At 49.3% G+C, this 144,179-nt stretch overlaps 1 protein-coding gene across 1 annotated transcript; it reads right to left on the bottom strand.

The window, feature by feature from the left end:
- Positions 1-28,754: 28,754 nt before the first annotated feature.
- On the bottom strand, positions 28,755-118,705 carry LOC146808788 (cornifelin homolog). The gene is made up of 4 exons (XM_085615598.1): positions 118,555-118,705; positions 48,689-48,813; positions 46,600-46,736; positions 28,755-29,416 (listed from the first exon to the last, which is right to left on the bottom strand). The coding sequence occupies exons 2-4, from the start codon at positions 48,804-48,806 to the stop codon at positions 29,327-29,329; spliced, it is 345 nt and encodes a 114-aa protein (XP_085471724.1). The 5' UTR covers positions 48,807-48,813; positions 118,555-118,705; the 3' UTR covers positions 28,755-29,326.
- Positions 118,706-144,179: the final 25,474 nt, after the last annotated feature.

The following is a 144,179-nucleotide window of genomic DNA, read 5'->3' on the forward strand; positions in this document are numbered from 1 at the left end:
TTTCCGGACCACGCGGCTCCTGGAGGAAAGCGATATCATTTGAGGCCAAGAAAGTGAATCCTTCAGTATCGGGACATGTTGTCAGAACGGCCCTTGGGTTAGTGAAACGGAGAGCCAATGAGGCAAGGGGGGGGGATCAGCCCTGCATTAGTGTAGCGACACCCGTCTTGGCCCGTTGGTGAAGAAATCGACCGCTGCCCAAGGGGAAGAGTTCTGACAAACCTTTTAGTTTCAGGAAGATATTGATTCTCTATTCTGACATGGAGAAAAAGAAGATCCTTTGTGCAACAGGTTTTATGCTCACAGTAGCTATTGTTGGGATAACCACATGGTTTGTGGAGGATGTGACTCCTGCTCGAGAGTTACTTGTGTTGATCACTCCAGTGCCTGAGGAGCACTACTTCTATACCCTTCCGTATCAAGAATTGAAGCATCGTCAGTCTTATTTGAATAACACTTTCATCCAGATGTTGCATCATACCCACGTTGCCACGAATGCTACGAACTGTTGTATATGTGGTATGATGCCAGCTCACCAGAAGAAAGGAGGGACGCCATTCATACCTCTTCCTTTCTCTCATAATGGCTCTTGTAGAGCGTGGTACACTTTGCTTTTTGCCACTCGGAAACCCACAGTGGGACGATTACTCTTCAGACTCAATAAAGAATGTCATCAGGATAAAGATGGATATCCGCAAGCGAATGGGACAATTTGGGAATGGGAAGAGTATCGACCAGACAATGAATCGATTCCTTATGTTTTCACGAACACCAGAGACACTGTGGGAAAAGACAAATTTGTGATTCAAGTGGCACAAGCTCAAGCGGACCTGTGCGTCCAAAGTGTGGGTTATATTCCTGTTGGTGTTAGCGATTGTATTACCATATTAAACATCGACGGGTTGAATAACAGTACTTTCTTAGCATCCCATAATACACACTTCGTATGCGGAAATAAAGGTTATTACCGTTTTCCAGCCGGTTGGTCCGGAGTATGTTATGTAGCATTTCTGTTGCCTCCTGTATTTTTGGCACCTGCATCCTATCATAAGGATTTGAAGTTGTTAAATAATGTGACTGTAAATAGGTATAAACGTACTCTATCAATTGATGACGTGGATCAGACTGACACCAGTCTGCAGCAGTATATTGATTTTAATTTAGGATTGTTTTTCTTCGTTGGAGCTGCCCTAAATAGTAGGAAAGTTCGAAGATTAACAAGAGTGGTAGAGGCTGTGACAAACCAAACCGCTGCTGCTCTTGGGAATCTTACGGAAGAATTGCAGATTACCAGAATTGTTGCATTGCAGAATCGTATGGTGTTAGATGTTATGTTAGCTGATCGAGGTGGAGCTTGTAAAATTATCGGAAGTAGTTGCTGTGTGTTTATCCCTGACCACACACCGTCAGTCTATAATGCAATCAACAGGTTGCATAAAATTGCAGCTGAAATCCATACAGAAAACGGCACTTGGTCCTTTTCTGGATGGTTTTGGGCATTGATCACTGCTTGGGGTTGGAAGGTTTTAACTGGTCTCTGTATAATTATAGCAGTTCTGTTTTCTTGCTGCATCTGTGTCCAATGTGGTCCCTTGCTCTGTTCCTTATGTGTATCATTCTGTATCCCCGATAAGAAAGCTATTGCCAATGTCACTTATCAGAAACGTTTAGCTAAAGAAGTAGAAGAAATGATGACAATTGACATATACGATGATTATCCTAACAAACCGGATGTCTTTAGTAAATGCTGAAAGGGTCGTCTGTTGTAAATTGAAACTACGATGTGATTAAGCATTTACTAAAGACATGAATTCTCCTGCCTTACACATGTCTCTTTCGTTATGTTGACTGAAGTTTGGACTCCATTTTGTATTGTCATGTCTCCACGTGCTCAACACGAGGAGAGTCCTATCTTCGTGTTAGTTGCTCTTGTAATCTGCCTAGTAACAGTCTATAAATAGTTCCTTTGTCCGCCTGGCGCATGCCCAGACTTGACCACATCTGTTATCAGTTAGTCCTTGCTTGACCATGTTTTCGCGGGCTCAAGGAGTATGTCAGCTCCGCCCACATATTGATCTTGTATCGAAAATGTCCATAAAAGGTAACATTCCTCGCTTCATGTTGTATCCTCCCACTTGTGAGCCCCTCTGTTGTGTATAAAAGGGGACCGTGTACGCAAGTTCTTTGTGCTACTCTATGCAATACTGAAGGGTATTGTATGGATTGTAGGACCACCCTTAAGGGTTAATAAACTCTGTCTTTGTACTTTGCAGTTTCCGTGCCAACTTCCTTATAGATTCCATTACAGGAGAGCGAACCCTTGTGTCCTGCGGGCCTAGCTGGGGCCTGTATTCACCAGTTTTGGCACCTGATTCTGTTGTGTTACACCCTGCTGTTGTCGTTGCTGTTGGCCACTCACCTCATTCTGCACCTGTGGATTCAAGGATGAATTTTCATCATTAGTACTTGGTGGATTCTTACACTCTGATTTCCAATGCCCTATCCTACCGCAATTATGACACGGAAATTTCTTTTTAGCTTCCTCAATATTCCCTTTATTTTTCCCAGGATTAAATCATTGTTTTGACCCTGCTTGTTCCACTAATTGTGCTTCCTGTCTCTCTGCTACTTTTACCTGTGCCCACATTGCCTTCTCTTTCAGCTTTCACTGTTTTACTTCAATTTCATCAATGAAATATTTAGCATGTCTCAATACTACGGCGATGTCACCAAATCGAACCCAGACAATGCGTCGTGCAACTTCAATCGTCACACGTTTCTCCTGTGTACCTACAGGATAACAACAATTCCGTCTTTCCCGAGAACAGCGCTTACCTCTGCTCTACTACGGAACCGTTACAAACTTCCAACTTCCTACATCCCAGAAGCCGTGCAAACAACATAAAACTCAACACGACTCAACATAGTGTTAGTACATAAACCAATATCAATAATCAATAAGCTATTTACAAGCAATAATCACCAAACCAAAACAATAAAAACCACTGTCTTGCTACCAGAAAACTGATGCTGCGCAAAACGTCAAATTTTCCCTTCTGCACAGACCAACTACCTCGGCATCCAATTCACTCACATACATTCATTGGTGGGGCCCATAACACCAATATACTTACACTCGGTTGACCTGTTTTCTGAGGGAAAATACGTTTCTCAACGCTGACATGAGAGGAATACCTTTACATTACCCTAAACACATTGACATTGAACCTAAGATATCCCTCCCATATGGAGATAGATCATTTAGTTGGATTGGTAATTGATGATTAACTCGTCTACCTTTGCTCTATTACTTTTCTCTTAATCTTCTTCTTCAAATAATCGACACAACACATTTGTCAATTAATCAATTATTCTTTATCTAAGAAATATTGAAAGAAATATTAGAAATCATCATTAGCATTTCAGAACATCATATTTACCTATTCTGGCTAAAGTCGTCCTCTAAGTCAGTCAGTCAAAGAGAATTTAATCAGCAAAGTTTAGGCCGCAATTCAGTCTCTCATAGATTCAGGATAACAGCTGTCCAGCAGTGTCACTGTCCTCTCCGTCAGCATAACGTCAGGAAATCGAGTTCGTCAAAGAAGAGCGAGCTCCCGTAGCGTCGAGAACTACCCTAATTCCCTACCTACTTTTATAATGAAAATAATAACAAAAATGTATCAAGATCGGGGTTTAGAGAGTTCTTATTGGTCAACTTTGACTTGGTGGGTACAGTTCTCAGGGTGTCGGAAAATGAAGTCATCCAACTTGCTTGTTCCGGCTTTTAAATCAAGCATTGTCCTTTCTTTTGGATGGGATCCCGGAACGACCTTGGAGGGTACATGTTCTCCCGGGGTCAGGTCCAGGCCACTGTTGCTGGCGGTGACGCATGCGCACTTCACCCAGAACCTCGTGTTGTCAGGGCAGTCACGTTTAACGTCTCGTTCAGCCATCTTGTTTAGGCCGAAATGGTCACCTTAAGCAAAAGAAACACCAAACCCTAATTAAAACATAGAAATGGCTAATAAAATGTTATCCCCTTGCTAATACCCATATGTGTGTGTATTTATCTAGCAGAAGCAACACTCAGAGTGGTTTATACTTACTGAATAAAGCACAAATCACAAATACATCACTTAAAGCAACGTATAACATATAATATTCTAATTTTCTACTATTAATATGCGTACACTAGTTAATTAACAATTAATATAGCCATGCAAAGTGCAATTCCCACGTGTAATTCTCTTGTTGATATAGTTGGTGAGTTATCACTTCAGACCGATTAATAATATTACAATTAATTGATTATTCGGATTAATATAAACATGCAGAATGGGGGGGTATACAAAATGTTGTACTACCCGCTCCATCACGATCACATAGCTCTCTTTGACTGTGGTTACATCCTGAGTTTCCACATTTACTGCTGTTTCCTGTGCTTGCCAAACTCTGCTTTGCACGTTTTACCCATATTTTCCTCAGGCTATTATTTTCAGGTTTGCACTCATCATCGTGTTGTGTCAGGTGTTATATTGGACATGTGGCAGTGTTTGTTCGTGGCTGTGGCCCTCTAGTTAATCACTGCAGTCTGTCAGTCCGCTTCAATGACTGATAACATGAAGAGGTTTGATCTTGTACACTTAGTATGACAGTTTACGCCTCACTACTTTTAAAAGTCCACCAACCGCCACTAGTCCCAAGTTCATAATCTACACATTTTTACAGATGTTTGTTTTGCACTCAGAGGGTATGAAAAGTCAAGCAAGAAACTGACGTCAGTGTGCACATGTAGAGCTTATATGCGACTCGTCTCAATCATTTCTAGGATGGTACAGAGCCATTGCATAGTCGGAGGGCATAAACTAGCAGCGTGCAGGAGCATTGCCGAACAGTTTCCGGAATCAAGCTGACACCTGGAGAATATTCTAGTGTCAAATAGTCTTCATTTGCATAGAGTATTCACCAGAGAGAGCATTACCGAAGGTAAGTACCTTGTTTGTCTTGGCCAGATCGAGTTTCCAATACTCAGCATATGTTAAGTGAATGTTTGCTCAACACCTTGCTTATGAGAGGAGTTGGCCTAACGGCTAGGGCGGTCGACCTCAAATTTGGGGAACTGGGTTCGAGCCTCGGCAATGACTCTGAACATACTTTAATTCTGGGCAAATCTCTTAATTTCACCGTGGCTAACAAAAATAAATGTGTCCTCGTGTAATGCAACTGGTGCTATGTAAAGTGCGCTGATACCTGATTCGGGTCAAGTTTGTGCTGTATAAAACTCTGTTAAAAAAGAAATGACAACAGTAATCTCAGACCACTTGGAAGGTGGGTTGATGGACAAGCGTTTGACTCCGAGGTCACGAAGTAGTTTTAACCGCACCTTGATCTGCAGCACGTGACGCAGAACCCTTCCTTCAAAGCGCCACAGAAGAGGGCCTTTCCCAGCTGTCTGCACCTTTATGAACAAGCAAGAAGGGAGGATAGCTTTAAAACCAAAAATAACAGGGGTGACGAGTTTTCTTTTATTCGACACCTCCAGAATATTTTCAAAATCTTATCTTAACCAGATAAAGTATCCGGCTAATGCTGGGAAACAATTGTAATTAAAATGTGTCCAGTAAATGTGGAAAAATAAATAAGAGGATTCGAAAATGCTCCTTTACCAACAGAAAAACTAAAAAATAAATCACACGAATCACACAATTATTCATCTCTCATACCTCTCTCCCTTTATCTGTCTGCCAGCCGGTCTAATTTTGCAGATTCTATATGTACGTTTCAGACCCGCAGATGTCTTTAAAAGCAGTTACTCAGAAGTAAAATTATTTTTAAATGGCAAACATGAATTTAAGGCCAGGACCACCTCAAAATCCATAAAATACAAAAACTATACATGCTGCATGAATGAGAAGAGGAAAAACTTCCCTTTAATTTACAATTTATACTTTTAAATACAAACATCAAAGAATTATATATACCAACAAGAAAAAGCGAAAGCATGGCACGTTGGGTGTAACCTGACCCACGAGGAATGCAGCTACCACCCTGCACGCTGCTGCTCGCTCCCGAGTGCAAAACGCCGTGGGAGTGAACATTAAAAAAGAAGGGTGGACATTCACCCGCCTTTAGCCATTTGCTTGCTTTTATTGGTGAAAGACACACGCAAATGCCAATCCTATGTGTGGGAGGCGTCAGACCCACACGAAGTAGTTTAGAGTGCTTACAAGAAGCCTCGGAGAGCAGCGCATGCGTGCTGGCTCAGGCTCGACCTAAAAAGTAAGAACCCAAGCCTGTAGAGCTCCGCTATATCTCCTAAAATTACCCCGGGACGAGCCAGGGCCTGAAGGTCAGCACAACTTTCTTTCTTTTAATTTAATTTCTTTCCGGAGGAGTCGTGCGTGGGGCCCTTTCCCTGAGCCATCTTTTGCCCCAGGGTATTACTTCCACCAGGACCCACAGCGAGGCAAAAAGTCTTGGCAGCCCTCTCCCCCTCGACAAAGGAAGGCCCACGAGGAAAGCTTGGCTGGTGCGTTGCCCTACCCCTGCATCTGTGTTGGGGGGGGGGGGCGGATCGTGCTAACCTTTTGTCCCGCTGCCTGGTGGAGTGCGAGTAGAGGAGAGTGCATGACTGCCGCCCGTGGGCAGGGTTCGAAAGAGATCTTGTCCTACCACAGCAGGAGCATAACGAAAGAGGTCAGCTGCTGCTTGCTTCCCAGGACTTGCAAGCAGGGAGGGTGGGGGCCTTCAGGCTCCTGCCTGTAGCCCCCAACAAGTAAAACAGTGCCTTTAGGTGCCCCTGTGGAACTGAGGAACAACTGTTATAAAAAAATTAAAATGCGGTGCAGAACCACCTGACCTTCAGATGCGCTAGAAAGATATTTACAGCATCGGGCTGGAACTCCCAATAATCAGGACTCGAGTCGGGGGTACACACAGGTACACCCTTTTCACAGGGTGGACGCCGTCCCCCCTGCCAAGAAGTTGGGCCCCACAGAAATATGCTGAACTTGTCCCGGTGTCATTTTCAGACACCGGGACACGTTCAGCAGTGCCTGCACGTTGCCTGCTTTCCATTCCCAGCAGCAACGTGCAGGCAGCGAAGGAGCCTTTTTTAGGTCTCGCCTGCGAACGCAGCGCGAAGCGCTGCTGTCCGCCAGCGAGATCTATTGTTGCTGACTTGCCTCGGAAGTGGGACAGGAGATGGGCACGTGCAGGCTTTTGGTGGATTTGAGTTGGTGTATGCGCTTACAGCCACGCGGCATGCACATCTCCTGTACCCCTTCCCTCGCAAGCCAGCATGCAGTTTCACTTTCGTTTTTTTTTAAACTCGCCCTTTCGTTGGAGCGGCCCGCAACGGCGGGTCCGCTCAGGAAACAAACATTGACACTGCCTTGGAGAATCTCCCACTCACCCAGTCTGCGGGGGGAATCCTCCTGAATGGCGGCTGGCTGCGGCACTTCCGGAGCACTCCAGCTCCACTACTGCAAGCACGACGCAAGGCCCTCTCCTTAGGCATGGGAGCGCCGCACAGCTATCTGCCGCTCTTCACCCGGGCCCCCTCCTGGGACCCGGCACTTCAGCTCCCGCACTCCCTCTTCACCAGGGGAGCCCCGTAAGGGGACAGGCGCTGTCTGCACCGGCTGCACGCACTGCCACTGGGCATGCAAAACTTACTGGTAACGCGCATGCGCGGGCAGCCCTCGCCCTCCCGGCCCGGATGTGGAGCTGCTTTCTGTTTTGCTTGTTTTTTTACCAACCGGCGGGCACGCCTTATGTTGTACCGCTTCCAACATGCAAAAGAAGCGGCATGATGCAATGGGCCATCGTGTAGCTAAAACATTTTGTTTTTACAAAAGGCACACCGTGCTTTTTTTCCTGCTTTTATTTTTGAAATACATTTTATTTTACCCAGAACCCCTACTGCGCTTTATCCATAACACGGGCGCACACTTTTAACAATGTCGCCTGTGGCTCGCAGCTCGTCACCTCGTCCTGGGTGATGTGCTTAATGTTTCAGCTCAACGCCTGCTCATACTTTCACAAAATGGCAGCGCGCCTTTCTTATTTTCTGTATTTTATATTTTAGGGAAAGATGTCCCAGTCTGTTTGTTTATTTATTTTTTTATTTCTCTTTTCAGTCCTAAATGGCACTGACTGCACAGTTTGCGGTGTCCGGTGCTGAGCACTCTGTAAACTTCTCGTTGTTGGACCTTTCGCATCACTGTGTGGGCTCGGACTCTTTCTGTCTTCTTCTCTAAGCTCTTGCAGTAAATGGTATGCATGTTCTGTGCAAGTAATATGGTTCATGAGGAAAATGGTCCAAGAATCCCCAGTGAAGCGGCGATCGTCCCCGGGAATGGTGCGGGCAGCTTGGAGTCCTGCCTGTGGTACGGATGGACCAAGAAACGAATTGATAAGAAATACGGTGGAACTTTCACTGAGCAGCGCCAGAGTGTATTTTGGTGTTTCAGACCCACACACAGACGGGGAGAAAACTCGATAGAAATGCAGGTACCATACAGTCAGGGCTTTAAGTGGGATGAAAAAACTGGGTGGGGGGAGATGGGGGAGGGGTGTCTCTCAAAGCGGCCTGGCCAATGGCCGTGGCTTAAAACTGCTTTAAAACACATAACCTAAAAATCGATCGGTGTTTAGCATAGTGTGCTGCCTGACTTGTGTTTTGTTGCTTTTGTCACAGCATCCAGATATATAATACAAGTAACATTACTCCTACAACAAGCCGGGACTATTGGCTTTGTCAATGGTTCTTAGTTGCATAAAATAAATAAGCAACTACTACGGCTTCGTTGTATATAATATTGAAAATGCTTCAATTCTGACATGAGACTGTGAAAAAAGTAAAACGAGTCTCTTGGAAGTTATATCAAAGCCTGTGAAGGATGGTTATGCTGCAAAGTGAACATTTTTATTTTCACCCTGAGGGTGAAGGCAAAAATTGGAGAGCCTAATAAGGACCCTTCTCTGCACCTGCATAGCACCGGCAGGACCCGGGCCATTTAAAGCCCTGCATACAGTGTATGTTTTTGGAGGGGACGCAAGATTCGTAGAAACATGAATAGCTTTAGTTGTATCCAGCGTTTGCAATCACCAATCTGCTGGTTCAAACCACCAGACACAGAGCTGCCAAGTATTTCCATGTAACGTCTTATCAGTAAGTCATGACTTTTCAAACAACTGCCTGTTACTTTATGGGACTTTCATTTTTTTTTATCGTAACATTGTAAGTGTAGGTTAAAAAAAATCCCAGCAGGAGTAGTGGTATTGAAGTAAAAGCCACTACTGGCTGAAGGTGTCACACATTACATGAGAGATGGGCGGTTATGACTGAAGTGATTCATTCCAGATAGCAGCCACATAATTAATATGTTTTCTAGTGCTTCAAGCAGGAATAAATAGCATGAAAAGTTGGAAGGCTATACAAACTCAGATAAGAATAATCCTGTTAGTTGTGGCTCAACAAGCGTAAATCAGAAACGTGTTGTGAGGACCTTGTCATTTAGGTAAAATAGCGCAATCACAACAACAGACTGTCAAATACTGCTCCCCTTACCGCCTATAAACAATCACCTCACCAATTCATAGATCAAACTATGCCCAAACCGCCCTACCCCTCTGGGCCTCCTAGGCGCAAATCACTCTGTAGCATTTGTAATTGCATTTCACCTTCCGCCTGTGATCTCTCTGAATGCCATCCATGAAACCGCCCTGAAGCCTCATTTCAGCTGTCTATTCTTTCCAGGCTATTTCTAAGCATCTGATCTTTAGAACAATCATGTCACCACACCCCCAGCTCCTCCCACTGGCCTGCTTGTCCTGGAAATCAAAGTCAACCCTCCTGTAACGCAGAAATTGCTAAAAACGTACCTATATTTCTCATACGTTTATTCCTACATAATATTACTATATTTTATCATAATACAAGCACACACAATCCCACTCTATAAACTTTCCTCCACTTTACTCAACACAACACCACTCCACGCTAAAGTACTGCACTCCACTACACTCTATAATAATTTCCTCTAGTCTATACTACACCACTTCACTGTACCACACTACACTCTATAGGTCTACATTAATAACATTTGAGCTAGTAATGTTGCATTAATATTTGCTAAGCCAAAAACTCAAACTTTTACTAATGCGAGACCTATTGCATTGCAAATGCTTGTTTTCACCTCCAGCTGGGCCGAAGCTAAGGGGCCAACGTGCCTCCTTTTGTTTGTATGTGCTGACTGGGGGCCGCCTGGAACCTTAAATTTAAATGTAAATGTCGCAGAAGGAAACAAAGGCACACAGCTTTCCTTCTCTTCACAGGTACTTAAGAGAGGCAGCTTTTGCCTTCGTTCTGTCCCTGTATGTAAATGCAGACACTGTAAGACGGTCGGATGGTTAGCCTATCCCAGTATTTACACAACTAATTTAAATAGCACTATTTTATTTCTTCTATAGCGCTACGTCGTGACGTCATGAGGTCATTTGCATATTGTCTTACTTGGTCAGTCCCCCCCACTTCTTTTTATAGGACTTTTGCCCTGCCCATAATGCCCTGCGAGAGGCCTAGTTTGCATGGGCTGCTCCTCTTGTTTTGTACTCTGAAGTACAAGTGCACCACCAGGGCACAAGTCCTAAAAAAAGAAGTGGAGGACTAACCTAGTTAGGCAGTTTGCAAGTGACATCCCGGTGCATGACATCATGTCGCATGACACCAGGGCGCGTAACATCGTGGTGCATGACATCACAGCAAAAGATGCCTGACCACCCCTCAAATTCAGCCTTTGTTATGGGCCCAGCAGGAGTCTGAAATGCGAAAGCTCTCTCCCGGCTTGCACATCCCTGCTGATCAAAAGCAGACAATGTGCGTGCAGGCGCTGCTGAATGTGTCCAGGTGTTTGAAAATGACACCGGGCCGAGTTCAGCACATTATTCAGGAGGCGCCCAACTTCTTGGCAGGGTGGACTATGTTCACCCTGTGAAAATAGTGGGTGGATGCCGTCCACCCGTGTGTACCCCCGACTTGTGCCCTGGGTACCACCGACAAATTCCTAAAAGTGCTTGGGGGGCTCAGAAGTACTGCAGCCCCCCAAAGGACACCTGCAGCCCACCCCTTCCCCAGGAGAAGCTTTTTTTTTTAAACACTGGACTTTGGAGTGGTGGGACCCCCGGTGGTTGGTGCTATGACTGAAGTGGTAGTAATCATTGATGAAAGACTCTGACACACAGGTGTTTGATAGTGAATGCTTTATTGACAACAGTGAGTTTGAAAATGCCGTATTTATCATTTAAATTATATTTATTATTAATCTTGTGCGTGTGGATTTCAGTGGGATTCCATGTTGAATCCTAACATGTGGCTGCTTTTACTAATGTAGCAACACCCTGACACAGCCAGTAAGCCAGCCCTATGTAGAAGGACCCCCCTTCTAACTGTGGTGTTGCATCTGGTATAGGTGGGGGGTATTGTGATTATGAGGTTCAGGAAGAACAAAGAGTCTAAAGTGATATGAATGTGTCACCAAATGCATTTCCATCGAGCTGATGTACATATTTGTAAATGAATGTGTAGTATTTAGTAGTGTGTGTAATAAAACAATTATCACTAGTGAAGGACTCACATCCTCTGCAACTGGTTAACTACACTGGACGGATATTCCAAGTTTGTTGAGGACATACCTGTGTATTAGGTTGGAACGATTCTGTGGCTGTTTACAGCAGGATCACAGAGTTATCATCATTTCAGAGTCTGACCAGAGTTACTGTCTGCCCAGGCTTTCCCTCAGTGGTCAGACAAAGTGTCCGTGGCCTGTGTGACGCAAGGGCAATTAGGAAACCTTGGTAACAAGAGCTGTGTGTAGTCCCTGGATCCCAAGAGGCCGGATAGTACCACAAGCTCACAGATCTGTCTAGTGGACCTTCTTTGAGCCTTGACTCTCAGGTGATAGTTAGGTTGAACAGTCAAGCCGTTCTCTTGGTATGTGGTGTGGGTTAGAATGGTTAATATCCCTTATTGTAAATATATTGTCCAAACAGTGGGCCTGATTCACAGAACTAACTTAAGATAAAATCCTAAACTTACTACATTTCGGTATTCACAGAAGGCACTTACTCATTTCGGTATTCACAGAAGTTAGGAGTCCTAACTTTAGGACTCCTAAATGCCTTCTGTGAATACCGAAAGCCTCAAAATTAGGATTTTTCTCAGTTTAGTAGTAGTAAAGTTAGGAGTCCTAACTTTAGGACTCCTAAACTGAGAAAAATCCTAATTTTAAGACTTTCGGTATTCACAGAAGGCATTTAGGAGTCCTAAAGTTAGGACTCCTAACTTCTGTGAATACCGAAATGAGTAAGTGTCTTCTGTGAATACCAAATTGAGTAAGTGCCTTCTGTGAATACGAAAATGGTAGTAAGTTTAGGATTTTGTCTTAAGTTAGTTCTGTGAATCGGGCCCATAGTTATTCATTTTGTAAAAGTAATGAGACTTTAATTGCATTGAAAATATATTTATAGAGTGCAGACCTAGCCTCCAGTGGCATAACAAAACTTGAGGGGGCCACCCTGCAAAGTACATGGAAGGTCTCCCCCTACGCTCCGGACTCAGGAGCTCTCAGACCAGGGGCCAGCTGTCTGTGCACAGTGCCAGAAGGGGCCCCCTGTAGCACTTGTTAAATAGCCTTCCTCCCATAAAGAGCCATATACTCTAATCCCTCTTTAGCTGACACAAAAACGTGGCTATCCAGTCAAAAGAAGACTCTAAGAAGCAAGTCAACATTATTTCTCAAACCAGTTGCTTCAAATATAATGGTAACCCTCAAACCCACCTACTTTTGCCTAGTGTCTGCCCCATCTGGATGTCCTGCCACTGCCCTTAGAAAACCTTCACATCTAAGTTATAGGCCCATCTACTGAACACCCCACAGTCAGCTTCCGGTAATGATTCGACAATACAATGATCCTACAGCGGCCCTCCATGTCTTGATGCTGATCATGTGTTTGATTTAGAGTAGAATGTATGTGATACCAATGTGACGGATAAACCATACGTCGTATTATAAGTGCCACATGATACAATCCTCTTGTAATAAAGATGACATGATATTTTCCCATCCTATACATCTAACTTGCTCTATTATTTTACACACTTTGCATATTTATAGCTCCTGCAAATGTTTCATAATCCTACATTCAAAACTGGCAGCACTATATTAGTGTCAAAGAAATCTCGTACTCACATTTTTGGGTTGAGGCTGAAAAATGTTTATTGCAAAAAGTTAAGTCTGTGAGTCACAGAGTTCACCAACACAGGGATCACCTTTACAGACCACTAAAGACGAGCTCCAAGAACAGTGGCAGCAAATAATTTATACTATGTTACGGACTGTTTCTAGTATCAATCACGACTAAATTCTCACCAAGTGTACAAGCAGGTGCATAGCTGAGCTCCCGAGAGCAGGTAGATGGCCTTCACAATTAATAATTATGTAAACTCATTTGGCTAAGTAACATTTCAAGTGCCAAGCATGTCCTGAAGTTGGCACATTCAGTAAGCACAATTAGCATGAGCAGAAACATGTTGTGGTTATGGAAACTCTAGTCAAACAGCAGGCTTTTCAATGTTAAATAAATGCCCTCTTTCTCCACCACTCTGCAAACGCGCCTCCTGGTGCTCTACTACTTGGGGAATGAAGTCACCTTGGCTCTTGAGGGTGCTTGGCGGCCACCTACCCCTCCTAGTAAGCCCCACACGGTGGGTTGCTGAGAGGTTTTCAGTTGCCATGCCCTCTTTCTACTCCACTCTGCAAACGCGCCTCCTGGTGCTCTACTAGTTGGGGGATGAAGTCCCCTTGAAGATCCTTAGGGGCCGACTACCCCTCCACTTACCTCCAGTAAGTCTCACACAGCTGGATTGCTAAGAGGTTGCCGGAGGCCACGCCCCCTTTTCCCACCACTCTGTAAACTCGCCTCATGGTGCACTGCTGTTTGGGGGAAGATTATTATTATTTATGCGCTGAGGCATTCAGGAGTAAAGTGGAGTGCATTCACCAGCCAGCAGAGTGCCCGAAGGCGCATTCGCAGAGTGGTGGAGAAAGGAGGCATGGCCTCCAAGTCCTCTCAGCAATCCACAGTCTGGGACTTACTGGAGGTAACAGGAGGGGTTCCTGGACCCCAAAGACCCTCAGAATTCAAGGGAACTTCATTCTCCAGCCATCACTGCGTCAGGAGGCACGTTTGCAGAGTTGTTGTAAAGGGGGCGTGGCCGCCAGTGATTTGTCGGAGGTTATTGTAAGCCATCCACCAGGGCCCAGTGTATAGTAAAGGGGGAGGGAGCACGCTGCCCCCCTCCCCGGGCTGTTTTTGGCCCCAGGGACCCCATCCCCTGTGACTCTGGAGAACAACTAGGCACCTTAAAGGGGCAGGAGCCCTCAAGACAATGCTGGTTGCAGTAAGAGGAGAATTGTATTACTTTGGGGATTATTGAGCGGGTGTTTTCCACTGAGAAAGAGTTTGACAGACTGTTTAAGGACTAAATCCACTACTGTGGGCACTTTGGGCACCAAGCACAGCCATCACAGCTGGTGAGACAAACACCTCAAAAACAAGCTGGTCTGGCCTGAGCGCTCAGAACTGTTGTGCCACACCCCCCGATCCATCATCTCTTCAACAGGCTACAGCCGGACAGATCGCAGTGGGATGGCCAGCAATCGTGGGGCAGCCGGGTGGGCGACACAGCTTCCCGCTTACTTCAGGGACACGAAGGCGAGGCAGAAACGCCCCAGAAGGGGCAGAAGAGGCAATGGGTGGGCAACGGCCCGGAGCTGGATGGAGGATCTACAGGAGATGCTGGACAGAGCCAGGGAATTGGTGGCTCTAAAAGGGCACTCATGGGTGGACCGACAGATCAAGGAGGGAGCCCATGGGAGAAGGAAGAAACAGCGATAGGCGTCCCCACCAGCACTACCCAACAAGAAACCCTGTGTGAAAGGGCATGCAGCCAGAACGGCAGCCCCCGCAAAGAATCCTGAGACAAGGGCCAAGGTCCCAGCACCCAGGAAGGTGGCGCAGGGCGGGCGCATGGGTGATCGAGCCAAGAGCAGGAGGGAGGCACCCCCGAGCTGGTGTCCAGTTCCGACGCCGAGGAGAGCAGTGAGGACGAGGGGTCTGTAGCCATCACGGTGGCCTCTCAGGACTCGCACAGTGGTCGGATCAGTGCGGACAAGGGTAAGCACCGCAGGAGAAGCAGCGGAAGGGGGCGCATGGACAGGCACAGCGTGATAGCCTCGCGGAAACGGGCCCTGTGCAAATAGTAAACATGAGCACGCAACAGGATGTGAGTAATTTGGCAATGCAAGGGACCAGTAAAGTTTCCAAGGGAAGGCTTGGGGTCCACCGGCTTGGATGTCATGGTGGCAATGGCCGGGGGCAGGATCCCCATTTGGGGTAGGTCCACCATGGGCCTCAGGAAGCCAGAGGGGCAGCAAGGAGCCAGGGCGAGAACCAGACATAAGGGGAGGCATGAAAAGGGCAGTAGGCAAAGGTAAACAGAACTCCCAACTGGCAGTGGTGGCTGGTGACATTTGAAAGTGGTGATGCGTAAACTTTCTGTTGGAGTGCACAGTGACGAGCGAGCGCAGCGAGTGAGCCAGTACATCTTAAGTGGGGTCCGAGAAAGTTTTGAAAAAAGAGTGGGTAAATGGTGCAATTTCAAGCAAATGTGAGAAGCAAGAAGGTTAATAAAGCAATTGTGAAAGTGCAGTTATTACATTAATAAAGGGATGTCATATAAAAACATGTAGACAGAAATGTTTCTGAAGCTTTGTGAAGTTAATATTCACGCTTCAGACTTCAATACTGATTCTAACATGGCTAACATGGTTTAGTCAGAAGCAAAGATTTCTCAAGATGGGCTGTGCTATGATAACACTCAATTGATCCCCTGCTCTCCTATAATACACATGCAATGCACATTTTGAATAAACTTGTCCCAAGTAAAAGATTTAATTGGGCCCAATGGGTCGTGCCCATTTCCAGTACCGCAGAAGCACACACGCTAGCATCTTCCCACGAGCACGCATTAACACCCATACACAACTTATTTAAAACATTTTCCATTCCTCTGAGAAACTGCATCAGTTCTAATTTTGCAGAGATCCTCATATGCTGACATCTTTCACAGTGGGTGACGTGACAGCTGACCAATGGTACATTTGGTTCCCAAGGTGGACTGGATTAACGCTGTGCCTTGTTTATAGTGTCTTCTGCCGTCTTCCCTTAGTTGTGGGTTGCAAAACATTTTCAGGAATCCCTACGCTCTTGTTTGTTTGCAGACTCCCTGAGGGCTGATCTGGCGTCCAGATAATTAACATGGGATGGGCCTGTCGGCAGCGAACATGTCCAGGGCTTGCACACATGCACTGTCTGCAGTCTGGGCAAATGCCCTTCACAACCAGGCGGCTAAAGAGAGCGGGAAAAGTCAGAAGCTAGGGAAGGAAAAACAGGCATATTTGGGGCACAGTCGGCCCCTCACAATATGGACTCCGCTGTCACTGCACTTTCTGCACTAGTGTTCCTGCATATGGGTCTCTAAGTTTTTTATTCTACCAGTATTTCCTCTGCAGCTCCCTTCCTTCCTTCTCCTATCTCCTCTCTGTCTCTGTACCCTCTTCTGTCTCTCCTTGGTACTTATCTCGTGACTTCTCGTCCCCCTCTAATGTCCTTATTTCTGGCATCTTTCTTATCCGATTGCCTTGGCCTTTTTTGCTTGTGCTCATCTTCTTTCTCTCTCATTAATATTCCTTTCCCTCATTTTTCTATCCTCCTCTACTTTCTGTCTTTACCCTCTCGTTTCAACCCGTTTCTCACTCTCCTCCCTGTTTCCCCTTACTCACCTACTCCTCCCCGTGCCCCGCACAAGCTCCCCAAAGGGTAAATACAGACCCAGGCCCAAGGCAGGCTCTGTGTTTATAAACTTGGAGCGTGAGGCCACTTACATTTCTGTAAACAATGCTGGATCGGCTGAGCCCATTCCTACCTCTGGGACACGGTGCCACTGCACCGACTGCAGCAGTGATAGCCACGCGGCCGCCCGCGCCCCTTCCGCCTGCTGGATAGGCTGAGCCCATTCCTACCTCTGGGACATGGTACCACTGCACCGACTGCAGCAGGGATAGCCACGCGGCCACCCGCGCCCCTTCCGCCTGCTGGATCGGCTGAGCCCATTCCTACCTCTAGGACACGGTGCCACTGCACCGACTGCAGCAGTGATAGCCACGCGGCCACCCGTGCCCCTTCTGCCTGCTGGATAGGCTGAGCCCATTCCTACCTCTGGGACACGGTACCACTGCACCGACTGCAGCAGGGACAGCCACGCGGCCGCCCGCGCCCCTTCCGCCTGCTGGATAGGCTGAGCCCATTCCTACCTCTGGGACACGGTACCACTGCACCGACTGCAGCAGGGATAGCCACGCGGCCACCCGCGCCCCTTCCGCCTGCTGGATCGGCTGAGCCCATTACTACCTCTGGGACACGGTACCACTGCACCGACTGCAGCAGTGATAGCCACGCGGCCACCCGTGCCCCTTCTGCCTGCTGGATAGGCTGAGCCCATTCCTACCTCTGGGACACGGTACCACTGCACCGACTGCAACAGGGACAGCCACGCGGCTGCCCGCGCCCCTTCCGCCTGCTGGATAGGCTGAGCCCATTCCTACCTCTGGGACACGGTACCACTGCACCGACTGCAGCAGTGATAGCCGCGCGGCCACCCGCGCCCCTTCCGCCTGCTGGATAGGCTGAGCCCATTCCTACCTCTGGGACACGGTACCACTGCACCGACTGCAGCAGTGATAGCCACGCGGCCACCCGCGCCCCTTCCGCCTGCCCTAAACACATGGAATGTAACACCTCAGCATAAAATACGCCATCAGAGACCATGGAAGTGTACCTGCCCCTCTTTCTTCCCATTGCCAGGAGCCTGGCACAATATACAGAGCAGGATCCTGGTGCCCAGAATATGCCCATCACAACCACCGCTACAGGATATCACTACGGTTACGAAGGGTGCCTGGGGTCGTTATTGTACCCCTAAATATACACATCACAATGACTGTGCCAGAAAATCAATCTTTGAAATACACCCCTGCCACCGAAGATCCCCCCCACCCCTCCAGCCCCCTTCCTCCGCCAGGTTGATTGTGCCACAGAATGTGCCAATCAGAACCAAGGCACTTTAAACGCACCCATCCTAATTATTATAGCAAAGAAAACTCATGGGTCATTTAATGCGCCACAGAATTTCCGCATCTCGGGACGCAACAATCAGAACGGAAGAGGGCTAAGAGCGTACTTCTAACTTTACTCTGAATAGAAACAACCCGATCATTAGAAAGGCACTTCTTAGAGAGTTCCCGTTGTGTCTGGATGGGTCTCAGCCGTGCCGCTGGTGTCCTCACAAGCAACCCTCTCACACCTCTCAGTGTATCTCACACTCGTGAGCACTCCTACGGCTCACCATCAGTCGCGGCTCGTGATCCAATACTCGCGGGGGAGAATTAGGGGTCGTGCGCGGCGGCAGAGATTAAAATAAAGCACCACCATTATTAAGAAAAAAACTAAACTTACCGGATCCGCGCCGCCTCTGCGAGTCCTCCTGGGCCGGGGTCGACTCCCGCGTTGGCGCCTTGGCAAGTACCACCCAGTCCTGGTACCGCCTGCTCTCAGCCAAGCCAGGCGCTGCTCCAGCAGCAGCGCCAGGATTGGCTTGAGCAGTAGTGCGCATGTTCTGTTTAGGGCTTAAAAATGTTTGCAACCAGCCCGAATATGCGCACTAGGCTGCTCATTAGAAGAGCGGCATGGAACAACCCTCGCTCTTCTAATGAGCAGCCGAGTGTGCGCATGTTCAGGGCTGGTCGCAAAATGTTTAAGCCCAAAACAGAACATGCGCACTCTTGCTGTGCTCTCCACCGACCGACGTGTGGAATCTGTCAGTGTCAATCATCAGACACTGTCACTTGCAGCTGAACTCTAGTGCTGCCCCGCCCCCTTCTAAGCCGACTGCTTCCGGCGGCCTGGGAATCGGATACAGGCCAGGAATTAGGATTGCATCGTGTGAGAGAGTTAGAGTGACGCCGGTCACGGCAACGCTCGGTGGGGCAATGCCCAAGCGCCCCAATGGACGCACTGTCCCTGCCAACTGGCACAACAGGGCGAGGTGGCATCACAAAGCTCCTAGGTTTGGCCAATCTCATCCCGCTAGCTGTGAAAGAGAGGATATGGAGGAAGGAGTTTATAGACATCTTCTCCCTGCTAGAGGTACGCCAGGCAGGCCTAGACCTGACAGTACAGGACAGGAAAGACGAGGATAGGAGGGAGAGGCGCAAACCCAGGGTAGAGAAGACAATTGAGGATTGGTTAAAAGCATTCAGGACCCTGGCTTGCGTTTTTGAGGAAAAATTCCCCAGAGCGCGGCGGCACTCATTTTATACGAGCAGAAGGTACACAAGGCACAGTTGAAGTATCAGGGGGAGGCATGGTTCAAATACGACGAGGGTTTCAGGGAGAAGATGCAAACATGGCCAGTGATTGAATGGGACTGGCAAGGCATGGAGGGTTTCTCAACACACATGGTGGCTGCCAGGGAAGGTGTCGGCTCCAAGGACAGCAATTTTCGCTCCTATGGGAGTAAGGGCAAATATGAAGGCCAGGGTTTCAAGGTTTGCATAGAGCTGTGTCTGAACTGGGGTGGCAAAGTGAGCTAAAGAAAGATGATGGATTCAACCCAGATCTGTGACTGGGGGTGAGTGTTTGTAAAGTTTCAGCACTCCGTCCATCATCTCCTTGTGTTTGGTCTTGTGGGGGAAACCACCCCGCAGTCCACTGCAAGCAAGGCCAGGGGGCAGGAGCGGGCAAAGAAAGAACCAGCTCAAATAAGTGGCGAGCGGGCCCCCGCGGTCGGGGGGCCAGGGGCCAAGGGCAGGGGGCAGGGGGAAAACCGTCACCGTTGTGACGGAGTAACCCATCCACCAACATCTAAATCAGGTCCTTTGTTTTGCAGCCTCTGCACCTTCGCCTCCAGCTTCGCTCCAGGCTTTGAAAGTCCTTCAAGTGCCTTATCTTGCTTATTAGATACTCCATAAGGTCCCCAAATCTTGCTCAATTTTTAAGCGAGGTCTCCAATTGCCTATTCACAGTCTCCAGCCTACTACAGAGCTCTCCTACCCATACCTGCATGGCTGCCAAGTTGGCCTCAGTGTTACTTGAGGCAGCTTGCACCTCCTTCATGGCAGCCATCAGTAGGGATTTGCCACGCGAGAGCGCTCCCTCTCTTGCACATCCTCTTCCTCGTGCCTCCACTTGCCATCGACCCCCTAGTTGTTGAGTCTGTTGAGTCTCCCTTTGCCTTCATTCCCTTTTGAAGGTATATCAAAGGTCTTCTGATAGCACAGACTGTGGCTGCAGAGTCTTCCTGCTGGACCTGAAGGGCTGATGGTCACACCATTGTAGAGTTCTCTTCACCCAGTGAAGTCTTTGGCCAGGGGTCCCCAACAGAGGACCCTCATTTAGGCCACTAAGACAGTATGGGAGCACTTCCTAGCCCCACCTGCCTCAGCAAGGGTCCTCTTCCCCTCTTTCTTTCTCTCCAACAGCCTTCTTCAGTATTGGGAAAACATTCCAGCCGCAAAACATCGAAATACACACCATCGCTTCAACTCCTCTACACACGTCAGTGGTATCATTGACTCAGCGCCGCGGGCACCTGGATGCAGCCATCTTGTATCTTCCTCCTCTGTAGGGAAAAGGGACCTTCATCGCATCATTCTGGGGGCCAGATGGGGACTCCAATGGGCCCCCACTGGAGCACCCCATCCTAATCTTACTGCACAAGAGGTTGAACCTCACTGGAGATTTAGCCCAAGCTGGAGCCTCCTCAGTCAGTGACTGCTCCTTAACCTGGTTGGCCGCACCACGCCAAGGACATTTTTAAAGTTCACCACCAATGAAAGCAGCTGACATGAGCATGGGGGAGGAGTTAAACTCATTCCTGAAGAATGGCGCTGTCATTCCTCTCTGGCCCACTGAATCCTCAAGTGTACGCACAGCCCACTGTAGACCTCAGTCTCATAGCTCAGAACGGTTTAGCATGGAAGACTCTCAAAAGTGGCCTCAAGACAAACCTAAAAAAGACGGTGGATTCAGAAATATTCCAAAACCGCATGGAATAGAAAAGTGTGAAACAAAACAAAAGTCGCCAGTAAATGTTAATCTATTACCTTTTGATAATTGGAGGACTGTTAGAATTCCTTAACAATCTTGCCATAGATTTATCATAGAGTGTCTGCATGGCAGAGAGATATGCCTTCATAATTATTAATGTTTCTTGTGGACTTCATGGATGGTTCAGACAAAACCACGCAGCTGACATGCTATCATCAGTGCTCGGGATCAGATCACGTGATACGTTTAAAAGCAGCGGCCAATATATGGTATGTGTGGGATGTGTGGATGCTGCCGTTCTCGATGGAAAATGGCAGCCATTTGTGCATCTTTTGTGGTTCTGGGAGGTCCAAGAGCTGGTACTGTAAAACCGTCCTACGCGCAGACGGGAGACCACCCCAGCTTTGCGTAGAGGCGGTGCGGCAGAGAGTCAGTGGCGACCCAATCACTCCCAAAGACTGGTTACAAATTCATGCCGGACCCGAGAGGTGTCAATTTGCGCCAGATTCAAGCAGAACCAATACGAAACCGTACACAGGGTGGGGCAGATTTACAAGCCCCTTGCGCCACTTTTGCGTCACTTTTAACATGGGAAAAGTGACGCAAAAATGGCGTAATGGACTTGTAAATCTGCCCGGTGTATTTATCCCCTAAGAGACGGCATTCCATATACCCCACTAGGGAGCAGAGCTGTCCACGCTGCGGTGCGGCGACAGCACAATTTCTGCATGTTATGGCACTGCACCCTTATCATACCTTTCTGGATAAATGTCCTGTCGGATGCCCCCAACAGATTGTCCAATGTGTACTGGTACGTCCCCCAACAGATTGCCCAGTATGTGCTGGTACGACCCCGACAGATTGTCCAATGTGTACTGGTATGTCCCCCGACAGATTGCCCAGTATGTGCTGGTACGACCCCGACAGATTGTCCAATGTGTACTGGTATGTCCCCCGACAGATTGCCCAGTATGTGCTGGTATGTCCCCTGACAGATTGCCCAGTGTGTACTGGTATGTCCCCTGACAGATTGTCCAACGTGTACTGGTATGTCCCCCGACAGATTGTCCAACGTGTACTGGTACGTCCCCCGACAGATTGCCCAGTGTGTACTGGGACATCCCCCGACAGATTGCCCAATGTGCACTGGTACGTCCCCCGACAGATTGTCCAATGTGTACTGAGATGTCCCCCGACAGATTGCCCAGTGTGTACTGAGATGTCCCCCGACAGATTGCCCAGTGTGTACTGAGACATCCCCCGACAGATTGCCCAATGTGCACTGGTATGTCCCCCGACAGATTGCCCAGTGTGTACTGAGATGTCCCCCGACAGATTGCCCAGTGTGTACTGAGATGTCCCCCGACAGATTGCCCAGTGTGTACTGGGACATCCCCCGACAGATTGCCCAATGTGCACTGGTATGTCCCCCGACAGATTGCCCAGTGTGTACTGAGATGTCCCCCGACAGATTGCCCAGTGTGTACTGAGATGTCCCCCGACAGATTGCCCAGTGTGTACTGGGACATCCCCCGACAGATTGCCCAATGTGCACTGGTATGTCCCCCGACAGATTGCCCAGTGTGTACTGAGATGTCCCCCGACAGATTGCCCAGTGTGTACTGAGATGTCCCCCGACAGATTGCCCAGTGTGTACTGGGACATCCCCCGACAGATTGCCCAATGTGCACTGGTATGTCCCCCGACAGATTGTCCAGTGTGTACTGAGATGTCCCCCGACAGATTGCCCAGTGTGTACTGAGATGTCCCCCGACAGATTGCCCAGTGTGTACTGGGACATCCCCCGACAGATTGCCCAATGTGCACTGGTATGTCCCCCGACAGATTGCCCAGTGTGTACTGAGATGTCCCCCGACAGATTGCCCAGTGTGTACTGAGATGTCCCCCGACAGATTGCCCAGTGTGTACTGGGACATCCCCCGACAGATTGCCCAATGTGCACTGGTATGTCCCCCGACAGATTGTCCAGTGTGTACTGAGATGTCCCCCGACAGATTGCCCAGTGTGTACTGAGATGTCCCCCGACAGATTGCCCAGTGTGTACTGGGACATCCCCCGACAGATTGCCCAATGTGCACTGGTATGTCCCCCGACAGATTGTCCAGTGTGTACTGAGATGTCCCGCGACAGATTGCCCAGTGTGTACTGAGATGTCCCCCGACAGATTGTCCAATGTGCACTTGGATGGATCCCCGATAGTCCTAAAAATATTCTGAGCCGGAGATACACGATTTAGGGCTCACTCTGGCAAAGCAGCGCATAGCCTTCAGCTAGATTATCAACCGTCCCCCCATGGTGGAGGCCTAGAAACGGGATGTACTTGAGCGGGCCGGTGTTGGAGAGGCACATATGAAAAAAACATGCAGGGATGTAAAGGCTGCTGATGCCTTACTGGCCTGTGGTGCTATGACATAAGCACTACCGGGTCACCGTAAGGAGGATGGCCCAGGAGAAACTGATGGGGAGGAAGAGGAGGGCGCAGTAGCGGCTCCTCCACAATGGCAGAGGAGCATCGCCTCACTGCCTGGCTCAGAGTCAGCAAATGTAAATTAAAACGTTCTTCTTGCATCGTTTTAATTTACATTTGCCGGCTCTTAGCCAGCGCTGTTGGGAGGGGCGGGGCCAAGGTATGGGAGGAGGAGTGCTAGGGCACTCCACTCCCTAAGTGCGCATATGTGTTTTGGCCGGCCATCTCAGGCCGACCAAAACACACATGCACAATTAGGATTTCCCCAGCCTAGCTGCATTGGGGGGGTGTGGGAGGAGGGGAGTGGGGGCAAGAGTTCTCATAAAATGGCCAGTTTGTATTTTCCTTTTGCAAATTTGAAGCTTGCGGGTTGTAGCCTTCTTGGTATTTCTTTCCATTGGGGGTGGGAGGGAATGTCCTTTTTACCCAATAACTGAACGCTGATACTGATTACGCAGTGATTTTCCATTGATATTATTTCACTGAACGCTTTAATGAGTGCGGCCAGCCAATGAAATAAACACTGGGAAAAAAGTTGATGAGTTTTCATACTGTATTTGTTGCTTTCAGTTTATATTTTGAAGGGGAAATATACCCCGTCGAATGCTTTCCCTGATGTTTTCCCCATTCTTGGCAGGAAACACTAGTTAGGCTGGTAAAATGCAGGTCTGGTGGCCCCCTAGTGGGGTGTCACAGCCCCTACATATGGAAATTCTGGGTTAACAGTTGGGCTCAGGGACGTCTAATTGGGTATAGTGGTATTACATCAATCAATAATTCAATCAATCGGGATTTGTAGAGCGCGGCTAATCACCCATGACGGTATCCAGGCGTAGGATCCTGCTGCGGTCAGTCAAAGAGCCAGGTCTTGAGTTCCTTTCTGAAGTCTGTGAGAGAATCTGCACCTCTTGAGTAGGCCAGGATCTGACAGAGGCATAAAGAGCTGGACCCTGAAAAGCATAGGGTAGACAGAGCAGCTCCCAGCCCGGCAGGCCTCCCCTCTAACAGCAGAAGCTTCTATTGGCGTTCTGTGTGTCAGACTCCAAGACCTCTCGGATTGATGATCCCTTGCTCCCTTGCATACCTGTCAACTCACCTAACTTTGGTGGGGTCGCCTTCTTTTTGAGTGCTTATTCCCTTTTTATTTAATGTGAATACCCATTTAAATGCCCAGCTTAACCTTTGTTTTTCATTCAAGAGGTCTACAGGTATACTGAGGGAGTGTTTGTGCATTTGAATAAAAAGGTGCATTAATATCAGTTGCTCTGCACCTTACTTCTCACGTGTTTACTGACACTAAGCTCTTGCAATTGAAACTAAATAATTATGATGTATTAAAGTGTGTTAATCTGGCTTAGGCGAACTAGGTCTCAGCTGGGCCTCAACGCCATCTTCTTCAAAATGGATGCCGTATCATGTTGTTCATTCTGTGTTTATATTTCTCGCCTCACACTACACGCAGCAAGATGTGGAGTGTTATTTACGTATGACACTGCTGTTGTCGAAGAGCTCGCTAGAGGAAGCCCTTCGCTACATTCTTCGAGGGTCTTCCGGCCTTCATAATCTATTGCATTCATTCACAATGATTCACTGTTGTTTATGCAACTAGTTTGTTCCAACACCCCCTGATGACATTGCATCAGAAGAAGCGAATTGAAATGGATCATACCATGCTCTCTTGTAATATTCTATGCAAGATAACTATATATAAACCCTTGAATCTGGGGCGAGCCAAATTCTTTTGGCCTCTATAAGGGATGCTTCCCAATTTCTCACTGATTGTGCTGCACATTTGAGACTTAGTATTTCTCAGCTTTTTTGCCCATTATTATATTATCCTTCATAGTAAATAACTATTATGTAATTCAATGAGTTCACTGCTGCATCTGCAGCTTCTTGTTTTGTGTTGTGGCTTTGAATTGAGTATTAAACCTTCATGGTTTCCTAATTTCTAATCTCAAACTCTTTTTTTGACCAGTATCTTTTATTGACTGTAATTTGAAATGCTGTTTGAATCTTGCTTCTAGGGAGATATTGTCTCATAGATTTTAAGGTTAACACCGGCCCAGTCCATCCATTGGGTGGCCATGCCTCTGCCATGCAGAGTTTCTGGGGCCCTGCATGGCCACAATACTTTTGGGATTCATTTCATCCTTACAAGTGCTTAATTTGTAAAAGAATGAGTGCCGGTGCCAAAAACTCTGCTCATAAGCCCGTGGCTGGTGCAATTAAATGTCTGCACCCAATACTAATGTGTGTAGTGTTGAATCCACCCCAGGCCTCTTGAATCCGCCTCTGCCTCTTGAATCCACCTCAGGCCTCCTGAATCCACCTCAGGCCTCTTGAATCCGCCTCTTGAATCCACCTCAGACCTCTTGAATCCGCCTCTGCCTCTTGAATCCACCTCCGGCCTCTTGAATCCACCTCAGGCCTCTTGAATCCACCTCAGGCGTCTTGAATCCACCTCAGGCATCTTGAATCCACCTCAGGCCTCTTGAATCCACCTCCGGCCTCTTGAATCCACCTCAGGCGTCTTGAATCCACCTCAGGCATCTTGAATCCACCTCAGGCCTCTTGAATCCACCTCAGGCCTCTTGCATCAACCTCAGGCCTCTTGCATCCACCTCAGGCCTCTTGAATCCACCTCAGGCCTCTTGAATCAACCTCAGGCCTCTTGAATCAACCCCAGGCCTCTTGAATCTACCTCAGGCTTCTTGAATCTGCCTCTGCCTCTTGAATCCACCTCAGGCCTCTTGAATCCACCCAGGCCTCTTGAATCCACCTCAGGCCTCTTGATTCTGCCTCTGCCTCTTGAATCCGCCTCAGGCCTCTTGAATCCACCTAAGGCCTCTTGAATCCACCTCAGGCCTCTTGAATCCACCTCAGGCCTCTTGAATCCGCCTCTGCCTCTTGAATCCGCCTCTGCCTCTTGAATCCACCTGAGGCCTCTTGAATCCACCCCAGGCCTCTTGAATCCACCTTGGGCCTCTTGAATCCACCTCAGGGCTCTTGACTCAACCACTGGGTGCTCCCTGTCCCTTTATCTCACTCTTGTGGGTGCCCATTTCTCCCTTTATGATGTTTTTTACATCTTTGCGACTGCAAAAAATAAAGTATTCCTGGACGGCTCCCTTAAAAAATGACAAACTTGTGAATTTGAATCAAATTGGTGTGCGGGACATACTTTATTTTTTGCAGTCACATGGAATCGTCCTACTATGACCCAGCACCCGTAGATAAAGAAAATTAACTATGAATGGACATTTCTTATCATCTTGTTGATTATCAAAAACTTGTGTTACGTTCGATTTTCTAGGGTTGATTTGTTGGAGTCAGCTGTGCATTACATGAAGTTTTTTGTTCAAATGAATTGTTCCTGTATATTTACAACATATTAGTCAACGATTCAGGGAGGGCGGGGTATTTAAAGTTATGATCACTGAAACTAGTCCAGTTAAATAAGAATGTGGATAAGCATGTTAGGCGAAGTGTATGTTGGGAAACGCATGCTTAGAGAATTAACATGAACTCAAGGTGGAATTGATTAACTAAGTAGGAGGGGTTACGGGTTAGTTTAAAAAGATCGCATAACGTGGGAGGGAGAAACAGACGACTTTTTTGGAAGACGCAGAGTTCGCGTTTGCATTAGAAATATTTAAGGCGCGAAAGGACCCTTTATTAGTTTTACGATAAAAATCAGCGTGATATATTGATGTTTGACTTGCTCGGGGCAACATGCTAAATCAATCCACCATGGGAAGGTTTCTTGAATAATTTTAGCGGGAACATTTTGTTTATGGGGATTCAGAGAACAACAGACAATTGATGTTGGTAAAAACCCATATAAGTAACGGTATCGTTTTGATTTTTAACTTTACAGAATTGCACCCCTGACGAAGGGCAATAATGTTCCCGAAATGCACTGGGATAAGCATTTGATATTCAAATATGGAACTGGGACTCCAACATGCTGTGTTTAAGGCAACTGAGCATGGTACAAGCATTTGAAAATTGGATATAACTGGTTTCACCATATATACAACTGAGAAATACAATGAGAATCTTGTGAAGAAATTTGGCATGAATTTGATTAAATCGATGGTTATCATCACCACATGGTGGCAGCTTCCCGGGACTGATTTATAAATATCAGCAACCCCGTGTTTTTTAAATGTTTCTCTGCCTCTGTCTTTCTGCTTTGTTTGTTTTGCCATCTCTTGCTTTTGGTAAATGTCTGATGCAGAAAAATAAGTGCCAGTCTCCGGAAATGAGCACTGGTGGCCCTCACCGGTAACCACTAATTTAAATTAAGCACCGATCACTACCTTCGTCCAATGTCCCCACTCATGTTTGAGGTGACCCTGGACCGCCTGCATGAGGAGTTAGACTGATGCTGACAAGTCAGGCAGGTGGGTTCTTTGACCGTGTCTGCTTCTCCTGTACACAAATGATACTTCTAAACTACAGAGTTATCTTTTAAACTCCTATCCACAGATGACCTTGGATAGTGAAGTCTGTTTTTAGTTTCTAGAGAAAAGGGGAATGGGCAATTAGGAGAAGGGGAAGCCACGGAAGGTCGACATTAAAAAGCATTCAAATAAAGATTTACAAAAACATTAAAAACAGCGGAAAGCTGAAGACGGTTTGCTATTGAGAGCTGTCTTCTAGGACAAGAGTGTAAGTCATGAAACACCAGCAAGAAAGAAGAGACAAGGCTTCCAAAATGTGAAGGGTTATTAAAATCAGGGAAGGAAAAGATGATGATCCATGTAATGAGGCCAGGAGAAGGAAAAGAGTCCAGATAGTTGTAATACACAGCAATGATGGTCGCATTAGGGAGATACAGGAGCTGGTCCCTGCTCCCCAGGGTAACTCATGTTCAGGAAGAAAACACATAGACTGCCATGAATACCCTGGAACTGGGGTATCCTTCTCTGAAGTAAAGTGTTATCCAGCGATGCTGCGGGTATTTCTGAAGCACCATACTTGTGCACAATGCAAACTTCTAGAATAGAATCCCACACAAGAATCACTCTTAAGGATTGTATATGTTTATTTTGACTTTTGAAAGGTGTCAGTATTGCTGCAGCCAATCAGCATTGGGGTGTGGAGAGCACGCGTTCTTCACTCCCTGTCAGTGTCTGAGAAGTGTAAGCAGCTGGTGTTAGGGAGCCTCACTGTGTCTTTCCCTCACACTTTGCAGCCATATTTCCTCTAGTCTTATCTTATTCTTTTTCTGGTTCTGGTGATACCGAGCCAGGCCCAGAGAGGTCCTAGGCCTCATAATAAAAAACACTGCATCCCAATGTCTGGTGCTAGAACTGCTGAAAGAGGTTCTCTCTCTCAACTCCACATTTAGAAGACTGTAGAATTTAACTGAAGACGTCTTTCTCCAACTGTGACAACCATTGCTATCACTTGCACTACAAGGAGGAGTGATGTTCACATTGCACACAGCAGTCCAGGAAATCGCCCCTCCACCTGACGCCTCAGCTGAGGACAGAAATAGGAATCTACAATAGACATAGAAAAAACACAAAGCATGAAAGCGCACACGTGGTGCCGTAAGGCCGCTTCTCTGCTTGGGCTAGTTTCAATTCGGCTTCTTCAGCTTCTGGTCTTCAGCTCGCGGGCCATCTGGCACAGACCACAGAGGGGCACACAGGCCATGACAACCCAGTCACCGCAGATGGAGCCCTGAAAAGAAAGAGTAGGACAGGGAGTTAACAAGTTGAAGAAACACCTGGAACTGCAAACCTCTAACAAGACGTACTTCACACATCAAACTCTGGTGCCACCACAACAAAACTGGGCTACACACATCAAACTCTGGTGCCACCAGAACAAAACTGAAATTCACACATCAAACTCTAATACAACCAGAACAAGCCTGGACTTCACGCTTCAAACCCTGGTGCTACCAGACCAAGACTGGACCCCAAGCATCAAACTCTGGTGCCACCAGACCAAGACTGGACTTCTCACATCAACCTCTGGTGCCAGCAGAACAAGACTAGACTCCACACATCAAACTCTGGTGCCACCAGACCAAGATTGAACTTCACACGTTAACCTCTGGTGGCCTTTACACGCCAACCCCTGGTGCCAAAAGACCAAGACTGGACTTCACACGTCAAACTCTGGTGCCACCAGACCAAGACTGGACTTAACACATCAAAATCTAATGCCACTACAACAGAACTGGACTTCACAGATCAAACTCTGGTGCAGGCAGAACAAGACTAGACTTCACAGGTCAAACTCTGGTGCCACCAGACCAAGACTGGACCAAGGCTCGACTTCATGTATCAAATCCACACACCACACTCTGGTGCCAAAAGACCAAAACTGGACTTCACACACCAAACTCTGATGCCAATAGACCAAGACTGGACTCCACTCATCAAACTCTGGTGCCACCAGACCAAGCCTGGAATTCGCACATCAACCTCTGGTGCCACCAGAACAAAACTGGACTTCACACAACAAACTCTGATGCCACCAGACCAAGAATGGACTTCACACATCAAACTCGGGTGCCACCAGACCAAGACTAGACTCCACTGGACTCCACACATCAGACTGTAATGCCACTAGAACAAAACTGGACTTTGCACGTCCAACTCTGTGCACTTCACACATCACAGCCTAATGCTAAGATAGCCGTGTAATCATACCCAACCTACCCTGACTCCCAGTACAAGGGGGCTCCTACCCTCATGCCAACCTCAGCAAAGGCTGCGCTCTAGGTGGCCTCTGGTTAGATTTTAGGGCACTGGCATTTCTGTAGCTCACCATTGGACATCACTCAAACAGAATCAGACCCTTCCATTGTGTTAACCAGGGACTGTCCGCTGTGACGTGTGTAGTGCTTTGAGGCTTTCCAGCGGGGCCTATGCTGCATACATTCAAATCCATACATTCATAAAAGCACATACACAAATCTAGAAGACGTCCTGGCCCTCCCCTGTGAAATCCCCTCAGGGTCCCATAACAGGTTCTTTACCCTTCCCTATGGTGTGTGTCCTATGTGCGGTGTGTGTGGCATGTTACACATGTGTTTCATGACTGGGAGGACATGTGCAGGATAAACAGTGTCCTGCAGAGGAGACAGAGTTCCTGCGCACAGTAAAGGCGTCCCTTCTGGTTGTCTTTGTCATCGCTGAGGAGGTGACCCCATGTGTGCTGCTGATTCTGGGGGTCTGATCCTGGGACCCCTTTAATGTCTCATGGCAGATGAACCACCATTTCCTGCCAGGCCACCGATGTTACCCTAGGTCCTTGGCCCTCTCTGGGCCCGGATACTGCTCAGCGACAGAGAAGAGAAGCCATGTCTGAGACACGCCATGTATGACACACAGCCCCAGCCACATTCCCTGCCCATGAGAGGGCAGGCTCTCCCCTGCTCTGAAGAAGTCTGGGAAGGCAGAGGAAAGCCCAGCACGGTGCACTCTCCAGATTGGAAGAGATTATCAACTGTAAAGGGTGCATGGATTCAGGGTGGCCCTTTCTGCCCACATGTGCCTAAAGGAGGCTAAACACGGCCCATCCTTGCTAATTCTTTTCACTCCTTGCACCAGTCTGGGAAGCTTTGCCAACGACCCACAATTTCAAGTGTTCCCTATCCCTCAAGGCTAGGAACAGGCCTGTTTTACCCCAACTCCTCAAAACGCCTCAAAACAGATCTTTTAAAGGAGCACGACTCCAATCTAGTGCTCTTTTTAACTGCCAGTTGAGACCATAAACCTTCTGTAGTCTCCAGCTCTGCCTTGGCTCCTGGCCTCACATTCTGATACGCTCCTTAGTCTCCAGCTCTGCCTTGTCTTCGGCCTCACATGATGAAGCATTCCTTAGTCTCCAGCTCTGCCTTGTCTCCAGCCTTACATTCTGAAACACTCCTTAGTCTCCAGCTCTGCCTTGGGTTCGGCTTCACATGGTGAAACTCTCCTTAGTCTACAGCTCTGCCTTGGCTCCTAGCCTCCAATGATGAACCTTTGCTTAGTCTACAGCTCTGCCTTGGCTCTTGGCCTCACATAATGAAGCATTACTTAGTCTCCAGCTCTGCCTTGGCTCCTCGTCTCACATGATGAAACATTCCTTAGTCTCCAGCTCTTCCTTGTCTCCAGCCTCACACGATAAAACGTTATATAGTCTCCAGCTTTGCCTTTGCTCCTAGCCTCTAATGATGAACCTTTCCTTAGTCTCCAGCTCTGCCTTGGCTCCTAACTTCCAATGATGAACCTTTCCTTAGTCTCCAGCTCTGCCTTGGCTCCTAACCTCCAATGATGAACCTTTCCTTAGTCTCCAGCTCTGCCTTGGTGCCTAACTTCCAATCATAAATCTTTCCTTAGTCTCCAGCTCTTCCTTGTCTCCAGCCTCACATGATGAAACATTCCTTAGTCTCCAGCTCTGCCTTGGCTCCTAGCCTCCAATGATGAAGCATTCCTTAGTCTCCAGCTCTGCTTTGCCTTCGGCCTCACATGATGAAACATTCCTTAGTCTCCAGCTCTGCCTTGGGTTCGGCTTCACATGATGAAACTTTCCTTAGTCTCCAGCTCTGCCTTGGTTCCTAGCCTCCAATGATGAACCTTTCCTTAGTCTCCAGCTCTGCCTTGGCTCCTGGTCTCACATGATGAAACATTCCTTAGTCTCCAGCTCTGCATTGGTTCCTGGCCTCACATGATGAAACGTTCCTTAGTCTCCAGCTCTGCCTTGCCTCCTGGTCTCACGTGATGAAATGTTCCTTAGTCTCCAGCTCTGCATTGGTTGCTGGCCTCACATGATGAAACATTCCTTAGTCTCCAGCTCTGCCTTGGCTCCTGGTCTCACACAATGAAACTTTCCTTAGTCTCCAGCTCTGCATTGGTTCCTGGCGTCACATGATAAAACTTTCCTTAGTCTCCAGCTCTGCCTTGGCTTCTGGTCTCACATGATGAAATGTTCCTTAGTCTCCAGCTCTGCATTGGTTCCTGGCCTCACATGATGAAACATTCCTTAGTCTCCAGCTCTGCCTTGGCTCCTGGTCTCACATGATGAAACTTTCCTTAGTCTCCAGCTCTGCATTGGTTCCTAGTATCACATGATGAAACTTTCCTTAGTCTCCAGCTCTGCCTTGGCTCCTGGCCTTACATGATGAAACTCTCCTCAGTCTCCAGCTCTGCCTTGTCTTCGGCCTCACATGATGAAACATTCCTTGGTCTCCAGCTTTGCCTTAGCCTCGACCTCACATGATGAAACATTCCTTGGTCTCCAGCTCTGCCTTGTCTTCCGCCTCAAAAGATTAAATATTCTTTGGTCTCCAGAGCTGCCTTGTCTTCGGCCTCATATGATGAAACATTCCTTAGTCTACAACTCTGCCTTGGCTCCTGGCCTCACATGATGAAATATTCCTTGGTCTCCAGCTTTGCCTTGGTGTCACATGATGAAACATTCCTTAGTCTCCAGCTCTGCCTTGTCTTTCGCCTCACATGATGAAACTATCCTTAGTCTCCAGCTCTGCCTTGTCTTCGGCCTCACATGATGAAACGTTCCTTAGTCTCCAGCTCTGCCTTGCCTTCGGCCTCACATGATGAAACATTCCTTAGTACCCAGCTCTGCCTTGGCTCCTGGCCTCACATGATAAAGCATTCCTTAGTCTCCAGCTCTGCCTTGGGTTCAGCTTCACATGATGAAACATTCCTTAGTCTCCAGCTCTTCCTTGTCTCCAGCCTCACACGATAAAATGTTACTTAGTCTCCAGCTTTGCCTTGGCTCCTAGCCTCCAATAATGAACCTTTCCTTAGTCTCCAGCTCTGCCTTGGGTTCGGTCTCACATGATGAAACGTTCCTTAGTCTCCAGCTCTGCATTGGTTCCTGGCCTCACACGATTAAACATTCCTTAGTGTCCAGCTCTGCCTTGGCTCCTGGTTTCACACGATGAAACTTTCCTTAGTCTCCAGCTCTGCATTGGTTCCTGGCCTCATATGATGAAACTTTCCTTAGTCTCCAGCTCTGCCTTGGCTCCTGGTCTCACATGATGTAATGTTCCTGTCTCCAGCTCTGCATTGGTTCCTGTCTTCACATGATGAAACATTCTTTAGTCTCTAGCTCTGCCTTGGCTCCTGGTCTCACATGATGAAACTTTCCTTAGTCTCCAGCTCTGCCTTGGCTCCTGGCCTCACATGATGAAACTTTCCTTAGTCTCCAGCTCTGCCTTGGCTCCTGGTCTCACATGATGTAATGTTCCTTAGTCTCCAGCTCTGCATTGGTTCCTGGGATCACATGATGAAACATTCTTTAGTCTCCAGCTCTGCCTTGGCTCCTGGTCTCACATGGTGAAACTTTCCTTAGTCTCCAGCTCTGCCTTGGCTCCTGGCCTCACATGATGAAACTTTCCTTAGTCTCCAGCTCTGCATTGGTTCCTGGTCTCACACGATGAAACTTTCCTTAGTCTCCAGCTCTGCCTTGGCTCCTGGTCTCACATGATTAAATGTTGTATTATACTGTGAAAGTAGTGTATGTTTGTATTAGCGGGCTCTCCTTACGGTCTTTCTTACACGGGAATGCTCTCTCACAATGTTCCATTGCATCCTGTTGCTACTGGTTGGGTGCACAGTTAAGGGGTTTCTCGTCTGCGTGCATTGGGGTGACTCGCTCTACAGGGTACTTTCAGTAAAAACTTTCATTAACAAGCTTTTTGTGCCACCTCCTCACTGGACACTACAAGTATGTCTGGCGTCAAGGACTGCAAACGATCCACCACTTTGCTCTGCACAGACTCATGCACCGATGACTGCCTCATCTTTACCAGCAGCATCACTGGCTGAAGAGGACATGGCCAGGGTCACACAAGGTATGCCCAAGGTCACACAAGGTATGCCCAAGGTCGCACAATGTATGCCCAAGGTCGCACAAGGTATGCCCAAGGTCACACAAGGTATGCCCAAGGTCGCACAAGGTATGCGCAAGGTCGCACAAGGTACGCCCAGGGTCACACAAGGTATGCCCAAGGTCGCACAATGTATGCCCACAAAGGCAATGGCTTCTGTCCACGATTGCTATGCAAAATATGCTGTTCTGCAGTCCTCAAATAGACTTTTCTGAGGTTCTTAGTATCAGAGATCTTCAGGCAGTTCAATGCAGGACTGAGGGTTTAGATTATGCTTCTCTTTCTTTTACTACAACATGACAGCTACCAATCAAAACAGAAGCTACATCTCCCATGATGAACCCACATATGTCATAGTGCAGTCCTCCAATCACGACAGAACCAGCCAATCAAATGAGGCAAACACCACCTGGCTGCCTCTGTCTAGATAACTGTCTCCCATTGAGCTCGATTGCATTCCATGTATAAGTCATGTTATTTGCTGTTTTATGCACATGTCATTCTTGTATGGCCTCTTGGGGTTTACGTCATTGGTTCACTTGTAGTGCACTTCTCGTATTGTGTTGGCTTGTACGGTCGTCACTGACCGATGGCTTCTAGAGGTTCAATGAGTTTCGTTTTGTAGGTTAACTTCGGACATTTTGCATGCACGTACATGTTTCACAGGCATTGTGGAGTACACCGCTTTTGCGGGATCGTTACACTCAACAGTAGGTACTGCCAGTAGTCCTAGCTTACTCTGAACTGCTGGGGCGGTTGCATCTCAGCTGCTGCTTAGAATCTATGGGTGAACAAGGACGTGGATGCCTGTTGGGGCGATCTTCGCGTATGGCATAAGTGGGACGGATAGAATTGGGTAGGAGGGGAAGTGGGGGAGAGGGGTAGGACTGGGAGTGATGGGAGTGATGGGAGGGAGGGGTAACGGGGTGTTAACTGTGTGAACTCGTCCAACAGAGGGCCCTGCTATTTCCGATCTCTGCGGTCCACCCACTGTCCCGACACTGCCAGCAGTCACCCCGCCCATTGTGCAGTTTACCTAATTCTGTGTGAAGGGAACTGGGATTTAGGGCCATATCAACAAGGGCTTTATCTCTGCTTTTTTGGCTTTAAAAGCCAAAAAAGCGGAGATAAAACTAGCGCCCTATCAACAACAGGGTGCTAACACGCAAATTTGCATGTTAGCACCCTTTTACTCTACGCTTCCCCTTGCATCTCTAATGAGATGCAAAGGGGGCGTTCCAGAGTAAAATAATAGGAGAAATGTCGCTAAGCGACATTTCTCCTATTATCAAGAATGTCGCTAACCCTGTTAGAGACAAAAAAAGCAGCGCTAACCGCGGATAACGCTGCTTTTTTACATCTGGTATTTTTCTGACTTAGCCATGATATCCTATGTAAGGTGGATATCATGGCTAAGTTTGCCTGTCCCTATCAACAAGCTAACGTGAGATTATCGCTGGGTTTCCAGCGATAATCTCACGTTAGCCTGTTAGCGTGAGGATTTTTATCGCTATTGAGATAAGCGTTGCTAATAGCACGCTATCTCAGCGATAAAAATTCACGCTAGCCGGCGATAATTATCCTCACGCTAAGAGCGCTTAGAGATAATTATCGCCGGTTGTTGTTGATATGCCCCTTAGAGAGCTGATTTGTGAGTTAGTCTCTGTGGGGCATATCAACAACAACCGGCGATAATTATCTCTAAGCGCTCTTAGCGTGAGGATAATTATCGCCGGCTAGCGTGAATTTTTATCGCTGAGATAGCGTGCTATTAGCAACGCTTATCTCAATAGCGATAAAAATCCTCACGCTAACAGGCTAACGTGAGATTATCGCTGGAAACCCAGCGATAATCTCACGTTAGCTTGTTGATAGGGACAGGCAAACTTAGCCATGATATCCACCTTACATAGGATATCATGGCTAAGTCAGAAAAATACCAGATGTAAAAAAGCAGCGTTAACCGCGGTTAGCGCTGCTTTTTTTGTCTCTAACAGGGTTAGCGACATTCTTGATAATAGGAGAAATGTCGCTTAGCGACATTTCTCCTATTATTTTACTCTGGAACGCCCCCTTTGCATCTCATTAGAGATGCAAGGGGAAGCGTAGAGTAAAAGGGTGCTAACATGCAAATTTGCGTGTTAGCACCCTGTTGTTGATAGGGCGCTAGTTTTATCTCCGCTTTTTTGGCTTTTAAAGCCAAAAAAGCAGAGATAAAGCCCTTGTTGATATGCCCCCTGCTGGTCTCTTGATGTCTGTAGTGGCATCCCAGGCTCTTTTATTTCTTATGATGGCATTGTGAGTGAATCGATGTAATCGGATAATGGGGCATAGACGAGGAACTTAGTGTCAATATCGACAACACACCCAACCAGCAAACACAGCAATACCATAATAAAGAACACACACTAGACACATTGGTTGTTGGAGAAAACATTACTGCAGGTTTATTTTGCGTAAGAAATATGCCAACATGGTCAGTCAACTTATGGGCGATCCAAGGGCAGGCAGCCCCTCTGCTGCCTGCCCACCTGATGAGCCAAATTGCACCGTGGCATAAACAATCGGTGCTAACCATTTTGGGGGATTACCCCTTACATCCTGTGGACTACCAGTCCGCCCATTTACTCACGTCCCTTGAGGGGGCGGAGCATATCCAGGCAAGCCCCTGGTTGCTCAGGTTTACAACTGCCGGAAGGACTAACGGGGCACTGTCGTCCCTCCAGGGTCCTGCCGTAAGGGCTTCCTGGGGCTATTTGGCATTTGCACCCTCCTTCTGGTCCTGAAGAGGGTATCCCTATGTACTATTCAGCCTCTGGATCGCCCTGTAACTCTGCCTGCAACACAAAATAACAAGTCAACAGCCTTCCTACCATAGCCACCCTTTCAGCCAACACGCCGGGTAAGCGGTAGGGAGGTAGACGGGGTGATGGCTCAGCGCAAAAAGGATCGCCAGCTGGTTGTGGGAGGTAGATATTCCTCGGTAAACTGTCTTTTTAATAGAGTGAACTGCTTAGCAGTTATTGCCGTGTAGATCAGTGGTTGAGGAAGAGGACTGCCCTCAATGGGTATTAAGTCAACAAGTGTAATCCCATTTCTGTGCTCAGCAGACCCTTGAAAGTTAAAACTCATGGGGCCGAAATGCCACTTCACTCACAGTCGGACCAATTCAGAGTGAAAATTTCCCAAAACAAAGCTGCATACTTATTGAATTAAATTTCAGCATTTAATCTCTTTAATTATGCCAAGTAAGAAAATATTCTGTATTTTTCAACAATTGATTCAGAGGTTTGTCCTTGGGGAGCTAAGGGGGACTCCAGTCCGTCCACTTGAAACATTTACAGTAATTATGAGGCCTTCAATGTATTTCATTTGGACGACGTCCCATTTACCCTTTCCTGGGCATTTGCACTGTCTACATTTGTGAGTTGAGCTTCACAATGTCCACTTCTGAGCCATTCAACCTCGATGAGCATGAGGAGGGCTATGAGGAAGACCCTTCAGAGTACGCTTCAGAAGATGGGCCATGGAGGCCTGTGACAATCTGGTCCAACAATCAGCTAATGGGGCTTTGATGGTGGCCCCCAAGTCCTTTACACAACAGTTAAAGTGCATTGTACAGCATCAAGTCGGTGAAGAGCCCAGCCACTCCTCCTCCTCAATACCCCAGATGCCTTTAGAAAATAAACTGGCAAAGGCTAAAGCTGAGTCAAGTAAGGGGCCTCATTCCACGGCTGTGGACGGATTGTCAAAAGTGTACTTGGCTGATTGGGCTGCTAGCTCGAATTGTAGGTCATGTGGCATCATCAGGCCAGGAAGATTTTCTGGGACGACTACATTACAGAGCCCTGCAGAGGCTGAAGATACAACATCCTCATAAGGGTCTATCATATGAGAATCGGCTCAAACGTTTTTCGGACGCTACCACAGAATTGGGTTGGTGGCTGGAATATATGGAGGCCTGGAACAGTAGGGCCATATTCGGTTCACAGCCAGTGGTCATTATCCAATCAGACACCAGCAAGTGTAACAGATGAGTAAGGTGTAGCTCTTTCTCCACAGGTGGATGCTGGTCAGAGACACAGTTGTCACTCCATGTAGGAGAGTAGGATCTGCCTCTTATAGTTACCCCCACTTTTTGCTGATGTATCACTGTTTTCGACTTAGTCTGACTGGGATCCTGCTATCCAGGACCCCAGTCTAGCTGCTTTCTCCTCTAAATTTTTTGCCTGTACTTTAGGTACACTCCAGATTGGATACTGGGGTACCCTTATCAGTCCCTAGTATATGGTACACCATGTACCCAGGACATAGTTACCCCAGAGGCCTCCCACGGGCTGCAGCATGTATTGTGCCACCCCTGAGAGACCATTCAAAATAGCACCACAGGTCTGCTACTGCAGCCTGTGTAAGATGGTGCATGCACCCCTTACTAACATATAGGATATCTATATCTATTCTAATTCACTACACATGTAAACCTATCAGTCTACCCAATGGCAGGCCTTATCAATCCTGAAGGCAAGGTGCTGGGTTTTATGTGAGAGAGTGCCCCTGCATGAACCTATTTTCTGGGGTTGTCTGTGATGCAGCCAACCATATATATTTAAGTGCATTATAATCTCGCGGTAAATGCTAACTTTAAAACGGCTGCTTCGAAACATGTTGTGTTTGGTGTCAAACACATTGGAATCATACCTCCCCGCCAGTAACTGGTGGGGAGGTATGATTCCACCCTTATAAAGGGACTTATGTGAAACATCGGTACTCCCGGTACCAGCTTTCTCAACCTGGGTATCACAAAATGGATGCTGCCAGCCACAGACACAAGTCTGCCCTCCTGCTGCTGAGCCGAGCTCGAGCAGGGGAAGGCCTGGCAATAGGTTTCCTGTCACAGGGAGATGTGACCACCTCCCACACAGGCTTTAGTGTATTGGGGCAGGGTGGGTGTACTCTGAGAGTGCCAGAAAGTCTGCACTGGAGGCACATTTGGTGTCCCTGTGCATAGTCCAGCTCAAACCGGTTGCAGGATCCATTTGCTCCTGCTCTGGCACGAAACTGGACAAAGGACATGGGTGTAGCCACCCCTCTGTCCTGACCCTCCCATAGGTGGGTCCCCAGATTTTGTCCCACCCCTTTCTTGGGTATAAAGTAGGAACCCTGACTACAGGACTTAAGATTTTACCATGACTAAACTCTGCTACAGAAACCAAGTACTTCGACAACCTACACTTCACTTGAGGACTGAAGAATCTCCCTTGGAGTAAAGGAGTTACTCCCCTGCAGCAGCAGGCACCTTAACACATCTGACCGGTTTGCATCGCCCGAGCTCCTGAGGACTCCGAAGATTTCTGCAACACAGGGGGTGGGTTCCCGAGCGTCTCTGAGGTTGATCTGCTCTTTCAGCAATCCTGAGACCAGTATCCCTTGTGGGGACCATGTAACCCGAACCCCTGTGCACCGTGTACTTTTGCAACAGCATATGCTTTTTGGCAATCCCTGAGGCTGTGCTTTGGGCTACGTGTGGTCCTGACCCCGAGCAGTATATCCAATGAAGATTTCCAGCCTACACTCCATGAGTGTTCCATGGGCTGGTATTTCGTGATTCAGCTCGAGGTCCCTTCGCGATCCCCGGTCCGTTGACCTGTGGATCCCTGTGAAGGTAACTTTGACTTTCCTTGGGCTTCCCTGGTTGCTCCAGATATCCCCTAACTCTCCATTGCTTGGAGAGTCTCCAGGACCTTGCTGGTCTTCACTGTAGCTTGTTTCCTCTGCCCAAGTGGGTTGCTGTTGCCAAGGCTTGTTGGTGTTTGATCCGGACACTGATCCCCCAGCACTCGACATCCTTTGTGGGACAGCTCATCTCCGGACTTTGGTCATCGTCGACATCTCCTGGTCCCTGTAGCTGCAGAGTCAAACATCCCATCTTCACACCTGAAGCACCCGACATCGCTGGGCATTCATCTACCGAGCCCCTGGTCACCCTGAAGTGACCCAGACTGTGTCCCCTCTGCTTTCAGGTTCTTCTCATCTCGTATCCAGGCTTGGATCCCACCGGACACTTTTCACCTTCCCGGCAGCAGCACTTCTTTGCATCACGCCATTGAAAACAACGAGGGTTTCCGACACCACTTGACCCCTAAGCACCCGGCTCCTCTGAGATAGGTAACACAGGTACATCGGTACTCACAAGGGTGCTGGCCTTAGAACCTTCTATGTTCCAAAGGGTTTGCTTGAAGTCCTCTCCAAAGTGTCCTTAAACTGTAATTTTCCAACCGCGACTTTCCCATAGAGTTGTACGGAGCTTGCGTCTGTGTTCTCACACTTCACCCGTCCTCCGTGGGTCCCCTGTGTCACTACTTTGGGTGGTTCCTTGGGGTCCCAGCGATTCTACGTGTCCTAGGCACTGAGCCTAGTGAAGTCATGGTTGTTATACCACTTTCATTGTATATGGTCCGGTCTCCCCCTGGAGCCCGCTGTGTATTGTGCTATTTACTATTGTTCTATTGATTTAATATTGTGTGCTTTGTGCTCTAATCTCATAAAGAGATTAGTAGAGAGTGTTTAGTAATAAATACATATTTTTTATAATAACACTTGTGTGGTTCTCCTTTCATTTGATCACTCAGGAGGTTCTGTTCTGGTAACACAAGCTGGTTTACAATGGGGGCTGACATGCTCCCTCCACAAGTATCAAGTAATACCCAGGATAGAAAGCGACCACAATCCACAATCAATCTCCTTGGCTTTATCGCTCGCTTATCTGCCTGAAGCAAGATCCATGAAAATTGTACCAACTGCCCTTAGCCTCAAACGGCCAGTGTGGAACCCAAGAAATCAAAAGGAAATATTGGATTTCCTAGAACTCTCAATCGCTAAAGCACTGGTTGAGAAAAAAGAAGGGAAGGCCATGGTTGATATTTGGCCTTGTTTGTGTGTCTCACTTTTGGATCATTTCCCCCCCTCTATAACATCAAAAGGCTCGATCATGATAACAAAAAAATCAGGATGGTACACCAACGGGTGCTTCGCCTAAAAAGAGAACTTAATAGAGCTACAAGGGCGGCTTTCAGAAAACCAAATGGAGCATTAAAAACTTTGGAACTTCGTAAATTAAAAAAGCTCAGAAAACAATATAAAAACGAAATATGGAAAGCCAATCAATCCTATTATGAGGGAATATGGACCAAACTACATTTCTTATGTAAAACTCAAAATCCAAAATTATTCTGGGGCATAATAAACAATCTCGAAAATGGTAGCAAAAGAGGGATTAGCGCTAATATCACCTAATCTTGCTGGGTTACTTTCATTTATAATCTTTACGGTGCCCCCTCGGACCAACAGCTTGACACCAATACTGTTTGCCAGAAGACAAACCTATCAAGCAGAGAAGAAGGTAGAAAATGTGGTAATGTCCAGCATATTATCCAAGCTGAGCCACAAGTTAGGGAGTTGTGGCCTACAGAGCAAGTTAAAAAGACAATAAGCAGGATCAGATCGAATGGAGCGCCCCGCCCTAACGGAATGCCAAATTAAATTTTTTAAGCAAATCTTAAGCATTGGCCAGAGGTTTTAATGATTTTATTTAATGATGTTATTAAATCTGGATCAGTCCCTGAATCATGGCAAGGAAGCATAATTCAGCCGATATACAAAAGTGGTCCACCAGACAACCCTGCAAATTATCGGCTAATCGCACTGACAGACATGGAGGGAAAAATCTTTGCGAGCTGCCTGCTTGAGGACTTGAAAGAATGGGCCACAAGAAAAGATCTAATTCCAGCTTTCCAACCGGTTTTAGAAGGAGCGAATCAACTGGCACGAACTTGACCTTACTGACTTTACTAGACAAAAGGGCAAAATATAGAAACAAAAGTTATATATCTGCTTTGTCGATCTTAAAGCCGCTTTCGATTCTGTTCCCCGAAATCTACTTTGGGCCAAGCTTTTGGAATGGGGTATCCCAAAGCAATTGCTTGATATGATTAAACTGTTATATTCCAACACATGGGTTCAGATCAAAGTCTGAGATGGCAGAAGTACAACCCGCCGACTCGAAACTAAGACTGATCTGAAACAAGGCTGTGTACTGGCTCCGTGCCTTTTTAATCTTTTTATGGCCGACCTACCAATACATTTTAAAGAAGTTAATGCTCATTCACCTACCTTCTTGGGCAAAGACATCAAATACTTACAATACGCTGATGACACTATATTGTTAAGCCATTCAGTCATAGGCCTAAGAAGACTAGTTGATTCTTTTAATCAATATATCACCCTTAAAAGTTTGCAAGTTAATACCAAAAAGACAAAAAGACGATAGGTGGTACAAAAACAGATAAGAAAGAATGGAAGATTAACGGGTTACATATTGAAACCGTGAAATTTTATAAATACCAAGGAAGAACATTTGATGATAATATGTCCTTTAAACAGCATTTCATTCACCTCAAAGCAAAGGCAACAGCTTTGTCCTTTGCTTTTAGAAAGTTGAGGGACAAGTTGTCATGTCCAAACCATGAACATCTATTAAAGATTATGAAAGCAAAGCTGATACCATCTTTGGCTTATGGCTCAATGATTTTTCGTGGTAAAGACGCGAAAATTCTTGATGACCTACAAATAAAAGTCTTCAAATCAGTCTTTGGGATCCCTAGGTATATAGGACATGATAATGTCAGATCAGAATTTGGTCTGAAAAGGCAATCTTTTGTACGGGGTTCTGCCTTTTTAAAAATGCTATATTCTCTGTTTCGCTCAGAACAAGGTACCCTTGCAAACCAGTGCTGGCAGGAGATAACGAGGTATGAGCATGCTAGGAGTTGGAGAGCCTTTTTAAGTGAGAGTTTACATCATTTTAAGTGCCCAACCTTTGAAGAAGAAGTTAGGAGCAAAGTAGTTTTTAAACAAACAATAATTCGTTCAGCCACTTTACTATCGAGTCTTCTCGGATGAGCTCAGAAAAAAGAATCATTCCTCGTCAGTTATCAACTCATTTATTAAATTAGAACCTCAATCATACCTGATGACCCACTCAAAACCATTTTTAAGGAACAAATTTATGCGGTTTGGGAGATATCTGACAAAAGACGAAATACTTAAATGGGAAAAAAACTGGTCGACTAAAATTTGTAGGTAATGTGGCTTCCATGACGAAACATTGATACATATTGTAACTACATGCCCCCAACTTTTAGAAGAGCGGAAGACTCTGTTGAGACCCATTTTTAATGAACTAGGGGCGAGAACATGTCGACACGCCATTATTATCTGTCTCACTGGGACTACGCCCTTCCTGAGCTCTCAATTTGTAAAGTTTATTAATATTGCCGATAAAAAACTATTAACCAAAACTGATAATGATTGTTAATACAATATCATGTCGTCTAAGATTTTAATGTAAAAACTATAATTTGCCTATAAAAGTTCTGTATACAACTTTGAATTGAAGTTACAAAAGGTTTTAAATTGTTACAGTGATTGGTTAAACCAATTTAAGAGTTAAGATAAAGGGGGAGGAAGAAAGAATGGAAGGAAAATGGAAAGGGGGAGAAGGAGGGATGGAAAGGGAAAGAAAAAGTATGTTGTAGGTCTGCCAAAAAGAAAATGTATTTATTTATTTAAATTTTAATAATATTTTTTGTTAATTGTTCTCTAGCCATTAGCACAAATGCACTTTATTCATTGTTGCTCTCTATTATTACTGCTAAACTTTCCAGTATAAAGCTGTATATGTATTCTATGGGCAAAAATAATGTTTTTAACTTATTGTGTTTTATTCCTGATTGTAATGATTTTTATTATTCAACAGTAATTTAATAAATAAACATATATTTTATATAACACTTGTGTGGTTCTCCTTTCATTTGATCACTCAGGAGGTTCTGTTCTGGTAAAACAAGCTGGTTTACATTCCTTCAAGACTTAGCCTGAAGGCTGCTCTCCATAGCTACCACTAGGATTGCTTTCATAAAGGTTATCTGTGACCTAATCACCATAAGGGTCGTTTGTACTGGTGCAAGGTGTCCACTTTCATTAGTGGACAGCATATACCAGGCCAACTTCTCACAGTAACACCCCTCATCAACAAGGCTAGCTTGAATCCAGTGGCAAAGTGAGCAAGGGACCCATGTCTGGGCATACCCTTCACACTTTGAGTGAAAATGCAACTCAAAAAGATGATGGACAGAATGGTGAACCTTATCAAACATTCACCCCCAGTCACAGATCTGGGTTTAATCCATCATTATTTCCGGAGCTTCTGCAGGACCCGACGGGTCAAGCACATCCTTTGATACTGAAGGGCCAGGTGAGGCTCATGGTCCCGAAGGTTTCTGTAGCCATTTGCAGAGACCCAGAGTTTCACAACAGACTGTGTTCTAGATTCAACAGGCACGGTCCTAGTAACACCCAGAAGCGATATTCCGCATCCTGGAAAAGATGGGTGTGTTGGTGCAACAAAGTGTGGCTTCCTTGGGGGCAGACTTGCCTATGGTTGTCAACTGTTTGTCTCAGTTAGCTTTTGATGACCTTGCTTTCAGACCAGTGGACAATTTCAGATCAGCTATTTGAGGAGGCCGTGTTCCGGTGGAAGGTCAGCACCGATACTCCTAGATTGTGTGTTGGTCACTGTTCAAAAGCATAGGAGGATTGCACCGGGGATTTTATCCAAAACTCAAGTTACTTGGTACTCCTCAGAAACCTTATAGACCAATTGATGTCAGCTCTAGCCAGATGGGTAACATGGCTTTTGTCAAAAGCTGGTATTGATGTCACCAAACTTGGATTGCATTCAGCGTGAGGTGCCATGGTCACAAAAGCTTATATGTTAGGTACTCGGTTCGAAGACATGAAGACCACTGATTGGTCTTCTGATTCAACTTTTTAAATGTTTTATTGTAAACATATTGTTTCTGGTGTTGTAGGTGAGCTTTGAGCAAGCTTAATCTGAGCCTTCAGTCCTGATATAGAATACAAAATAATTCTAGCTATCACTTCAAGAATTTGCAATTCTATTAAGGACATGGATGCGAAGATTATCTCACCCATTGCTTATGGTCAATATTGTAAATGCCATATTCACATCTGCATTTTTTCGATGGATGTCTCTGTTGAATGCCCTTTATTTCATGTGGTGAAATAGAGAGGAGGAACCCTATGATGAAGCATGCCCCCTTATGGTGGGTGAGGGGTTTTGTTCTAAAAAGAAAACTGCTTCTCACTTGTCAGAAACATTGACTATCAGCGGAACTTGTTGATTCTAGTTTTTCAGACCCGGATATATTAGTGTGTGTATAAGATTATTTCTTCGGAAGTGTGTACCGGCCGGTCTTTAAAATCTCCCTTTTTGTGCTGTGAAATAGAAACAGACATAGGTCACTTCTGATGTTTCTATTTCAGTAAACGAACAGAAGGAAATCTTAATATGTAGACATGCTTGCAAAGACGCCTGAAGCTCCAAGTGTCTAGAAGATAGGACCAAACAGAATCGACATGAGATCTGGAGATTACATTTGTTTTCAGACAGAAACACAGTTGTCGTCAGGGAAAGTAAGCAGAGGCAGGATGGAGCCCTGAGACAAGTGTTTTGGGACATAGTTGGTTATATATTCAATTTGCCTGAAGTATTGAGGATTTGTCAAGAATGAGGCAGCAAGATGGTGTCTGTCTGGTTTCATGGTGATTGGTGTACTGGAATATGACATATGTGGGTTTAATATGGGAGGTGTAATGTTTAGTTTTAAACTGTTTTGATTGGTTGCTATCATGGTATATCAAAAGAAAGAGAACAATAATCCTTGCTTCTGTGTCCTTAATAGAATTGAAAATCCTTGATAACTAAAACAAATCTATATTTCTCAGCAGCCTTGATGGAACACAGGGGCATCTCAAACCTGATTTGACTTGCACAGAGCTACAGAGGAGTGAAAGTTGATCAACAAATCACCTTTTAGTCTCCCACACAAGCCTCTGTCAACCTTAACACCCCAAATAATGGCAATTTTCAAACCTCAACGCGATAGCGCTCACGGATACCAGTGCGTAAGGCCAGCAGGGCCCCGGGCAGGTAGGGCAGGCAGCAGCATTCTCCAAAGTCCGAAGCCACCCTGCAGGCCAAGATGCAGGGGCAGAAAGTACCACAGAGGCCTGAAACAGAGACAAAACAGATGTCAAAGCCTTGACAAATTACACAAGTCCCAGAACAAAATAAACAGTGAGCCACACAAACTGAAACCAGCTGATAATCCCCAATCCCTGCTTTGCAGGGAGAATATCCACTGGCAACTCCACAAAGCAGTCAGAGTGTGAAGAATCCCAATGGGGTTTGGGAGCAGTGGGTGAATTTGGGCTCTACCCCCGTGCTTTTCGGGCAGGTGGTGTGGTCCAGTGACTATGGAGCATGTCATTGGTGGGAAGTCAGAGAGGTGGGGCCAGGGACTTCAAAGGCGAGGGCAGTTAAGACTGACCCCTCCTTGGTTCTATTGAAGTAGGGAGTTGTAGGTTTTCTGTTAGGGGCGTTTAGTAGTTAGGGGCGTAGTATTTCAGAGGGTTAATTGGACAACAAATTGTTTTTGCAGCTGATGCCACCGGCTCAAATGGCTCAAACGGCGTATACAGACAGCGACTGGTCCTTGATTTATAAGCTTTTTCAGGGGTGTCCCACCCAGGGAGGGTTGGTTGCAGTGAACGAGGGCATGGAGGAGCAATAGGCCTGTTGGGCTTACAATAAAGCAATCTGCAATCAGGAGTTCTGTTTGGACATGAATGCTCCACATGCAGTGGGACGCAGACAGTTGTGTAGTGCAGCCCGCAAGCAGGGGTCACTTGGAGATGCAAGGAAGTCAAGAGGGCAACTTGCAGGGGAAGGGGCCGAAGAGGGCAGTGCACCTTAGAAAAAGGCTCGTAAGCCAGTTAAGTAGGACAGACAGCATCATTGGGCCTCAGTGTGTGGGGAGACTAGAGTGAGTGCACTGTTAATTCAAGGTTTTGAGTATGGTTTCAAGCTAGGATATGACGGCTCAAGGGAATGGTGATGGGTGGAGAATCTGCGTTCGATGAAGGAGTCAGAATTAACAGAGCAGGTACAAGAAGGGAAGATGAAAGGTCCTTTTTTGGACTGGCCTTTCAAGAATTTGATGATTCACCCCTTGGGGTGGTGCCTACGAATGAGCAGGGGGAATTCAGATGAGTACAACATTTATCTTGGCCAGAGGGGCAATCCATAAAAGACTACATTCCTGAGGATTTGAGCAGGGTGCACTATCCTATTGTGGATACGCCTATTGGAGTGATAAACCAATTTGGATCAGGAGCACTAACAGCTACATGCAATATTAAGTCTGCATTCAGACTATTGCCAGTGCATCCTGCAGGATCTGTGTACTTGGTTGTTCAATTTGGAGGTTACATTTTTGAGGAGAAGGCGTTGCCCATTGGATGCCTTATTTCCTGTGCCTTGTTTGAGGATTTTAACATATTTCTGCAGAGCTTGTTTATATTTGTTACAGAGGTGCACTGCAGGACCCATTATTTGGGCGATTTGTTTATCATCAGCCCCACATTGTCAGCCCAGAGTGCAAATTTGTTGGGCAGGTGTGTGGCGTTTATGCAGGATCTTGGGGTGCCTTTGGCCCCAGGTACGATGGTAGAGCCAACTGAGATGATGACCTTCAGGGAGTGCAGCTGGGTTCTGCCAAAAAGGCTTTTCTGCTGGCCTTTTTTTGGACAGGATGACAAGATGTAATTATTTAGCTAAAACAAACTTCAGTGATATATGCACACTTTTTTTCCTGCAAATTTGCCACAGTAAACACATCTGCAACTTAACAAACTATTCCACATACATTCGGAAAATATTAGGCAAACAAAGTTTGATAGCTCAATACATTGCAGTGTACAGGTAGAGTGAAACCACCTGGTCACTCTAAAGTTAAAGGGACTTGTTAAACACTCGGTCCTTTTAAGCTCCACCTATGATGATCTTGTGATTGTTGAAGTGTCTTTGGAGGAGTCACGCTGATCCTAGTTTAAGCAGCAGATAGATTGTCAAGAACGGTCCCAGTGACTGTCAAAGAAGAGGTTAGATGTTGGCTACTTACACACATTCATGTCTGCGCAGCAGTCACAGAGGTCAGTGCCCCAGTTGGTCTGGCTGGACACTGAGTAACTGGTGACGGTGATCTGGGGCTGAGAAATGATGGACTCCTGGTACGCCATGATTCACCTGTGGGAAGAGAGGAGAGGGTGGGTGATGCTAGCACTGATTGGCTTAGAAGGATTCCAGATGTCAGGAGAAGAGGCACCATCCAGGGGCTCCCGAGAGACACCCAGGAGAGGAAGCTTCACCAAAGGGTTCCCAAGAGACACAGAGAAGAGGAGGATTCGCCCAAGGGTTCCAGAGAGGCACCCAGGAGATGAGGCACCACCTAAGGACTCCAGAGAGACAATAAGGAGAGGAGGCCCCACCCAAGGGCATACGAGAGACATCCAGGAGAGGTAATCCCACTCAAGAGATCATGAGAGACACCCAGGAGAGAAGGCTCCATCCAAGGGCTTTGGAGAGACACTCAGGAGAGGAGGCTTCACCCAAGGGGTCCAGAGATACTTAGGAGAGGAGACTCCTAACGGCCTCTGAGAGACACCCAGGAGAGGAGTATCCACCGAAGGGCTTTGGATAGACCCTCAGGAGAGGAGGCTCCACCCAAGGGCTCCTGAGAGACACTCAGGAGAGGAGGCTCCACACCACAAGGGCTTCAGAGAGGCACTCAGTAGAGGAGGCTCCACCCAATGGCTCCAGAGAAACTCGGGTGTGGAGGCTGTACACAAGAGCTCTAGAGAGACACTCAGGAAAAAAGTCTCCACCCAAAGTCTCCAAAGAGACACTCAGGAGAAGAAGCTTCACCCAAGGGGCCCCAAGAGACACTTAGGAGAAAAATCTCCAACGAAGGGATCCAGAAAGACACCCATGAGGGGAGGCTCCACTCAAGTGCTCCCATGAGATACTCAGGAGAGGAGGCTCCACCTGAGGACTCCAGAGAAACACTCAAAAGAGGAGGCTCCACCCAAGTGTTCCAGAGAGACACTCGCAGAGGAGGTTCCACCCAAAGGCTCAGAAGAGACACTCAGGAGAAGAGGCTCCACCCAAAAGCTCAGGAGAGACACTCAGGAGAGGAGGCTCCACCCAAGGGCTACGGAGAGACACTCGGGAGAGGAGGCTCCACCCAAAGGCTCAGGAGAGACACTCAGGAGTGGAGACTCCACCGAAGTGTTCAAGAGAGACACTCGAGAGAGGAGGCTCCACCCAAGGGCATCAGAGAAACACTCAGGAGTGAAGGCTTTACTCAAGGGCTCCATAGAGACGCTCAGCGGGGAGGCTCCACCCAAGAGCTCCAAAGAGACACTGGGCAGTGGAGGCTCCACCCAAGGGCTTCAGAGAGACACTCGGGAGAGGAGGCTCCAACCAAGAGCTCCAGAGAGACACTCAGGAGAGGAGATCCCAGCCAAGGGCTTCAGAGAGACACTCTGGAGTGGAGGCTCCACCCAAGGGTTTCAGAGACACTCAAGAGTGGAGGCTCCACCCAAGGGATCCAGAGAGACACTCAGGAGTGGAGGCTCCACCCAAGGGCTCCAGAGAGACACTCAGGAGTGGAGGCTCCACCCAGGAGCCACAGAGAGACACTCAGGAGTGGCGGCTTTACTCTAAGGCTCCAGAGAGACACTCGGGAGAGGAGATCCCAGCCAAGGGCTTCAGAGAGACACTCTGGAGTGGAGGCTCCACCCAAGGGTTTCAGAGACACTCAAGAGTGGAGGCTCCATCCAAGGGATCCAGAGAGACACTCAGGAGTGAAGGCTCCACCCAAGGGCTCCAGAGAGACACTCAGGAGTGGAGGCTCCACCCAGGAGCCACAGAGAGACACTCAGGAGTGGCGGCTTTACTCTAAGGCTCCAGAGAGACACGCATGAGAGGAGGCTTTACTCAAAGGCTCCAGAGAGACACTTAGGAGAGGAGGCTCCACCCAAGAGCTCCAAAGAGACACTCGGGCAAGGAGGCTCCAACCAAGAGCTCCAGAGAGACACTCAGGAGAGGAAGCTTTACTCAAGGGCTCCAGAGAGACACTCGGGAGAGGAGATCCCAGCCAAGGGCTTCAGAGAGACACCCAGGAGAGGAGGCTCCACCCAAGGGCTACAGAGAGACACTCTGGAGTGGAGGCTCCACCCAAGGGTTTCAGAGACACTCAAGAGTGGAGGCTCCACCCAAGGGATCCAGAGAGACACTCAGGAGTGGAGGCTCCACCCAAGGGCTCCAGAGAGACACTCAGGAGTGGAGGCTCCACCCAGGAGCCACAGAGAGACACTCAGGAGTGGCGGCTTTACTCTAAGGCTCCAGAGAGACACGCATGAGAGGAGGCTTTACTCAAAGGCTCCAGAGAGACACTTAGGAGAGGAGGCTCCACCCAAGAGCTCCAAAGAGACACTCGGGCAAGGAGGCTCCAACCAAGAGCTCCAGAGAGACACTCAGGAGAGGAAGCTTTACTCAAGGGCTCCAGAGAGACACTCGGGAGAGGAGATCCCAGCCAAGGGCTTCAGAGAGACACTCAGGAGTGGAGGCTCCACCCAAGGGCTTCAGAGAGACACACTAGAGTGGAGGCTCCACCCAATGGCTTTAGAGAGACATTCGGGAGAGGAGGCTCCACCCAAGAGCTCCAGATAGACAATCAGGAGAGACGGCTCCACCCAAGGGCTTCGGCGAGACACTAGGGAGAGGAGGCTCCACCCAAGAACTCCTGAGAGACACTCGGGAGTGTAGGATCCACCCAAGGGCTTCAGAGAGACACTCAGGAGAGGAGGTTCCACCCAAGTGTTCCAGAGAGACACCCAAGAGAGGAGGCTCCACCCAAGGGCTTTAGAGAGACACTCGGGAGTGGAGGCTCCACCCAAGAGCTCCAGAGAGACACTCGGGAGTGGAGGTTCCACCCAAGGGCTTCAAAGAGACATTCAGGAGAGGAGGCTCCACCCAAGGGCTTCAGAGAAACACTCAGGAGCGAAGGCTTTCCTCAAGGGCTCCAGAGAGACACTCGGGCGAGGAGGCTCCACCCAAGAGCTCCAAATAGACACTCGGGAGTGGAGGTTCCACCCAAGGGCTTCAGAGAGACACTCGGGAGAGGAGGCTTCAACCAATTGTTTCAGAGAGACACTCGCAAGAAGAGGCTCCAGCCAAGGACTTCAGAGAGACACTCTGGAGAGGAGGCTCCACCCAAGGACTCCAGAGAGACATTCGAAAGAGGGGTCTCCACCCAAGAGCTTCAGAGAGACACTCGGGAGTGGAGGCTCCACCCAGGAGCTCCAGAGAGACACTCAGGAGTGGAGGCTCCACCCATGTGTTCCAGAGACACACTCAGGAGAGGAGGCTCCACCCAAGGGCTTCAGAGAGACAATCAGGACAGGAGGCTCCATCCAAGAGCTCCAGAGAGACACTCTGGAGTGGAGGCTCCACCCAAGGTCTTCAGAGAGACATACGGGAGAGGAGGCTCCACCCAAGGGATTCAGAGAAACACTTAGGAGTGAGGGCTTTACTCAAGGGCTGCAGAGAGACACTCGGAAGAGGAGGCTCCACCCATGAGCTCCAAAGAGACACTCTGGAGTGGAGGCTCCAGCCAAGGCTTTCAGAGAGACACTCGGTAGAGGAGGCTCCACCCAAGTGTTACAGAGAGACACTTGCAGTAAGCAGTTCCAGCCAAGGACTTCAGAGAGACACTCGGTAGAGGAGAGTCCACCCAAGAGCTTCAGAGAGACACTCAGGAGAGGAGGTTTTACTCAAGAGCTCCAGAGGGACACTCAGGAGTGGAGGCTCCACCCAAGGGCTTCAGAGAGATTCTCAGCAGTGGAGGCTCCACTCAAGGGCTCCAGAGAGACACTGAGGAGCGGAGGCTCCACCCAGGAGCTCCAGAGAGACACTTGGGAGAGGACACTACTCAAGGGCTCCAGAGAGACACTCAGGAGTGGAGGCTCCACCCAGGAGCTCCAGAGATACACTCAGGAGTGGAGGCGTTACTCTAGGGCTCCAGAGAGACACACAGGAGAGGAGGCTTTACTCAAGGGCTCCAGAGAGACACTCGGGAGAGGCGGCTCCAGCCAAGGGATTCAGAGAGACACCAGGAGTGGAGACTCCACCCAAGGGCTTCAGAGAGACACTCTGGAGTGGAGGCTCCACCCAGGGGCTTTAGAGAGACATTCGGGAGAGGAGGCTCCACCGAAGGGCTTCGGAGAGACACTCGGGAGAGGAGGCTCCACTCAAGAGCTCCAGAGAGACCCTCGGGAGAGGAGACTCCACCCAAGGGCTTCAGAGAGACACTCGGGAGTGGAGGCTGCACCCAAGGGCTTCAAAGAGACACTCAGTAGTTGAGGCTCCACCCAAGTGTTCCAGAGAGACACTCGGGAGGGGAGGCTCCACCCAAGGGTTTCAGAGAGACACTCAGGAGTGGAGGCTCCACCCAAGGGCTTCAGAGAGACACTCAGGAGAGGAGGCTTTACTCAAGGGCTCCAGAGAGACACTCGGGAGAGGATGCTCCTGCCAAGGTCTTCAGAGAGGCATTCAGGAATAGAGGGTCCACCCAAGGACTTCATAGAGACACTCAGGAGTGGAGGCTCCACCCATGGGCTTCAGAGAGACATTCGGGAGAGGAGGCTCCACCCAAGAGCTCCAGAGAGACACTCAGGAGAGGAGCCTCCGCCCAAGGGCTTCCGAGAGACACTCAGGAGAGGAGGCTCCACCCAAGACCTCCAGAGAGACACTCAGTGGAGGCTCCACCCAAGGGCTCCAGAGAGACTCTCGGGAGAGGAGGCTCCACCCAAGTGTTCCAGAGAGACACTCAAGAGAGGATGCTCCACCCAAGGGCTTCAGAGAGACACTCGGGAGTGGAGACTGCACCCAAGGGCTTCAGAGAGACACTCAGGAGTTGAGTTCCACCCAAGTGTTCCAGAGAGACAATCAAGAGAGGAGGCCCCACCCAAGGGTTTCAGAGAGACACTCTGGAGTGGAGGCTCCACACAAGGGCTTCAGAGAGACCCTCAGGAGAGGAAGCTTTACTCAAGGGCTCCAGAGAGACACTCGGGAGAGGAGATCCCAGCCAAGGGCTTCAGAGAGACACTCAGGAGTGGAGGCTCCACCCAAGGGCTTCAGAGAGACACACTAGAGTGGAGGCTCCACCCAATGGCTTTAGAGAGACATTCGGGAGAGGAGGCTCCACCCAAGAGCTCCAGATAGACAATCAGGAGAGACGGCTCCACCCAAGGGCTTCGGCGAGACACTAGGGAGAGGAGGCTCCACCCAAGAACTCCTGAGAGACACTCGGGAGTGTAGGATCCACCCAAGGGCTTCAGAGAGACACTCAGGAGAGGAGGTTCCACCCAAGTGTTCCAGAGAGACACCCAAGAGAGGAGGCTCCACCCAAGGGCTTTAGAGAGACACTCGGGAGTGGAGGCTCCACCCAAGAGCTCCAGAGAGACACTCGGGAGTGGAGGTTCCACCCAAGGGCTTCAAAGAGACATTCAGGAGAGGAGGCTCCACCCAAGGGCTTCAGAGAAACACTCAGGAGCGAAGGCTTTCCTCAAGGGCTCCAGAGAGACACTCGGGCGAGGAGGCTCCACCCAAGAGCTCCAAATAGACACTCGGGAGTGGAGGTTCCACCCAAGGGCTTCAGAGAGACACTCGGGAGAGGAGGCTCCAACCAATTGTTTCAGAGAGACACTCGCAAGAAGAGGCTCCAGCCAAGGACTTCAGAGAGACACTCTGGAGAGGAGGCTCCACCCAAGGACTCCAGAGAGACATTCGAAAGAGGGGTCTCCACCCAAGAGCTTCGGAGAGACACTCGGGAGTGGAGGCTCCACCCAGGAGCTCCAGAGAGACACTCAGGAGTGGAGGCTCCACCCAGGTGTTCCAGAGACACACTCAGGAGAGGAGGCTCCACCCAAGGGCTTCAGAGAGACAATCAGGAGAGGAGGCTCCATCCAAGAGCTCCAGAGAGACACTCTGGAGTGGAGGCTCCACCCAAGGTCTTCAGAGAGACATACGGGAGAGGAGGCTCCACCCAAGGGATTCAGAGAAACACTTAGGAGTGAGGGCTTTACTCAAGGGCTGCAGAGAGACACTCGGAAGAGGAGGCTCCACCCATGAGCTCCAAAGAGACACTCTGGAGTGGAGGCTCCAGCCAAGGCTTTCAGAGAGACACTCGGTAGAGGAGGCTCCACCCAAGTGTTACAGAGAGACACTTGCAAGAAGCAGTTCCAGCCAAGGACTTCAGAGAGACACTCGGTAGAGGAGGGTCCACCCAAGAGCTTCAGAGAGACACTCAGGAGAGGAGGTTTTACTCAAGAGCTCCAGAGGGACACTCAGAAGTGGAGGCTCCACCCAAGGGCTTCAGAGAGATTCTCAGCAGTGGAGGCTCCACTCAAGGGCTCCAGAGAGACACTGAGGAGCGGAGGCTCCACCCAGGAGCTCCAGAGAGACACTTGGGAGAGGACACTACTCAAGGGCTCCAGAGAGACACTCAGGAGTGGAGGCTCCACCCAGGAGCTCCAGAGATACACTCAGGAGTGGAGGCGTTACTCTAGGGCTCCAGAGAGACACACAGGAGAGGAGGCTTTACTCAAGGGCTCCAGAGAGACACTCGGGAGAGGCGGCTCCAGCCAAGGGATTCAGAGAGACACCAGGAGTGGAGACTCCACCCAAGGGCTTCAGAGAGACACTCTGGAGTGGAGGCTCCACCCAGGGGCTTTAGAGAGACATTCGGGAGAGGAGGCTCCACCGAAGGGCTTCGGAGAGACACTCGGGAGAGGAGGCTCCACCCAAGAGCTCCAGAGAGACCCTCGGGAGAGGAGACTCCACCCAAGGGCTTCAGAGAGACACTCGGGAGTGGAGGCTGCACCCAAGGGCTTCAAAGAGACACTCAGTAGTTGAGGCTCCACCCAAGTGTTCCAGAGAGACACTCGGGAGGGGAGGCTCCACCCAAGGGTTTCAGAGAGACACTCAGGAGTGGAGGCTCCACCCAAGGGCTTCAGAGAGACACTCAGGAGAGGAGGCTTTACTCAAGGGCTCCAGAGAGACACTCGGGAGAGGATGCTCCTGCCAAGGTCTTCAGAGAGGCATTCAGGAATAGAGGGTCCACCCAAGGACTTCATAGAGACACTCAGGAGTGGAGGCTCCACCCATGGGCTTCAGAGAGACATTCGGGAGAGGAGGCTCCACCCAAGAGCTCCAGAGAGACACTCGGGAGAGGAGCCTCCGCCCAAGGGCTTCCGAGAGACACTCAGGAGAGGAGGCTCCACCCAAGACCTCCAGAGAGACACTCTGGAGTGGAGGCTCCACCCAAGGGCTCCAGAGAGACTCTCGGGAGAGGAGGCTCCACCCAAGTGTTCCAGAGAGACACTCAAGAGAGGATGCTCCACCCAAGGGCTTCAGAGAGACACTCGGGAGTGGAGACTGCACCCAAGGGCTTCAGAGAGACACTCAGGAGTTGAGTTCCACCCAAGTGTTCCAGAGAGACAATCAAGAGAGGAGGCCCCACCCAAGGGTTTCAGAGAGACACTCTGGAGTGGAGGCTCCACACAAGGGCTTCAGAGAGACACTCAGGAGAGGAGGCTCCACCCAAGGGCTTCAGAGAGACACTCAGGAGAGGGGGCTCCGGTCAAGGGCTTTAGAGAGACACTAAGGAGAGGAGGCTCTACCCAAGGGCTTCAGAGAGACACTCGGGAGTGGAGGCTCTACCCAAGGGCTTCAGAAAGACACTCGGGAGAGGAGGCTCCACCCAAATGTTCCAGAGAGACACTCGCAAGAAGAGGCTCCAGCCAAGGACTTCAGGGAGACACTCGGGAGATGAGGCTCCACCCAAGGGTTTCAGAGAGACACTCTGGAGTGGAGGCTCCACACAAGGGCTTCAGAGAGACACTCAGGAGAGGAGGCTCCACCCAAGGGCTTCAGAGAGACAATCAGGAGAGGAGGCTCCATCCAAGAGCTCCAGAGAGACACTCTGGAGTGGAGGCTCCACCCAAGGTCTTCAGAGAGACATACGGGAGAGGAGGCTCCACCCAAGGGATTCAGAGAAACACTTAGGAGTGAGGGCTTTACTCAAGGGCTGCAGAGAGACACTCGGAAGAGGAGGCTCCACCCATGAGCTCCAAAGAGACACTCTGGAGTGGAGGCTCCAGCCAAGGCTTTCAGAGAGACACTCGGTAGAGGAGGCTCCACCCAAGTGTTACAGAGAGACACTTGCAATAAGCAGTTCCAGCCAAGGACTTCAGAGAGACACTCGGTAGAGGAGGGTCCACCCAAGAGCTTCAGAGAGACACTCAGGAGAGGAGGTTTTACTCAAGAGCTCCAGAGGGACACTCAGGAGTGGAGGCTCCACCCAAGGGCTTCAGAGAGATTCTCAGCAGTGGAGGCTCCACTCAAGGGCTCCAGAGAGACACTGAGGAGCGGAGGCTCCACCCAGGAGCTCCAGAGAGACACTTGGGAGAGGACACTACTCAAGGGCTCCAGAGAGACACTCAGGAGTGGAGGCTCCACCCAGGAGCTCCAGCGATACACTCAGGAGTGGAGGCGTTACTCTAGGGCTCCAGAGAGACACACAGGAGAGGAGGCTTTACTCAAGGGCTCCAGAGAGACACTCGGGAGAGGCGGCTCCAGCCAAGGGATTCAGAGAGACACCAGGAGTGGAGACTCCACCCAAGGGCTTCAGAGAGACACTCTGGAGTGGAGGCTCCACCCAGGGGCTTTAGAGAGACATTCGGGAGAGGAGGCTCCACCGAAGGGCTTCGGAGAGACACTCGGGAGAGGAGGCTCCACCCAAGAGCTCCAGAGAGACCCTCGGGAGAGGAGACTCCACCCAAGGGCTTCAGAGAGACACTCGGGAGTGGAGGCTGCACCCAAGGGCTTCAAAGAGACACTCAGTAGTTGAGGCTCCACCCAAGTGTTCCAGAGAGACACTCGGGAGGGGAGGCTCCACCCAAGGGTTTCAGAGAGACACTCAGGAGTGGAGGCTCCACCCAAGGGCTTCAGAGAGACACTCAGGAGAGGAGGCTTTACTCAAGGGCTCCAGAGAGACACTCGGGAGAGGATGCTCCTGCCAAGGTCTTCAGAGAGGCATTCAGGAATAGAGGGTCCACCCAAGGACTTCATAGAGACACTCAGGAGTGGAGGCTCCACCCATGGGCTTCAGAGAGACATTCGGGAGAGGAGGCTCCACCCAAGAGCTCCAGAGAGACACTCAGGAGAGGAGCCTCCGCCCAAGGGCTTCCGAGAGACACTCAGGAGAGGAGGCTCCACCCAAGACCTCCAGAGAGACACTCAGTGGAGGCTCCACCCAAGGGCTCCAGAGAGACTCTCGGGAGAGGAGGCTCCACCCAAGTGTTCCAGAGAGACACTCAAGAGAGGATGCTCCACCCAAGGGCTTCAGAGAGACACTCGGGAGTGGAGACTGCACCCAAGGGCTTCAGAGAGACACTCAGGAGTTGAGTTCCACCCAAGTGTTCCAGAGAGACAATCAAGAGAGGAGGCCCCACCCAAGGGTTTCAGAGAGACACTCTGGAGTGGAGGCTCCACACAAGGGCTTCAGAGAAACACTCAGGAGAGGAAGCTTTACTCAAGGGCTCCAGAGAGACACTCGGCAGAGGAGATCCCAGCCAAGGGCTTCAGAGAGACACTCAGGAGTGGAGGCTCCACCCAAGGGCTTCAGAGAGACACACTAGAGTGGAGGCTCCACCCAATGGCTTTAGAGAGTCATTCGGGAGAGGAGGCTCCACCCAAGAGCTCCAGATAGACAATCAGGAGAGACGGCTCCACCCAAGGGCTTCGGCGAGACACTAGGGAGAGGAGGCTCCACCCAAGAACTCCTGAGAGACACTCGGGAGTGTAGGATCCACCCAAGGGCTTCAGAGAGACACTCAGGAGAGGAGGTTCCACCCAAGTGTTCCAGAGAGACACCCAAGAGAGGAGGCTCCACCCAAGGGCTTTAGAGAGACACTCGGGAGTGGAGGCTCCACCCAAGAGCTCCAGAGAGACACTCGGGAGTGGAGGTTCCACCCAAGGGCTTCAAAGAGACATTCAGGAGAGGAGGCTCCACCCAAGGGCTTCAGAGAAACACTCAGGAGCGAAGGCTTTCCTCAAGGGCTCCAGAGAGACACTCGGGCGAGGAGGCTCCACCCAAGAGCTCCAAATAGACACTCGGGAGTGGAGGTTCCACCCAAGGGCTTCAGAGAGACACTCGGGAGAGGAGGCTCCAACCAATTGTTTCAGAGAGACACTCGCAAGAAGAGGCTCCAGCCAAGGACTTCAGAGAGACACTCTGGAGAGGAGGCTCCACCCAAGGACTCCAGAGAGACATTCGAAAGAGGGGTCTCCACCCAAGAGCTTCGGAGAGACACTCGGGAGTGGAGGCTCCACCCAGGAGCTCCAGAGAGACACTCAGGAGTGGAGGCTCCACCCAGGTGTTCCAGAGACACACTCAGGAGAGGAGGCTCCACCCAAGGGCTTCAGAGAGACAATCAGGAGAGGAGGCTCCATCCAAGAGCTCCAGAGAGACACTCTGGAGTGGAGGCTCCACCCAAGGTCTTCAGAGAGACATACAGGAGAGGAGGCTCCACCCAAGGGATTCAGAGAAACACTTAGGAGTGAGGGCTTTACTCAAGGGCTGCAGAGAGACACTCGGAAGAGGAGGCTCCACCCATGAGCTCCAAAGAGACACTCTGGAGTGGAGGCTCCAGCCAAGGCTTTCAGAGAGACACTCGGTAGAGGAGGCTCCACCCAAGTGTTACAGAGAGACACTTGCAAGAAGCAGTTCCAGCCAAGGACTTCAGAGAGACACTCGGTAGAGGAGGGTCCACCCAAGAGCTTCAGAGAGACACTCAGGAGAGGAGGTTTTACTCAAGAGCTCCAGAGGGACACTCAGGAGTGGAGGCTCCACCCAAGGGCTTCAGAGAGATTCTCAGCAGTGGAGGCTCCACTCAAGGGCTCCAGAGAGACACTGAGGAGCGGAGGCTCCACCCAGGAGCTCCAGAGAGACACTTGGGAGAGGACACTACTCAAGGGCTCCAGAGAGACACTCAGGAGTGGAGGCTCCACCCAGGAGCTCCAGAGATACACTCAGGAGTGGAGGCGTTACTCTAGGGCTCCAGAGAGACACACAGGAGAGGAGGCTTTACTCAAGGGCTCCAGAGAGACACTCGGGAGAGGCGGCTCCAGCCAAGGGATTCAGAGAGACACCAGGAGTGGAGACTCCACCCAAGGGCTTCAGAGAGACACTCTGGAGTGGAGGCTCCACCCAGGGGCTTTAGAGAGACATTCGGGAGAGGAGGCTCCACCGAAGGGCTTCGGAGAGACACTCGGGAGAGGGGGCTCCACCCAAGAGCTCCAGAGAGACCCTCGGGAGAGGAGACTCCACCCAAGGGCTTCAGAGAGACACTCGGGAGTGGAGGCTGCACCTAAGGGCTTCAAAGAGACACTCAGTAGTTGAGGCTCTACCCAAGTGTTCCAGAGAGACACTCGGGAGGGGAGGCTCCACCCAAGGGTTTCAGAGAGACACTCAGGAGTGGAGGCTCCACCCAAGGGCTTCAGAGAGACACTCAGGAGAGGAGGCTTTACTCAAGGGCTCCAGAGAGACACTCGGGAGAGGATGCTCCTGCCAAGGTCTTCAGAGAGGCATTCAGGAATAGAGGGTCCACCCAAGGACTTCATAGAGACACTCAGGAGTGGAGGCTCCACCCATGGGCTTCAGAGAGACATTCGGGAGAGGAGGCTCCACCCAAGAGCTCCAGAGAGACACTCGGGAGAGGAGCCTCCGCCCAAGGGCTTCCGAGAGACACTCAGGAGAGGAGGCTCCACCCAAGACCTCCAGAGAGACACTCTGGAGTGGAGGCTCCACCCAAGGGCTCCAGAGAGACTCTCGGGAGAGGAGGCTCCACCCAAGTGTTCCAGAGAGACACTCAAGAGAGGATGCTCCACCCAAGGGCTTCAGAGAGACACTCGGGAGTGGAGACTGCACCCAAGGGCTTCAGAGAGACACTCAGGAGTTGAGTTCCACCCAAGTGTTCCAGAGAGACAATCAAGAGAGGAGGCCCCACCCAAGGGTTTCAGAGAGACACTCTGGAGTGGAGGCTCCACACAAGGGCTTCAGAGAGACACTCAGGAGAGGAGGCTCCACCCAAGGGCTTCAGAGAGACACTCAGGAGAGGGGGCTCCGGTCAAGGGCTTTAGAGAGACACTAAGGAGAGGAGGCTCTACCCAAGGGCTTCAGAGAGACACTCGGGAGTGGAGGCTCTACCCAAGGGCTTCAGAGAGACACTCAGGAGTTGAGTTCCACCCAAGTGTTCCAGAGAGACAATCAAGAGAGGAGGCCCCACCCAAGGGTTTCAGAGAGACACTCTGGAGTGGAGGCTCCACACAAGGGCTTCAGAGAGACACTCAGGAGAGGAAGCTTTACTCAAGGGCTCCAGAGAGACACTCGGGAGAGGAGATCCCAGCCAAGGGCTTCAGAGAGACACTCAGGAGTGGAGGCTCCACCCAAGGGCTTCAGAGAGACACACTAGAGTGGAGGCTCCACCCAATGGCTTTAGAGAGACATTCGGGAGAGGAGGCTCCACCCAAGAGCTCCAGATAGACAATCAGGAGAGACGGCTTCACCCAAGGGCTTCGGCGAGACACTAGGGAGAGGAGGCTCCACCCAAGAACTCCTGAGAGACACTCGGGAGTGTAGGATCCACCCAAGGGCTTCAGAGAGAAACTCAGGAGAGGAGGTTCCACCCAAGTGTTCCAGAGAGACACCCAAGAGAGGAGGCTCCACCCAAGAGCTCCAGAGAGACACTCGGGAGTGGAGGTTCCACCCAAGGGCTTCAAAGAGACATTCAGGAGAGGAGGCTCCACCCAAGGGCTTCAGAGAAACACTCAGGAGCGAAGGCTTTCCTCAAGGGCTCCAGAGAGACACTCGGGTGAGGAGGCTCCACCCAAGAGCTCCAAATAGACACTCGGGAGTGGAGGTTCCACCCAAGGGCTTCAGAGAGACACTCGGGAGAGGAGGCTCCAACCAATTGTTTCAGAGAGACACTCGCAAGAAGAGGCTCCAGCCAAGGACTTCAGAGAGACACTCTGGAGAGGAGGCTCCACCCAAGGACTCCAGAGAGACATTCGAAAGAGGGGTCTCCACCCAAGAGCTTCGGAGAGACACTCGGGAGTGGAGGCTCCACCCAGGAGCTCCAGAGAGACACTCAGGAGTGGAGGTTCCACCTAGGTGTTCCAGAGACACACTCAGGAGAGGAGGCTCCACCCAAGGGCTTCAGAGAGACAATCAGGAGAGGAGGCTCCATCCAAGAGCTCAAGAGAGACACTCTGGAGTGGAGGCTCCACCCAAGGTCTTCAGAGAGACATACGGGAGAGGAGGCTCCACCCAAGGGATTCAGAGAAACACTTAGGAGTGAGGGCTTTACTCAAGGGCTGCAGAGAGACACTCGGAAGAGGAGGCTCCACCCATGAGCTCCAAAGAGACACTCTGGAGTGGAGGCTCCAGCCAAGGCTTTCAGAGAGACACTCGGTAGAGGAGGCTCCACCCAAGTGTTACAGAGAGACACTTGCAATAAGCAGTTCCAGCCAAGGACTTCAGAGAGACACTCGGTAGAGGAGGGTCCACCCAAGAGCTTCAGAGAGACACTCAGGAGAGGAGGTTTTACTCAAGAGCTCCAGAGGGACACTCAGGAGTGGAGGCTCCACCCAAGGGCTTCAGAGAGATTCTCAGCAGTGGAGGCTCCACTCAAGGGCTCCAGAGAGACACTGAGGAGCGGAGGCTCCACCCAGGAGCTCCAGAGAGACACTTGGGAGAGGACACTACTCAAGGGCTCCAGAGAGACACTCAGGAGTGGAGGCTCCACCCAGGAGCTCCAGAGATACACTCAGGAGTGGAGGCGTTACTCTAGGGCTCCAGAGAGACACACAGGAGAGGAGGCTTTACTCAAGGGCTCCAGAGAGACACTCGGGAGAGGCGGCTCCAGCCAAGGGATTCAGAGAGACACCAGGAGTGGAGACTCCACCCAAGGGCTTCAGAGAGACACTCTGGAGTGGAGGCTCCACCCAGGGGCTTTAGAGAGACATTCGGGAGAGGAGGCTCCCCGAAGGGCTTCGGAGAGACACTCGGGAGAGGAGGCTCCACCCAAGAGCTCCAGAGAGACCCTCGGGAGAGGAGACTCCACCCAAGGGCTTCAGAGAGACACTCGGGAGTGGAGGCTGCACCCAAGGGCTTCAAAGAGACACTCAGTAGTTGAGGCTCCACCCAAGTGTTCCAGAGAGACACTCGGGAGGGGAGGCTCCACCCAAGGGTTTCAGAGAGACACTCAGGAGTGGAGGCTCCACCCAAGGGCTTCAGAGAGACACTCAGGAGAGGAGGCTTTACTCAAGGGCTCCAGAGAGACACTCGGGAGAGGATGCTCCTGCCAAGGTCTTCAGAGAGGCATTCAGGAATAGAGGGTCCACCCAAGGACTTCATAGAGACACTGAGGAGTGGAGGCTCCACCCATGGGCTTCAGAGAGACATTCGGGAGAGGAGGCTCCACCCAAGAGCTCCAGAGAGACACTCAGGAGAGGAGCCTCCGCCCAAGGGCTTCCGAGAGACACTCAGGAGAGGAGGCTCCACCCAAGACCTCCAGAGAGACACTCAGTGGAGGCTCCACCCAAGGGCTCCAGAGAGACTCTCGGGAGAGGAGGCTCCACCCAAGTGTTCCAGAGAGACACTCAAGAGAGGATGCTCCACCCAAGGGCTTCAGAGAGACACTCGGGAGTGGAGACTGCACCCAAGGGCTTCAGAGAGACACTCAGGAGTTGAGTTCCACCCAAGTGTTCCAGAGAGACAATCAAGAGAGGAGGCCCCACCCAAGGGTTTCAGAGAGACACTCTGGAGTGGAGGCTCCACACAAGGGCTTCAGAGAGACACTCAGGAGAGGAAGCTTTACTCAAGGGCTCCAGAGAGACACTCGGGAGAGGAGATCCCAGCCAAGGGCTTCAGAGAGACACTCAGGAGTGGAGGCTCCACCCAAGGGCTTCAGAGAGACACACTAGAGTGGAGGCTCCACCCAATGGCTTTAGAGAGACATTCGGGAGAGGAGGCTCCACCCAAGAGCTCCAGATAGACAATCAGGAGAGACGGCTCCACCCAAGGGCTTCGGCGAGACACTAGGGAGAGGAGGCTCCACCCAAGAACTCCTGAGAGACACTCGGGAGTGTAGGATCCACCCAAGGGCTTCAGAGAGACACTCAGGAGAGGAGGTTCCACCCAAGTGTTCCAGAGAGACACCCAAGAGAGGAGGCTCCACCCAAGGGCTTTAGAGAGACACTCGGGAGTGGAGGCTCCACCCAAGAGCTCCAGAGAGACACTCGGGAGTGGAGGTTCCACCCAAGGGCTTCAAAGAGACATTCAGGAGAGGAGGCTCCACCCAAGGGCTTCAGAGAAACACTCAGGAGCGAAGGCTTTCCTCAAGGGCTCCAGAGAGACACTCGGGCGAGGAGGCTCCACCCAAGAGCTCCAAATAGACACTCGGGAGTGGAGGTTCCACCCAAGGGCTTCAGAGAGACACTCGGGAGAGGAGGCTCCAACCAATTGTTTCAGAGAGACACTCGCAAGAAGAGGCTCCAGCCAAGGACTTCAGAGAGACACTCTGGAGAGGAGGCTCCACCCAAGGACTCCAGAGAGACATTCGAAAGAGGGGTCTCCACCCAAGAGCTTCGGAGAGACACTCGGGAGTGGAGGCTCCACCCAGGAGCTCCAGAGAGACACTCAGGAGTGGAGGCTCCACCCAGGTGTTCCAGAGACACACTCAGGAGAGGAGGCTCCACCCAAGGGCTTCAGAGAGACAATCAGGAGAGGAGGCTCCATCCAAGAGCTCCAGAGAGACACTCTGGAGTGGAGGCTCCACCCAAGGTCTTCAGAGAGACATACAGGAGAGGAGGCTCCACCCAAGGGATTCAGAGAAACACTTAGGAGTGAGGGCTTTACTCAAGGGCTGCAGAGAGACACTCGGAAGAGGAGGCTCCACCCATGAGCTCCAAAGAGACACTCTGGAGTGGAGGCTCCAGCCAAGGCTTTCAGAGAGACACTCGGTAGAGGAGGCTCCACCCAAGTGTTACAGAGAGACACTTGCAAGAAGCAGTTCCAGCCAAGGACTTCAGAGAGACACTCGGTAGAGGAGGGTCCACCCAAGAGCTTCAGAGAGACACTCAGGAGAGGAGGTTTTACTCAAGAGCTCCAGAGGGACACTCAGGAGTGGAGGCTCCACCCAAGGGCTTCAGAGAGATTCTCAGCAGTGGAGGCTCCACTCAAGGGCTCCAGAGAGACACTGAGGAGCGGAGGCTCCACCCAGGAGCTCCAGAGAGACACTTGGGAGAGGACACTACTCAAGGGCTCCAGAGAGACACTCAGGAGTGGAGGCTCCACCCAGGAGCTCCAGAGATACACTCAGGAGTGGAGGCGTTACTCTAGGGCTCCAGAGAGACACACAGGAGAGGAGGCTTTACTCAAGGGCTCCAGAGAGACACTCGGGAGAGGCGGCTCCAGCCAAGGGATTCAGAGAGACACCAGGAGTGGAGACTCCACCCAAGGGCTTCAGAGAGACACTCTGGAGTGGAGGCTCCACCCAGGGGCTTTAGAGAGACATTCGGGAGAGGAGGCTCCACCGAAGGGCTTCGGAGAGACACTCGGGAGAGGGGGCTCCACCCAAGAGCTCCAGAGAGACCCTCGGGAGAGGAGACTCCACCCAAGGGCTTCAGAGAGACACTCGGGAGTGGAGGCTGCACCCAAGGGCTTCAAAGAGACACTCAGTAGTTGAGGCTCTACCCAAGTGTTCCAGAGAGACACTCGGGAGGGGAGGCTCCACCCAAGGGTTTCAGAGAGACACTCAGGAGTGGAGGCTCCACCCAAGGGCTTCAGAGAGACACTCAGGAGAGGAGGCTTTACTCAAGGGCTCCAGAGAGACACTCGGGAGAGGATGCTCCTGCCAAGGTCTTCAGAGAGGCATTCAGGAATAGAGGGTCCACCCAAGGACTTCATAGAGACACTCAGGAGTGGAGGCTCCACCCATGGGCTTCAGAGAGACATTCGGGAGAGGAGGCTCCACCCAAGAGCTCCAGAGAGACACTCGGGAGAGGAGCCTCCGCTCAAGGGCTTCCGAGAGACACTCAGGAGAGGAGGCTCCACCCAAGACCTCCAGAGAGACACTCTGGAGTGGAGGCTCCACCCAAGGGCTCCAGAGAGACTCTCGGGAGAGGAGGCTCCACCCAAGTGTTCCAGAGAGACACTCAAGAGAGGATGCTCCACCCAAGGGCTTCAGAGAGACACTCGGGAGTGGAGACTGCACCCAAGGGCTTCAGAGAGACACTCAGGAGTTGAGTTCCACCCAAGTGTTCCAGAGAGACAATCAAGAGAGGAGGCCCCACCCAAGGGTTTCAAAGAGACACTCTGGAGTGGAGGCTCCACACAAGGGCTTCAGAGAGACACTCAGGAGAGGAGGCTCCACCCAAGGGCTTCAGAGAGACACTCAGGAGAGGGGGCTCCGGTCAAGGGCTTTAGAGAGACACTAAGGAGAGGAGGCTCTACCCAAGGGCTTCAGAGAGACACTCGGGAGTGGAGGCTCTACCCAAGGGCTTCAGAGAGACACTCAGGAGTTGAGTTCCACCCAAGTGTTCCAGAGAGACAATCAAGAGAGGAGGCCCCACCCAAGGGTTTCAGAGAGACACTCTGGAGTGGAGGCTCCACACAAGGGCCTCTGAGAGACACTCAGGAGAGGAAGCTTTACTCAAGGGCTCCAGAGAGACACTCGGGAGAGGAGATCCCAGCCAAGGGCTTCAGAGAGACACTCAGGAGTGGAGGCTCCACCCAAGGGCTTCAGAGAGACACACTAGAGTGGAGGCTCCACCCAATGGCTTTAGAGAGACATTCGGGAGAGGAGGCTCCACCCAAGAGCTCCAGATAGACAATCAGGAGAGACGGCTTCACCCAAGGGCTTCGGCGAGACACTAGGGAGAGGAGGCTCCACCCAAGAACTCCTGAGAGACACTCGGGAGTGTAGGATCCACCCAAGGGCTTCAGAGAGACACTCAGGAGAGGAGGTTCCACCCAAGTGTTCCAGAGAGACACCCAAGAGAGGAGGCTCCACCCAAGAGCTCCAGAGAGACACTCGGGAGTGGAGGTTCCACCCAAGGGCTTCAAAGAGACATTCAGGAGAGGAGGCTCCACCCAAGGGCTTCAGAGAAACACTCAGGAGCGAAGGCTTTCCTCAAGGGCTCCAGAGAGACACTCGGGTGAGGAGGCTCCACCCAAGAGCTCCAAATAGACACTCGGGAGTGGAGGTTCCACCCAAGGGCTTCAGAGAGACACTCGGGAGAGGAGGCTCCAACCAATTGTTTCAGAGAGACACTCGCAAGAAGAGGCTCCAGCCAAGGACTTCAGAGAGACACTCTGGAGAGGAGGCTCCACCCAAGGACTCCAGAGAGACATTCGAAAGAGGGGTCTCCACCCAAGAGCTTCGGAGAGACACTCGGGAGTGGAGGCTCCACCCAGGAGCTCCAGAGAGACACTCAGGAGTGGAGGTTCCACCCAGGTGTTCCAGAGACACACTCAGGAGAGGAGGCTCCACCCAAGGGCTTCAGAGAGACAATCAGGAGAGGAGGCTCCATCCAAGAGCTCAAGAGAGACACTCTGGAGTGGAGGCTCCACCCAAGGTCTTCAGAGAGACATACGGGAGAGGAGGCTCCACCCAAGGGATTCAGAGAAACACTTAGGAGTGAGGGCTTTACTCAAGGGCTGCAGAGAGACACTCGGAAGAGGAGGCTCCACCCATGAGCTCCAAAGAGACACTCTGGAGTGGAGGCTCCAGCCAAGGCTTTCAGAGAGACACTCGGTAGAGGAGGCTCCACCCAAGTGTTACAGAGAGACACTTGCAAGAAGCAGTTCCAGCCAAGGACTTCAGAGAGACACTCGGTAGAGGAGGGTCCACCCAAGAGCTTCAGAGAGACACTCAGGAGAGGAGGTTTTACTCAAGAGCTCCAGAGGGACACTCAGGAGTGGAGGCTCCACCCAAGGGCTTCAGAGAGATTCTCAGCAGTGGAGGCTCCACTCAAGGGCTCCAGAGAGACACTGAGGAGCGGAGGCTCCACCCAGGAGCTCCAGAGAGACACTTGGGAGAGGACACTACTCAAGGGCTCCAGAGACACACTCAGGAGAGGAGGCTCCACCCAAGGGCTTCAGAGAGACAATCAGGAGAGGAGGCTCCATCCAAGAGCTCAAGAGAGACACTCTGGAGTGGAGGCTCCACCCAAGGTCTTCAGAGAGACATACGGGAGAGGAGGCTCCACCCAAGGGATTCAGAGAAACACTTAGGAGTGAGGGCTTTACTCAAGGGCTGCAGAGAGACACTCGGAAGAGGAGGCTCCACCCATGAGCTCCAAAGAGACACTCTGGAGTGGAGGCTCCAGCCAAGGCTTTCAGAGAGACACTCGGTAGAGGAGGCTCCACCCAAGTGTTACAGAGAGACACTTGCAAGAAGCAGTTCCAGCCAAGGACTTCAGAGAGACACTCGGTAGAGGAGGGTCCACCCAAGAGCTTCAGAGAGACACTCAGGAGAGGAGGTTTTACTCAAGAGCTCCAGAGGGACACTCAGGAGTGGAGGCTCCACCCAAGGGCTTCAGAGAGATTCTCAGCAGTGGAGGCTCCACTCAAGGGCTCCAGAGAGACACTGAGGAGCGGAGGCTCCACCCAGGAGCTCCAGAGAGACACTTGGGAGAGGACACTACTCAAGGGCTCCAGAGAGACACTCAGGAGTGGAGGCTCCACCCAGGAGCTCCAGAGATACACTCAGGAGTGGAGGCGTTACTCTAGGGCTCCAGAGAGACACACAGGAGAGGAGGCTTTACTCAAGGGCTCCAGAGAGACACTCGGGAGAGGCGGCTCCAGCCAAGGGATTCAGAGAGACACCAGGAGTGGAGACTCCACCCAAGGGCTTCAGAGAGACACTCTGGAGTGGAGGCTCCACCCAGGGGCTTTAGAGAGACATTCGGGAGAGGAGGCTCCACCGAAGGGCTTCGGAGAGACACTCGGGAGAGGAGGCTCCACCCAAGAGCTCCAGAGAGACCCTCGGGAGAGGAGACTCCACCCAAGGGCTTCAGAGAGACACTCGGGAGTGGAGGCTGCACCCAAGGGCTTCAAAGAGACACTCAGTAGTTGAGGCTCTACCCAAGTGTTCCAGAGAGACACTCGGGAGGGGAGGCTCCACCCAAGGGTTTCAGAGAGACACTCAGGAGTGGAGGCTCCACCCAAGGGCTTCAGAGAGACACTCAGGAGAGGAGGCTTTACTCAAGGGCTCCAGAGAGACACTCGGGAGAGGATGCTCCTGCCAAGGTCTTCAGAGAGGCATTCAGGAATAGAGGGTCCACCCAAGGACTTCATAGAGACACTCAGGAGTGGAGGCTCCACCCATGGGCTTCAGAGAGACATTCGGGAGAGGAGGCTCCACCCAAGAGCTCCAGAGAGACACTCGGGAGAGGAGCCTCCGCCCAAGGGCTTCCGAGAGACACTCAGGAGAGGAGGCTCCACCCAAGACCTCCAGAGAGACACTCTGGAGTGGAGGCTCCACCCAAGGGCTCCAGAGAGACTCTCGGGAGAGGAGGCTCCACCCAAGTGTTCCAGAGAGACACTCAAGAGAGGATGCTCCACCCAAGGGCTTCAGAGAGACACTCGGGAGTGGAGACTGCACCCAAGGGCTTCAGAGAGACACTCAGGAGTTGAGTTCCACCCAAGTGTTCCAGAGAGACAATCAAGAGAGGAGGCCCCACCCAAGGGTTTCAGAGAGACACTCTGGAGTGGAGGCTCCACACAAGGGCTTCAGAGAGACACTCAGGAGAGGAGGCTCCACCCAAGGGCTTCAGAGAGACACTCAGGAGAGGGGGCTCCGGTCAAGGGCTTTAGAGAGACACTAAGGAGAGGAGGCTCTACCCAAGGGCTTCAGAGAGACACTCGGGAGTGGAGGCTCTACCCAAGGGCTTCAGAAAGACACTCGGGAGAGGAGGCTCCACCCAAATGTTCCAGAGAGACACTCGCAAGAAGAGGCTCCAGCCAAGGACTTCAGGGAGACACTCGGGAGATGAGGCTCCACCCAAGGGTTTCAGAGAGACACTCTGGAGTGGAGGCTCCACACAAGGGCTTCAGAGAGACACTCAGGAGAGGAGGCTCCACCCAAGGGCTTCAGAGAGACACTCAGGAGAGGGGGCTCCGGTCAAGGGCTTTAGAGAGACACTAAGGAGAGGAGGCTCTACCCAAGGGCTTCAGAGAGACACTCGGGAGTGGAGGCTCTACCCAAGGGCTTCAGAAAGACACTCGGGAGAGGAGGCTCCTCCCAAATGTTCCAGAGAGACACTCGCAAGAAGAGGCTCCAGCCAAGGACTTCAGGGAGACACTCGGGAGATGAGGCTCCACCCAAGGGCTTTAGAGAGACATTCGCAAGATGAGGCTCCAGCCAAGGGCTTCAGAGAGACACTTGGGAGTAGAGGCTCCAGCCAAGGGCTTCAGAGAGACTCTCAGGAGTGGAGGCTCCACTCAAGGGCTCCAGAGAGATACTCAGGAGTTGATGCTCCACCCATGAGCTCCAGAGAGACACTCAGGAGTGGAGGCTTTACTCTAGGGCTCTAGAGAGACACTCAGAAGAGGATGCTTTACTCAAGGGCTCCAGAGAGACACTTAGGAGAGGAGGCTCCACCCAAGAGCTCCAGAGAGACACTCAGAAGAGGATGCTTTACTCAAGGGCTCCAGAGAAACACTCGGGAGAGGAGGCTCCACCCAAGTGTTCCAGAGAGACACTTGGAAGAAGTGGCTCCACCCAAGGGCTTCAGAGAGACACTCAGGAGTGCAGGGTTTACTCAAGGGCTTCAGAGAGACACTCAGGAGTGGAGGCTCCACCCAAGAGCTCCAGAGAGACACACAGGAGAGGAGGCTCCATCCAAGAGCTCCAAAGAGACATTTGGGTGAGGAGGCTCCAGCCAAGGGCTTCAGAGAGACACTCAGGAGTGGAGGCTCCACCGAAAGGCTTCAGAGAGATTCTCGGGAGTGGAGGCTCCACCCAAGGGCTTCGGAGAGACACTCAAGAGAGGAGGCTCCACTCAAGGGCTTCGGAGAGACACTCAAGAGAGGAGGCTCCACTCAAGGGCTCCAGAGGGACGCTTGGAAGATGAGGCTCCGCCCTAGAGCTACAGAGAAACACTTGCAAGAGGAGGCTCCACCCAAGGGCTCCAGAGACACTCGTGTGTGGAGGCTCCACCCAAGAGCTCCAGAGAGACACTCGGAAGAGAACCCTCCATTCAAAGTGCGTGTGTCCTTGGCTGCTTCTGGTGAAATGCACTTATTATATTTACAGGATGTATACGCCATTAAATAGAACCTTCTACAGAGAAACATTTTTGCATTGAGAGTGCTAGAGAGCAACTCGACAAAGGACTTCTGACAAACACTGAAACCAAGTCTCAACAGTATTTGATGCAACAATTGCCTTTTTTCGTGACGATGTATTTCACACACTTTCCCCTAAATCTACCTTAACCCTCTCAATAACCCTGTTCCTTCATCTAAACCAGCTGTAAACTAACCCCCCAACCCTGATCCCTACCAAAACCCCACTCTAACCCAGTCTCATGCACTGACAGTGAAACTAACTATAACTACATCTCTTGTGCTCTTCTTCAACCTGTCCCTCTGTAGCACCTTCAACCTCTTCACTGTAATGTTTGTTTTCTGTAACTAATCTCACAATAAATACTTTTTGTAATGCATCTCATCTGGCATAATGTTACCTTAAAATGTATTTTCTCTGTAATGTCGATTCTCTGTAAAGGATTTTCTCTGTAGCAATGATTCTCTATATTAGTTTATCTCATACATTTTCTGCATAACGTTATTGATCTGTATCAACTTTTCTTTGTGGCTGTTTCTCTTTAAACGTCTTGCACTATAATAGTGTATCTTTGTGGTGGTTTCTCGGCAGTGGTAATTTTCTATTCAGGTTTTTCTTAATATACAAATGGACCGATTTAAAGTTGGATTTTTCGTATGTTATTGTGGCCAATATTTACAGAGCTATGATATGTTGTTTTATATTGATTTGTATAGCGCACTAATCACCCCAGGGGGTATCCAGGCGCTTGTGTGCCACATTATCGGTGCAGGTTCCATGACCTTCAGTGCTGTTCTTGCAATGGGGAGAGCTACATTACAGGTGACATCTCCTGCAGAAACAGAACCACCAGTGCATTTTACCAAGGCATGAATTGTGAATATTGGAAATGTGCTTCCGAAGATGGTGCATGGTGCCAGCGTCTCCGTAGCGTATCTCCCTTGGACCCCAGCATTTTAAGGAGACGAGACCCAGGGCCTGATTTAGATCCAGGCGGACGGGTTACTCCATCCTAACGGTGACGGATATCCAGTCCACCGAAATATAAATCCCATTATACCCTATTGAATTTATATTTTGGTGGATGGGATATCTGTGACCGTTGTGACGGAGTGGCCGTCCGCCAAGATCTAATTCGGGCTCTTAATTTCCACGTCAGTTTGCCACACTTTCTAGAGTGAATCGTGAGGGCGGGAGCTCTGCCTGGCCCGTGGAAGGACAGTCATCCTAGATGTGAATGATTATTCACCACCCGGTGAGGAGGCATCAAATCCAGACCTTGGTGGAACAGGTGGTGCACGCGGACGAACCTGCTCTAGACGAATGTCTGACATCCAGGGAACTCTACATATCTTGTGTTACACCAGTCTCAAACAACCCGATTCTCTTTAAGGTAAACGGGCTGCATTTAAAAAAAATGACTACTTTATTTAAAAGCAATCACTGACATGGGGGCCTGCTGACCCCGCAGGACACCATCCCCGTAGTTCCTAATGGGTCACAAATTGCGACCTATCTCATTAATATGAATGAGGTAGGTCGATTTGCAACCCACTAAGAATCGCTAAATGAAACTCTTGGAGTTTCATAGATGAGGAACAGCAATTTCCTAATTGCGATTGGCAGAGAATCGCAATTAGGTGATCGATATCCCCAATATTGATACATCTGGCCCCAAATAGGCATTTGTCGTTAACTTGGTAGAGTTTATAAAGTCCACTCTATGCCAAAAATCAAAGCATTAATCTAAAGCAGGCCATGTAGCCAGAGGTGGGTGTTTGTTCTTGTGTCTGTTTATGTTTAAAAACAATCACAATTCAAGGTCATGTTGCACAGACTTGCATTTGTAAATGTTTCTATAAGATATATTTGTGAGTGCAATAACAGATTACGAAGTGATTAGCTAAATATTTCGTTTTGGTTTATTATCAATAGGTGCTGCTGCTCTGTTCAAGTATAGTCATATAACGAACCTCCAAAGTATGAATGGCTGAGTCAAGCCTGCCAGACTTCTAACGTATGCCCTACATGACACACACACAGCGCTGTGCCCGGCCCTCAGTTAACCTAGGCACTACACCAGCCTTCGATTTACCATGTTCGAAGCTAAGGGGGGCAAATTTATTTTAAAAAGTCATGCAGCGCAGCAAGCCACCTTGCTGTGTTGTGCTGTGTGATAGGGAAAGTGTAGGCATGTGCTGTATTTAACATAATATGGCACATTCCTGTCTTTTCCCAGCGCTGGTGCACAAAGTGTTGCTTAGTGCCAAAGCAGGTGCGCTTGCACCATGGTGAAAGGGGGCCTGCTTTCTTCTGAGCAGGAAGGGTGCACCTTCCTGCACACAAACAATTTCCTGAGGTGTTTCCCTCTCTGCAGCACACATAGATAGAGGCAAAACGAGGAGAAATAAAGATGTTTCTCTTCGTTATATCTCCCCTTCTCCTATAAATCTGGGAATGCGCCAAAATCCATGGGCATTGCATGGAACACCCAAGCATTTCCCATGGAGCACCGCCCTGGGGCAGAGTAATGCAGCATCGTGAGTTGCGCTGCGTTGCATTACTCTGGATTCATGAAGCCACGCTGGAGGCCCTGTTCTTTTTAGTACAGGATCGGAGCACCGTTACTGCTCGGGGGTGAACCGGCACCGCCTTTAAACGGGAAACCGGAGCCAAGCTGCACAGAGAGGGACTCGAGTAAAACCCGCTGCTGAATTATTAGAAATAAATTCATAAAAAAGCGCTGAGGTCCAAAGTTTTTCTGTGGCACCCGCAGGTGGCGCTGCTAGATGGTGCATCGCCCCACACCTCTCTACTTAGTATTAATTCGCTTTTACCTCATCCCTTTATCTCCCACCACCCTACACCTCCTCCTTATGTCACTCCAGTAGGTTCTTTTAACTTCCTATGTCCTCTCTTCAGCACTGATTCGTTTTCTTCCCCTTCCCGCCTTCACTGGATCTTTCTCTTTCCTCTCTCCTTCTCTTACCCCTTCACTCTCTGTTTCTCTTCCCTCCTTCACGCTCTCTTTCTCTTCCCACCCTCCCTCTCTTACACTTCCCTCTCTCTCTTCCCCTTCCTCTTCCCTCCTTCCTTCCCTCTCTCTCTTCCCCTTCCTCTTTCTCTTCCCTCCTTCCTTCTCTATTTCCCTTCTCTCCTCTCCCTTTCTCTTCCCTCCACCCCTCTTTCTTTCTCTTCCTGTCCTCCCTCTCACTTTCTCGTCCCTCCCTCCTTTTCTGTCACTCTTCCCACCTTCCGTCTTTTCCCCTTTCCTCCTTCCCTCTCCCTTTTTTCTCTGGGTCAAAGTCTTATGTTGAAAAATAAGTCCTGGCCCCCAACAAGGTGTCCCTGCCCACCACAGGCACCCACAGGCTCAAATTAACCACTATCTCCTCCGCCAGGGATTGGCGAGAGCAAAGGGGCGGGGCCATTCACGCCAATCACCCTCTTGGCAGTCACCGAAATTTGGCCTCATTCCAGTTCTCCCATTTCCAAAGCCGGGCAGGTCAGGGGTGAGTCCCAGCCCTGAGATTAAACACGGAGGGACACGGATGTGGGTCCGCACGGCCTCCAGCCCTATCTGCAGTGTGTGAGAGGGTAGGAGGTGGGGCGAGGGAGGGGCGGGGCAAGGGTGGGGCAGGTGGAGGGTAGAAAGGCACACTTTCCCAGCAGCAGAGGTGTAAATGGTTACAGCGCAGACCATGAAAGTACCAGCTTCTAGGCGTTGTGGAAATAGCAATAGTGTCTCTACCTGTGCGTGTGTGTACATCGTTCTTACATACGTGGTCACTTCCGTTCTTGATGTTAGCTTAATTGTGTGTGTGTATATATATACCCTTAACTATAGACATCCCTGTACTGTACGAAAAGTAAGCGATTGTTGGGATGGAAAAGCCCCTGCATGGTGACGGACGTGCCCCCCTGCCGGAGTGCCCCAGCTCCAAGGATACCTGGTCCCCTGGCACTAGTTTTTGGTCCTTCGCAAACGCGGGTCATGGGAGCGCTCCATGACCAAGGCGTGTTTTATGGTACTACAGACCTGTTAGATCAGGGAGGCATGCCCAGGGTTACCCTCCTAGTGGTAAAGGGCTAGAGCCCTTGCCACGGGTGGCACAAGCGGGGTGAAGGCGGCAGACCCTGTTTTTGTTTTATAGGAATCAGTATTTCATTACTTGTGTCTCAGAAGTAGTGCCCACCGGCCTCCTCATGTAAAGTTCTGTAGCTGTTTACTTAACTCTCCCTTGGCCTACATAATGTCTGTATGCAATGCAATGCAGCATGTGCTGCTTACATGTGTGCTCTGTGATGTATGTGTGCCTGTGGATGGTACATGACATGGAGGCCTCTAGGTTCCATTGTAGAAACCCAGGGCCTGCAAAGGCCAGTTGGAGTGGATGACTCCAACACCGCCCCCTTCCACTCCCCAGACAGGAAATGTGAATTCAGAGCTTAATTTGAGCTGGTGGTTTCCGGTGCTCGGCACCCACACTTCATTGATAGCACCAGCACTTATGACAGCTGCCACATGGTGGCGCTCCTTGTGTAATTTAGAGTTGAGCAGATCAACAGCTGTTTTTTAATGTGATATGCATTCAAAACAACTAATACCTGCTCCCCAAATCATTCTTATAGATTTGGGGGTCTAAAGCAGTCTGAATTGTTGCCCTTCTAGCAGTGTGATGTTAGTAGTTGTGTAGGTACTGCCATTAATGGTGCTGGCAGGGTTAATCGGTGGAGCAAGCTGTGGGGGACTCCTGCCAAGGGCCCTGGCACTTGTTTTTTTTACAAATTAAGTAGTGTGGATTGCTGACATTCCTGAGGGCTGGAGTGGGAGCAGACACACTAGAGGAACTGAAGGGAGGGGAACAAAACTTCCTTTGTGCAAATCAAAGGTCTCTTCGACTCACTGAAGATGTAGCGCTCAGTGGGGCCAGTTCTCATTGTCAGGTGAGATGGTGGCGCCAATAAGGTTGGCATACTGGGACCAGGGAAACATTATAGAAGGGAGGCGCTTAAGCCTTTGGCATTTTTGGAGGCATTTTCAGTGGAGGCTGACAGCCATGTGTGTTCCCCAAATACTTCCTAGGCCTGTCAATCAGAACTCCAGGAGCTCATTCTGCAGAAGACTGTCCTGTTGATAAAAGACAGAACAGAAGAGAGGGCACTCGAAGGAAGTCAACCCTCACAACACAAATTTCAAAGGCCCAGATACTAAATCACCTTTGAGTCTGGATATTGACTATAAAGGTGGGAGTGAGTCCCAAAAGTTGTTAAACAGAGCAGTGCACCAGCGTGGAAAAGAACGTCACCAAGACTTCTAGCCGCTATAACAAGGACGAGGAACCAAGGTCTACGAGTCTTCCTGCTGCATGAAGGGCCATCATTCAGCAAGTCAAGTCCACTGGCCCTGAGCCTGGGGCACCAGCCTTCTGCCTGCCTGATAAGACCAGTGGACTCTGTGTGGAGGAGGAGAGTGCCTGGAGGGAGTGAGGCCCAGTGAAGTTCTTGTCAGGTGGATCTCAGTGAGTGAAGTGTGAGACGTCCGGTCCATTCAAGTCTGTTGCGAAAGTGCAGGTCATCCAACCTGTCTGGTGGATGTCGGTGACCCCTGTATGCCAGGTGGGGGTCGCTGTGAAGTTAGGGCTGTTGCACTACCTGTGTATAGTCGGGGACTCCTGTATGCCAGGTGAGGGTCATTGTGAAGCCACGGCTGTCACCTTTGCTGTCTACATTTGAGGACCTCCATATGGTAGGTGGGGTCCATGGTGAAGTTAGTGCCATTGTCCTTGCGGTGTTAAGTTGGTACTCCCATATGCCATGGGTGGCCACTGTAAAGTCAGGACCGCCACCCTGGAACATCGTGTTAAGAGGATCCCAGCCAGAGAATCAGCCACGAGGGCCCTGCGCTAGAAGACCACTTCTGTGGTAACACTTACAGACGGCTGAGGGAGATGAGGACAAGATGTCTGACACCAGTGTGGGCTTTCCAGAGGCTGTGGCAGCCTAAAATCATGAAAAGACCACAAAAAGTCACCTTTTTCCATCATCAATGGGGGCTAAAGCCCACGGAGACACTTCCAGGTCCTCCTGCACTCGTTGGCTGCCATTGGGTCAGGTAAGACTGCGTAGGCCACCAGGCCTCCCGGGGACTTACACAAACTGAGTATGTAGCACTGCGGAAGTTGACTCTTGAGGCCAAACTCAGACTTTGTTGCATGGCGACTAGCATGGGCCACATCTGACAGACACCTTCATTATCTAATGAGGAATAACCAGCCCCACTCGGAGGTAAAGAGGGACTTGGGGATACTGACCAGGAATATGCTAACATGCCAACCTAAAGAGACTGGATATCATTTAGTGTGTGTTTTTTATGCTTTGTGTTTTCAAATTAAATACGACTTTTATCACAAAAGGCAGATTTTGATGGGACAGCTAGTAATTGCCGGTATTGTGTGTATTTTAAGACTTGTGCCTGTGTATGCCTCACACCTCGCTCTCCCTAAAAGCCTTGGACTTCTGGGCCCACAGTACAACTTAGAGTCAAGTGCTGAAGGGGTAGTTCTTGGCCCAGCTGCTCAGGACCCATAGTAGGTCGGACCTGAGACATCAGGAGTGAAAGGCCACAGCCCCCCTTGTTGGGCCCAGTAGCCCCTACTTGCCTCGCGGCTCTCTGAAATGGGTTCTAACAGTGATAGAGATATAAGAGCCTATTAGTAATTGTTGCAGTTACATCTCCTAAAAGGAATGACAGGAAGCATAAGGTATATTATTGGAGTTTAGGTTTAGGGGATTTGTAAAGCGCGTGACTACCCTTGGGCATCTCAGCGCTGAGGTGATACAGGACAGGCAGATGTTGGGTTTAGGGGAAGAGCCATGTTCACTTGATGAAGTCCCCAGAATGGCCTCTTTCATCAAGGTCTCCCATCCAACTGACCTTGTACAAATGATAAAATTCTGAAAATATCTGAAATGTTCTAGCAAGGAACCTAACTTGCCTAACATTCCTTAAATCACATCTCCCCCTATAACTTACCAACGCAAACGTGAGTTATTTCTATATTATACACAAACTATGTAGAAAGGAAAAAACATGGTGGTATTTACAGAAAGTAAAATCCTGTTACAATCATCATATCTCAGTTCACAAACTGCTGTTAAAAACATCATATATAAATTCACAGCAGATTAAAATGAGCAAATTATACATGATCCTCAGACCTCTTTGTACACTGTTTTTTAATTCACCACACTTTCACTATGTTACCATCGCCCGAACCTACTGCATCCCCATCAGACTTGTCAGCACATACAACCACTCTACCTTTATTCTACACAGTGCCATCTTCTACTTTCACATAGTATTGAAATACTTTTATAACTCTCATAGGTTTAGAAAAACAAGAACCACCCTTCTGCACACATTGTGGGGATTTGATACGTAGACATTGTCCCACTTCTACATTCTCCCTTTTGACTTTCATCCTTTCCTAAAAATACTTTCTGTATTCCACCTGTTTTCCATTTACTCTTTCTCTTAATTTACCCAACTCAACATCGCTGTATAAGTTACTGAACCTTCTCGTTTAAGCAGTTCTGGGTTTCCTTACCCTAAACAACTCAAACGGAGAGTACCCTGCCACATCATGTAAAGTTGTCCTATACGTCCACATCATTTTTTTTACAAGATCCACTACATGCTTCCTGTTTGAAGCCGCCATCTGAATGGAATCCTTTACAACACGGTTCACCCTCTCAACCAAACTATCCGCCCTGGGATTATACACTACTGTCTTGTTATTTAGTAGTCTTTGCTCCTCTAAATATTTACACTTTTCTCCTGAACAAAATTGGAGTCCTTTATCTGACACCAATTTATCAGGATAACCCTAACTAAAGATTTTTTTTCAAGCATTTTATTATGTCCTTTGCAGTCACTTATCTGTTAATTCAAAGTAGAGCCACTTAGACAAATAATCAACAACTGTAACTAAATATTTTTCGTGCACATCAAACATAACCATTGGTCAAAGTTCCATTTACAGCTATTTTATCCAAGGCTTTACTGGAAACGCTATTGGCTGTAAAGGTTGTGTGCATGTCTTATAACGCTTATCTGTACGCACACTTCGTGCAATCTTTCATTATTACTTCCACCTCTTTATCCATACACTGCCACCAAAACCCCCAAAACTCTATTTATGTTCCACTGTCTCCTCATGACCTTGGTGGACTATTTCAATGATGCTCTTCCTTGGGCTCACTGGAGGAACACGTCTCCCACCCCTCTTTTCACATCACCTGCCTCCACTGAACTCATTCTGGACATTATTAAACTTCCACATTTTTTCATCACAAACATTCAAATTCCTTGGCCACCCGTCTCTAAAACACTGCAACAAACACTTCAGTTCTGCATCATCTTTGACCGCTTCACACCATTCATTTTCACTGATGGTTCCTACAACCAGTGCTTCCACAGCGGCCACCCAACTTTGTTTAAAATCTGCATCCCTGTCCTCATCATTGTATTGTTTTCCCTTCAATTTGATTCTGGATAAACAATCCACAAACTCATTATCGCTTCCTTTTAAATATTCTAGAACAAAATTATATTCTTCTAAATTTGACAACCACCTGGCTATTCTTGGCGGGGCCAACCCTGAATTATGTGTTGTCAAAACATGTCCTAATGGCTAATGACTAGACCTTACCTTGAAGGGTTTGCCCCACACGTATGTCCTGAAAAGCTGCGGAGCCCAATATACAGCAAGTGTTTCCCTCTCAATTACCGAGTACTTCATTCAGAGCATATGATGCATAAGCAATTAATATCTCTTCATTGTTCTGATTTTGGCTGAGAATAGCCGCTAACCCATGTAAACTGGCATCTGTGGTAGTTATAGTCAAACACTACCAAAGGTTCTGTTGAGTACATTCTTTACCCTCCACAAATTCCTTTTGGCAATATTCAGACTAGCTAAATACACCCTTTTTGTCAATAAGTTGCATACATTCCTAGTTTTTGTGTACAAGTTTCTTACAAACTTGGAATAATACACACTTACTCCTCAGAAGGATCTGACATCATCTTTATTGCATGGAACTTCTGCATCCTGCATAATCTTTACCAATTTATCTCTAGCTCTCACCCCACTTTCATCAATGATATTCCAAGATAGGTTACACTGTTCACCTTGATTTGACATTTTTGTTCTTTGACAGTCAAACCCTTGAAGTACAAGATTTTAAGCACCTTATTTAACCTGTTGTCATGTTCATTCTAATTTTTAGTAAGGGTGGGCGGTTAACTCCGCTCCGCCAGCGGAGTTTGCAGAGTTTTGATCTTACATAATAGGCCCGATTAGTGGGCATAATAAATCACTACCAAACTTCATATTAAAAAACAAAAGGCTAATACTTAATGCAGACACTAGCCACGTTTGGCACAACTTCAGCTACCCCTGTAAGTCCCTAGTAAATGGTAGCCCTGGTAACTAGGGCATGGGTACTGCAGAGGTCCTCTGGTGATGCAGCACTAGTTGTGCCACCCAGGGACCCCTCACCAAGGCTATGCGCACTGCCATTGCAGGCTGCGTCTCTTGGTGCAGAGAAATCCAAAGAGTCAACATGGCACACAGCCCTGTGTGCCATGTAGGCCTGGGCGGTAAATTCCGTTCCGCTCGCGGAATTTGGGTAATTTCGTGTTCCGCAGAGAACGCGGAGTGTCAAAAATTCCGTGATCCACTGCTTCACGGAATTTTTTGCTTGTTCGCGCTTTCAAAATGCGTGTTGTTGAGATTTTCCCCCCTGAGCACCCAAACAGTGTTTGCGAACAGGAAAAAAGCATTGTGAACGGGCGGAACAAGCAATTCCGTGTGTTCGCGGAACTCTGCGTACTCGATTTTTTACCGTTTCGCAGAGCTTTGCGTAGCGCAACTATGCAAATTCCACCCACCCCTAGTGCCATGCCTCCCATACACTGCATAAGGCGGAGGTAAGTCACCCCTCGGCCTGGGACGACTCCTGGTGGCCGACGGCACTAGGAACACCCCCAACACCCACCGACCACGCACGCAACCTAGGGGTCATCCTCGACTCTACCCTCTCCATGACGAAGCAGGTCAACGCCGTCTCCTCCTCCTGCTTCAACACCCTCCGCATGCTTCGCAGGATCTTCAAGTGGATCCCCACCGAAACGAGAAGGACGGTCACCCAGGCCCTCGTCAGCAGTGGACTGGACTACGGGTACGCACTCTACCCTGGAGCCCCAGCCAAACTCCTGAAACGGCTCCAACGCATCCAAAACACCTCCGCACGCCTGATCCTCGACATCCCTTGCCACAGCCACATCACACCCCACCTGAGAGACCTGCACTGGCTCCCTGTCAACAAGAGGATAACCTTCAAACTCCTCACCCATGCACACAAGGCACTCCACAACACCGTACCAGCGTATCTCAACAGCCGACTCAGCCTCTACACCCCCACCCGCCAGCTCCGCTCCGCAGACCGCGCCCTCGCCACCGTCCCCCGCATCCAAAGAGTGACCGCCGGCGGCAGATCATTCTCCCACCTCGCCACCAAGACATGGAACACCCTCCCCATCCACCTACGGCAGACCGAAGACCTTCAGAAGACTTCTCAAGACCTGGCTCTTCGAACAGTAGCGGCTCCCCCCCCCTAGCGCCTTGAGACCCTCACGGGTATGTAGTGTGCTTTACAAATGCATTGATTGATTGATTGATTGATTGGAATGAAGGTATCCCTCCCCTGAACACCACAGACACAGATCCTGAGAAGTCCAGTTTGTCAACTTACTGCTCCCCGAAGACCTTAGTGCATCACTGAAGCATGAAAAGGTACAACTGTTCCGGAGGGTAAAATCTGTCTCCTCACCAAGTTTGGAGACACCATGATCTACCTGATCTGGGGGGGGGTACCAATGCTTGGGGTACCAGACCCCAATGGCAAACACCGAGAAGAAGAGTCCACACTGGACTCCCAAAGCACCAGGGGCAAACACCTGTCAAGGGACATTGAGTCTGCTGACACCCACTTCCTAAGTGGTCTAGATCGCCTCTCCAAGTTGTCTGCTTCGGACCGGGAGGACCTCAAGGCGCATGACACCTGTCTGGCCTGTTCGCGCTGCACCCGGCCTCTACACCGACTGACCATCTGTGCTCCCAGGGTCCCCAAGCCCTTGTCACCTCTTCCCTTGAAGGAGCCCCACCGGACCTACCGGTAAGTCCTCCTGTGCAGTGTGTTTTCAAGAGGCTTCTTCTTTGAGCACCAGCTTCCAAGACCCTCAGCACTCTGCTCCTGGCCGATCCAGGACACTTCCAAACTTCTCCTGCTAGAACTTTGGAGCTGGTCCCAACATCAACCGTAAACAAGAAGGTGAACTTCATGAAAGTTTTGCCTGATTTTATAAGAATTTTCCGCTTTTCCCCATTGTTTCGTACAGTGCGTAATTGTGCACAAAAGTGATATTTTTACTGAACTTTTAAAAATCATTACTCTATAAGTACTTACCTTTGAAATGTGTTTTTGGTCTTAAAAAATACATAAAAATCAACATTATTTTTATAAATCGGTCTTGGATTTATTCTTGAGTGCGTGTCTCATGCCTCTGTGGAGTACAACAAATGCTTAGCAGTAACCTGTGATATGCCTGGCTGCTCGCCCACGCTACCACAAAAAGAGCATTAGAATTATCTGCTGTTACCGCTGTATACCATTTAGGGATTCTCTGGACTGTTTGCACAGTGTACTTCCTTTTAGGGCACTATATAGAGAGCGAGCGTCCTACACCTCGTCATGGGCGCCTTGCTTCTACGCCCGCATCAGATGACGCCTATAATGGTGCCTTCATCTTAATTGCGTATGGCTCATGATCACTCCCATGTCACCCATCTCTTTTAACGTCTATGCAGCTACCAAAATATTCTCTTGGTGGGAGCATTCAGATTCTAATGGTTGAGTATAGGCCAGCAGCCATTCAAGTGATGCAAACTAATCTCTGCTGGCTGGATGGTGATGCAGAAGCCTCTCTTGTCTATTATACTGTCTGGTAACATCGAGTTTGCTCTAAAAAGCAGGCTTTAAATCCACAGCTGAAAAGCTGACCATGGCATAGTCATTTCTGGATTGCGTAGCTTTGAAACCCTCATATGCATTTTACAAGAAGTTATATAAATTAAGGAATTCAGACAGGGGTAGCTGGCACGTATATGCACTGGTGGGCGTGCGGGAAACTAAGTGGTGGGTGGGTGGGTCCTGCATGCAGGCAAGATGAGTGGCAAATAATAAAAAATAAAGTCACTTACCTTGCCTGCTGCACGTCCAACGTCCTCCTCGGTCCCTCTTCTCTCGGCTCTACGGGCTCCAGCCTACAGGAAATTTCACTTACAATTTTGGCGCTACTCTGATCAGCATGTGAGCAGCGCCATGATTGGATGGAACGTCTTGGCTGGACATTCCTTCAGGCCCTTTAAGCCTGTGCTTGGTTTCCACCCACCTGCCTAAGAAAGCTAAGTGGAGAGCTGCAAAATGCCCATACCACTTTGGCCTGCTCAAGAGAGATGGACAAACTGACATGGGTACTTTGGAGGGTCCATCTTGCTACTCCAGTCCTCTATGCTGCCAATCGGCAGCAGAGGAGGACGTGTGCTCCCATTTACCCCGGCTGGAGGCTGCTGTGCGCTAAAAATTGTGAGAAGTTGGCCTGATATATGCTGTCCACTAATTATAGTGGGCACCTTGTATCAGTCCAAACAACCCCTTATGGTGAATAGGTTAAAGACAACCTTTATTGAAAGCTATCCTAGTGGTAGCTATGGAGAGCAGCCTTCAGGCTAAGTCTTGAAGGAATGTAAAGCAGCTTGTTTTACCAGTCTATAATCTCTTGAATGACCAAATGAAAGGACAACCACAACAGGTATATTTTTAAAATATATGTATTTAAGATAAAACACACCCCTGAAGTCTCTTTATGAGACTGGAGTTCCAAGTACTTAATTTACAAGTTAGCAATCAACAGTAATAGCACAAGTACACGTTTGGGCCCTAGGGGCGTACCAAACCATATACCAATAAAGTGGTATAAGAACCATGACTGAACTAGACACAAGGCCTAGAGCCTGTAGACTCGCTGGGACCCCAAGGAACCACCCAAGGTAGTGACACAGGGGACCCACGGGGACTGTGTGCAGTGTGTAAACACAACCGCGGGTTCCCGTTAGCTTCTATGGGCAATGTCGCGGTTGGAAATTTAAAGACTAGGGACACTTAGAATCGAGTCAGGACCAAACCCTTTTGGACTTAGTAAGTTCTAGGGCTAGCACCCACGTGGGCACCGGAGTACTCGTGTTACCTCACCCAGGGAAGCCGGGTGCAAAGGTGTCTTTTGGTGTCGGGTCGCGTTGTCGATTTCAATGGAAGCTGGCAAAGAAGTGCCGCTGCCATGAAGAGGAGAAGTGTCCGAAGCGATCCAAGCCTGGATCTAGGATGGAAGGAACTTGAGAGCAGAGGGGACAGAGTCTGGGTCACGTACCAGTGACCAAGGGCAGATGTCGGGTGCTTCAGGTGAGTTGACGGGTGTCTTGACTCTTCAGCCACGAGATCCAGGAGGCGCTGATGATAACCAGGAGCTGGATTCGAGCTGTTTCATAAAGTCTGTCGAGTGCTGCGGTGTCGGCGACCAGATTGGACCCAACAAGCCTTGGCAATGGCAAGTTACTGGAAATCAGAGAAAGGAATGAGGTGCAGACCAGCAAGGTCTGGGGGACTCACCCAGCAAGGATAAGTCAGGGCACATCTGGAGCAACCAGGAAAGCCCAATCAGAAGAGGTGTTGCCTTCGTGGGGACCTACTGGCCAACGGGCTAGCGATCGCGTAGGAGTCTCGAGTGGTCACACTTGAAACTGGCCCACGGGTCTCTTGTGGAGTGGAGGCCCACAATCTTCAGTGCAGGAGGTGCTCAAGGCTGGGGCTACTCGGAGCCCAAAGCACAACTTCAAGGAAGACCAGGAAGATAGTGTTACTGTAAAAGTTCACGGTATCCAGGGGTCACGGTTCCACGTCACCCATGATTGCCACGGGCCTCAGCTTTGCTGTGGACTCAGGGTAGCCTTGGCGAAGTCTGGAAATCCACCTCTGGTGATGCAAAGACTTCAGCGTCCGGCGAGAGCTTCAGCGGTGCAGACCAGTCAGTTGCTTCTTTGGTCCCTGCCAAGCAGGGGAGTCACTCCTTGACCCCAAGGGAGATTTCTTCAGTCTTCTAGTCAGAGTAGAACGTCGAAGGTCCAGGATATATGTTGCAGAGTTTTGTCCAGGGTAATCTAAAGTCACAAGGACTGGGTTCCCATACTTATACTAAGTTTGGGGGTTGGACATACTCTAGGGACCCACCTATGGGAGGGTTTGGAAAAAGGGGTGGTTACACTCATTTCATTTGTCCAGTTTCACACCAGAGCAGGGGCAGGTAGCCCCTGCAACTGGTTTGAACTGGACTATGCACAGGGACACCAAGGGGCATATCAACAAGGGCTTTATCTCTGCTTTTTTGGCTTTAAAAGCCAAAAAAGGAGAGATAAAACTAGCGCCCTATCAACAACAGGGTGCTAACATGCAAATTGCATGTTAGCACCCTTTTACTCTACGCTTCCCCTTGCATCTCTAATGAGATGCAAAGGGGGCGTTCCAGAGTAAAATAATAGGAGAAATGTCGCTAAGCGACATTTCTCCTATTATCAAGAATGTCGCTAACCCTGTTAGAGACAAAAAAAGCAGCGCTAACCGCGGCTAACGCTGCTTTTTTACGTCTGGTATTTTTCAGACTTAGCCATGATATCCTATGGAAGGAGGATATCATGGCTAAGTTTGCCTGTCCCTATCAACAAGGTAACGTGAGATTATCGCTGGGTTTCCAGCGATAATCTCACGTTAGCCTGTTAGCGTGAGGATTTTTATCGCTATTGAGATAAGCGTTGCTAATAGCACGCTATCTCAGCGATAAAAATTCACGCTAGCCGGCGATAATTATCCTAGCGCAAAGTGCGCTTAGAGATAATTATCGCCGGTTGTTGTTGATATGCCCCCAAGTGTGCCCCCAGTGCAGGACTTCAAAGCACCAGAGAGTGCTCCTGCCCTGCCCCAATACACATCTGCCTGTCTGTGGAGGTGGTTACACCTACCTGGGACATGAAACCTATTGTCCAGGTCTCCCCTGCCGGAGTTTCGGTCAGCAGCAGGAGGCCACACCCGTGTCTGTGGCAGAGGCATCCATTCTGTGATGCCAAAACTCTTGAAAGTCCTACCGGTTTGGACCAGTGTGAACATGTCTCTCCCTCTAGAAGGGTGGAATGCTACCCCTGCCGCCAGAACAGGCAGGGGGCGGTTAGTATTCCAAAGCGTTTGACACCAAAAACAACATGTTTCCGTGCACCCATCCCAAAGTTAGCATTTACCGCAAGGTTACAATGCACTTAGGAGAATATGGTCAGGCTGCACCACAAACAGCATCAGAGGAGGTACTCCGAACGCTGCAGAGGGGATCTGCTCATGCAGGGGCACCCTCTCACATAAAAACCAAGCACTCTGCCTTCAGGATTGTTAAGGCCTGCCATAGGAGTGACTTATAGGTTTTATGTGTGTGTGCAATGGTAGTGATATAGGTAGCCTATACCACAGTAAGGGGTGCAAGCACACCCTTACCCAGGCTGCACTAGCAGACCTGTGGTGCCATTTTGGAGTGCTTCCCAGGGGTGGCATAATACATGCTTCAGCCCCTGGTAGGCCTCTGAGGTACCTATGCCCTAGGTACATAGTATACCATATACTAGGGGCTTATAACAGAATTTATCATTATATTGCCATTTTTCTTTTCATGTGTAGCGCCGCTGCAGCGGGCTGGGGGGCGTCGCCCCCTCGCCCTCACAAAGAAACTGCCGCTGCGGGGTCTTATTTTCCCATTCTGGAGCTGCAGTTACGGGGTCCTGATAGTTCTGAAGACACAGAAATAATGAGAACCACAAGTGTTTGGGGAATAGCACGTGGAACTTGCATATGCTGCTTTTTAAATTGGTATTAGAATGCTTATGTCATTTGTCATGCAGTTCGGGAACATGAAGTTGGATGTGAATTAAAGAATAATGTGCTGGTGTTTCACTGTTTTTTTACCTTAGTCTGGCTGTGGCCCTGCTAATCAGGATCCCAGCCTAGCTGCTTCCTCTCTAAAATGGTTTTTTTTAATTTTCTTTCTTGATTTCTTTTTTTTAACCATAAAAATATATATGATTTGTTCTAAGCTTCGATAAGCTATTTTTGTACTATTATTACTATAAAATTATATATGCTTGGTGTCCCCCTAGTTTCCCTACCACCTTCAATACATGATTCAAGAATGATGGCTTGCGTCCTACCACCCGCCCACTCCATCCTCAGTACACCCCCTCATGGCCCCATTCTAATATTGGCCTAGGCTGAACATTTTTGCTAGGGCTAAATTTGGTGTCCATTGAGGCCCCCCTCCAGGCCCGTTTCTAGAGGGAGGGCCAGGTGGGCCAGGCCCACCCTAGGAACACCTTGGCCCATTCAAGGTCGTTAAGAACTGAAGAACAAGGGGGCATATTATCAAGCCAGGCGATAAAATTATCGCCGCTTTGGCGGCAGAAAACTGACGCTAAAACGGCGATAATGGGCTTGATAATATGCTCTATGGAATTCCAATTGAAGCCCTTGTTAGATGTGAAGGACGTCTAACATGGGCTTCAATTGGAATTCCATAAAGCATATTATCAAGCCCATTATCGCCGTTTTAGCGGCAATTTTCTGCTGCTAAAGCAGCGATAATTTTATCGCCTGGCTTGATAATATGCCCCAAGGTTTTTTCACCTTAATGTTTCCCCTGGGGCGTGCAGCCCGTGGACTCTCCTTTATCGTTTATCTACCAGTGACATAGCATATTTTCAGGCCTGGGGAGAGGTGCGAAGTCAGCAGAGTTTATTAGCTGCTGTGAAGCACAAATGCCCAGCAAAGATATCCTGAAAACTGGATAATGATTCTAGGATTATTGCATTGTGTTTTTAAACTTCAAGGGTTTGCAGAGTAAAAAGCTGCCAACGTTTTTTTAAACGAAAAGCTGTAAAGTAGCTCGTATAGCAGCAGAAACAACTTTGCTGCTGCACATGACCAGCAGCATGCTGCAGTCTAAAAGTTTAGCGTCTTAAAGATTTGACAGGCAGCGTCCCTCCCCTTCCCCAAAGCCGGTGGGCATCAAAGAAAGCAAAGTATGCAGCTCTTTGGGTGCTGATTATTGTCCAAAACATGTCAAAAGCGCACAGATGCTAATACATAAAATATAATATCAATGAAATACTATGTTTTTTTGGCCAGCACCCCTTCATCTTCATGGCCCACTCATGCTTCTCAGGCCCTCCCAAAGAATAAATCCTAGAGCTGGGCCCACACCTCAAGGTTCCTGCTGTGGGGCATGCCCCCTGCTGAGCGCAGCTCTGTCACATACACTGTCAGCACCGAGGGCATGTGTCATGGCCAGGACCCGTAAACAGTACAGACCCCTCTCCCCACTGATGGCCAAAGACGAACCATCCGATGCATCTCAACCACAGTCCACGACCCATTTTACGTCCTGCCCATGGCTCCGCTCGGTCACAATCGGAAAGTGCGTTTCAGCAACGAAGACAGCCTTTGCGCCTTCATCAGCCCCACAACTACCACTGTGTAGTATCTTGGTATAGTGTGGTTCTTGCCATTTACTTCTCCATCAGTGGAACACTGGGAGATAATGTAATGTGGAATGTTGATCTCTGAAACACACAGTTGGAGTTGGGCTGAGCGCCTTGCTGGCTGCTCCTGGTGGGGCTGGATTACATCTGATTTACAACTAATCTACTGCTGAATACTACTGAACCTACATCTTGTAACCAACCTGAATAAATCTACCTTAAACTACATTCTGGATGTGGACTTGATTACTACATTTTATTGGCGACGAGTTAAAGAAAGAACCTGCGATTTCTACCTCTCAAGTTCAAGTGAAGTGTCTGGGAACCTCAAGTAATCTTCTTCAGTACCTGGTCTGCGTACTACCATCAAACTGCCACGTCAGCCCCACCAGTGACCCCTACATCGGTCGCCCTCATCAGTCCCCGTGCTGTGCCCTCAGTGAGGGTAAGCCTGACACTCTACAACGCCTTGGTCAGGTGCTGTGCCTTCAAGAGGGGGTAAGCCAAGCATTCATCAATGTGTCTTCCTGTGCTGTGCCTTCAAGAGAGGGTAAGCCAAGCATTCATCAATGTGTTTTCCTGTGCTGTGCCTTCATCAATGTGTTTTCCTGTGCTGTGCCTTCAAGAGAGAGTAAGCCAAGCATTCATCAATGTGTCTTCTTGTGCTGTGCCTTCACGAGGGGGTAAGCCAAGCATTCATCAATGTGTCTTCCTGTGCTGTGCCTTCAAGAGAGGGTAAGCCAAGCATTCATCAATGTGTCTTCCTGTGCTGTGCCTTCAAGAGAGGGTAAGCCAAGCATTCATCAATGTGTCTTCCTGTGCTGTGCCTTCAAGAGGGGGTAAGCCAAGCATTCATCAATGTGTTTTCCTGTGCTGTGCCTTCAAGAGAGGGTAAGCCAAGCATTCATCAATGTGTCTTCCTGTGCTGTGTCTTCAAGAGAGGGTAAGCCAAGCATTCATCAATGTGTCTTCCTGTGCTGTGCCTTCAAGAGGGGGTAAGCCAAGCATTCATCAATGTGTCTTCCTGTGCTGTGCCTTCAAGAGGGGGTAAGCCAAGCATTCATCAATGTGTTTTCCTGTGCTGTGCCTTCAAGAGGGGGTAAGCCAAGCATTCATCAATGTGTCTTCCTGTGCTGTGCCTTCAAGAGAGGGTAAGCCAAGCATTCATCAATGTGTCTTTCTGTGCTGTGTCTTCAAGAGGGGGTAAGCCAAGCATTCATCAATGTGTCTTCTTGTGCTGTGCCTTCAAGAGGGGGTAAGCCAAGCATTCATCAATGTGTCTTCCTGTGCTGTGCCTTCAAGAGGGGGTAAGCCAAGCATTCATCAATGTGTCTTCCTGTGCTGTGCCTTCAAGAGAGGGTAAGCCAAGCATTCATCAATGTGTCTTCCTGTGCTGTGCCTTCAAGAGAGGGTAAGCCAAGCATTCATCAATGTGTCTTCCTGTGCTGTGCCTTCAAGAGAGGGTAAGCCAAGCATTCATCAATGTGTCTTCCTGTGCTGTGCTGTGCCTTCAAGAGAGGGTAAGCCAAGCATTCATCAATGTGTCTTCCTGTGCTGTGCCTTCAAGAGAGGGTATGCCAAGCATTCATCAATGTGTCTTCCTGTGCTGTGCCTTCAAGAGAGGGTAAGCCAAGCATTCATCAATGTGTCTTCCTGTGCTGTGCCTTCAAGAGGGGGTAAGCCAAGCATTCATCAATGTGTTTTCCTGTGCTGTGCCTTCAAGAGGGGGTAAGCCAAGCATTCATCAATGTGTCTTCCTGTGCTGTGCCTTCAAGAGAGGGTACGCCAAGCATTCATCAATGTGTCTTTCTGTGCTGTGTCTTCAAGAGGGGGTAAGCCAAGCATTCATCAATGTGTCTTCCTGTGCTGTGCCTTCAAGAGAGGGTAAGCCAAGCATTCATCAATGTGTCCTCTTGTGCTGTGCCTTCAAGAGGGGGTAAGCCAAGCATTCATCAATGGGTCTTCCTGTGCTGTGCCTTCAAGAGGGGGTAAGCCAAGCATTCATCGATGTGTCTTCCTGTGCTGTGCCTTCAAGAGAGGGTAAGCCAAGCATTCATCGATGTGTCTTCCTGTGCTGTGCCTTCAAGAGAGGGTAAGCCAAGCATTCATCAATGTGTCTTCCTGTGCTGTGCCTTCAAGAGAGGGTAAGCCAAGCATTCATCAATGTGTCTTCCTGTGCTGTGCCTTCAAGAGAGGGTAAGCCAAGCATTCATCAATGTGTCTTCCTGTGCTGTGCCTTCAAGAGAGGGTAAGCCTGACACTCTACAATGCCTTGGTCAGGTGCTGTGCCTTCAAGAGGGGGTAAGCCAAGCATTCATCAATGTGTCTTCCTGTGCTGTGCCTTCAAGAGAGGGTAAGCCTACCTACGTCTGGAAAAGTCTACAGCTTCTCAAAAGCTCTGTTTGCTGTCTCTACAGTGTCTTAAAAGGTTTTTTTTTGCTGTCCCTACGGCGTCTCAAGAAGTCTGTTCCGGTTCTACCTACAGGGAGTGTGATTCACTCTCACACGTTCAAGTTTGTAATTTGAAGCATGCTCAAACAGCTTGACCGTCCTTGCACAAGCAAAGTCATCTCAACACCTGGCAATAGGTCATCAAAGCTGACTACGTTTCGCCTCTACAAAACTACAACACAGTCTACGCGGCATCTACTAATGTCTACTGTGTCTCATGAACTAAGTTAACCAGTTTTTGCCTCTAGTGTGAGGTGCAGAGTTTCTGTTGTCAGTAAGGCTCATTCGTGTCTGTTTGGTGCAAGATTTTGGGCCTTTTGATGGATTCCCTGCCAGCGCTGCTCCTGTTTGTACCCATTTGTTTTGTTCTATCTTTCAACCACTGGCTCTTTGGTGTTTTCGCCGGTTCATTTTGCATGATGCAAGTGTGGAGACATACACGGTGAGCAGAGCGTTTTCAATTTTGTTTTTTACCACTGGTTGTTGTCTTCTACGAGGCCAATATTTAATATCAGTTGTGAGGTGATTCAAATTCAAAAGCGTCTCGAGCGACTTACTTTGTTTTGTCGCGCGCAGCTGTTTCTGAAGAGCTCTTCATGACGTCCTCAGAGTTCGCGTCTTGTTGACTGACGTTTTGGCAACAGGAGCGCGCCGTGAGCCACTCGGCGTGCGTCTCCTGAACGTGCCGCCATCTTGCGGATGGAGGCTCCATCCATTCTGTGCAATTCTAGGACCAGGAAGTTACTATGCCAACCACGCTCCTTTTCTTTTGCTTCAAAGCTCGTTTGTCAATAAAGCTTCTTCATTCCTAAGATCGGACCATGAATAATGCTTCGTCATGACCGCTTTTCCCTTCAAGTGTCTGCTCACACGGTTCTTGTGGGTACAATCTGAATTTTTGCCCACTCAACCTGGATTTTATTTTTTTTTTTTTGCCACCACTCAACTTCACGCTCCTACCGTCTTGACGAGCTATTGCTAGGCCCTCCACATGGATTCTGTTATTCTGCCATTCAAGTAAGTGCATTTATAGTCACAAGGTTTCTGTTGTACGTTTCTTCTACTTGACACTGCTTTTTGTGACTTACAACTCTCGTGGTGGGGTTCCTGTTTTTTTTGCGAATCTGGTGCTAGTGGAAATGTTACCTGCTGCCAAGTACTGAGTGTTCTTCGTTTTTCACTGGTATTGCGTCGCCTGCAAAGTACTTTCTGGTGGCAAGTCTCGTGGAGTTGTTCAACGCCTGTCCCATACTATCGCGGTGACAGGCCCACCATTAACATTTTTGAAATACGTGTTTGTGGTGCATGTTTACAAGTTTTAACGCTAAAATGTTTTCCTTTCACAGGTAAAAGAAACTTATGAGTTTACAGCGTGACTTGTTGTATCTGCATGTCAAGATTTTGGAATTGCATTCTACACGTTCATATTTTGTTGGCATCGGAGTGGGTTTTAGTCCTATTTCCCTTCTTCACGCATATTCTTGTTTCAGTTTTTATCCCAATCATTGGGATGGGAGTGGGTTACAGTCCCATGTCTCTTTTCCACATTCTACCTTTGTTACTTTTGGTATGGGCTTTAGCCCCATTTCCAAGTCATTGGTTCTCGAACCATGTTGGACTTTTATTTCTTTTTACGTCATACCTTACACTACTTGGGGTTGTTGTACATCCTTTCTTTTGGATGTGTGTGTTTTGGGTGTCAGTCCCACTTAGTATAAGTCGCCCTGCGCTTCATGTGTTTTGCGTTTTGTGTGTAAGCCGCCCTGCGCCTCACGTTATAACTATGTATAAGTCGCCCTGTGCTTCATTTGTTCTTTTGTGTGTTTAAGTCGCTCTGCGCCTCACCCGTGTATCTGTGTAAGCCGCCCTGCGCCTCACGTTATATGTATGTATAAGTCGCCCTACGCTTCATTTCTTCTTTTGTGTATAAGTCGCCCTGCGTCTCACGCGTTTCTTTATGTAAGTCGCCTTGCGCTTTAACTTCATGTTCACTGGGTGCTATGATCTTTCTCTGTTGTTTTACCCAGTGCTGTTAACATTTTTTTTGTTATCTTTAATTCTATCACAGGGAAGCATGATTAATCTTATGCATTTCTCGTTTTCTCTGTCATCTTGTTTCTTACTGATGTGATTGCTCTCTCGCACACTCACCTGGCCAGTTGGAGTGCAGAAGGAGTACTCATTGATGTTTTCTTTTTCTCTTCTTTATTACTTTTTCTCATTTGTAGAAAGGAGGATGGGAAACAAGTTATGTTATTTGTTTCTTTAAGACCTTTGCTTGTTTTCTGTTTCTTTAAGACCATTGCTTGTTTTCTCTTTTTCTACCTCCGCTCTGTTCTCCCTTGTACCCTCCTATCTATTTTGGTTCTTCTGAGCTCTTTATCTGATTCTTTATTTCTCTGTTTGGTTTTCCTTCTGGAAGAAAGGAGGATATGTAGTATCTTGGTATAGTGTGGTTCTTGCCATTTACTTCTCCATCAGTGGAACACTGGGAGATGATGTAATGTGGACTGTTGATCTGTGAAACACACAGTTGGAGTTGGGCTGAGCGCCTTGCTGGCTGCTCCTGGTGGGGCTGGATTACATCTGATTTACAACTAATCTACTGCTGAATACTACTGAACCTACATCTTGTAACCAATCTGAATAAATCTACTTTAAACTACATTCTGGATGTGGACTTGATTACTACACACTGCTCAGTGCAAAGTGCAGAACACGTGCTCATCCGCTCACCATCAGTGCTCGGAGGAATGGAGGTGGGCGCTTCCTAATGTGGATCAGTGTGTAAACTCCTAGCGCTAGTTTGTAAACCCATCAAAGGCCTTTGAACTCCCTTCACCAGTTCAAAGCGTCTCTTGCTACAGCTCGTGCCAGACCCTCAGACTCTGAATCCCCTCCCCTGACCATCATTTCATGGAACTGTCTGTACCCAGGGAAGTTTTAGATCCGTCACTCCACCAGTGGAGACCCCACCCCTTGGAAGGCAGAACCTTCACCATGTACTGGACCCTCTTGGAAATCAGAACCAATACCACCACCAACAGGAAATCAGTGCCACCACCGACTGGCACCCAGTGTTCCCCTAAATAATCAGAGCCCACTGAACTACCCTACCTGAAAATCAGTACCAATACCACCCACAGCCTCCCCCCCCTTGGAAATCAGAACCTCTCACTGGGCCCCCCCATTGGAAATCACATGCACCTGCACCCACTGACCCCCTTGGAACTCAGAACCAATACCACCCACAGCCCCCCCTTGGAAATCAGAACCTCTCACTGGGCCCCCCCATTGGAAATCACATGCACCGGCACCCACAGCTCCCCCTGGAAATCAGAACCATCATTGCCCTTAGGAGTTGCCACACCCTTGTGAATTAGACCCACCACCACCTACCAGTACCCCATTTCCTGAAGCAAGAGCTGCCCCCCCATACTGGAGACCCTTCCCCTTGCATATCGGTGCAACCCCCAAGCACCAGGCCACCCGTTGGAGATACCAACCACCACTACCATTGGACGTGCCCCATCTGTCAATCAAAACCTCCACCGCCCACTGAATCCCCCCTTAGAAATTAGGGCCACCACCTACTGGCATCCCACCCATGGAAATCTGATCCGATCCCACCAACTTGATCCCCAGTTGAAAGCAAAACCACCCCCTGTCCGGAACCTCCTCCCTTAGAAATCAGAACTAGAACCACCCACTGGAATCCCCTCCCCTCAAAGGACATCAGATACAACAACAGTCACTGGGCTCCCCACCTGCACCCACACTCTGGAAATCAGAGACACATCACCCACTTAGTGATTTATTTTATAAGTTTATAAAGCATGCGATTACCCGAAGGTGTCCTGGCACTGACCTGAAAGCAAGTCATGAACTGTACCTAGATTCATTGAACATGTGAGTTTTTAAAGCCTTTCCAAATGTAAAAAAAAATCAGCGTGGGGTGTAATGTCAAAAGGGAGTTTGTCCCATGCCTCAGCTGTGACCATTGAGAAAGCGCGACCGCCAAGGGAGCAGCCAGAAAATGGAAATACCCCCACATGAAACCTACCTATAATCAGACTGAGTGTGCGAGCGAGCAAACGCGACCATCCAAAGAAGAGTTCCTTCCACCCTCCTTCATCTCTCCACCCATCTCCTTCCATCCATCCATCAGTCCATATTTTCGCCTCTACACATACCCACCAATTACCCCATCCATACATCCTTCCAACCATCCACCATCAATATGTTCTTGCATCCATCCTTCTTTTAACCATCCATTCATTCACTCTTCTTCATCTGTGCATTCTTCAAGACTCCCATCCATTCATACTTTCGGCAGTCAATACTTTCACCATTCCATCCGGTCATTCATTCACCTTTCATCCTACCTTTTACCTTTCTTCCATCCTTCCCTTCACGTTCCATTCTTCCTGCCACCCTTCCTTTCCCCTGCCGTTGTTATTTCCCTTTGTATTTACCCATCTTTTTTCTCTCATCCTTATGTTTTCCTACATATCTTTCTCTGTCATGCTCATTGTTTTCTATGTGCCCTTCCTTCCCTGTGCATGCCAGCTGAGAGCTCACAGCCCTCTCACGGTATTTTATAGCAGAGCTATTTAGCGGCATTTTGTCTGCAGGCCTGCAGGCATAACAGGCCCATAAACAATTAATTCATGTTTATCTGGACCCACTTCACCAGCTCATCAGGCCCAGTGTGAGCCACCACTTAAGCTGCTAATTTGGGGGGTTCCTTATGCCCCTGGCAGCCAACAAGTCTTGCCTTATAAACCCTGGGCACCATCACCAAACGGAGAGAAGCGGGGCGTAGCAATCTAAGGGGGTGCACTCAGTAAACAGAATGGGGGTTCAGGCCCATATTTATCCAGATTTGGTGCCGCCCTTGCGTGGCCCTTCATGACTTGATAAATCTAGAGTAACGCAACACATTGCAATCACTGCCTGGCATCACTCTGCCGCAGGGAGTTCTTCCATATGTGGAGGTGGGCGTTCCCACACATCTACCCAAGGACTTTGACTTATTCCAAGATTTACCATTGGTGGTAGACCTGGGAAAACATCAAAATGCTGCGCCTCCCCAGTTGAGGAGTAACAAGGAGAAATATACATTTTTTCCTCCTTTATTCCTCTTTGTATGTGTGCAGCATTCTGCAAGCATGCATAGAAAGAGGAAACGCCTCAGAGGATTGTTTTGTGCAGGAAGGTGTCCTTCCTGCACAAAATAATCCTGCTTATAATGCAGGGACCCTTGCTCCATGGCGCAAGGGTGCCTGCGTTGGCACTAGATAGCCAAAATTGCCCCAACACTGACAAAGGACAGGAATGCACCATATAATATTAAATACGGCACATTCTTGCCCATACACGCAGCACAGCAAGGTGTTCTGCTGTGTTGTGTTGTGTTGCTTGAAAAAATATGGGACCTAGTTAATACGCTGCGCCTGAAAGAGGGCCTTGTGGCAAAGGGCCTTGGCCCAGCATCTTCTCCGTATGGGAAGCTAATGAACTCCCTAAGAAGCGTAGATTTATTATCAAATTTACGCAGACGAAGCATCAGTCGGCGACAGCGTTCTGGAAACCAGCAGCAAGTGCCCTCCTGCGTCTAGAAGACGCATGAACATGCTCAGCTGCTAAAGGAAGGGTGGCACCAAGACCATGCCCCCCAGTGCCCGGGACTTCCTTCTCCACCTCCACGTCTCATATTTACTCCACCCCCCATTGCCCCCCTGACTCCAAGGTTCCACCCGCTGATGTTTTGGGGTGCTTCGCCCGGTGCAATGAGATTCTACTTACAGCTACCCAGTCAATGCTAAGACTTGAAGGAGAGGGCACGTAGGACGCAGGTTTGGTGGCCCAGCACGAGGACAGCAGTCGGGGTTCGGTTTGACCTACACTGGAGCTGCTGCTAGTCTGGCTCTCAGCAGAGCAGGGCAGCTGCAGGTCGGGTGAGGTACTTTCATAGAGCTGTGGGCCTGGCTGTCGGCACTGGAATAGCTTAGAGACAGCTGGGAGGGGGGAGGAGGAGGGTTGAGGTACACTGGCAGAGCCGTTGGCTTTGCTCTTGGCACTGATATAGCGTACAGACAACAGGGGGGGTCGAGGTACACTGGCAGAGCCGTGGGCATGGCTCTTGGCACAGAAATGGCACGGAGACAGCAGGGGTTGAGGTGGATTGGCAGAGCTGTGGGCCTGACTCAAGGCACTGGAACATCAGGGGAGCTGTAGGTCGGACTTGAGGTGCACTGGCAGTGCTGTGGGCTCGGCTCTTGGCTCGGGAATAGCACTGGGACAGCATGTGGGTGTGAGGTACACTGGCAGAGCTGTGGGCTTGATTCTTGGCACTAGAACATCAGGGGAACTATAGGCCACTGGTGGCAGAGCTGGGCCTGTGTGAGGGCAGCATCATGGGAGGTATGAGGTACATTGACAGAGCTGTGGCCCGGGCTCTTGGCACTGGAACATCAGGGGAGCAGTAGGTCGGACTTGAGGTGCACTGGCAGGGCTGTGGGCCTGGTTCTTGGCACTGGAACATCAGGGGAGCTGTAGGCCACAGGTGGCAGAGCTGGGCTTGTGTCAGGATAGCATCATGGGAGGTTGAGGTACACTGGCAGTGCTGTGGGCCCGGCTCTTGGCTCGGGAATAGCACTGGGACAGCATGTGGGTGTGAGGTACACTGGCAGAGCTGTGGGCTTGATTCTTGGCACTAGAACATCAGGGGAACTATAGGCCACTGGTGGCAGAGCTGGGCCTGTGTCAGGGCAGCATCATGGGAGGTATGAGGTACATTGACAGAGCTGTGGCCCGGGCTCTTGGCCCTGAAACATCAGGGGAGCTGTAGGTCGGACTTGAGGTACACTGGCAGAGCTGTGGGCCTGCCTCTCGGCACTGGAACATCAGGGGAGCTGTAGTTCGGACTTGGGGTACAGTGACAGAGGTTTGGGCCTGACTCGTGGTCCTCAATCAATCAAAGCAATCAATCAAAGCATTTATATAGCGCACTACTCACCCGGAGGGTCTCAAGGCGCTGGGGAGGGGGGGTCCGCTACTGCTCGAACAGCCAGGTCTTGAGCTGCTTCCTGAAGGCGAGGTGGTCTTGGGTCAGGCGGAGGTGGGTCGGGAGGGAGTTCCAAGTCCTGGCGGACAGGTAGGAGAAGGACCTTCCTCCTGTTGTGGCTCTTCGGATGCGGGGGACGGCGGCGTGGGCGTGGCTGGTCGATCGAAGCTGGCGGGTGGGAGTGTAGAAGTTGAGGCGGCTTTTGAGGTATCTTGGGCCTTGGTTGTGTAGGGCTTTGTGAGCGTGGGTGAGGAAACATCTGGGGAGCTGTAGGCCAAGCCAAGGGTAGCAGAGCTGGGCTTGTGTCAGAGCAGCATCATGGGAGGTATGAGGTACATTGACAGAGCTGTGGCCCGGGCTCTCGGCCCTGAAACATCAGGGGAGCTGTAGGTCGGACTTGAGGTACACTGGCAGAGCTGCGGGCCTGACTCAAGACACTGGAACATTAGGGGAGCTGCAGGCCAAGCCAAGGGTAGCAGAGCTGGGCTTGTGTCAGGGCAGCATCAAGGGAGGTATGAGGTACACTGACAGAGCTGTGGCCCGGGCTCTCGGCCCTGAAACATCAGGGGAGCTGTAGGTCGGACTTGATGTACACTGGCAGAGCTGCGGGCCTGACTCAGGGCACTGGAACATTAGGGGAGCTGTAGGCCAAGCCAAGGGTAGCAGAGCTGGACTTTGTCAGGGCAGCATCAAGGGAGGTATGAGGTACACTGACAGAGCTGTGTGCATGGTTCTCAGTTGTGTAGTAGCCGAGCCCTACAACAGGAAAGAAAGCTGTAGTGATGTGAAACCTGCCACCTCCCATGCTGTGGGTCTGAGCTGAGGTGGTTGATTTGGGATCACTCAGTGTGACTCCTTCATAAAGCTGAGGGTGGGTCTCTCCTGCTCCCCTCTGGGAGAGATAACACTGTTTGGAGTGGTGACGAGTTCATGGCGGAACCATGGAAACACCAGGCGTTGGGGGAGCAAACATGCCGAGCTTTACATTCGTAGGGAACAATATGAAAATAATTGTTGTGTAGCGCTCAGGCAGCCAGTCGGTTACTTCAGTGAGCTCAGAGATCCGTAGGAATTACACAGGACATGGAAGAACCCCTGCATTTAGGCAGTTTGGGGGTTTTGTCAAATCTTTTAACCGGAAGCCCCCCTATGAAACTCATGGCGGTCGATGCTTGAGGGAGCGACTTCGAGGTAGGGTGACCAACTGGCATGGGTGCAAATTCAGGACAGTGAGTGTAAAAATTCAGGACAAAGGGTCAAAATTCAGGACAAAAATTCAGGACAGGAGTTCAAAATTCAGGACAAAAGGTATGTTTTACAGACACATCAGAGGGGGTTGCGCAATAATATATAAGTAAGTAAATAGACAACCACTTAAGTACAAGTGAAAGTTTGTATTAGGCTGAGACGATTGTGCACTTCATGGTTTTTCAGTAGGCGCGCAGCTTGAAGCAAGTGTACAGGTCTCTTTGTGGAAACAAAACCGCCCCCACCCCCACCTTTCCAGCTCGCAGGGAAACACCCAATGCCCGATCAGGCCCGTCCGGCCTTGCTACCACCCTCCAATGGCGCCCCTCATCTTCACATAGACCCTCCCTCATGTGTATTTAATTTCTATTATAGTGCTACTCATTCGACGTATGTACGGCAGGGTGTCGGAGTGAGTTACATCACACACATATTATATAGAGACAGACTCATATGAATGTGAAAGTCAATGTAGAGAAACTGTTGCTTAAGATAATGGGGGTTACAAGGTGTAATCATTCTTTCATCCATCATTCGGTCTTTCACCGTTCATTCTGTCCTTCCATCTGTGTGACCATCCATATCAGTATTCAACCATTTGCAAACCTATCCATCATCTATCCTTTCATTCATCCACCATTCCATTCATCTATCCCTCCATCCACCCTTTCACTCATCCATCCATCCTTTCACCCTATCCATCCATACACTCATCCATCCACTCTTCCACCCATCCATTCACTCATCCATCCAGCCATTTACCTATCCATCATCTATCCTTCCATCCATCATTCCACTCATCCATTCCTCCATCCACCCTTTCACTCATCCATCCCTGCATTCATCCTTTCATCTTATCCATCCGTACCCTCATCCATCCACTCTTACACACATCCATCCATGCACTCATCCATCCAGCCATCTACCCTTTCACCCTTTCAGCCATTTTTTCACTTACTCTTTCATTCACTCATCCTTCCACCCATTCAGTCATCCATCCACCCATCCTCCCTTTCTCTCTCCATCCCCCTTTCACTTAGGCCATCCATCATTCCATCCACCCACCCATCCATCTACTCATCCACTCATGAATCCATCCATTCAACTTATCACTCATCCATCATTTCACTCATCCATCCCTCCATCCACCCTTTTACCGATCCATCCATCCTTTCACCCTATCCATCCATACACTCATCCATCCATTCACTCATCCATCCAGCCATTTACCTATCCATCATCTATCATTCCATCCATCCATTCCTCCATCCACCCTTTCACTCATCCATCCCTGCATTCATCCTTTCATCTTATCCATCCGTACCCTCATCCATCCACTCTTCCACACATCCATCCATGCACTTATCCATCCAGCCATCTACCCTGTCACCCATTCAGCCATCCTTTCACTTACTCTTTCATTCACTCATACTTACAACCATTCAGTCATCCATCCACCCATCCTCCCTTTCTCTCTCCATACCCTTTTCACTTAGGTCATCCATCATTCCATCCACCCACCCATCCATCTACTCATCCACTCATGAATCCATTCATTGAACTTATCACTCATCCATCCTTTCACTCATCCATCATCCTTTCTCTCATCCATTCACCCATCTGTCCATCCTTTTGTCCATCTACCCGCCCTTTCACTCACTCATCCAGCCTTACATCCACCCTTTAACTCATCCGTCCATCCATTCACCCTTTATCTCATCAATTCATCAATCAATCCATCATTTCACTCACCCGTCATCCACCCATTCATTCACCCATCATCCACCCTTTCACTTATCCAACCACCCTTTCACTCATCCAGCCACCCTTTCACTCACCCATCCATCATTTCACTCACCCATCCATCCACCCAACCCTTTACTTACTTACTCACTCACCTTTTCACATTAATTATGAGCTGAGCCTTTGTCTACAGAGATGCAGACAGAAGAGACCCCTCAAGAACTTCACCCTAGATGTACTTCCTAAAGCAAGAGGTGGGGTGGGGGGTTCACTATGCCCCTGCACATAGGCAATCTGAAAAAGTAGAAGGCATGAGTCATGCATGATGCACAGTGCCCGGATGAGAGGCGACTGTGACATGGTGTTGTTTCCAGGGCTTTAAGTGGGATGAAAAAACTATGGGGGTCTCTCCAAATGGGATGTTTGTTGTAATTAAGGGTGTGACTTAAAAAACCTAAGCTAAAAATCTGTGCTTAGTATAACGTGCCGCTCGACTGGTATTTGTTTTGTTTCTGTCATTGCACCAAGATATATAATAAAATAAGTAAGGTTACACCTAGAACAAGTAACGTTACACCTACAACAAGCCAGAAGTATTGGCTTTGTCAATGGTTGTTAGTTGCATAAAATAAAAACAGCAGCAACCTTGGCTTCCTTGAATATAATATTGAAAATGCATCAGTTCTAAACCAATGAAACTCTGAGAGAACTATAATCCTTTCCTTTGAACTTCTTTCACCGCCTTCCTTTGCCTAACTGGATTCTCAGGTAGCAGCAGCATGGGCGCGTTTGCTCTTCCATGGGACAGAATGCCCTGCCCTGGACCGAGGCTGGAGGAGGCCACCACGTGCTGTGCCAGCCCAGACTGACCCATTGTCATTCTGTATGTGGCAATCAGCCCCACACGGAATGACAATGGGCGGGGAGGCGGCCTCATCAGGGAGGGAGCTGAGGCCTCTTGCAGGGGAACAGCTCTGTTCCCTGAAAGGCCAAAAACTACGGACAAAAGGCGTCCGTAAAAGCGATCCTCACGGACAACGGACGTGAGGTCCCAATTACGGACAGTCCGTGAAATGTACGGACGGTTGGTCACCCTACTTCGAGGACGCCCTGACTGAGCGAAGCTTAGAGCAGAACAGAACAACTTGTCTACTTGCAGAATTCACACGGCTCGGAATCAAAGATGGCCGCCAGTTACCAGACCGAGTTGGACAGGGCTTTAAGGTGGCTGAATAAATAGAGGGCTCAAAAAGGGCGTGGCCTATGTAATTAAGGTTGTGACTTAACAAAAAACACATTTCTGTGATTCTGATAGCGTGCCTCCCAGACAGTATTTTGATTCCTTTTTGAGCTTTCTGTTATCGCATCCAGATATATAACACAACAACTGGCATTCACCTAAACCAGCCAGGACTACTGGCTTTGTCAATGGTTGTCAGCTGTGAATTAAACATTACTGAGGCCTGGGCAAGGTGTTGTCCTTCAGAGTGGCTCAGTCACTCCAGTTATGCTCACTGTATGTTATACATGTCTGGCTTTTTTTCGCTCCACATCTTATCGATCTGCGTATCTTCCACCTTATCTCTTTCCTCTTTAGCGCCCTCTTTTCACTGTCTCCTGCGTGTACTTCCTTGCACCTCCTTCACTTCACCACCAGAGAATGCACCTGCTCACTTGTAAGCTCCCTTTTTTTTTACTTTCACCTTGTCAATCTTTTGACAACTGTGCACCTCCTTCACACACATTTGAACAGAATTGTTGGAAGGCGGACCCCGAGGAGTCGGTGAGACCACCAAGGGGGGGGCCCTCTCACTGCACGAAGTAGCCGAGCGCTGCCGAGAAGTCTCCTGTGAGATCCTTCTCCCATCATGTACTAGCACAGTAACACCACCACACAGGACTCAAGGAGGTTGTCTGGTGACAAGCAATTCTTTATCAGCAATAAAAAGGTTACGAGGTCAATATTTACACGAAGGGATCGAGGGATCCACCTAAAGTCTCAGTGTCTCTTTGGAAGGGTAGGGGTAGCGGGACAGTCTTTGGCAGGAGGGCGGTACGAGGGTACCTGGGGCCCAGTTCTTATCCTCAAGCTGGAGGACCTCCGGATCTCGGATGGGTCGAGCCGCGACGGCGTCAGCAGGGCTCTGGTGTACAGTTCGTGGAGAGCCGCGATTCAATCAGCAGGGCTCTCAAGATGGTTTCTGCTCAGCTCGAGCCGCGACGTCGTCAGCAGGGCTCCGAGGAAGGTTTCAGCGAGGTTGGGCCGCGACAGCGTCAGCAGGGCTCCGATGTTCCAGGTGGTTCAGAAAGGGTGCACAAGAAGGAGCCGCGACGCAGTCAGCAGGGCTCGTGATGGTTCCGACAAGAGTTCTTCTCCGTAGGGTCAGCCGCGATTCAATCAGCAGGGCTCTCGACTCCGGGATACAACTGCCGAGCTGTGGTGGGGTCGCCCCAGATATAGGTCTGGAGCCCTTTGATGTCCGGACCTATGCGCCCGAGGGGGCGGAGTGGCCGGGTGGAGGTGGCCAGACGCCCAGCAGGAGAGGCGCCAGGCCCATGGGAGTTGCAGGGCGACCACACCTCGAGAGGGGAGGACAGTTGGGGGTCCCATCGATACTGTCCTCCGCCGGGGGCGATGAATGGTTCCTGCGGCACCCCCTGGCTAGTTCGTGGTGCCTCGATGTCGGGGCTTCGCTGGGGTCGAGGCCGGGTTGAGCGGGGTTGCGCCGGCTGGTGCACGGTGTGACGTGGATGCCAACAAGATGGCGGAGCCACGAGGAGTATGCGACCACGTGCAGCTCCGGGTGAAGGGCCTTGGTGCAGTTCAGACGGGTGGCCCGTGACGGCCGGGGCGGGGAACGGGCACAATCCAGGGGGTTAAGGACCACGCCACGAGGCCGGGTCCAACAAGAATCACAATTGCAACTGGAATACGTGACCATTTCTCTGTGCATGCTTCAGAGAGGCCAAGGATTGGATGGCCATGTATTCTGAACATTAGTTTGACCCAGTGACAGGCAGTGGGGGAAACTCACACTGCCTCCAGCCTCAGTGTGAGAAATTGGCCTGATATGTAGTGCTCACTATTCTAGTGATCACTGTGTATCATTCCAAACGACCCTTATTGATGATTGGTTGTAAGTCAACCTTTTAGACCAGCTATCCTAGTAGCGTGGATACGAGCAGTCTTTAGGCTAAACTCTAGAGGGCGTGTTAAGCCAGCTGTTTACCATCACATATACCCCTTGAACACCAAGTGAAAGGACACCACACAAGTTGTTATGAAAATAAAAGGATATTTATTTATAACAAGACTACCCTGGCCCTTTATGAGTCAGGGAGCTAAGCACACTACAAAACTCTTAGGAAAATACTTCAGTTGCACAATTTACACAAATGCCCGAGGGGCACGAGAAACCATCTACACTAACAGTGAAATGCGAATGGTTAGAGTCTGGAGGTACTGATTCCGGAGTGATCCGATCAGTGGGACTAAACGAAGAAGGAACTGGACACTTGTAGAGCGAACCTGCGATGGAGCACCGAGATGCTCGAGTTACCTAGCCCGGAGGCTGCGGCTGCGTGAAGTTCGGCAAGATGTCGGGAGTCCTCGTGTAGTCTCAGGAGCCTGAAAGAAGCAGTTGCTGGCAGGCGACCAGTGACGATGTTCAGAGCGATCCACGCCTGGATCGGTGATGAAGGAAACCTGAAAGCAGAGGGGACTCAGTTCTCAACCGCTAGCCAGCGATCGTGTGGGTACCAGGAGGGTACCGGCTGAAGTCACCTCGACCAGGTGAGTGGGTGACGTCGGACTCGGCTGTTCCTCGGACCAGGAGGCGCGGCGGCGACCAGGATGGAGGGCGAGCTGTCCCACGAAGGTGTCTGCTGTCGATGATGCTGGGCCCAGGCAGGGGCAGCGGATCTTGGCAGTGGCAACCCAAGCGGGGGAGTCAAGATGGCGTCGGGAGTGGACCAGGAGGGTCCGTGGTACTCCTCTGTTGAAGGGGAGCAAGAGCCAGTCTGGAGCAACCAGACTAGTGATGAAACAATCGTGGTGCGTCGTGAAGAGGGCCACAAGCCGGTCGGCAAGTGGTCGAACAACGCGGTGAACAACAAGGAGCGGAAGGGCCCCCACGCAGATCTCGGGGATGCTGGGGAGGCAGACTTCGATGCTGGAGCTGCTCAGGGTTTAGGGCTTCTCAAACCCTAGGTGCACTCACTCGAGGGTCCCTCGGTGGGCGTGCTAGATAAGCGTTGTGCAGGTTCTGAAGATAGCCGGTCCCGCAGGTCTCGTCACACCTACGTCTCTCAGCTGGGCTGATGAGGTAGGTAAAAGGTCAGAGATGGCAGGGTACTCGGGTCTCGTCGAGCTGGGCAGTCTTGATCCGTAGGAGAGACTTACAGCAAACCGCAAGCGCTTAGGTGGTGCCTGCTGGTGCAGGGTGGCTACTCCTTAGCCACAAGGGAGAGTCTTCAGAAATAGTCAAGAGTTCCTTTCGTGGAAAGTAGTTCGTGATTCGGAGTTATCCGATTATCTGATTATCCAATTTGGGAAGGGGACTCGCTCCTACCTTTATTCTAAGAAAAGGGGCTGGCCCGTGACTAGGTTCTACCTATGGGTGGAGCCAGGAGGGGGGTGGTTACACCCCTAACCTTTGTCCGGCTTCGCGCCAGCTCAGGGGCTGGTGTGCCCCCGAAACTGGTTTGAGCCGGGCTATGCACAGTGAGCACCGGGGTGCCACTTGCAATCACCTTCCGTTCAGCCCTGCCTACCTGGGATACACAAACCCTGTCTGGGACGGTGCTAACACCGCCCTCGACAGGAAACCCTTTGTCCAAGCTCCCCTTGCTGGAAGGTCCCCCAGCAGCAGGAGGTCAGACTTGTGTCTGGTGGCAGCATCCATTTTGTGATGCTGAGGCTTGAGTCAACTTTAACCGGGGTTCAAGGTTACTTCCATGTCGTGTCCCTCTAAAAGGGGGGAATGCTAACCCCGTCACCAGGACTGGCGAGGGGTTCGTATTCCCATTCGTATGACACCTTACTCGACATGTATAGGTGAGGTGAGGCCAAAGTTAGCAATTGCATTAAAAGTAGTTGGCCCGCGTCACCATGGAACGGCTATTAGGACTTGGTTCCGCAAGCCGTCGACGGGCTCAGCTCGCGCCAGAGCACCGTCCCACATGATCCCCTGCACTCTGCCTTCAGGATTGACAAGGCCTGCTATAGGAGTGACTGATAGGAATCCATGTGTCCATTTTAGGGTTTAGGTGTAGGAATACTACACCTACAGCAACGGGTGATTACACCACGTGGCCCCAGCTGTCGTGCAGCCAGTTGTGTCAGATTTGGGCGGCCATTCCAGGGGTGGCATAATACATGCTTCAGCCCCTGGCAGGCCCTGGGTACACCGATGCCCTGGATACCTGTGGTATGCTGAGACAGGGACTGACAAGGCGGCCCAGTTCCAATTAGTGGATGCACCTAACGTACAGGTGTGTTAATTTCGAGAGAGAACAGCTAGGCTGTGGGTCTGATTGGCAGGCCCACAGCCGGAGAAAGTCGTAAACCAATGAAGCAAAAGCAAAAAATCTGGGTGATCATAGGATTGCAGACCCTACTCTCCTACATGACCCCCCCCCCAAACTTCGGGACAATAAGCTAACCTTGACCAGGTGAGTCTTCTTGCTCTAAGTGGAAATACCTGGAGAGCCCATCTGCATTGCCATGATCAGTGCCAGGTCTATGCTCCACTGTGAAGTCCATCCCCTGTAGGGAAATGGACCACCTAAGTAGTTTGGGGTTTTCACCCTTCATTTGATTTAGCCACAAGAGGGGCTTATGGTCGGTCTGAATCTTGAAGTGAGTGCCAAACAAGTATGGCCTCAACTTCTTCAGGGCCCAAACCACAGCAAAGGCCTCCCTCTCAATAGCTGACCAATTCTTCTCTCTGGGGGTCAGCCTCCTGCTAATAAAAGCTATGGGCTGGTCATGACCATCAAAATTCAGTTGCGATAGAACAGCTCCCACACCCAGCTCCGAAGCGTCTGTTTGGACAATGAATGGTTTGGAGTAGTCTGGACTCTTTAGGATAGGTGCTGTGCACATGGCCTGCTTTAGGTCATCGAATGCCTTCTGACAGCTTGCTGTCCACTGAACTTTTTTTGGCATCTTTTTACTTGTCAGGTCGTTTAGCGGGGTCACAATGGATCCATAGTTTCTGACAAATTTCCGGTAATAACCAGTCAGGCCCAAGAAAGCTCGAACCTGAGTCTGGGTGGTTGGAGGAGCCCAGTCCTGGATGGCCTGTATTTTGCTCTCCAATGGTTGAACCTGGCCTCCACCTACAAGGTGGCCCAGGTATACAACCTGTGTCTGCCCTATCTGGCACTTGGTGGCCTTGATAGTGAGGCCTGCCTTCTGCAGGGCCTCTAACACTTTCCTCAGGTGGACCAGGTGATCCTCCCAGGTGGAGCTAAAGACAGCGATATCGTCCAGATACGCCGCACAGAAGTCGTCCAACCCAGTGAGAACTTGATTCACCAGCCTTTGGAAGGTGGCAGGTGCATTTTTCAAACCAAAGGGCATTACCACGAACTGATAATGCCCACCCGGGGTAGAAAATGCTGTTTTGGGCTTGGCCTCCTCAGCTAACCTGATTTGCCAATACCCAGCTGTCAGGTCAAACGTACTTAAGTAGTTGGCCGAGGCCAACCGGTCGATAAGTTCGTCTGCTCTTGGTATCGGGTGGGCGTCGGTCTTAGTGACCGCATTGAGACCTCTGTAGTCCACGCAAAACCTCATCTCTTTCTTACCGCCCTGGGTGTGAGGTTTCGGCACGAGCACTACGGGACTAGCCCAGGGGCTGTCCGAGGGTTCAATGACTCCCAGCTCCAACATTTTCTGCACCTCTGTCTTGATGCAGTCTCTGACATGATCAGGTTGCCGATAGATTTTACTCTTTACGGGCAGACTGTCCCCAGTGTCGACCTCGTGGGTACACCACTTGGTCTGACTGGGTGTCAGAGAGAACATATGTCGAAAGGATTGAAGAACCTGTTTACAATCCTCTTGTTGATGTCCAGAGAGGCTGCCACAAAAGACAACACCATCTACTGATCCATCGTCAGGGTTCTGAGAGAGCAGGTCTGGGAGAGGGTCACTCTCCTCCTCCTGTCCCTCATCTGTGGCCATGAGCAAGCCCATGCCCTCCCTGTCGACATATGCCTTGAGCCTGTTTACATGGAGCACCCTGTGGGGGCTCCGGGGAGTTCCCAGGTCTACCAAGTAGGTGACCTCTCCCTTTTGCTCAATGATCGTGTGGGGCCCAGACCATTTGTCTTTGAGTGCTGCTGGGGCCACTGGCTCCAGCACCCACACCTTCTGTCCAGGCTGGTACACAGTCAGGACAGCCTTTTGGTCGTGCTAAGCTTTCTGTAATTCTTGGCTCGCCTCCAGGTTTTTAGACGCCTTTTCCATGTACTCCGCCATCCGCGAGCGGAGACCGAGCACATAGTCCACAATGTTTGATGCCGGCTTTCTGAGAGGTCTCTCCCATCCTTCCTTTACCAAACAAAGGGGTCCCCTTACAGGATGTCCGAACAGAAGCTCAAAAGGGCTGTAGCCAACCCCCTTCTGCGGGACCTCTCTGTAGGCGAACAAGAGGCAGGGTATCAGGACATCCCATCTCCGCCGAAGCTTTTCAGGTAGTCCGTGAATCATCCCTTTTAGGGTCCTGTTGAATCTCTCAACAAGCCCATTGCATTGTGGGTGATAGGGTGTGGTGAACTTGTAGTTGACACCACATTCCTTCCACATAGCAGTTAGATATCCCGACATGAAGTTTGCACCTCTGTCTGAGACGACCTCCTTAGGGAAGCCCACTCTGGAGAACACTCCAAGTAGGGCCCGTGCCACCACAGGTGCTGTAGTGGTCCTAAGGGGAATAGCTTCAGGATACCTGGTGGCGTGGTCCACCACCACCAGTATAAACTTGTGCCCTGTTGCTGTCTGGGGTTCCATTGGTCTGACAATGTCGATCCCCACTCGTTCAAAGGGTACCCCCACCACTGGTAGTGGTATGAGGGGGGCCTTTGTCGTGCCACCTGACTTACCACTGGCTTGGCAAGTGACACAGGAGCGGCAAAACTCCTTCGTATCTTCGGACATGTGGGGCCAGTGAAAGTGTGGAACAATTCTGTCCCAAGTCTTATTCTGGCCTAAGTGACCTGCAAGGGGAATCTCGTGGGCCAAGGTGAGAAGGAAACCTCTCAGAGACAAGGGGATGACCAGCCTCCTGGTCGCACCAGGTTTGGGGTCTCTTGCCTCGGAGTACAGGAGTCCATCGTCCCAGTACACTTTGTGGGTACCTGTGGCGTTCCCTGCAGCCTCAGCAGCGGCCTGCTGTCTGAGGGGTTCAAGTGAGGGGCAGTCTAACTGTGCCTTCCCCAGGTCTTCCCTGGAGGGTCCCCCTGAGCCCAGAAACTCAACCTGACCAGGTTCAAGCTCTTGCGGCTCAGTTTCCCTCAGTTCTTTAAGGTCAGCCTCCTCGGAGACTTGATCCACGACCTGGGGCAAGGGGGAAGGCGAAGCCTTACCCTTACTGCTCCTTTTCTTGGAAGGTGTCTGGTCCGTTCTTCCAGGATCCAGCACCTGTTCAGTGGGGCATCTTTTGGCCTGTGACCTGGTCACAGCAGGGACATGTGCTGGCAAACCTAACATTTCCATGTGAGTCCTCTGCTCCACTTCTGACCATTGTGACGTTTCCAAATCATTGCCCAACAGACATTCTACGGGGAGGTCTGAACTAACCACAACCTTTTTCGGGCCACTTACCCCTCCCCAGGAGAAATCAACAACTGCCATACTGTGATTGGTAGTGACGTTGCTGGCATTGGTCACTAGGTAACTGGTACCTAGCATGATCTGTCCAGGGTCCACGAAGTTAGGCGTCACCATGGTGACACTGGCACACGTGTCCCTGTAGGCCTGAGCCACTCTTCCATTTATCAAAGGTGTCTGCCTGTATTTGCCCAAAGTATTGGGACTGGCATCAGGGGACATATCCATATCCCCTGTACAGACAAGGACGGCCTGAGTGAGCGTGCCGACTAAGTCGTCACTCCCCTCGGTTCCCAAGGTTAACCCAACTAATGCCTTGGGAGGCGCACTACCACTGCTGACTGTACTAGGGGGCGCAGGTGCCTTAGGGGCTGCAGTGGTAGGAGTTTGCCCTCCTTTCTTGGTGCACTCACTAAACCAGTGAGTCTTACTTTTACAGTATTGGCACCACCTTTTTGACTGGCCTTCTTGAGTCTTCTTCTTGTGTGAAGCCTGACCCCCACCCTCTTTGGTTTGTTGGGGACCTGTCGAAGACTTCTGGTCATTTTGTTCGTTCTTGTTACCCTTTTGGTCTGCTTTCTTCTGACCACCCTGGTTCTGATTCTGGTTCTGCTTGACCCTTGTTCTGACCCATCTGTCCGCCTTCTTTCCCAATTCTTGGGGAGAGGTCAGATCCGAGTCGACAAGGTGCTGATGCAACAATTGGTTCTGACAGTTATTTAAAATCTGTTCTCGCATGATAAGATTGTACAATCCTGTGTAATCAGTAACCTTGCTACCCAGCAACCAGCCTTCCAAAGCCTTAGTGGCACAATCGACAAAGTCAGCCCAATCCTGAGACTGAATTTTCTGGGTGTCCCGGAACAGCACCCGGTACTGTTCCGTGGTTAAGCCGAACCCATCAATCAGTGTGTTCTTCAGGACTTGGTAGTTGTTAGCATCCTCAGCTCTTGTAGTGAGGAGCTTGTCCCTTCCTTTACCTTCAAAGGAAAGCCACAGTATAGCTGCCCACTGACTTGGGGGGACGCACTGGACAGTGCAGGCCCTCTCCAAGGCAGTTATCCACTTGTGGATGTCGTCCCCTTGTTTAAAGGGGGGCACTATTTTACTCAGGTGTCTAGTGTCTATACCCCTGTCTTTCTCTCTATTGAGAATGCTGCCACCAGTGGGATCTAACCCACTTAATTTCTGCTCTCGGGCCAAGGCAAGTCTTTCTTTGGCGAGGGCAAGTTCTTCCCGCTCGATCCTCAGATTGACCTCCCGCATCTTCGCTTCATGCTCCCTCCTCTGAGGGGAAGTCATTCCTCTCTGAGAAGATGCCTGAGAGACATGTGTATGAACCGATCTGCCAGAGCCTCTGGAGAGAGACCTAGCTCGTCCGTTCCCAAGGTTAAGCCTGCTTGAGCGTGGGCCCGGGGCTCCCCCAGCTCCATTCTCATGCCTGCTTAAGTTGGTCCTTGTAAGCCTGCCGACTACCACTGGACCTTTGTCTGCCTCGTCTCCCGACAACTCGTCCTCGTCCTCTGTGCGGAGGTCGAGGTCTGGGTCACCGAGGGTTCCCTCTAAGGGCGGCATGTTCCCATCTGCACTGGGGGGACCTGTGTTAGAGGACCTCCTAGCATCGTACGCCTCTAAGAGACCTATCAGAATTGCGATGGTAGGGTTAGAACCCTGGTTTAGCTTCCTGGAGGCACACAGTTGTCGCATCTCCTTGAAGCTAAGAGTTGCATATCGTGACACGACCTGTGGAGGGTCACTGACCACTAAGGGAGTCTGCGAAGACTCTCCGTGGATCGACATGCTTTTCTAGTGAGGTGTAAGTGTTGCACCTACCTACACTATGGGTTTACCTACTGATCCCTTGCTAAGAGTTGTAGTCAGGGTGTGCTAAGCCCTGTTACACTACAACAGCCGGTTCAGTAGAACTCGGAGTATTTTAAGTTAAGTTATATGTACCTGGGTACTTATGTGATCTTTCACTGCGATATTCTTAGGATACGTGTGTGGTAAAACAACAGCAAGCTCAAATCCCAACCGCTGCTCACCAATGTGAGAAGTTGGCCTGATATGTAGTGCTCACTATTCTAGTGATCACTGTGTATCATTCCAAACGACCCTTATTGATGATTGGTTGTAAGTCAACCTTTTAGACCAGCTATCCTAGTAGCGTGGATACGAGCAGTCTTTAGGCTAAACTCTAGAGGGCGTGTTAAGCCAGCTGTTTACCATCACATATACCCCTTGAACACCAAGTGAAAGGACACCACACAAGTTGTTATGAAAATAAAAGGATATTTATTTATAACAAGACTACCCTGGCCCTTTATGAGTCAGGGAGCTAAGCACACTACAAAACTCTTAGGAAAATACTTCAGTTGCACAATTTACACAAATGCCCGAGGGGCACGAGAAACCATCTACACTAACAGTGAAATGCGAATGGTTAGAGTCTGGAGGTACTGATTCCGGAGTGATCCGATCAGTGGGACTAAACGAAGAAGGAACTGGACACTTGTAGAGCGAACCTGCGATGGAGCACCAAGATGCTCGAGTTACCTAGCCCGGAGGCTGCGGCTGCGTGAAGTTCGGCAAGATGTCGGGAGTCCTCGTGTAGTCTCAGGAGCCTGAAAGAAGCAGTTGCTGGCAGGCGACCAGTGACGATGTTCAGAGCGATCCACGCCTGGATCGGTGATGAAGGAAACCTGAAAGCAGAGGGGACTCAGTTCTCAACCGCTAGCCAGCGATCGTGTGGGTACCAGGAGGGTACCGGCTGAAGTCACCTCGACCAGGTGAGTGGGTGACGTCGGACTCGGCTGTTCCTCGGGCCAGGAGGCGCGGCGGCGACCAGGATGGAGGGCGAGCTGTCCCACGAAGGTGTCTGCTGTCGATGATGCTGGGCCCAGGCAGGGGCAGCGGATCTTGGCAGTGGCAACCCAAGCGGGGGAGTCAAGATGGCGTCGGGAGTGGACCAGGAGGGTCCGTGGTACTCCTCTGTTGAAGGGGAGCAAGAGCCAGTCTGGAGCAACCAGACTAGTGATGAAACAATCGTGGTGCGTCGTGAAGAGGGCCACAAGCCGGTCGGCAAGTGGTCGAACAACGCGGTGAACAACAAGGAGCGGAAGGGCCCCCACGCAGATCTCGGGGATGCTGGGGAGGCAGACTTCGATGCTGGAGCTGCTCAGGGTTTAGGGCTTCTCAAACCCTAGGTGCACTCACTCGAGGGTCCCTCGGTGGGCGTGCTAGATAAGCGTCGTGCAGGTTCTGAAGATAGCCGGTCCCGCAGGTCTCGTCACACCTACGTCTCTCAGCTGGGCTGATGAGGTAGGTAAAAGGTCAGAGATGGCAGGGTACTCGGGTCTCGTCGAGCTGGGCAGTCTTGATCCGTAGGAGAGACTTACAGCAAACCGCAAGCGCTTAGGTGGTGCCTGCTGGTGCAGGGTGGCTACTCCTTAGCCACAAGAGAGAGTCTTCAGAAATAGTCAAGAGTTCCTTTCGTGGAAAGTAGTTCGTGATTCGGAGTTATCCGATTATCTGATTATCCAATTTGGGAAGGGGACTCGCTCCTACCTTTATTCTAAGAAAAGGGGCTGGCCCGTGACTAGGTTCTACCTATGGGTGGAATCAGGAGGGGGGTGGTTACACCCCTAACCTTTGTCCGGCTTCGCGCCAGCTCAGGGGCTGGTGTGCCCCCGAAACTGGTTTGAGCCGGGCTATGCACAGTGAGCACCGGGGTGCCACTTGCAATCACCTTCCGTTCAGCCCTGCCTACCTGGGATACACAAACCCTGTCTGGGACGGTGCTAACACCGCCCTCGACAGGAAACCCTTTGTCCAAGCTCCCCTTGCTGGAAGGTCCCCCAGCAGCAGGAGGTCAGACTTGTGTCTGGTGGCAGCATCCATTTTGTGATGCTGAGGCTTGAGTCAACTTTAACCGGGGTTCAAGGTTACTTCCATGTCGTGTCCCTCTAAAAGGGGGGAATGCTAACCCCGTCACCAGGACTGGCGAGGGGTTCGTATTCCCATTCGTATGACACCTTACTCGACATGTATAGGTGAGGTGAGGCCAAAGTTAGCAATTGCATTAAAAGTAGTTGGCCCGCGTCACCATGGAACGGCTATTAGGACTTGGTTCCGCAAGCCGTCGACGGGCTCAGCTCGCGCCAGAGCACCGTCCCACATGATCCCCTGCACTCTGCCTTCAGGATTGACAAGGCCTGCTATAGGAGTGACTGATAGGAATCCATGTGTCCATTTTAGGGTTTAGGTGTAGGAATACTACACCTACAGCAACGGGTGATTACACCACGTGGCCCCAGCTGTCGTGCAGCCAGTTGTGTCAGATTTGGGCGGCCATTCCAGGGGTGGCATAATACATGCTTCAGCCCCTGGCAGGCCCTGGGTACACCGATGCCCTGGATACCTGTGGTATGCTGAGACAGGGACTGACAAGGCGGCCCAGTTCCAATTAGTGGATGCACCTAACGTACAGGTGTGTTAATTTCGAGAGAGAACAGCTAGGCTGTGGGTCTGATTGGCAGGCCCACAGCCGGAGAAAGTCGTAAACCAATGAAGCAAAAGCAAAAAATCTGGGTGATCATAGGATTGCAGACCCTACTCTCCTACACTCAGGTCCCAAGCTCTCAATTGTGGCTCGTTATAAACACCTACAGGAGACTGTGCAAGGTGTGCTGCAAACAAAAGAGACAGGCTACGCAAAAAAATACAGAAACACAACATTCTGGAAACAACTAACATTGTTTGGAATGCAAGATAAAGTAAGACATGAGACATACACATAGGAACTAAATCACTAACATATTTTTAAAAAAAAATCGATATCGATCAAGGTTTTTGCCACTAAAGTTACAGACTTTCAAGACGTAGGGCAGAGGAGCCACATTTTCTGCAGTCATGAACCTCTGACGAAGGTGTGACTACAAGGTCCACCTACTTCTAATGCTCCCTGGGGCCTTCAGAACATTAACTGATACATGACTGAGGAAAGTTCTCAGTATTGTGCGTATGAATGGCATGCTGTAGTGAACGTGGATGAATGAGGCAAAATTAGATAAAAATAACAGTACTGTAAGTTATTACTATTCTAAAATAGGATAACTTTAAGGATCTTTCAAGTAGTGCGGTCCTGAAGAAAGCCACCTGACCATAAACGCAAGTTGCATGGCTGAAACATGTAGACTGAGTACATTGCATGCTCAATGACTTCACCCTTCTTCTTTTAACCTTGCCAAAGTATTCCTCGAATAAATTGGAATATTGTTTAGAATACCTTTAGCCGATTTTAAATATAGTCCCCTCCACATAAACGCACTAAGGGTTTAGCCCACACAGATACATGATGGGATCTGGGAGAGGACTCGATGAGGGAGCATGCCACTGGTAAACCTAATGGATTTTCCGTACGGTAGGCAGTGAGAGACAATAATAAAGGCTGCAGGGAGAGCCCTCTCTTTTGATATAGTTCAGCAGTTGGGAAGCAGGGTGTACTCGCGGTTACTCTTCCTGCTCACTCCCTTTGATTACGCCTATTAGAAGACGGCGCCCAGATTCATGATGGACAGTCCCTCCTCAATCTCTGGACTCATATATTATGAAGCGTCTTTACTGCTGTCATACATACAACCCCCATAGGTGAAGTAAGCTTGTGTTATGTAGAACATTGACCCTCTACACGTCGTGGGTAGCCGAGTTCATGTTGACTGTGAACCACAGATTAAAGGGTCATCCATCCTGCACACGGTGTTCCATCTGTATACAATGGATCGGGAAAACCAAGTTCCTCCAGATACTGAAGCCATGTTACACAACTAATGTCCTACTACGGAAAGCTGTTATCTGTATCAAACACCTGGAAGTCACTGAACCTACATTGAGAAATGTAGCGGATAAGATATGAGTGGAGAAGTGAGTACTCTAAACAGTATTCACTCTATGGATGGAGTTTGCCCTGAACCACACTGTTTGCAGACAGTGAAACACTCATGAGAAATAATCTACAGTATTAAAATGCATTTCCTAAATACAGTGTACATTCTGTGCAAAACTTATCCAAAGAGACACTATTCTCCAAAAAGAACCAAGGTCTGAAGGTGCTAATGGTCACACTACCTGCAGCTTCATACTGTGGTAAAAACGTTATAAATAACCCATTTTCTGGTACAAAACAGGCACATTTACATAGATTAGTACCTGGTGCACACAGTCTTCTATGTCATGTACAGATTGTCATGCTGGGACGAGTCTGTCTAATACCCCAAGGCTGCTTACAATACTTGGTATGTAGTACGTAGAATCTTTGCCCTGTAGTAAACTTTTTGTGCAGAGCCAAAAAAACTTGTGTTCAGAACATGCTGAACACAAGTAATCAACTGTCACCTGCACACAGAATTTCTCTTCAAATCAAAGATTTATAACATGTTCAATACCTCTACACACCTATGATGCAATGTAGGAATTTAGTCTATAAAGGGTTGCCAGGGGGCGCTCGGTATCAGCTGGCGCAGCACAGGAAGGATGACCGTACCCTCCCAGTCAATCCAAATGACAGAAAGTAATCGCAACCTTTTGTTTTTTTAGTGAATTTCTATGTGTTTTTTTTATGTGAAGCAATATTTTCAAATATAAAGTAATAGCGTTGTGGTTGGATCAGGGAAGCCTTGGTGCTTCCTGTTCCAGCCGGAGGTACGTGGAGGAGAGATGCCACAAGGAAGATGCAGCGAGTAGGTAAGTGAAATGTAATTTTTTATTTACCCCCTTCCCCGCCCTGCCACCCAGATCTGTGCCAGCCGCCACTGCCTTTCCATGCATCGACTGGAAAATCAAAGTGGTTAAAAGCAGAAGGAGAGGTGAGAGGAGGCCACTCCCAGTCGGACATGCACTCTCCCAACTGCTCCATGGAGAGGTGTGAAGGAAACAGGACAACTCTGACCCTCTGGGACTCCTGGGGCAGGAGGAAGGGGCTTTGTAGGGGCTTGACTAGGTTAGATGGAAAGGGCATGTACTGTGCTGCCCACAGAATGGCTGTTTTACATGCCAGCCCTCAGCTCCATGAGTGGAAGCAACTCTAATGGGTCAAAGTCAAGAGTCGCCTGTCCTACAGACCCCCATGAGTGGAGGCATGTCTACTGGGTCCAAGTCAAGGGATGCCTCTCCTTACAGACCCCCATCGTGAGTGGAAGCAACTCTACTGGGTGCAAGTCATGGTTCACCTTTCCTACAGACCCCCATGAGTGAAAGCCGCTCTACTGTGTCCAAGTCATAGATTACCTCTCCTATAGACCCCCATGAGTGGAAGCAACTCTACTGGGTCCAATTCATGGGTCACCTGTCCTACAGACCCCCGTGAGTGGAAGCTCCACTACTGGGTCCAGGTCATGGTTTGCCTCTCCTACAGACCCCCATGAGTGAAAGCCGCTCTACTGTGTCCAAGTCATAGATTACCTCTCCTATAGACCCCCGTGAGTGGAAGCATCTCTAATGGGTCAAAGTCAAGAGTCGCCTGTCCTACAGACCCCTATGAGTAGAAGCATGTCTACTGGGTCCAAGTCAAGGGTCACCTGTCCTACAGACCCCCATGAGGGGAAGCATCTCTACTGGGTCCAAGTCAAGGGATGCCTCTCCTTACAGACCCCCATTGTGAGTGGAAGCAACTCTACTGGGTCCAAGTCATGGGTCACCTGTCCTACAGACTCCCATGAGTGGAAGCAACTCTACTGAGTGCAAGTCAAGGGTCACCTGTACTACTGACCCCACAAGTGGAAGCAAGTTTACGGTGTCCTAGTCAAGATTCATCTATCCCACAGGCCTCCCTGAGTGGAAGCAACTCTACTGGGTTCAAGTCAAGGGTCACCCACCCCCCAGACCCCTGTATTGTCTTCAGTTGCAATAAACGATAAATTACGTATATTTGGGTCTGACCTCAGAGGATGGTACAAACCTTGGTAGTGAGGGCCTATTGGTCTGCCAGAGATGCAATCCCCCAACTGGAGCTGTAGGGGCAGTAGAAAATGATGCATCAGCTTGACCTGCCCTGTGGGATCTTCACACTACACAAGGTGACAGGTAGGAAGGGTCAGCTTCGACGTCAGAGTGGCGATGGGGAGAAAGGTTAAGAATACTGAAAGCGAAGAAAGCATTGACTTAGTTCTAGGGGAGGCATCATGGCCAGGAAAGGTTACAGGAGTGGTTGAGGGTACCCCGAGAATGCCCACGTCTTTGCAGAACCCTTGTTGCTCTGTTCCTAGAGACTAGAAGGCATCAAGCCCCCTTCCATGATATGGCCTCAGCATCACTTGACCCCGCTGAGACATGGGCGTCTTCCATCGAACACCCCCACACTTCACAGATATGCAGGTTCTTGTGCCCATAAAATAGCCCTTCGCCTCTTACCTGTTGTGTTGCTTGGACCTGCGCCGGCGAGCTGGAAACTCAAAATGAGGGACTAGCTTTCGGGAAGTCCTAGATATCCACTCAACGCTGGTATGTGGTCGAGAGTCGTCCCTTTCTCTGTAAAGGTGGGTAGAGCTCGGCCTATCACCGCTCGCGACACTATCGCTGCTCGACAAACACTGCCAACTCAGGAAGTGGTTTGTGTGCCGTGGGATGTGGTCTTTTGTGTTTGCCCACACACCCTGGCATTTGAAAACGTATCTCCACCCCAACAAAAGAAGCAGAAGTGTACAGGAGTCATGGAACGCACAGGTGACTGAATGCATCATTCGCCCGCCCCACCCTGGACGAAACCAGACCCACCCGGTGCCTTGACCACGAGACCTGCTGACTCTGCACACAGGCCTTGTGGCATTGTTAGACTCGCCTCTGAAATAAAAGTCAACAATGCCATTACAAAAATACTTTCTTTTATGTGCTCTTGTTGGAAAGACATGCCTTTGAGAAACAATAGTGGGATTTATGACGAGCAGAGAATAAAGTGCAGGACACAATATGCGGGCATGACTCAGCATGGACTGGGAGGAGGGAGGGGCCGTGAAGAGGCAGAATCAGTGTCTAGATCAGCCTAGATAGAGCAGAGAAGCCTAGATAGAGCAGAGAAGCCTGGATAGAGCAGAGAAGCCTAGATAGAGCAGATAAGCCTAGACAGAGCAGAGAAGCCTAGATAGAGCAGAGAAGCCTAGATAGAGCAGAGAAGCCTGGATAGAGCAGAGAAGCCTGGATAGAGCAGAGAAGCCTGGATAGAGCAGAGAAGCCTGGATAGAGCAGAGAAGCCTAGATAGAGCAGAGAAGCCTATATAGAGCAGAGGAGCCTAGATAGAGCAGAGAAGCCTAGATAGCGCGGAGAAGCCTAGATAGAGCAGAGAAGCCTAGATAGCGCAGATAAGCCTAGATAGCGCAGAGAAGCCTAGATAGAGCAGAGAAGGTTGAACGTTTGAACACCATTGCTACTGAGACTTTGAAGATAACTACTGGAGGAAGGCTTGCCCCTTGACCTGTGCTGCTGCCCCTTGACCCAGCCTTCCAAGCTTGTCCCAGAGTCTAGAGACCGGTACTCGGGACTCCCTGGTTTGTGGTGTTGTGGCTTCCGGTGCTTTGCAGTCGCCTGGGCCTTGGCTCGCAGTGTTGCAGCGAGGCATGTTGCTTACGGGGGGAGGGGGGGGGGGCTAGTGTAGGGTGTGTCTGGGCAGGCCCTACTTCTGTTTCCCGGAACTACTTTGGCTGCACCGCGGGATATATCTTCCAGGAAGGGAAGGGAGGGGCCCTGATATCTGTTAGTGGGGCGCTGCCCCTGTCGCCAGGGAGAGCCTGGGTGGGATTCTCACAATTAGAGAGGAGATCTGACGGACTTCGAGGAGGAGAAGGAGCCGCGTAAGAGTGTTTGGTAACTTGTGTCGTGACTGAGAAGCGCGCAGTGAGACATGGACGTGTGTTGTGTAAGAGAGGGGTGCAGACATAGATGTGTGTCATGATTGAGACGTGTGCAGACACATGGTAGTCTGTCGTGACTGGGAGTGATGCAGAGTCATATAAGTATGTCGTGATTGAGAGGGGTGCAGAGACATGGAAGTGTGTCGTGACTGAGAGGGGTGCAGAGACATGGAAGTGTGTCGTGACTGAGGGGGTGCAGAGACATGGAAGTGTGTCGTGATTGAGAGGGGTGCAGAGACATGGAAGTGTGTGGTGACTGAGGGGTGCAGAGACATGGAAGTGTGTCGTGATTGAGAGGGGTGCAGAGACATGGAAGTGTGTTGTGACTAAGAGGGGTGCAGACATGGAAGTGTGTCGTGACTGAGAGGGGTGCAGAGACGAGACATGGAAGTGTGTTGTGACTGAGAGGGGTGCAGGGACCTGGAAGTGTGTTGTGATTGAGAGGGGTGCAGAGACATGGAAGTGTGTGGTGACTAAGAGGGGTGTTCATTTGCCCACTCTGCCACCCCAGTTCAGACATGGCCATATGCAAATCAGTCTAACCCTGTGCCTCATGGGAACAGTCCAGCCCGAACTGCCAAGCCATGCCTTCCCTCGACCGGAAACAAGCTTCCTAGGAACGCTTTCTGGCATTCAGCCAGCAACCTCCAGAACCCCTGGGAGGACTGACTGCCTTCAACAAAGACCGCATCTCCTGTGAACAGCAACTCTGTTCAGAAGAAACATCAAAGAAAGACTCCGAGCCTGCTGAGAAAAAAGAAACCCGACGTCTGGAACCACCACTGCACTTGTCGCGTACGGCCCGAGTTCGAGTGGCCCACCAGCACTCCAGAGTCCGAGTCCACTGTGGGTTGACCCCACCAGGACTCCCCGATGTCACCTGCAGCATCTGCACGGAGACCCACCCCAACTGCGAGTGGCTCGGTAAGGTGAAATCCGACCTCAAAAGACACCCCTGCATCCAGCCGCCCTGCGCCCTGGAGAAAAGAACCCGTGGTTCACCTACATCCCTGAGACTTCCAACTTACCTGCCCAGCTGTTGGTTCCCCCCGGAAGTCTTCCTGGACCGAGTCTGCAGCTGAAAACCAAAACCGAAAATCCCCAATGAAAACAACAGGACACCAGACGCAAAAACAGCACCCGGCACTCAGCCACCCCTGCGCTGCTGTGGATGCATTTTGTATGCGAAACCAGATCCCCCTTTGCCCTGACCTAACACCAGGAGCTTGCTCCCACAACATTGTGGCCTGCTCGTCAGCAGCCACCAACCGGAGCCCCCCTATGCCGCATTGGATAACATTGGGCCTCAGCACTCTGCACCCGGCCGCCCTAGCGCCGCTGAGGGTGTAACAAGAGTACATCTTGACCCTGAGGGATCCCTGAGTCTAACCCCAGAACACCAACTCCCACATCAAAGTACTTACCTTTAAACCAATATCACTATTTTCCTCAATAGGATAACATTGACTGTTTTTCTATGAAAAGTTTCTATTCTTTAAAATTGTACTAACTAACAAAAACGCTTTTAATCACCTGTTTACAGGAAATGTCCCAGTGTCGTATCCAGGTGTACGACACTGAGTAAGAAACGTAATCTAAAAAGTAACTTACCCCAGTGGACGTCCTAGTTACACTTGCCTTGACCCAGTGGTCCGCCTTCTTTCCCAATTCTTGGGGAGAAATTGGACCTAGGTCTACCGGATACTGATGCAACTATTAATCAATGCAATTACTTAATATGTGCTCTTTCATAAACAAATTATAAAGACCATCATATTCTTGCACTTTGCTTCTAGTCAACCAGCCATTTAGTGTCTTAACTGAGTAGTCTACAAGTTCCACCCAGGGCTGACTCTGGGTTTTTGAAGCCCCCCTGAATCTAATTCTATACTCCTCAGTTGTGAGTCCAAATCCCTCAATCAGCGTTCTCTTCATGAGGTCATAAGACCCAGCATCTTCCACCAATGTAGGAAGCTGGCTCTGTATATACTATACCAAAGTGAGGTATAGTCAGCACAGAGTCCAGTGGAACCCCAAAGGTAGGCAGAGGTAAAGTTAGATAGCACCTCACTCTCTATTTGTGGTAATGTGGTCGAGCAGTAAGGCAGTATCAGAGGACAGTGTTAAGCATTTGTTGTACACACTCAATCAGCAAATGAATTCACACACTCAAAGACTGAACTTCAGACCCATTGTTTTTATATGAAAATATTCTTTTAGTTATTTTTATTTTCTAGAACCAAGCAAGCCTAGCACAGGTAAGTGATAAGTACTTTGCAATAAATATACAGCTTAAATACAGTATGGATTGTAATGGTATATGCACTTTGTTTTGACCTACAGTATTGGTGCAGAGAAATGCAATGCTTTGTAAATACAGTACATAGACTTGGGCTTTTCAGTAAAATACCTGCGGGAGAGAAGAGAGGAGAGAGGTAAGTGGTGGCCTCACTCAGGCACCATCTTGCCCACATTGGAGCACATTTCAAGCGTACATGCAAACCCTCCTTATTTAGGCAGAAGATTCACACTTTTGTAAGCTACACATCAAACAATGTTGCCTTTTGTCAGCGTAAACGTTCTCTATCCATAGTGCTTTACTAGACAAAATAGTGATATTTAGATTATTACAACACCTCCTCAGGGGTAGGAAGCATTATATAAATGCTATTTATCTTGTGTAAATACTGGTAAAGACCAACACATCTGACAATCTCACAGTGCATGCATAGCTCCGAAACAGGGACTGAACAAAGTGAAAAGCGGCCTCTCAAGTATGTGTGAAGTGCTGGCAAGGTGTGAGCATCTGTTTCCCCTCCGCTGCATTTGCTTCTAGGTGTGTGGCTCCTGACTGATGACTGCCAGGAGACTTGAACAGAAGGAGGCCTGATGGCCCCTCAGATTCGGCTTTTGTTATGGGCCCAGCCGGAGTCTGCAATAAGAAGCCTGCACGTTGTTGCGGATCGAAAGCAGACAACAACGTGAGGGCGCTGCTGAATGTGTCCCGGTGTTTGCAAATTACACCGGGACAGATTCTGCATATTTTTCAGTGGGCTCAACTTCTCGGCAGGGTGGACGGCGTTCACCCTGTGAAAATAGAAGGTGCACACCGTCCACCCGCGTCTACCTCGACTTGTGCCCTGAGATTAAGGAGGAGAATGCTTATTGCTTGAAAAGCGTGGTGGTTTTTAAGTCATGTGTTTGAGTCCCCAAGGTCAACTCAGCCTACCATACTCTCAGTAATCTGAGAGCCATAAATTAGGTGATAGTAACAGTTGCTACTTGCAGTGCATGAAAATAGGGCTATAAGAGCCTTGGCCACAAGACACTTTAATCCGCAGGAAGTTCTCGTGTGTGGCACACCAGGAAACCCCTGAATATCTGTGAAGTAAAACCCACACAATAATGTGAAAGGCCTGCCGGCCCCGAAAAGTGCAATGGTAACTCACTCAGCAGGACATAAAAAGGCTCATGTGAAGATCGCTCATGGCAGACCCTGAGAGAAATCTGTGCGTGCACTAGAAGCACTGTCTCGGAAGAGCATGGTAGATGTCTCTTGATGCAGGTGAGTCTCTCTCCCTCTACCTCACTTTCTGCCTCAGTTCTCCCGCTCTCTCTACCTCTCACTGTCAGTTTCTCTCTCTCTCTCTCTCTCTTTCTCTTTCTCTTTCTCTCTCTCTTTTCAGCATGATATAGATATTTGCTTACATGGCGAGCCATGTCTCAGCAGAGCTTGGAAGAGGTCTCTTGATGAAGGGGAGGCTCTCTCGTTCTCCCGTCCTCTCTGTTCCCCCGCTCTCCTTCCTCATCCTCACTTGCCTTCTCTTTCCTGCCTCTCTCTTTCTCTTTCTCAAATACTGTCTCTCTCTCTGCCTCTCTTTGTGCAAAAACCACACTCCACTTTGTTGTATTAGCGTAAAACGCCATTTATTAGGACAGGGTTGCTAATATTCTATTGAACTTTATTAACATTAACAAAATCTCAAACTTATGAATCTTGAACATAAAACCTGACAGTTCTAATCTCACCCACCATTCACAACTCACCCGCTTCTCAATTCCAAGTAGGTCCCTATCCTTGGCTTCATTCTTCCCCCTTCACTCACTGACCTTATTCCATACACCCAGTCACTCCTTCACTTGCCCTACAGACATCCTCCAATGAAGATCCTTTCCTTGCTCGTCGCATCCCGCGCACCACCTTCGGTCACCTGTGCTCCCTCCCTTCCCCCCGAGGCATGGTTATGCCTGCATATGACTCACCACCCTCCAAAATACTGCAAACAAGAAAGCCCTGTAGGGCGGTTTTCTACCCCACCGCCGAGCACATGCACCTTTCGCCTCTCAGCAATAAGACCTTCTGCACCATATCGTCTTATTCCATAAACTGCTCACCACATCCTTCAATTCCATCATGCAATATGCATTTCCAAGGGTGCAAAAGGTGCACCCCATCATCTCTGAAAGAACTGGCTCTTCTTCCTTAAACCCCCCATATGCAATCATCTTGATGTCATGAGCCAGGCAGAAAACCCTCATTGCCTTGTTCAGCTTCCTTCGGGCCTTATCAATCACTGCATGTTTCCAGGCCCAGTGCCAAACTTTGCGCGGCACAAACTCAGCCCAGACCAAACAAGTTCCTGGAAATTTTCTCTTCATCGCCTCCAAGTCCCTATCCATATATTGGAGCAAAGTCAGTCCTGGCAACCGACCAAGTCATTTCCCCCAAAATGAATCATGAACATGTCCAGGCAACTCCTCTGCGGAACTACCTACGTATGGCAAATTAACAGCACACCCCAATGCATTCCCCCTTTACCCCCCCCAAAGCACCTTGTGGTAGTTGCTCTGCAGGCCCACGTTCCGTCCATACACTTGTTGGTTCGCATACTTCTTTCCACAGTGCACAAAGGAATGTCAAACGATCCAGGTGACCCTCTTAGTCCCTGAATCACTCATGCAGCCTGCGGCAGAAAAAAGAGGCAATTTGCTCAGACACCTTATCCCCCACTGTTAAAAGTCCCCTTCTACATGCGCACAAAGCGCTCACAGCACCTCGACCTCCACCTGCCAATCTGACGATTCTGTCACCAAGACCAGCTCAAGCGTCCCGTTGCTGTTGTCACCCCAGTCCGGAAGGAATGCGTACTGAACCGAGACAGGTCTCTTCCAAGTCTGCGCAATGCCATTTGCAACACCACCAACAACTGAAAGGCAGGGACCCTACTGCCATCTCCATGACAAAAAAATCCATGACGAAAACAGGCTAGGCAAAAATTGGAAATCACTCCATTTCCTTACTGGGTAGACCTCACTGCTGCATCCCTCACGCAGCCACACCCATTTGCCCCATGCCCGCTTGATTTGTCTTACATTGCTGCAGCCAAATACCCATCGCCCCTGCTCCAAATGCACCTCTTCAAACAATACTCCCCTTGACAAGCCGTACCCAAAAGGTCTGAAACCTGGAAGATCCCAAAAAGCATCCAGATCATGCATAGTCCAAAATCCGCATCCTCAAAACGATTGTAGCAACAAAGAGGCAAAACAGATAACAAATCCTCCAACAGCTCAAACGTAGTAGCTTCCTGCAACGCCACCCTCCCGCACCCATCTCCCTGCCCAGCCTCACCCTTTCAGAACCCGTCCCAGAATCTTATCCTTGGCAGGGTCAAAACCCCAATACAGATTGTCATAGAAAGAGATTCCTGCCAACTTGCCGGCAATAGTCATGGGCTACAGACCTTTGTCAATACATGATAAAACAAAAAGCAACACTCCCTGCTCAGTTTCCTGTCGCTCTAGACACATCATTTCTGAAGGACGGCCTGTAAACTTCCCAAATTCATTTCATGCCAGTCTGTAACTTCTCCTGGTGGACTCCTCCAGGGACCTCTCGACCAGTCCCTTAACTCTCACTCCCGCCAGGCCCAGATGTCAGCCAGCAGCTGTGACTTGAACTCTTCCACTCCTGGCACCAGCAGACGAAATTGCTCCAACTGCAAACAAGACAAGGAATCAGCTATATCATTCCTGCACATGCTTCGCCCTGAACACCACATTAAGTCACAAGCACACCAGCATGAACCTCCTCGACACCCTCAAATCCCTTGCTCTATGCCTGGTCCACCACAGTTGTCCACATGGAACAGTTCATCAACTGACTGCCCCAGACTGCCAAAGCCACTAACAGCAGAAAAAACTCCAAGAAAGAAATGCTCTGAACTTGACTCAATCAGTGCGCCGGTTACGCTTCTGCACACCACTTCCATTCCCCGAAAAGACAAATATCCAAGGCCCCAGCCACATCCGAGAATATATGGACCTGCCACACCGTATTCTCCTCCAAAAAACCCAAGAACACACTGTTGAAATCATCCAGGAATGTCTGCCAAAGAGATCCACATACAGTGGAGCAGTAGCACCGTCCTGACATGGCCATGCCAAGACGCCTGCAAAAGTCCTATCGACTCTCACCATCCGGACCGCAAAGTTCAGGAAGCCCTGCAGCTTCTGCACTGCTCACAGCTCAATCTTCCTCTCCCCAATCACATGTCTCAGAAAGCCCTGAATCTCCTTCACTTTCTCCATTGGCAACCGGGCCACCCACTGCACTGAGTCCAGCTCGACGATACCCAGAAACATCAACACAACACTAGGATCCTCTGTCTTCAAGGGCCCCAAAGGCACCCCGAAATTCCGTGCTAAGGACTCAAAATGCCGAAACACCTTGACACAGTTCCCTGAGGCATGTGTGCCCACAAACATAAAATCATCTAGGTAGTGGGACACTTCAGGGTGGCCACTCCTTTTGCTGAAAACCCACTGCAAAAATGTGCTGAACAGCTCAAACAACGCACAGGAAATGGCACATCCTATCGGCAGAACTTTGTCCACATAGATAGTACCCCAAAATTGCATGCCTAGAAAACACAAGTCAGCAGGATATATGGGCAGTAACCGAAAGGCTGACTTCACATCACATTACGCCATTTCAGCTCACGCCAGCACTTCAGCACCAGGCGGAAAGCATCGTCCACAGAGGCGTACGGCACTCTTGTATCTTCCTTGGCAATAAAATTGTTGACAGAGCCAACCTCTGGCCAAGATAGATGGCGAACCATCCTGAATTCCCCAACTGCTTTTTTGGGAACCAGCCCTAGCGGAGAAATCAGGTCCGACAGGGGCCACTCAAAGAATGGGCCCGCTACTCTGCCCTCAGCCACCTCTTTGTATAGCTTTGCTGCTACCACCTGAGGGTGATTACAAATTGTCTGCCTACCGACGCCTCCTGGGAGCCTAGTACCCCACTCAAAACCCCTCAGTGAATCCCCATTCCAATTTCAGAGCTGCCTCCCTCTCTGGGTACAGGGAGAGCCAAGGTACCAAGGCCTCCACCTTAACTGGGAAAGGGGCCCTTAGGTCCATGTTGTCCCCAGCATCTAGAGGCCTTCTACTGTTCTGCGGGGCTCGGCAATGTAAAACACTGCGTGAGGGGTGGCGTCCCCCGCACTTGGAAAATTCATGCTTAAACCTACAGGGGTGCTGCGAGCAGAACTCCTTATTGAATTTCCAATATACCCCAGTGCTTGGTCCTGTTGGCTTCTGTGAATATCCCTCTCCCTGTGAAGCAGGGCGGGCTGAACGGACCGATAAGGAACAAGCAGGCTACTAGCCGTATGTGCTGAGGCTGAGGACTGAATGGACAACATCCACTGTATCCATAACTCCGAATCCGAGTCTCCCATGGCTTATCCGGGTTGAGGCTGACCCTAGCTCTAAATTCCTTATCGTAGCTCAGCCAGGCATAACCCCTGAAATGCATCTGTGCTTTGCGAATAATGTCCATGCACTTACGTAGCACAATTGCTCTATCTCCTGTTCTATTCCCACCCCTCTTCTTTGGACCCTTCATTTGTCTGAGTTTCCCTGAGTTTGAATACATTGATGTATTCGTGCTTCCAATTTCTATTCTTGGTTTTCTCTAACAGATGGGACCCAAATGGAATCTCCAACCCCATGTAAGTTAGCCTTTTTTTATGCTCATCCACCTCAGTCTCATCCTTCTCATATACCTTGCCATGACCTACCGTGCTGTCCGTTTGGACCCCGGTACCCACCACTTTCTTGCTGACAACTACCCATTCAGGTGCCCACGGGGCTACTGCCGTGTCCATCAGCATGGCCCGTGAGTCATCTACCTCACGATCTCCCACACCCACCGACCTGCAAGGCCTAACCTCAACTCTAGAGTCCTCAATATCCCATGCTGCCCACCAGTCACCTTTACCTTTTGATACGGTTTCTTCACCCATCATCTTCTCCTTGTGAGGTCTGCCACAGCCTTGGACCCCTTTAGTCTTGGTACACCACTTGTCCGCACTTGACATCTGTAAAACACCAACTTCACCTGTTGTCTGCTCCTTCCTCTTGGGTCGCCCCACAGGCAGATCCTCATCATCACACAACCCCCCTTCCCAATCATCACTTACATCACCATAGTCAAGGATTTATTTATTTATTTATTCAGGATTTTATAGAGTGCGCAGCTGGGGTGTCCCGGAGCTAAGACAGGCAGCAGAAGAAGGCACTAGCAGGAGCCTAGAGGCTAGTAAAGAGCCAGGTCTTTAAAGCACATAGGAAGATGGGTTCTGTCTCAGCAGTGCATAGAGAGAGTGGCAGGCCATTCCACACTTTGGCGGCGATCACTGCGAAGGCTCTGCCACCCATTCTAGAGTGGCGAAAATGAGCAATCGTCAGAAGGAGATGATGGTTAGATCTAAGGTTACGACTGTGTTGAGAGTGCTTGAGGCGAGCCGGAAGGTAGCCAGGGCCACGTTCTTGAAAAGCCCGAAAGGTCAGGACAAGAGACTTAAACTGAATATGTTTGCTCACCGGAAGCCAGTGAATCTTCTTAAGGTGAGGGGTGATCGAGTGACGATAAGGAATTTGACATATCAATCTGGCCGCCGCATTTTGAATAATTTGCAGTCGTCTGATCGAATAGGCTGGTGCTCCAAGATAGAGACTATTTGCGTAGTCGAGATGAGAATTAATTAAGGCATGGACGATGGTCTTACGGGACTCCAGGGGAAGAAAGTGAAGGAGTATATGCAGCTTGCCAAAGAATGAAGAAGATACCTTACTGATTTGGGATTTGCAGGACAGATCGTTGTTAAACCAGAAACCAAGGTTCCTAGCGGAGTCCATTGACTTAGGAGGGGGGTTCAGCTCGGAAGGCCACCAGAGCGTCGGGGGAGGCGGGCTTTTGTGATTAAAAAAAAGAACCTCGGTTTTATCCGAGTTAGGTTTCAAAGTGTTTAGAGACATCCAAGAAGAGATTTTACATAGGCATTGTCGAAAATTGGCAAATGCCGCTTTGGAGTGATCTTTGAAGGAAAACCCCAATTGGGTGTCATCGGCGGAAGAGATCAATCTAACCCCGTGAGATTCAACCACGGCCGCAAGAGGGGAAAGATAAACGTTGAAGAAGAGAGGGCTTAAAGCCAAACCCTGGGGTACCTCAAAGTTCAATGGTTTCTCTTTGGAAATAAAAGGAAGGCCGGAACTTGTTGCGTCCAGCCGCTGAGGTAGGACCGAATCCAAGACTGGGGAATGCCCTGGATCCCTAGGTTGTGAAGTTTCTCAAGAAGGATGGAATGAGAGACCGTGTTGAATGCCGCAGACAGGTCAAGGAGCATGAACATGGCTGCTTTACCGGAATTAATGCCTTCCCGGATGGTCTCAAACTTCTAGGAGGGCGGTCTCGGTACTATAGCCGGATCCAAACCTGGACTGGGAGTCGTGAAAAAGATGGAAAGATTATAGATAGCTGGAGAGTTGTTCCTGTACTCATTTTTCCAAGATTTTGGCTGGTGCTGGTAGAAGTGAAATGGGTCGGAAGTTTTTATAGACCATAGGGTGGGCTTCGGGTTTTTTTCAGAATGGGCACTAAAAGGGCCTGTTTCCAAGTTGAGGGGAAGATACCAGTGCAAAGGGAGGAGTTCCAAATCTGGGTTAGTGGGAGATTTATGAGGGGAGCTAGGATGCTAAAGAACTGGGCCGGGCGCGGGGATCCTTAGGAGAGCCCGATTTGCAAGCTAGAATTTTCTGAAGTGAGGACGCAATAGGGATGGGGTGGAAAGTGGTCAGAGTATCACTGTTAGCTGACCCGGCAACAGGGATCAGGGGGAGGGGAGGAGGGCCAAATGTTGGGAATATATCCAGAATTTTTTCACGAAAAAAATCCGATAGCCCGTTACATGGATCTTGGGTGGGGGGAATTACACTCGAGGTGACAGACGGCTTAATGAAGCCTTTGACAATTTTAAAGAGAGTTTTTGGTGAGTTGCCAGCCATTTGAATTTTACTAATAAAATACTCTCTCATTGTGGAGCGTTTAAGTTTGTGAAAATGTTTTAAGGCGGCTCTTCATCGCCCACTGCAACTGCACACTCGGCTCCTGCACCACTCCCTTCCGTCATTACACATCATGCTGAGACAAACAGGGTTTCAGCCCGACTCCATGTGCGGAGTGCAGGCTGCTGCAGACCTCCCTGCTGTTTTGGGCCAACTTTCAGGGGCCATTTTGCGCCCCGCTGGCATCTGCAGCTGTCTCCCGGCCTCAAGTGCCAGTCTTGCACCTCATTCCCCCCACCAGGCTGCTCGAACCTGGGGGGGTCCCTCGCACCACCGGCCCCCCAATCCTCACCGGCTCCCACTCTACCTACCTCCCACTTGTGGTCCTCAGGCACCCCAACACACTGTCCCCCCGGTCTTGTGCCCACTGCCCTGTGGGCCTCGCTATCTGCATCTTACGCCTTGGACTCCTTGTCCTCAGGGGCACAGGCTGATGCCCTCTCCCTCGCCTCACTCCATCTCCTGAATGAGCAGGCACCGCTCAAGTATGCAAGCCTCAAGGTCAACAACCTGCCATCTGCTGGGCCGCTGGTCCTTAGGGCCGAAGGCCCCCACAGGGTCAACTGTGGCTGCCTCCTGATGAGAAGGGGGCTCCCATCTGGGGAGAACCAACCAATTAACACTTCTTAAATGCTAAGCGCAGAGGCCCAACAACCTGACCAGGAACACTCGGGGGGCTGGGAGGCCCCCGAAAGGTCCAAAGGCCCAGCCCCCCTGGTTGGAGCGCGCATCCGCTCGAACTTCAAATTCACAGCCCCGTCGCCTCACCCTCCCGGCCTGCCTCCCCGTTTAGTGCTGGCTCAAACGTGGTTCGCGCACCTGACGTGGCCTACCCCTGCTTTTTTGGCTGAGAGTGGCTCAGTCACGCAAGCCACTACCACTGCCACCACACAGCTCGAAGCGGAACGTGTCGGTCGCTTCATGTCCACCCAAGCCTGGTCTAAGACACCAGGCCTGAGAAGGTCAGCCTTAAGTGGAGAAGTGTGGCTCAATGGTTAGAGCGGCAGACCCTGATGCAGAGGTCTGGCCCGGACCAGGGTTCAATTACTGCCTCGGCGAGTCTTGGGCTCAATTTCCCCGGACCCAATAATTCTTGCCTCGGTGCCTATTCTAATCATGGGTCCCACTCTGCAACTCTGGGCAATAGCTTGCTTAATCTCCACAACGGCCCCAAAAGCGCTAGGATGCCTGGCTTCACCTTGGGGGTGCCCAGGAGTGGGCACTTCACAGGGAAAGGCCAGGAAGGGTTCCACAGCGGTATGTGCACAGCGCCTGAGAGACCCTTTCGGGGGTGTGCGGAGCGTTATATAAATGCACTACATTTACATTTAAGTGCTGTCCCTAGTGTCTGGAGCGCTTCCCGGACCACCTCGGGCATCACCATGGCCTCTCTGCTGTTAAACAACTGAAAGGGACGAAGTATGCACCTAATGAACACTTAATTCCAAACCTCCCCTCACGGTACTGCTCACCATTAGGAAGAGGCCAGATATGCCTCTCATGACGCCTTTATAGACAACTACCAAGCCTGCCCTTTCCCCCTAACTACCCTATCCCCAACCTATCCTGTGCCCAGCAAAGCACCCCAGGGGGGAGACTGGTCTATGACCTTCACTTCCCCTGGGCCGAAAAAGTCCCTTCATTCTCTCTCATCAGATCATAAAATACCTCTGTGCATGCATGTGAAGCCCTGTACCAGCAGAGTATGGAAGGTGTCACTTGGTGCAAGTAAAGCCTCTCTCTCTCTCTCTCTTTTCCCGTCTCTCTCTCTGTTTGACTCTCTCTTCGTGGGTCTCTCACTGTCCCTTCGCCACTCTCTCTCTCTCCCGATCTCTCGCTCTCTCTGCCCTTCTTTCTCTCTCTCATCCTCTCTCACTGTCTCTCTCTCTCTCATTCTCTTTCTCTCTTCCTCTCCCTCTCCCTCCCCATCTCTCTGTCTCTATCCCTATCTTTCTCTTGCTCTCTCTTCCACTCTCTCTCTCTAGCGCTCTCTCTTGCCCTCTCTCTCCCTCCTACTGTCTCTTCCCCTCTCTCTGTCACTCTCTCTCTCTCTGTCCCCCGCTATCATTCTATCTCCTTCTCTCTCTCTCGCTCTCTCTCAGTCTCCCTTTATCGCTTCCTCTCTTACTCTCTCTCTCTCTCTGCCCCTCTCCCATCTCTCTCACTGTCTCTCTCAAGCTCTCTTTCTCTGTCTTCCCCGCTCTCTCTGCCCCCTGTATGTTCCCCCCTCTCGCTCTATTCCACCCCTCTCTCTCTTTCTCTTTCAGCAGATCACGCAGTAGCTCTGTGTGTATGTGGGAAGCTGCAGCTCTGCATACTTTGAAAGAGAAATGTGTGTGCCTGGAGCTTGGTATCAGCAGAGCTTTGAAATGTCACTTGCTGCTGGGGAATCTCTTTCTACCTGTGTCTCATTGTCACTTAATTCATGGGAAGCAATCTTTCCCAGTAGCAGATCTCTTTCTCTCTCTCTTTCCCTCCCTCCCTCTCTTTCTTTCTCTTTCCCTCTCTCTCTCTCTCTCTCTTTCCCTCTATCGCTCTCTTTCTCTCTTTCTCCTCTCTTACTCTCCTCTCTTTCTCTCTCTCTCTCTCTCTCTCTCTCTCTCTCTCTTATTCTCCTCTCTCTCTCTCTCTCTCTCTCTCTCTCTCTCTCTCTCTCTCTCTCTCGCTCTCTCTCTCTCTCTCTCTCTCTCTCTCCCCCAGCAGATCAAATAATCTCATCTCTAGTGCAATGGATTAATTGTCTTCTCTCTCTGTCTCTATTAGGGGTATATTTACAAGAATTGTGTTAGTTAGCAGCAATTTTCTTACAAACACGTATCGCCGAAAACTATCGCCATGGTATGTGGCCGCTAACACTAGTGTCAAGGCCATATAAATGTTGCTACTAGCAAGAGAAAAGTGATGAAAAGCCAACCCGAGGCAAAAAAAAATCATGTTAGTCAGCCCAAAGTGACTTTTCTGCCTCTAGAGGCATAAATAGCCTATAAATCCACTACCAATGATTAAAATAAAATAAAAACAATGGAATGCAGAATGGAGCAGCCAGGTCCATGTTCAGTACAGGGAAACAGCCCCCCCAAGCCCTACAACAGCCAGGATGACCAGTCAGAGTCCGAGGGGAAGAAGAAATGCAGATTCAGGGCTCCAGATATGTAAAGAGGCACATCGCTGGGGAAAAACAGCGATGCATCACTTTTCATAGCGCTTCTTTTGCGATACTGTGGCAGCCGAAGCCTGGAAGAGTAGACAGTCCCTGGGGCCTGGAGGCCTCGCTGGGCCTGCGTCAAAGACCCGGAGTGGGAGGCGGAGGTGCTGTGGAGTTGATGTAGCCTGACGGTGGAGGCGGGTCTCATCAGGACCTAGCTTTTGGGCCATGGCGGTAGACATTGTGGCATCAGCGATCGCCCTTACCTGGTGGTGAAGTCCGGCAGGTCGCATGGAGACACGTTGCTGACCTGTGTGAGAAGACCGTCTGGCACCCCTTGGAGCTGTGATCAGTAGAGACACTCTTGCTCACCAACGTTGGGAGGTCTGCATCGCATAACAGGCACCACCACTACACCGGGGTACTTGGTGGAGATTGCCAATGATGGGATGCGCCTCTCTGCACCACAGGCCGGAGGATGTGGTGCTCCCCAGACGCTGTGGAGGGTGAGGCCCCTGAGCTGCGCCAAACTTGTGTGGCGGGAGCACTGCAACCTCATGCCTAAGGGGGCTCTGTTGCATCACCTGCATCGGGAAGTCCCCAGTGGACTTGGCTGTGCCTGCTGTCCCCATCCTTGTGAAATGCCACCTGGCTGAGGCTCCAGCTGGCTGAGTAACAGATTCGGAGAGAGCACGGTAGATTGAGCACTGGTGTCAATGTCCAGGTGAGGACGGGGAGTGGAGGAGACCTTGGGGTCATGTCAGGCCCAGGACTAGTACCGGTGGGTGGCACACACTATGCCCTGAGCAATCCCTGCGCTGCAGAGGATGCACATTGCAGAGGACACTGCACAAGACTGGTGGAGTACTACACTAACCGGCTCAAGTTTTTGAGATCGGCCATTGTTGGGTGCCAGGGGCGCAGGGGCCGGTTCGGGCCCAGGCCCTTGGGTATGCAGCTTGTTCCGCTGTTACTCACCAGGGAACTGGGGAACACGGAATTTGATTGCCACTGTTAGATCAGGGGGGGTAACAGAGTGGTGCTGCCTTTCCTCGCCCCCTGGTAGTGAGCTCTTGGGTGTACGTGGGACTATCCCTTAGTGGCCTTGCTCTTCTCACAGTGCAGCCCCGTCTGGTAGCTGCTACTGCTGTTGCCATCAGCTGCTGGTTCCTCTGATCCAGAGGTCAGGAGTTTGAGGCCCTCCTCCCTCCACAGGCTCCAGCCTGCACCTCAGCGTTGTAGTCCAGTGTTAGAGCATCACTGCTCTGCTGCTTGACTGTCCACCTGTCCTCCTTTTCTGCTATTCCTGTCCCTCTTTCTGCTCCTCTCTGTTGCTTTCTACCTTGGACTTTGAAGTAGTTTTTTCTTTGTTTTGTTTGACTTGGTCTTTCCTGTGCTTTTGTACAGTTCCTTTTCCCTGTCCTCTCCCTCATTGATGTTGCGATTTCCTATAGCCGCGCCCCTCCAGTGTCCTTTCCCGCGTTTCCTACCTCACAGCTGTATAGGGCCCTTGCAACACTACTTAATGGCGGCCGCTGTGCAGACATGTGCAGCGGGTGTGCCACTAGTGCGCCAAAGGCAAGCCCGTCGTTGCTGTCTGCCTATGGATCACATCCAGTGCAAGGTACATTGCCCCCCAGACACTCCACTGCTATGACGCCAGCACCCTCCTCGCCCACAACCCAGGAAGCCACTCCACCTGCTATCTAGCATCACCAAAGAATACCCTTGCAACCTTCGCCTGCCAAAACTGAAAACACACCTTCTGCCACATCAACACACCAGCGCCTCTCGCCACTCAGCTGACCAACAGCAGACCTGACCATCTCAACTGCATCTTCTTCAATATGTGGTCACTCCACAAACACGCCACAGAATTGTGGGACCACCTCAATGCCAACTCTTCAGACATCGCCTTCTTCACATAAACCTGGACCAACCTCTGCTCTGGACCGGACATCGCCATCGTCATCTCCAACATCACACACAAGGACCACCCCGATCGCACAGGAGGACGCATTGCCATCGTCTTCAAAGGGATACTCCAACTGACCATGCACTCTAATGACACAATGGTGACCATGGAACTCCTCCACTTCCAAATCCGGACCACCCTCAGAAAGTACCCTCGTATACAGGCCCCCCGGCCCATGACCCCCCCCCCATTCACCGATGCCATTGTAGACATCTTCGCACCATAGGCTCTCCCATCCACTGACCACATCGTACTCGGAGACCTCAACTTCCACCTGGACAACTCCAGTGACCAAAATATCACCACCATCCTGGAGAACCTCACCAACCTCGGACTCCAGCAGCTAGTCACCGCACCAACCCACAAAGCCAGACACACGCTCTACCCTGTCTTCTCCGCCAGCGGGAACATTCAACTACAGCCACACCAGCAAACTCTCCTGGACCAATCATCATTGCATACATTACGCCTTCACCACGCCCACCGTACACCACCACCATCATTGCCCACTCCCAGTTGCAACTGGATCAAGGCCACAGAAGAACTTCTAGTCAACTCCCTCAACACCACCACTCCACCAACGCTTACAGACACCAACACCGCAAAACACAACTTCGACTGATAGATCTCTAACTGGGCTAACACCCCGGCACCCCTCAAGAATAATCTGGGCAAACAATACTCCAAGAAGGCCATCTGGTTCACTCCCGCCCTCCACTCATCCAGATGCACCTGCAGACGTCTCTAGTAGAGATGGAGCCACAACATTGATCAACTCTGCAACAAAGTCATCCTTGCACCACGGCGCAAGGGTGCCCCTTCTTGGCGCATGGCAGCCATTGTGCACCTTCATAGGGGAAAAAGAAAGGCGGGCTCATTCCTGAGCCCCTTCTGACAGTTTAACGCTGCCGGTGCATCATTTTCTTGACATACTTGCAGCGTGAAGTTTGCACCACGTTGTGCCTTATTCACAAACTGACACATCTCAGCATATGCGTGGCCTTGTGAAGCCCTGTGCCACATTATACCTGCATCAGGTATGATGTATGCAGAGTGGGTGTTCCCACGCAACAAAGCCTCATAGGAGTGGTGCAGTTAAATCTCTCAGATTTCACTGCGACAATTCTAGGACGCCACTGTGTCAAAACCTTAAGCCTTCCTCATGGCAGGTGTAAGGGTGGCGCAGTGCCATAGGGATAGGCTGGCCCCTTGCACTGCTGGAGTTGCGTCATGCTTGCGACACAACTGTAGCAATGTGTGACTGTAGCGCTGACACATACGTCAGGATTCTAGACTTATCTGTCATTGATTAAAATATGTAGCGCTGTACTTTAAACAATTAATACATCAGAGGGTCTCTGTACTATGACAATAATGGGGTAAAGTCGCAGGGAAAAACACAATTCAAAAACCACAAAGAAGACCCCTTTAAAAGAATAAACTGTCTATCCCACAGAAAACAAACAGTCTGCTATACCATTTTTTAGTATTTATTATAAAAAAATATATATATAGTTATATATCTACTTTTCTATTTGAATTAATCATTTAATTTTTTGTTCAAAGACATAACAACAGGCTGACTCTTCATCAAACTAGGAAGAGTAATGTAGATTGACGAAGCAATACAAATACTTAGAGGCGCAAACACCAATTACAAAATCACATTACAACAATAACAATTTAGTGCAGTGCATACAGAAGTGTACAATTCAATAAGAACATACAAAACGATCAAATACAGTACAAAAAACATAAAAAGCACAAATGAGCCGACGCGTGTTTCGGAATCTCATAAACCCTCCTTCCTCAGGGCGCTGATGGCATTTTCAAGCGGTGAAAACTCCAAATGATTTGATACAATAAATCTAATCAGGTAGATCATTCAGTTTCATAAGTTTTCCTTTCATGTCTCGTCAGTCTGATCTGTGGGAATACTGATGGCGCAATTACAATTTGTTGAATAAATCATATATTATATACATTTGAGAAAACTTCATAGGTGCTTGAATAAAAAGTAGAAGAGGTATCATGCATCACACATCAAGAATGATGGTAACAATCTGAAGAACCAATGAAAAAGGTTATATGAAAATATCATAAGCCCATGGTGGAAAAAAGAAAGAAATTAAAGAGACACCAACAAGTGCTACCACAAATAAATCAAATGGATATGTTTGGATTAAATTTAAATTATACACACTTGTTAAGCCACAACAACTTCGAGTAGGGCATAATCATGTAGAGTCGGGATAGATCACGAACAAGGACTTCCACGGATAGTACTCACTCAAGTCTAGCGTCTTATGAGGGATGTAAAGTATGTAGAGAGACTGGCACTACTGAGTCCAGGATGGAACTCAGCAGAATAATTCCGCAGTACGTCTTAAATAACTGAAAAAAAGGTAGCAAGAGTTATCTATATATTTAAACTTTAAGTCCTCGCTAGATCTAAGGACTACCTAAAGGTATACACCATTCCTGCGATGTTAACCTATGTTAAAGCCTCATAAGATGAATAATAATACAAAAAAGGAGCTATACCATTCAGGCAAAGCGTGAACAAGAGTATTTCACTTATGCTAGAGACTCGTAAAGTAAAGAAGAAGGATTTAAAAAAATAGAAGGATATGTTAGACTTTAAGAAAAAGCATTACTAAACAAACCCCAGTCCTTAATTCATGCTAATAGTCGTACCATATGGAGCCTGTCAATAAACGCTAAAAGCATATGAAAAAATTAAACAAGTGCATGGGACTTACCTAATGTAATATAGCTTTCATTGTGGCGGTTTTTCCTCTCTCTCCCTATATCGAAATCCTTACGGGGCAATAAAAGCTGTAAGTGTAAGTGAAATACTCTTGTTCACGCTTTGCCTGAATGGTATAGCTCCTTTTTTGTATTCCTTATTCATCTTATGAGGCTTTAACATAGGTTAACATCGCAGGAATGGTGTATACCTTTAGGTAGTCCTTAGATCTAGCGAGGACTTAATGTTTGAATATCTAGATAACTCTTGCTACCTTTTTTTCAGTTATTTAAGACGTACTGCGGATTTATTCTGCTGAGTTCCATCCTGGACTCAGTAGTGCCAGTCTCTCTACATACTTTACATCCCTCATAAGACGCTAGACTTGAGTGAGTACTATCCGTGGAAGTCCTTGTTCGTGATCTATCCTGACTCTACATGATTATGCCCTACTCAAAGTTGTTGTGGCTTAACAAGTGTGTATAATTTAAATATAATCCAAACATATCCATTTGATTTATTTGTGGTAGCACTTGTTGGTGTCTCTTTAATTTCTTTCTTTTTTCCACCATGGGCTTATGATATTTTCATATAACCTTTTTCATTGGTTCTTCAGATTGTTACCATCATTCTTGATGTGTGATGCATGATACCTCTTCTACTTTTTATTCAAGCACCTATGAAGTTTTCTCAAATGTATATAATATATGATTTATTCAACAAATTGTAATTGCGCCATCACTATTCCCACAGATCAGACTGACGAGGCATGAAAGGAAAACTTATGAAACTGAATGATCTACCTGATTAGATTTATTGTATCAAATCATTTTGAGTTTTCACTGCTTGAAAATGCCATCAGCGCCCTGAGGAAGGAGGGTTTATGAGATTCCGAAACGCGCGTCGGCGCATTTGTGCTTTTTATGTTTTTTGTACTGTATTTGATTGTTTTGTATGTTCTTATTGAATTGTACACTTCTGTATGCACTGCACTAAATTGTTATTGTTTTTATGTGATTTTGTAATTGGTGTTTGCGCCTCTAAGTATTTGTATTGCTTCGTCAATCTACATTACTCTTCCTAGTTTGATGAAGAGTCAGCCTGTTGTTATGTCTTTGAACAAACAATTAAATGATTAATTCAAAGAGAAAAGTAGATATAGAACTATATATATTTTTTTTATAATAAATACTAAAAAATGGTATAGCAGACTGTTTGTTTTCTGTGGGATAGACAGTTTATTCTTTTAAAGGGGTCTTCTTTGTGGTTTTTGAATTGTGTTTTTCCCTGCGACTTTACCCTGTTATTGTCATAGTACAGGGACCCTCTGATGTATTAATTGTTTAGTTCCCGGCACGTTGCTGTGAGAGTTGTTTTGCTCTAACTTCAAAGTGCTTGTTGTGTAGTTGGAGAGCTCTTATTGCATTCATAACTGTCATTTTTTCCTTTTCTGGTTTTTATACTCCTTATTTTTTCTTTTACTCTATTTTTATTATTTTTTCTCTTGATTATATTTCACATTTTCCTTGATACTACTTCACACTGACCTGTTTGTTACACACTTGTTATTAATAGCCCTGACCTTTTGATTTTCCATTTTCATTTACCTGTAGTCGTAAGTGGTATTATGGATAAAATTAGAACTTTCGGGTTTACTGATGAGGATTTTGCCAGATTAGTAGGTGAGAGCTCTATACCTGGCCGTCCATCCTTCACCAATAAAGGCGATAATGAAGATTGGTTCAAGCTACTTAATCTCAAAAAGAAAGCAAGACGCACTGAGTCCCACGCGGAGTTTATGTTGGAATATCTTAAAGCGGGGATGATCCCTAACGGCCTTAGAATCAGAGACATACCAGGTCTCTTTATAGAAATTAGAAAGTTCTTAGAACGTTGGTCGCTTATAGCCAACAAATGCTCAAGAGATCTTATGATCCTGATAATTGAGACGGCAAGAGAGGTGGTCGAAGTGCTTATGAAAGAGATTGCTGAGATTGAGGAGACTATGAAGAAAAACAACCCAGTGGAAGATGCTAAACGGAAGCTTGAAGAAATAAATATGGAATTGAGCAGTTTTAGTGATTACCTTATCAAGAAAAAGACAAAAAAACTTCGTAAGGATATAAGATACTTCTCTGAAGAAAGAGTCTATCTTTATTTAGGAGCACAATATTATAATGGCTCTAGAGAGTATACCAACCAGCCGGACCATCAATATTGGTCCAGTAATAGAATTCTTACTTTTTCTGACACATCAGAGTCAGAAGGTGAAGGAGGTCAAAGTTCATTTGACAACTATGGTAATAGGAGAGGTACTTTTGAGGGACAAAGAAGAAACACTCGTTTTTTAGGCAATCGACGAGGAAACATGAGAGGGAGATACAGAACCCAGGACAGGGGACGGGACCAGCAAACAGAAAACAACCCCCCACAATTCCTACAAACCAGGCGGAACCAATAGAAGAGAGAGTAGATCCCGCATTCCAGGTCGAACCTATTCCCATTTTCAATCTTTCTAAGATCGTGTTGGACACTTACTCTGGGGATCTACTAGCGAAAGGTCTTTCATTTATACCTAGCAAGGGCCTCAATCACTTTGAATTGAATCAAGATCTCCAATCCTTTTTTCGAAAAGTTCGTCTCAATAGATTCTTTGAAAATCGTGATGTGTGTGAGACTGAGAACAAATCTGGACTTAAACCTAGGTCCATATTTACTCCTAGTCTAGATGAGGTTGGCCCCGAGGTAAACACTAAAATTAAGGAAATGATGCGATTTGTACCTCAACCTCCCTACAACCTGAATTATGACACATATAAAGCTATGAAGTCCCTTGCTAGCAATAAGGAAATAACAATTAAACCTAGTGACAAGGGCGGTGGGATCGTTATAATGGACTGTGACCAATATAAGGCTGAAATCTACAGCATGCTTAGTGTTCCGGAAAACTACACAAAAGTTATGCATTATCCAGATCAGAGAATCAAGAGCAACATCCTGGACATCACTAGAAGAGCTGTAGACATGGGTAGCATCCGTATACAAGAATTTGAATATCTGAATAAAGATCATTTTCAGATCCCTGTTCTATACGGTCTCCCTAAAATACATAAGAGTTTGGACAAGCCTCCCTTTAGACCCATAGTCTCAACCATTGGCTCACTAACTGAACCCCTATCCAAATTTGCAGATGTGTTTCTGGCTCCACTAGTCAGTAACTTGCCAGCATTTGTGAGGGATACGGGACACTTGATTACCAAAATTGAGGGCATGGAGTTTAACTCTGCCACGGATATCCTGGTTTCCATGGATATTGAAGTGTTATACTCTAATATACCGCTTACCGGGGCATTGGAAGCCGTCAAAAGCGCTTTGACTGAAAGCATGAATAATATGGATAATCTTTTTATTTTGGAGTGTTTGGCCATTGTCCTCCATGAAATTTACTTTGAATTTGATGGAGTTGTTTACAAACAGACTCTGGGCATCAGCATGGGAGCGGCTTGTGCTCCAAATGTGGCTAAATGTGTGTTTGAGAAGAAGTTTATCTACAACAAGGTAGCTCCATTCTCCGAGAACATTACACATTATTACAGGTTTATTGACGACATCTTTTTTATTTGGAGAGGGAATGAGGAAAAACTCTCTGAATTTATTCTTTGGGTAAACCTCTGTGATCCACACCCGAAATTCACCTCCAAAACCAGCAAAGAAAAAATTGAATTTCTAGATATTTGTGTACAGGCCATTGAGGATCACATTGAAGTATCTTTGTATACCAAACCCACAGCCCGTAATACCCTACTCCAATACCATAGTTTTCACCCATGTAGCCAAAAAGATAGCATCCCTTTCAGTCAGTTCCTGCGTCTTCGCAGGAACTGTACTTGCATACAATCTTTTGAAATTCATGCAGAGACCCTTAAAAGCAAGTTGCGGAACAGAGGGTACCCCAACAGAATAATTAAAGAATCTTACAAAAGGGCGAAGTATTATAACCAAGATGCCTTGCTGAGACCTAAAATCATAAATACACAGGAGAAGCTGGTTTGTGTAACTAAACACTCTAATTTTAATAACAAACTTCGCCAAGCGATCAACTCTTCCTGGCATATCTTGATCTCTGGTAATCAGCAGAACAACTTGCCCAAACCTATTTTTGCCTTTCGCAGAAATAGTAACTTGAGAAATGTACTGGTTAAATCCGTACTCCCAAGTAAAAAACCTATGGTCCAGCGTTCCATTACTGGTGCTCAACCTATCTTTGGCACCCACAAATGTGGCGGATGCCATGCTTGTGCCTCTGTTAAAACTATCCCTAGTCTGAAATGGGGTAAAAGTACTTTTTCCTTCAAAGAAATGACAAATTGCAGGACTTCTAACTTGATCTATCTAATCTTGTGCCCTTGTGGCAAAGGTTATGTGGGTGAGACCAGTAGAGAGATGCGGGTTCGATTTAGTGAGCATAAATCGGCTATTAAGAACAAGCGTGTGGGTGCCCCCCTTGTTAAACATTGGTTTGAGAAACAGCATTCCATTAAAGATCTTGAATGGCTGATTTTGGAACGGGTACATATACCCAAGGATGGTAATACTGATGCCCTCAGAAAGAAAAGAGAAGTCTTTTGGATATTTACCCTTCAGACATTTGACAATGGTCTGAACGAATCTTTCCCCTGGGAAAATGCGATTTTTTGATACCCAAGTGTATTATTTATCATTATATGGTTGCCTCGTCTTTCCTCCCTAATAATTCTGTCTTGAGGAACCCTTGATTATATCTTATTCCTACTTGGTTGTCATCGTTCAATTCTGGAATATCTGGCGGTGAGTTATCTTTAATGTGCCCATGTATGCTCCTTGCTCGGGCCTTTTTTATTTACATTCTTTATCATTTTTTGCTTCATTATTATTTTTATTTGTGTGGATTTTATGTTGCCTTATTTAGAGTATTGCTTGCCTGATTTTTTCTCGCGACTCTATTAGCCACTTTAAATAGATCGGGCCAGATATATTTTTTTGTCCCTTTTTAGTGTCTTGGAATGGTATTCCATCACACTCTAGATGGGGGTGTGTTTTACCATCGTTGACTATGGTTTCCCTACCTCTTTTTTGTGACTCTACCAACCACTTCAAAATAGATCGGGTTAGATTTCTAGTTGTCCCTATTTAGTTTTTGGGAATATTAAACATCCCTACCCCAAATGGCGGGTACGTTTTACTATGGGCGAGACACTAATTTGGATTACCCAGGCTCGTTCTTCAGTCTCAGGTGAGGTTTGGTTCCCCCCCCTGTTTTCTAATTAAACCATCACTATATAACGGATGCTCAATATAGGGACGTGCAAACTCAGTGGTGGCGGGTTCCCGGATAAAACGTAGGAGAATCTGACGTACGCGAGCTAATCTCTGCAGATTAAGTAAGTGTTTTGAACAGTAGGTCTCGATCTTCTCTCCGTATTTCACGATTTGATATAGTGTTACTTGTATACTTTTAACTTTGGTATACAGTATTAACAATCTTGCGTATGCCTCGTGGTTTATCATTAGCTCGCTCCATCAAATTTCTTTATTACTGAAATTCGTTACGGACCTTATACCTTATACGATGCGTGACTGGGGACCGCTCTTTATGATTTGTACGACTGGTGGGGCACAGTTGTTATCTCCACTTTTTATTTTTTGATATGGCTTTATGTACCCCTCAGCAGCCATATTTATAACCTGATTTTGGAAATTTCACGTTTTTTCCCCTTCTCTCATTCTCGACATATCCTATGTGCTGCGTATTTCTCTAGATGGGGTTTATAATTCCATTCTTAACTCAAGCTCGGTCTATGCTA

Source organism: Triturus cristatus, chromosome 7 (assembly GCF_964204655.1).
Source record: "Triturus cristatus chromosome 7, aTriCri1.1, whole genome shotgun sequence".
Lineage (NCBI taxonomy): Eukaryota > Metazoa > Chordata > Amphibia > Caudata > Salamandridae > Triturus > Triturus cristatus.

Bases quoted from the DNA above. Each gene is read 5' to 3' on its own strand.
- LOC146808788 (XM_085615598.1), bottom strand. From the start codon at position 48,806: ATGGCGTACCAGGAGTCCATCATTTCTCAGCCCCAGATCACCGTCACC. The intron at 46,737-48,688 runs GTAAGTAGCCAA...TCTCTGTTTCAG, and splicing joins CTGCGCAGACATGAATGTGT to GCCTCTGTGGTACTTTCTGC. The intron at 29,417-46,599 runs GTTTGAAAATTG...CTTTCTTTTCAG, and splicing joins GTGAGCGCTATCGCGTTGAG to GGCTCCATCTGCGGTGACTG.